Source organism: Ammospiza nelsoni, chromosome 2, assembly GCF_027579445.1.
Source record: "Ammospiza nelsoni isolate bAmmNel1 chromosome 2, bAmmNel1.pri, whole genome shotgun sequence".
Lineage (NCBI taxonomy): Eukaryota > Metazoa > Chordata > Aves > Passeriformes > Passerellidae > Ammospiza > Ammospiza nelsoni.
The window spans coordinates 101958408-102102586 of record NC_080634.1 but is presented as its reverse complement, the minus strand read 5'-3'; the positions used below and the strand labels follow the sequence as shown (position 1 = coordinate 102102586).

General features: G+C 40.3%; 1 protein-coding gene across 1 annotated transcript; it reads right to left on the bottom strand.

Moving 5' to 3' along the window:
* Positions 1–24393: 24393 nt before the first annotated feature.
* On the bottom strand, positions 24394–143571 carry GLRA2 (glycine receptor alpha 2). Its single transcript, XM_059494037.1, has 9 exons — positions 143062–143571; positions 140776–140909; positions 120500–120567; positions 113471–113694; positions 99854–99936; positions 98757–98894; positions 96334–96548; positions 52458–52607; positions 24394–25866 (listed from the first exon to the last, which is right to left on the bottom strand). Exons 1-9 carry the CDS (start codon positions 143127–143129, stop codon positions 25588–25590), a joined length of 1359 nt encoding a protein of 452 aa, XP_059350020.1. The 5' UTR covers positions 143130–143571; the 3' UTR covers positions 24394–25587.
* Positions 143572–144179: the final 608 nt, after the last annotated feature.

Genomic DNA, 144179 nt, shown 5'->3' with positions numbered 1-144179 from the left:
GGAGGCAGCAGGAATTGTTTGTGGTGAGTAGGTTAATGCATTAGTCTCATGCAGATGTCTCACCTTTAGATGGACCTACTGTTTCAATTCTTGCTTTTTGCCAGACAAAGAGTCCTGCAAGGGACATAAAGCAGTGTGTAGCAAATAATCATAATTCTGCAACTTCACTAACTCAACAATTGGTGTTCATGGACCTGACTGCATATGTTGGAAAAGGGGTGATGATGATGGAGGCAAGGGAAATAAATGGCTCAATAAAAGACTTATTGCACTTTTTTTGAGAAACAGCCTCCTCCTTTGATATAAAACAGGTTTCTTTATAACATGTGCATTAGCAGTAGCATTTCTGCTGGAAACTGAGGGGCTGTTCTCTTAAAGCATATTGTTCAGGTCAATAAATATACAGTGACTTACATCCAGCAGTACACTTTTTTGCAAATATTAGGAAAAGGGGCATCTCAACAATCATAATATCTACAGATGACTGTATAGGGAAATACTGATGGGAACTATGTACTTCTAAGTCTTTGCTAGTACTTTGCTGCTCAGTACAAAATTCCCGGGTTTCTATATTAGAGATGAGGTAGGGTGGATTTCTGTGTAGAAAAGATGTTTAATTCCCTCATAGTATTTTATTTGCCCAATTTTTTCCTCTACAGTTTCACAATAATTCAAAGTTTGATTGTTTTTTCCTAGTAAGAACTGCCAGACCCGAAGTTAAAACAGAAAAACTTCTCATCCCTCTTTCCTTCTGTCTAGAAGAAATTCTAGAAGCCAAGTGAAGGAGGCAGTTTGTGATTAGTTTTTCTTCTTTTCAAAGAGCAGACAAAGCATGCTTTTTGTTTCTAAAAATTTTTTTCTTCCTTGATTTTGTCCTTCAAATGACAAACAAAACTTGATCTCTTTCTTTTTAGTCCTTTGCTGGAACCAGGGAGCACCTCATTACACACAGAATCCATACTTTCACAGACCATGAGGGCTCAGCAGCACTCACATTTCTGTCTGGATGTAGCAATGGTTTGTACAACAGAAGGGAGGGAGGGAGGAAGGGAGGGAGGGAGGGAGGGAGGGAGGGAGGGAGGGAGGGAGGGAGGGAGGAAGTGTCGGAAGGAAGTGTCGGAAGGAAGTGTCGGAAGGAAGGAAGTGTCGGAAGGAAGTGTCGGAAGGAAGTGTCGGAAGGAAGTGTCGCAAGTGTCGGAAGGAAGGAAGTGTCGGAAGGAAGTGTCGGAAGGAAGTGTCGGAAGGAAGTGTCGGAAGGAAGTGTCGGAAGGAAGTGTCGGAAGGAAGTGTCGGAAGGAAGGAAGGAAGGAAGGAAGGAAGGAAGGAAGGAAGGAAGGAAGGAAGGAAGGAAGGAAGGAAGGAAGGAAGGAAGGAAGGAAGGAAGGAAGGAAGGAAGGAAGTGTCGGAAGGAAGGAAGGAAGGAAGGAAGGAAGGAAGGAAGGAAGGAAGGAAGGAAGGAAGGAAGGAAGGAAGTGTCGGAAGGAAGGAAGGAAGGAAGGAAGTGTCGGAAGGAAGGAAGGAAGGAAGGAAGGAAGGAAGGAAGGAAGGAAGGAAGGAAGGAAGGAAGGAAGGAAGGAAGGAAGGAAGTGTCGGAAGGAAGTGTCGGAAGGAAGGAAGTGTCGGAAGGAAGGAAGTGTCGGAAGGAAGTGTCGGAAGGAAGGAAGGAAGGAAGGAAGGAAGGAAGGAAGGAAGGAAGGAAGGAAGGAAGGAAGGAAGGAAGTGTCGGAAGGAAGTGTTGGAAGGAAGTGTCGGAAGGAAGGAAGGAAGTGTCGGAAGGAAGTGTCGGAAGGAAGTGTCAGAAGGAAGTGTCGCAAGTGTCGGAAGGAAGGAAGTGTCGGAAGGAAGGAAGTGTCGGAAGGAGTGTCGGAAGGAAGTGTCGGAAGGAAGGAAGGAAGGAAGGAAGGAAGGAAGGAAGGAAGGAAGGAAGGAAGGAAGGAAGGAAGGAAGGAAGTGTCGGAAGGAAGTGTCGGAAGGAAGGAAGGAAGGAGGGAAGGAGGGAAGGAAGGAGGGAAGGAAGGAAGGAAGGAAGTGTCGGAAGGAAGGAAGGAAGGAAGGAAGGAAGGAAGGAAGGAAGGAAGGAAGGAAGGAAGGAAGGAAGGAAGGAAGGAAGGAAGGAAGGAAGGAAGGAAGGAAGTGTCGGAAGGAAGTGTCGGAAGGAAGTGTCGGAAGGAAGGAAGGAAGGAAGGAAGGAAGGAAGGAAGGAAGGAAGGAAGGAAGGAAGGAAGGAAGGAAGGAAGGAAGGAAGGAAGGAAGTCGAAGTCCAACCTGTACAGGAGCAGCATCACAGGCTGGTGTGGCCTCTGCAGCTGTGTCTGTTTGGGGCCATCCAGGTGCACCCAGGGGATGGTTCAGCATGGGAGCCCAATGGTTTTTTGCTTTTCCACAGTTTGTGTGAGCCTAAGGGTGACATGAGCAATGTACCTGGATCCTACCTGCCCAGTGGGATGATGTCTGGTACATAGCCATAAGACTAATAGCCACTATTCTCACAATAGAAAGCTTATGCTAAGATTAGCCTTAATAACTCTACTTATCAACAAGCACCATCTTTAAGTATTTTAATGACATATGTATATTTATTGTAGAATTTTTATAAACCTATATCTAGCACTCACCTGAATTCTTATTTCTGTCACTGATCTGCTGCTTACATTTCATTACCCTGTATAAAATGCAATATCCCATTTCATTTACCATCCAAAATTGAACTCTTCCAACACATCCAAACGCCACCCAGTGATTACAGCAGGAATTGCACCTGATGGTTTACACTGCTGTATTGCATGCAACAAACTGGCTGCTGGAATAATTTTTGAAGATAGATAATTTATCTTTGTGCTTAGAGAACTCTGTTATAAAATCAACACTTACTGGGACTAAATCAATTTCTTAGCTTCTCATTAGAACACCATACAGTTATGAAACATCCTTTAATGTTCTTGGGATTCATTTTCCCAAGAGAAAGAGAATGCTTCTCAGTCCATTTTAACTATAGTTTTTATAGGTAGCATTTCCCAAGATTCCTCTTGATGTGTTGCAATAGACAGAATGGAGAACCAGCTGGATAACATGGGACATTTGTTTTACCTCCTACATTGGTGACATTTTACCATTTCTGAAAATCCATGCAGAATTCTGTTATGGAAGAGCACGGCATTTTTGTTTGTGTATTCCTTAACTATATTTGTATTTTGCAAAGGTGTCCTTTCTCCAGAGTTGTGTCATTCTGTTTGGAGATGTGATGTGAAGACAGAATCCATTTTGTTGAGAGAAAATGCTTTGTTTTGCCTGTTATGATTTCCTACCAGGAGTTCCTTCGCAAGCTACTGCCCTCTCAAACCTGCACATTTCAACCAAATTTTCCCCTATTGGAAACTAGGGGAAAACCAACTAGGGCCATTTCCTCGAGGGATCAGCCCTGTGGGCTGCCCTGCATTCCTGGGGAGTGGTGTTTGTGCAGTGCTGGTGGGAGCTGCTGCAGGGGGCCACACCTGCCATGGGGACAGGGATGTATGGGTGCCTTGTGTGACTCAGCCCAAAAGAGGAGGGACAGAGCAGCCCAGGGCTTGGAGCCACCAGAGCTCTGCATGGGCACTGGCACAGTGCTCCCTGCAGGCTGGGGAGTCAGGCTGTGGCCCCTGGAGAGCAGGAAGGCACCAGGGGCTGGGCTGGGCCCAGGGAAAGGCGCTGTGGGGAGCAGGGACAGCGGCAGCGCTCTGCACGGGCACTGTGCAGCACTGCCAGCACGGGGCCACAGCACTCCTCTTCAGACAGTGCAGCACGGGGCACCCCCTTCCACCAAGCCTTGTGCAAAGAGTGGAACCAGTGGTGCAATTCTTCCTCCCTTGCACAGCTTTCTGTGATGCTTTACTATTCTTCCTCCCTTGCACAATTTGACTGTGATGCTACTATCACAACCAGATAGCTTGCCCTGGAATAAAAATTGAATTAATGTGCAGAGTGACTGTTATGATGCCAACAAATTCAGTTCTTTTCCGGGTGTAAAACACCATCCCTGATCCTCTCTTGGTGTGAGAAATGCTTTTGAGAGCTGTATCTGATGGCATTTGACTCTTTGCTTAGTCTCTCTCAATGCACCATCGTTCCTGATGCAATTTCCTGTTGCTCTGGACTCATTTCTCTTGCACTGACCCACAGGAAGATGTTAAGAAAGGAATTATTCATCCACCTTTGCATATATTGGAGCTCTGAATGGTAAAGTTTGTAAACAAACCCAATAACTTCTCAAGATAAACTAGTACCCAGAATGCAGTAGATGCTTTCCAGCAACAAAAGGTGCAAACTCGTCAAATAAACAACACAAACTTTAAAAGAAACATAGATGATTCCTTCAGACTAATTTTTATATTTATATCATTAATCACATAGAAAAGAGAGAAAAATATGTATTGTTCATTCTGGTCAAACTCCTCTGTGCAACTTATCTGATGTTTATGAAGTTAAAAGAAGAGAGCATTTGGCCTTTCATCATGATAGTGTGCATGTGCCAAGAGCAGAAACAAAGGATTTATCAAAGATGACCAGTACTCTGTACATGTGATTATCAGCAATTTTTTTTTTTTTAGTGGAGATGTCTCTGTAGAAGACTAAAAGGCAATTGTGATTAAAGCTTCTGAAATGCTGGTTTACTTTAAATGATGCATTAAAAAGAGAAAAAAATAATTTTTACAGGAATCAGTGGTCACTTACAAGAGAGCTGATCTCACCCAACAGACTGTGAAGCTGATAATTAACCAGAAACAGTCAGGTTCATCATTCTGTAATGAGCTGCCTGCAAAACCATCTGATGAAGAAAGGCTGTCAAACAGAATCTCTTGGCATTGCACATCCACCTGCAGGGCTTACTACAGATGGCATGACAGTGTCTGACCATCTGATCCAGTCAAGAGAGGCCAAAGAAAAGTGATGTGTGCTCCAAACAATATTCTCTAATTCTTCACATGCTGCAGCAACAAATGATAGAATTTCTATATCCTCAACTGAATTTCAGGGTAGGGAGGGAAACACAGTCTCAGTCCAGTGTTAGAAGCAAAACACAGCGTAAAACACCAAAATTACATATGCATTATTTAACACCATTACTGGAGAGGATGCAGTGGTGGAGAAAAAGCTGCTATAAAAGGATGAAGTGGAATCCCAGAGCATTTGTAATATCTACCTTCCCTGTGGCACAGACTGGCATACATACAACTACCCACTATTTGTTGCAATTTGCTCAATTCAAAGCTATTTTCACCCTTTTTAAAGGGCCTACCCAGTATTCTTTACTGTAAATGATAGTTTCTGAAGGCTGGAGCTCCATTCATGCAATAATACAGATCTGAGTTGTACAATGACAATTTCCAGTTTGTAAGGCTGTGCTGCAGGGCTGAAGGCACCACAGATGTTAAAGCTTTAGGGGTACTATGCAGTGCAAAAAAGTCAATTGGACAGAAATACAGGGTGATAAAGAAACAAATCTTTCCTTTCTTCAAACCAACCTAAACCAAAGCATGTTCTGGCTATCATTCATCCCTCTCTCTCAAGGTGAAGAGTTTCACTAGCACTCAGCCCAAGTGTGTCACAGACATCTTTTGTGGAAACTCCTTTCTTTAGGATTTTTCCTTCTTCTGGGAAGCTGAGACCCCAGAAAGAGAATGTAAACAATGGTTATCTGCTGCTGTGGAATGGAACAGGTGCACCTGTGATTGGCCCATGTTCCATGTTTACAATTAAGGGCCAATAAAAGACAAAGCTCTCTCTGGGACAGAGGAGAGAGAGCTCCCTTGGTATTCATTCCTATTCTATTCTTAGCATAGCGGGTTCTGAACTTTTCTCTCTATTCTTTTTAGTATAGTCTTAATGTAACACATATCATAAAATAATGAATCCAGCCTTCTGATCATGGATCAAGATTCTCATCTATCTCTTCACCCCTGAAAGACCCATGCAAGCCCGGTAACATAAGTGAGTCACAGAGAGCTGAGCCCAGGCAGGCATCCACACAAATACACAAATGACCAGAAACATGAAGATTGGCAGAAACAGAAAATGACCAAGCACCAGAAGAACTGGCAAAACAAAGGGTTAAATGCATAGATACTCCCCTCAATAAACACACTTTCCAGCTGTAAAATGGAAGCAAGGGTGGTTGTGCCGAGCCCAGAAGACCTGCACTGAAAGACCCCAAGCCAGCTGACTCCCAGCAGACCCTGCATTCTAACAACAGGAGAGTGGCATCAACATGGCAGCAGACCCTATACAATATTGCATATGTGCTTTTTCCACTAGCCCACAAGGAAAATTTTCCAAACAAGAAAAAAGACTCAATGAGCAGCAACCTGGCCTAAAAAGATTAAAGACCTGAAATTAACAATGCTCATACTAGAGACTGCCCCATAAGAGATGATAGTTCCTAACAGATGTGAGATCTGTCCAAATGAGATTTTGTGTGGCCCTCAAGAAGGACTCCAGGGACAAATAGAGGACTTGGCAGCCTGTGTTCTTTGTCCTTAGTGTCACACACAGGTGTCCAAGACATCTTGTTGCTTGTACCTATGTGGAATGAGGGAATGTGTGAATAAAGTTTTTAAGGGAATGGCTGTGAACAGGTAACATCAACTTTCTCACAGATGTTTGTAATTAGATATCACCTCCCCCTCCATCATATCCTACACCAAGTTTTGTACCACTGGTTTCCATCCAAGTGTAAACATCTGCCCAGGTTTAATAAACCTGCTGCCTCCCAGGCAGGCTGGATACAGGTGAGCTGTGCTCATGGTGCTTTGTCCAGTTGTAGGCACCATGAGCCAGCAGCCCATGTCTGGCTCTGTGTGTGCTGAGCTTGGGTTTGCTAAGCTTGGTCCAGGTGTCTCACCAAGCTGGAATGGTGTATCTGCTTCCCAAGGCAGTCTTAGAAACAATGCAGTCATGTTCAGACCTAATAAACATGGCTCTTCATGAGATGCCTCTGATGGAGCTTGTGCATCACCAGTGCCAAGGGATGGGTATTTGGGATGAGATCAAATCCCCTACTTTCATTTCCTGACCAGTAAAGGATACTGGCATGCAAAAGGCAGGAACAGTGCCTGATGTTCCTGTTCCACACCTGTGGAATTTCCTAGAGAGGGCTGTCAGCAACATGTTGATGTGCTGAATCCCACAATGGTCTATGATTATTGATTAACTCCTTACAGACCCACTTGCTGCAGTTTGTAAGGGCAAACAAAGAGGAGACTGACATTTTTGTTGTTGTTGATATTGTTGGTAGATTCATTGCAAGGTAATTGAGACTAATCTTGCAATGACTAGAAAAAAATATTTCCCATTTCCCCAGAGCCAGCACACACAGGACATATGACTGCTGTGGTGACACCATCTGCCTTGAATATAATTTAATTTGTAGAATTTCATATGTGCAGCAGTAAACAGCACTGACTATGTCATTTGACTGAATTCACAAACCTTCAGTCTAAATGTATTTTATAATTTTTTTTTTTACCTTTGAGATAGTTTAATTATGAAGGTTAGGAGCAGCTCTACAGGCAGGGTTAAAATGAATTTTGTACTCAAAACCTCTCATTTTCTTTGTATGTGCCCTTCCCAAATGACATCAATTGTATTTTCTAAGGCTTTACAAATTAAACATAGTTATTAGAAATTAAAATTAATTCATATTAGTACGCCAGAGCACGCAAAAACCAATGTACAAATTTTTTGTGCCTGTGCCCTTTATTTCCCTAGCAAAAGCATGCAGTGTTATCTCTTGCTTTGTCCATGGCAGCAGCATTACTAAAGCACTCCATCTCCCCATTCCCCTAGCAGAACTCAAACCAGCTGTGTTTACCCACAAAACATGGAGCCTGCAAGCCACACAAACCCTGCCATGTCAGCTGGTCTCTGAAACAGAATCACAGAACGGATCAGGTTGGAAGGGACTGCAGCGGCTCCTCCCTGCTCCAGCAGGGTCATCCCGGAGCACAGGGCAGAGGATTGCATCCTGAAAGTTCTTGAATGTTTCACTGAGGGAGATTCCATACCAGCTCCAGGTAACCTGTTCCAGTGCACATTAAAAAGTTCTTGCTCATGTTCTGGTGGAACTTCCTGTGTGTTGGTTTCTGCCCTTTGCCTATTGTCCTGTTGCTCAACAACACCTAAGTCCTCTCTCCGACATCTCTTGCAGGGTCTGAACAGGCTCAGCTGTCCTTGAAAGAGAGATGCTCCAGTCCTTTAACTACCTCTGTTGCCCTCCACTGAATCCACTGCAGAGCTCAGTGTCTCTCCTGAGGAGCCCAGAACTGGACACAGCAGGAGCCTAGAAATGGACACAGCACTCCAGGTGATTCTCACCAGGGCTGAGCAGAGGGGCAGGGTCAGCTCCTATGACTGCTGCAAAAGCTCTTCCTGATGCACCTCAGGATTCCATTGCCTTTCTTGTCCACAGGGACACACTGCTGGCTCATGGACAGCTCATTGTCCACCAAGACTCCCAGGCCCTTCCCTGCAGAGCTGCTTTTCCAGCCTGCTGAGCTGCTGCCTGAGGTTGTTCCTCCTTGGATGTAGAGCCCTGCACTTGCCCTTGCTGAGCTTCACTGGACCAAAGCCCTGCTGGAGGTGTTAGAAAGCATTCTGAGTGCTGACCACACAGCACAGAGGTGCAGCTCACATTTAGGGAAGACATATATTCATTTCCATATGGATGCCCTTTGGAAAGAGCAGTGATCATTTGCAGCTGCTCTTCTGCATAAGCAACAATCCCGTGGACACCCAAGATCAATGGTCACTGTAGTTTGCTAAAAGAGGGGACATTTCCCCAAACATTTGCCTCTGCACTCAGCAGAGGTGAGACACACAGCCCTAAGTGGGGGCCATTTCCAGGAGCACCTCTGATGCCATTCTTGGGTCATGTCTACAGAAAGCTTCTGTAAGGGCTTGTATTTATGAGCAGTCTTGAGTATGCAACAAAAAGAAAAGGCTGGTGAGTAGGAGAGGGGCCAGAACAAATTAGCCCCCCTATGGGTACAACCACCAGGCTGACCCCACAACCAAATCTGCCAGGCCAGACCAGGCTCCCACAGGGAAGCCACCCCAGGTCACCCTGGGGCCTTCCATTGCTCTCCAGGAGGCTAAGCAATTTATTCTGTGACACAAGGAATAAGAAATGGCCTCTTCTGAAAAAAAAAACCCTTTTTTTATTATTTTTTGTGTAAAATCATTTTTAGTTGCAGAAGTAATGTCAAAACCAAATGTTGAGCCATTTCTGAAAATCACAAGATAATGCATCTCCTCTGGAGAAGAGGAAAAAGGGAAAGGCAAGTGAGACTAGAAATATGGGATGTGTACAAGAGAATTTGAGAGGTAGTACAGCTTAACAGAAAGCTGTTTGTCAGGAGTGATGCTATAGATCCCTACACTGTCATGAGCTGCACCAGGAAACCAGGCAGCTGTCCATCCAGGTAGTCTTGTTCTTCCTTTCTTTAACAATGACTTGAAATGCACATTCTGGTTATTTATTTTTAATGTTTTCCCCTCAAGGTGTCACTGCAGGGTAGACTTAAGGCTATTTACAGGCACCAGCTGAGCATTCTCATTTCTGAAATTGCTTCCCTTTCTTTGAAATAAAACATTAACTATAAACACATATAAACACATTGGGTAAATAATGCATGGTTGGAAGGTAATGAAACATCTCCATGTAATGCGCATGTCCCTTGTGTTACTCTTCAATTTTCTTTGAGTTTTCTCCATCTTGGTCTAGCTCATCTGAGAAGAGGAAGACTTGAAAATGTGTAAGGCATTGGATTTAAGCCTATTTAAAAGCTGCTCTCTTGCTGGTTCCAGAGAAAAGCTGATTTGGGATACCACATGTCCTTGTTCATGCAGTAGGGCTGCTGCCTGCACTAGTGAGCCATTGACAGCCCTCTCCAGGAACCCTTTAATTTTCTGTCAAAGTCCTAAATCCAAGAGGCTATCAGCACTACCTCTTTACCTGGCATTGAAGGTGGTCAAAGGCTTAGGGAGAACAACACAGGCTCACTTAGAGTGATTGCCTCTTTGCTGAACAGGCATTGACATGGACTCTTTTTTCATTATTTCATCTTCAAGTGGTGCCATTGGTAGGACCCTTCAGTAGTCTGTGAAAGGAAAAATCAGTTATTCTACTGGTGAGGAGAAAGCCTTATACTTGTAGACCTTCCCTGCTTTACAGTAATTTCAGTTTCCTTGTCTGTCCCTTGTGATAGCTCAGTCTGGGGGCAAGATACCTGCCAGCTGCACAGCAAGCAATTGTTACAAGTATGTGTTCTACCTGAAATCTGCCTAACTCTTCATCAGGGAGATGAAGGGATTAATTTTTTTTTCCCATGAGATCTTAGTTTTCATATATCTTTTACAGTATTTTAAACATGGACTTTATCACCACATTTGATTGCAGTTAGCCAGGGAGCTCAAAAGCTGTGATCCTTAAGCATAGTTTTCTTAGGACACCAAGCTATTGCATAAAAAAGATCCAGTGGATGAACTAGGGAAGTTCCTTCTAGTATGACTTAGATACTATAAAATCACTTATCTACTTGCTCATATACAGGTTTCAGAGGTGTGTGAGAAGATGTAAGTATCTTATATATATAGGAACTAGTAAATTTATTAACTTATTAAAGCATCCTCTATAAAGGAGCTAGTACTCTATTGGCATGGAAGTGAATGGGAATCTCTGGTATTAGGCTTGGTACCTGCTCAGGCCCTGGTTATTCCATGTTCTATGTGTAATGCATCCAGCTGCTGGCGTCAAGTGTCTTCATCACAGGTGGTGCTTGCCAAAATATTCGCCTCATCTTGAGCAGAGGCAGCAATAGAAGCAATAAGCCATGGGAACTGGCCCACCTTGGCCTCCATGGCTTCATGCATGTCAACATCAAATGTGTCTTGGTGGGGGAAGGTAGTTCCCATTGCACTCCTGTCTTATAGATATTTTGACTCCAGGTTTTCTTGGATTTTTTCCCTGTCCCACCTGCTTAGCCAAGCACACAATGAGTGGGAACAAAAAGAATTTTGTTTCTTACCTTTCCTCTTCCCCTGACTGCATTTTGTCTCTCACTGTTCATCTCTTTCTTGTGACACTTCCCTGCTGTTGACAGTAATAAGATATTAACATTGCTACTTTTGCTGTCAGAATGTCAGAGCTACCTCTCAAAAAAGTGATTTGATCAACAATGGGTATTATGGGGGGAATCTGAATTAAAGCATTCCGGGCTGATGCACAGAGGGATATGAAATGAGGGGTTATTGTGCTGAACATCTCACTTGTGATGCAGTTGTGATGTTTTAAGCCAGCTGCTGTGATCTAATTACATTCACTAACTACATTAAGAGTGTTTTAAGAGTGGTAATTCAATCACTCTGAAGTCAGAAAATATCAGCATTTAGGTTATCTCCGCAATCCTGAATGCATGTTATACAAATGTCCAATTACTTTCTTTTAAATATATTTTAAAAATAACCTTGTAAACTGAAATCTAAATACAAGAGTAGGACTTGGAGGCTGCTCCAGGATGTGCTGAAGTCTTCCCTGTGGCTGCTAGCTCATAGGGTGTACATGCTAGTAAGGATTTCTCCACATCACCCAGTTCACACGCCTGACAGCTTTTGGATGCTTCCAGCCACCTCTTTTCCCACCCTCTGGTTCTGTTGTCTCAAATACCATTGCTCTTGTTTCAGCAGGACAGGGGTGTACTGAGCCCAACAGCCTCTTCACAGAAACTGCTCCTACCTGCAGATTCCTGTTCAGTGGGCACTCATCAGGATTTCTCTCTCTCTCCTGTCTTTATACATACAGGAACTCTCTGTGGCAGGTGGACTTCACAGTCATCATTTAACACTGGGCTTTTGTGAAATTTGGTTGCTACTCTGCACACCAAGGGATTTCCATTCTTCATTTCCACGAAGAATGGAAATCCCTTGGTGTGCAGAGCCTGGGACCTGGACTGGCCCACAGTGACGAGTCTGGAAGGGCTGCCACCACCAGATCAAGAAGGCTCTTCAGCGCTCATGAAGGTGAAATGTTGAGGTTCAGAGAACACAGCCACCACCTTGTACTCTAGGATGTATAACAGCTCTATCCAATTTTACTTGCCCTGCTTAATGCTGTATGCCAATTCATGACATATTGATTCGACTTATAGAAGTAATCTTTTTTTCCAGTTCATTTAAATGATAGTTTAGACTGTACATGCTTGAAGGAGATGTCCATAAATTATGTCAGCTTTCAGTAAGTCTACATTAAAAATGCAAAGTAAATCAAAAGTGCTAACTAATTTTGTTTAATTATTGATTTAAACTTACTCTGCTTTGGAAAATGTAATTAAAAAAGTTGAATTTGGCCAGAACTACAGAGGGTTATATGGATTCAAGTGGTAATGGAAAGAATTCAGTCTCCTAGATCAATTATGAAAATGTGTCCTTTGACAGTGGCTCCAAAGAAGTCGTCCAACAACATTTCAGAGTGCCTGTTTGTCCTTTTAGCCATTCTCCAAAGGACAGAAAGCATCAAGGGGTTTCTGGGTTCTCTCCAACATGGTACCTCACTGAAATACCAACGAGGGCGATGCTTTTTGAATTAAAGGGAGGTCAGTTATGTATTGACCTGAAATGAATGCATGAATTCCCTATACATAAATGATACCTCCCTGACTGCCTATTTATTACCCTCAGAAGCTGTTTCACTTTTCCTCTATACCCAAATATTAACTTCTACAGCAGAATAGGGGAGCCTTCTCAGGAGGGAAAGATACTGGATGCATCTCTACCATCCTCAAACCTTTGAAGTACAGAAGGAAAGAGTCCCAGGCCCTGACATGAGAGAAGGCCCTAAATAAGGATTGCCGTTTAAACTGGGATTATTCAAATGGATCCTGCATGTTGCCCAAGAAGGAGACAACCCCCTGAGGCTTTATACACCTGGGAATCAGTCAGAGAATTGTGCTAATAATGCACTGAAACCCATGATCTGGTAACTCCAAGCTGTCAGAGTCATCTGAGAACCTGGCTGCCTGGAGAACAGCACCGAGAGGTTATTGTTGCTATATCTGCATTGCTGTTGTTATTGTGATTAAGCTTGTATCAGTATTGAATTGCTTGATCTTGCCACTATTATTGAATTAGCTAGGTCAATCCCGCTTGGAGAGATGTTTTTACCAGGTTGCTCCCATCCATAATGTTTCCTATGACATCATCTTGCCAGACCAGCAGGTTAAAAAGTTTTAAACTAAAATTTTATATAAAATATAACCTTTTCAGACTACTGAAATATGAATTCAGATTTCTTTAATGACTGCCATAGTACTACTGAAGGTTAAATTTATAAGTCCTAAGATTTCAGTACTTATAAAATAAAAATTCTTTGCTGATACATTCTTGAAGGATAATATTAAGTTTGTAGGAGGATTAAAAGATTATTTGAGAGATTGTGAAACAATTCTGGATAACCCCAAATTTGTGGTTTTGAATGATGGCAGCCTCAGTGTAGAAACCACAGTAGGAAGATTTCCTTCCATTACAAATTTTCAGCTTGCTTTCTGTCAGGAAAACAGGGGGCTCTGAAGGGACTCTCTTTCCCAAATAATTTAGGTTTGCTCACAGCCCTTTTCCAATAGGAGCTGTTTGTTTTCCACTTGTTTGCACTGCTGAGCAATTAGTGGCCTGAGAAGCAAGTTGGGACCATCGAGGAACTCAGCTGCACTTGCTCTTCTCTGTCTGCTCAGCTCACCAGACCTTTGCCAATCCCAGCAATCTTTTTGGCAGGGCAGTGAGAATATCAGGAATCTTTGTAAAAGGATTTGAAGGTCAGCCAGGAGAATTCGACTGGGAGCAAAAGTTGTGGAGGTCATTTTCTGCTGCAGGAATGCTTGTAACCTTTCAGGATCAACTGGGAAAATCGATCATGAGAAAATACCTTTGCTCCTTGCAACTTCAGGGAGCTGAGATGTGGTTGAGTTTTTTTCAAGGCTGTGCATTTGAGAGTGTTTTCATCAGTAAACTTTTGTCTCATGTACTACCTAGAGGAAGGAGATTTCTGTGAGAAGCTGAAGTTGAGGCATCCCTGCCAGGAGTTTTCCACGAACAAAAAGCAAACACGTTCTCGCCCTGCCTGGTCGGCAGCCGGGCAAGAAGTCCCCGCTCACCAGGCAGCTGGGGTTGTCTCCCTTCGAGCTCTCAGCCAAGAGAAAACAGCTTGCAGCCCATGTGGCGCTTCAGTGTGAGCAGTAAACATCACATTAACGTTTGTAGGAGCCCAATAACCTGTCACTGCGGGTTTGGCAGCGCTGCCTGAACTGCCCCGGCCATGCGAGCTGTGTGTGCCAGGCAGCTGGGAGCGCTTAGGGACAGCTGGCCCTGCCCTGGGCTAAACAGGCTCAGGGAGGGGGGACAGGGCAGAGAGCCTGTGGCCAGGCTGCCTGTGCACCCACCTTGTGAAGGAAAGCCTAAACTGAATAAGGGGTGGCCCCCATGGGCTCAGCTCTACCCTGGCCCGGAGAAGGCTGGGGCAAAAGGGGAATGTTGGTGCTGTCTGACACGTGAGCATGGGCCAGGGTAGTGATGAGGAACAGGAGGAGACCTGTCAGGTCCTACCTAGCCACGGGCTGGCAACCACTTCCCAAAGCACAGTGGAGATTAAAAGCCACTCCTGGCACTCCAGAGACTCAGTCTCTGTAAAGCTGCCCTGGGGCTGTGCATGCTTTTATCCTTTTTTTCCATTTTATTTATTAGTGCTATTCTTTTCTTAAAATAGAGGCTCAATTTCTTGCTCGGGACTGGAAAGCTGTACAGCTCTGCCATAGCCAGGACAAGAATATCTGGCAGGGAAGGGCTGGCTGAGGAATCCTGGCTGTGTTGTTTTCCAGAGGGGTGCTGTGGAAACCTCAATCACTTCAAAAGCTTGATGGGTCTGTCAGGAGGTTTCCTTTTTCCTCAGGGGAGGCTCATCCTCTCTGCTGTGCCAAGCTCCATGGCCTGCCCTGTGCTGACACCAGTATGTCCCACTGGAAAAAGCAGTGGAAACATGCAACAAGCACAGGGAAAATGCAAAAAGCACAGGGAAAATGCAAAAACTGGCAACATGGAGAATTGTGATAGAGCACCCCATGGCTCCTGCTAGAGGACAATGGGACTGGTGTGACAAATATACGTATTCACCGTTCCAGGAAAGGGACAAAACTGAGAACTACACTCCACTTGTGAGAGAGTTTATCTTTAGACTATTGATAGCCTTCTGAAAGCCTCTGCTGAAAATTATTCAGAAACAATGGGGATGTGTTTTCTGGGAAGATTTTTGGTGTCCTTTTTTAATCTTCTGCTATAAGGTACATAGGAAGTGTTAACCTGGTGGAATGACCTTCTGAACTTGCCTTTTTGCTAGGATGCTGCTCTTAGAAAAATGTCTGACAGGCATCTTTTCCAGTTTTTCCTGTTAAGACAACTTTTACAGTCCTCTTCTTACTTCAGAGATATAAAATACAACTCACCATGTCCCCAGGGGTTTTGGCCTCTGGTGAAAAGGCCAGGAATCTGAAACTCAGAAACTCAGAAAAATACTCCTTGTGAGAAGAAGGAAAAAGATGGAGCTGCAAGTAAGTGATCAGGAAAAGCTCCAGGTAAAAGTAGTTTGATCATATTTTCAAGACTGAGATTTCCAAAAGCACTTAGTGATTTTGAGTGCCTCACTTCTTCGGTGTTCCAGCAGAGAAGTCTTTGGAGGCCGCAGACTCTGAAAGTTATGTCTCCATTAACATATTTCAAGTGGTGCATGAAGAAAAATCACAAGGCCAAGATATTCTTTAGTGCCTTTAAATGGTCAGACAAAGCATATTGTCATGCTCAGACATAGCTCTTCAAGGATTTTGAACATTAAATAATGGTATATCTGAAATCTTACACTGCACTTCAGTTGTGTCATGAAAGATAGAACTCATATTTGATATTAATGGAGCAGGTGAAACATGAAATTATTTTTCTTTAATCTTTAATGAAATTTCTGGTTTTAGCATTTTGGTTGTCTGTTCAATGACACAGAAGAGCTAATAATATCACTGTTTTTGAAGAATTCATTCACTATAGGCAGCCTGATTTTCTGAATCTGTTGGAAGCTCTTTAGGTGCTCCAATGATGCATGAAAAGCATAATAATAAAAAAATCCTTTGTCCTTGAAGCCCAGTGATCATAATTGGAAACATATAATTTAAAAAGAAAAAAAAATCCTTCCAGTAAGCCACTCCTCTGGAACAGAGATGCAGTAGTTTAGAAAATAACAATTCTACAGGAATGAGCAGAAACAATGGGGTTTCAGGAACTCTTTAATCAAGTTTGCCCTATAGCTTGTATAAACCCCTGTATATTCAAGACCAAAAAGCTGAATGATGCTTTCTGTAGCAAACTGTTTCTTTGCTGAATGACTTTGTTGTTTTAAATTTAATAATTGCTTTTGTAAACGCCCATGAGATAGGAAAAGTTAGTAAAGATGATGCAAGTTTTTGTAGGGAGAAACTGATTTTTTTCTTATGAGGATATATAAATGAGAAAATGCTCTGACAAAAAGTTTGCTTTGAGATAGAGAAGAACTAAGAGGAGGTTCCAGGGGATACACAGACATTATTCCATCTTCAGCCAGTCACTTTGAGGCCAAAGTAGATCTTGCAGTCTCTTAAGGTCATTCACACCTTGATTTTTCATTACCTCGGCCTAGAACTTTAATTTTTCTTTTGAGGAGCCAGTGCTGACCTTCTTGAAACAGAGAAATATTGGAGTAGTGTCCAAAGGATGCAGTTATTCTTCCAAAAATCGAAGATGCTCTCCAGTACCATTAATGCCAGCTGGTAATGGAGATAATACAGACCTTGGCCATTCTCCCAGCTGACTGCCCTAATAATAGAAAAGCCCCTCTGAGTGAGTAGCTGAAACTGGGGATCTGCCAGGCCATTTTCATTAAAAACAGCAATTGGTGACAATATCCTTGGAGAGGTGGAGATCTGTTTGTCTTACTCATATCACCACTGAAATGAGCAAGAGGATCCTTTCTCTCTGTTTTCAGTTCTCCTTTTGCTTTTGGGACTGTCTTGAAACCTCTGAAGTTTTTTGAGGTGTCTCAAAACCTGCTCCCCTTTGCTTTCCAGTTACACGTGGGGGTTTTTGCACACACAGAGCTGCATCTGCTCTTGCCCTTTCATCAGCTCATAGGGAGCCTCCCACCCCTGTGTGGCTGAGCTGGGGAGCAGCTCTCTGGCTGGTTTGGAGTTGGCAGGTGGGTTTCTTTCTCCATCTTTCTAATTTTACAGAGGACCTGGCTCACTCCTTCTGTCCAGCCTGAAGGGAGAACAGCAAGTGGAAAGGGAGGGCAGCTAGAACACCCCAGTAATGGCCAGAGCTGAGATGTGCATAAGACAGCTGCAAAAGGCACCAGAGTGCAACCATGCCATCACCCAACCACAGCCTGAAAACTGAAGTGTGAACAGTGTGAACATTAGGGCTTGGGCAACCTTGAAAAGACCATTTGATCAAGCCATGGTGAGGAGAATAAAGCACTTGTTAAGTAGCCTCTTCCTGGCTGCTCCAAGGGTGAACATTGCTGGTGGTGCATTCTGTGTGTCCCCTGACCTGTCTGTTGCTGCAAGGCAGCCCCTCTGTGTCCTGAGGGATGTCTGGAATGTTGGAATTGCTTCCCCAGTGCCATAGAGATCCTCCCCAGCTGCAAAAGAGGCTTCTGGTGTCCTTCTGCATTGTTGTGGCTCTTGTGCCAGCACCATGCAGAGGGAGAGGTTAAAGGGCCTCCCTTTTTAGTACGTTTCCCTTGTGATGTATTAAGATCAGTTAGAATTTTAAGTTGCAGGAAAAATGCCCATCAGTAGTAACCACAATCACATTTGCTGCAGAAGTCTGCAGATGTGACCCTGAAACTTTATCAGAGAGCCCTGGGCAGAGTGCCTGCTTGGCAAAACCCACTGCAGGTACATCCCAGTGCTGCCATTTGCAGGATGTCTGAGCTGTGCCTCAGCTGGTTCAGATGACATATATATTATATATTTAATCCATGGCAGCATATTAGCAGATCAGACTTAGATAATCAGGCTAAAGATAACTTTTGGACCTTTTCCACATCTAGGTCAGAGAAAAAGAAGGTGGATATTTATCTGTGCTACCACACTAGCTAGCAATGTGTAGCAGATGAAATTTCCAGGGACATCAGTCAAAGAAATACTGCAATAAGACTGAGAGAAGCAAAGTGAATGGAAAGTGTGTGTGTGTATTGCACAAATGCAATACAAGCTTTACAATTTGCAGAAGCTATCTATTTCCAGGGAAATTCTCTGTGCTATTATAGCAGAAAATAAGCAAATTTCCTTTGTGATGAAATATCCTCCTTTGTTTCCTTGGTGCCATAAAGCAAGTCCTGCCCACTGATATTATTGCAGAAAACTACAGGCAGAATAACTGTGCAGGTGTTCAAGGAAACCTTGCTGCATGTCTGGAACAGACCTCATGTTTTCATCCTTGGTGATGCCTGGAATAAGTCAACCAATGCATAGGAATTAGTTCCTTTAAAAATAGATTAGATCACATTTAGGATGCTTAATGTGAAATGTTACTGTGGGTATTAATGGAGCACTTCTTTTCTGCAAATTAAAAACTGAGCTAGTGTTAATAAATCAAAGGAAACATTAAAATGCTCTTTAGCCTCTGCCAGTGTCCTTTTGAAAAGGCTTTTGAAAGACTATTATGCACCCAGATTCAGATGAGAGGGAAATTTCACTGAAATTCTAAATGTTCTTTAGCAAATTCTTCAGTTTGGACCTCACTTGCTGCACTTGCAACACCAGAAGGGTCAGTGATGGAACCTCTCATTATGGTAATTCAAGAAAACAAAGTCACTGGGCTCCAAGGTGAGGAGTAAATGTGCCACAACAGCAGACAGCCAAGATGTAGGCTGAGACCCTGCCCATATTGAAGCTTTCACCATCAACCTGTAACAACTTGATTTACATCTGAGGTCAGTATCAAAGTTTCTCTTGGTTTTGACTTGAGCTAGTACAAGGAAAAATTGCCAAGCAAAAGATACTTTCTTAGCTTTGCTTCTTGCATGGATTATTGGAAAATTGTGATATTCTTTCAAGCAGAAAACATGCTTTCAAAGCCTTATTCCATGTAATGCAATACACGTGGAAGGGGAACCCAATTTTCCTGCAGCAGACAGCTCTTTCAGCTCTTGTTTTTTAAGCTAATGACTCAGTGCCAGCCCTGCTCTTCACCCCTCCTCTGAAGAGCATCTTTGGCAGACCTCTGTTGGAGCTTCAATGATTATGTCCCTCATCTCCCCTGAGGATAGAGTTCATTAGCTTATTACAGGAAAAACGTGCTCACTCTCCTCTTCTAAAGGTTAATTAGCTCATCACAGGCATTTGTCCATGCTGCTCTCCTTGGTCTCCCCCTAATGCAGCCATACATGTGTTCCCTTTGAACTCCAAGCAATGGCTAAAAGGAAATTTTAACCATGCATTGGCAGCTTCTTCATTGCCAGGCTCTCCTGCCTTTTCATGGCATCTCTGCCTGACCATGCAGAGGGAGCAGGAGGTAGTGTCAGGTAGTGTCTCCAGTGTGAATTAAGTCATTGGTGCTCTCATTTTCTCACTGGAAAACCCTGCTAAAGGCTCTGGTTCCACAGTGTTTCCTACAGTGACATAGCTCTTTTCTCTTTTGGTATCAAAGGGAGAACAGGGAAGGTATTCTCTGGAAGCCAGGTGATAAAAATGTGATTTCCAAGCATGTCCAGCCACAGCCCCGACCCTGGGATGTCAAGGGTAGCACTCTTCAATCACCTCAGGGAAAATGGATTTATGCCAAAGCAAAGGTAAGGTGGAAATCTGTGAGTCCCTCAACTGCTCTGTCCAGAGCATTTTCATTGAGCACCGCTGTGGAATATCCTTCCTGTGTGCACTCTCAGGGACCTTGCTGGTTTTCCTGTGGAAAAAGGAGGGATGCATCCAGCTGCCATCTTCCTGGCATGGCACACACTGCCCACCATCTCCACAACAGGAACTCACTCTGCTGGGCATCAGATTAAAGCCTTGTGATAATCTGAAGGAGCTGGTTTTGAATCATTGGTACAGCTGTTCAGAGGACTAGAGAGGATATTCTATAATTTTTACAAGTAAAATCCCATTTTAACACAATCTAAATGTGATCAGGATCCCTGGTATTCACTACTTTTTTCCTTATATTGCCTCACAGCATTTCTCCATAGCATAGATGATTATTTAGCATGTTCATTTCAGTGGCAACTTAAAGAACTGAGTGTATGTATTTCACAGAGTCAATTTTCCTAATTATTATCTGAGATGCTTATTTTGACTCAGTTTTCGATTCCTCCTGAGAGGAAGAGAGCTAATCCACTCTGAATATTTTCCCTCTCAAATTATTTCTAGTGCTTAGTGTTGGAAACCAATCCTTTAAAAGAAACTGATCTAGAAGCTATTGAAGAAATTTTTTCCTTCTGCTTTCAGTTAGCACTGCATTGGATTTGGAAGTAATTGCATAGATGAGCTTGTCTGGAACTGGTGAAGCTTCTCTCGTTCTGAAGCTAAGCCCTAAATTTGATGATAATTCACAATTGCCTTGCAAAATTAGGAAAGGTGGCAAGTGACAAAATATCTTCAATTGACAAAAATATCTGCTTTTTATCTTCCTGTTAAGCTAAAGAAGATTGATTTTTTTAATGTAAAATCTGTGAGGGGCATTTGGGGAGAAAACCTGTTCCTGCTTAGAGTATTTTCACAGGCACAAGTTTGTCTAGGCAGACTTGAGTTTGGTTTTTAGTTTTCCAAAACATTTTAAGACACTAAATTCTATGCCAAAAATCATTAGAATAAATTACTTTCAAATTCTGGCAGAAGATAATTTTCCACAGATACTACATTATACATAATGAAAAGGAATATATTAAATAAAATTATTTTCACACTACTTTCTGTAATACAAAGCTGATATTTTTATAAAAAATTTGTTTCTTTGTTCATTGCTGTGTTGTAATTTTAAATGAATAAGAAAGATGTATGTATACTTTTTGTAACCACACATTAAATGTATTTATTCTTGTATTTAGTAATATATTTCTAAATACAGAAATGCCACTATTGGACTAAGATCTTTTAAATAAATTAATAAAATATGACTTCCAGGTGCAGATGCAGAACCTGTTGCTGTGGCAAGGACACCACTTCACCCCAATGAAAGCCCTTCCCAGGAAATGCCCATGTCTGTAATCTCAAAGGATAGCTCAGATTCTCCCACAATATTTTCAGTAACAGAAGGCTGTAAGTTTGGGCTGGAGTCTCATGTTTGGGCAGCAGCTCCAGTGCCACCCATGTCAGGCAGCTTTGTATAAAGATGAAGAGCTGCAGCAGTTCAGCCTGCAGGAGACAAACATTGTTTTTCCATCAGCTCTTTCCTATTGCTTTCAACATCTCATGCTGGGAAAAAATGGAATCAAAGCAAGAAAGTCTCAATGTCTGTGGATGAGGTTCACTCTTACTCATCACCTCTGTAGCACATGAAAACATCTGACCCCAGAGTCATTGCATATCCCAGAGTTGTCCTCCAGCAGTTGGGAATTGCTGATATCTCATACTGGTTAATCCAGAAGCCTCTATTGCTACACCAGATTTGATTCAGTACAAGTGATGTCTCTGCTACCTAAAAGAATATGAAAAGAACCAGGAAAGAGTAACAAAGAGAGATCTCTCATTTCATGCTGCACTACTTTTTTTTTCACTTTTCTCTTAATGTAGTAATATTTTTTAAAGATCTCTTTTATCAGTTAGGCTTTATCACACACCTGACAGCGTCCATCTTGTGAGAGATGGATAAACATTTCCCCTCGACTACTGAATAACTCAGGTCCAGCCTGTAACAACAGGACCTGATGTTATGACCAAACCTGATGTTGCATTTTTTTAAAGAATGCTTAAAGTTTTTTAAGCTTTCTTGGTAAAGTAGAAGTCATCATAATTGTCTTATAACTAAATGCAAGTTGTTTAAATGCTCTAGGGCTTAATTTTATTTTACCAGCTAGAATTGTAGCATGCAAGCTTTCTAATGTGTGTGGAATCTCTTCAGAATTAATTCTGGGTCTCTTTATTTCCATCCTGATGTGTCTCCTGTTTCACAAAGGCTATTTGTCTCAGAGTTATTTTCTAAGCCTTTTTTTTCCTCTTGCAATGATATCTTAGAATAAAACTGCTTCACTATTTAATTCTTCTGCTTCACTGAGTGCAAGGTGATCATTTTTGATCACCTTTTTTTCTCTGTTAACCCTACTGAGAATTTGTTTAGGAAAGTTGTGTCCTGCTATCCTTGTCAATTGATGTGTTATCTGCAGGCAGTTTCTCAGGCAGTTTCTGCTGCCAGCCATGCTCTTTGAGAGAAGGTTCTTTAATGGATGGCCAGTATCAAACCATCTCTGTGTCAGAGAGCTCACAGCCAATGTGGCAACTTTTCTGTATCATGTGGCCATTCCTATTTGTCAAGGCTTGCTGGCCTTGTCCGTTTGTACACATTGTTTCCAAAATTTAGTTAGATAATTTCAATATCCACGAGTAATTGAATAATTTTCATGTATCCCTAAATTCTGTCTTCAAAAGAGAGAGACAGACCTATTCAGATTTTGTGCACAGATTATTCTCGTGGCTGGACTAAAGTTTATACAGAAGGCAACAGCAGAGCAATCTTCCCATGGATACTGTCAGCAAACCTTGGTTCTGATCAGCAAGATATTTTAGTGAGCTATTTGATAAATGCTAATAGCCAAGAATTGCAAAGAGAGCAGTTGAATTTGTGATGTGGATGCTGGAGGCACATGAGCTTCACCACAGGAAAGGCCATAAAGACTCATCCATCAGCTGAGAGCAGGTTTGCATTCCTATTGCTGTGGCCTGCAGCCATTTGGGGCAGCTGTGAGCAGCAGGCTCTGACATTCATGAGAATCTCTGCAACACATCTGGGCACTCAGCATTAATCCTGATTAATGCTAGCATTACACCTTCATTTCAAAAACTGGTTTTGGAACAAGGGGTTAGTAAAAGTGAGGTCTGAATGTTTACATACCAGTGAAGGCTCCTAACTCCCCATACAGACATGGTTTACACCTGGGTTCTTCACCCTGCCCCAGTTCATGGTGCTAGGATTGTGCTGGGGTTTTCCTCCAGTACATTATCTGTATTCAAATACTGTTCCACTTTAAAAATGAATAAAAGCAAATCTGATACCATAAAAATTGCATATATTATGATATTTGAATTTGCATCAAAAGCTTATTTTTTAGAGCAGAATAGTTTGGACAGTTGTTTTGAGTTCTCACACTGTCAGTCACATCTGGATCCATTGTCACAACAAGGTGGAGGTGATGTTGCCAGTTCCATCAGAGGTGTAAACAGCAGAAGAGTCTACAAAGCTGAGGAGGGTATGGGAAGATAAAATGCATGATTGGCTTTTTGTCACCCATTTATTGTTCAGGAATCAGAGTGTGGTGAACTCCAGATTCCCTCCTCAGTTCTGGGGTGGAACAAAGGCTGGTAGCTACAGGCAGCCATGTGGAGAGGGATGGGAACACAGACACATGAACACACAGATACAGGCTCAGACAGGCTGTGGACCTGTATTCTCTCAGCAGAAGCTGGTCCAGGAGCAAAAGCAGAGTGAGAGGTGCTGAAGGTTCAGATGTCTCAGCTTCACATCTCATTAGGGGAGAGAGAATGCCTGTACTGGGCAGCTACAGTGTGTGTATTTGGGCCTCACAAGGGAAGGGCAGAAAACTGACTTCAGTTTTTAATTTGCTTTTAAATTATTGGTCATTCCCATGTCTACAAGAGGCACCTGGCACAGGCCATCTCAGCATGTCCTCCAGCTCACCAAAGTGGTGGAGCTGTAAGAAAGCCAGATGAAAGTTCAGGACAGCCCCAAGCCAGGCACAGCGCGTATGAAGCTGGGCTGGATTTCTTGCTCTGCAGGGCTGCTGTGGGAGGGGAGCAGCATCCCTCCTCCCCCAGGCCTGACTCAGCACATCCAAATGTTCTACAAATGCTCCCATCATATCCCAGACACACTTCTGACAGTCCTTGACATACTCCCAGGGGCTGCAGTAGTCCCTTTGCTGCAGGATAGACAGAAGCATTTGGTGTGCTAAGTCATGTCAGCAGAAGGCTGCTTTCCACCCTCTTTCTGCTGACAGAGCAGTGGAAGAGCTGGGCTGTGGCACGAACAGCCCTGCTGCTGCTGCTGCTGCTGCTGCAAATGAAGAAGAGAGTGAAGAAATGTTAGTACCACATTTAGCTTTATTGAAATTGAACAAATACCTTTTTTTAATAAACCTTTTTACAGCAAGTGTAAAATTTTAATGTTTTACTCATCTTATGTTACAGGTTGTCTTCTTCCATGTAAGCAAAAATACCACCTTTTTTTTCCTCTTTTTAAAATTTTTTTTTAAATTTTCTACTTTCAAACATGTAGCAAGGATTTGAATAATGTAGATCCGGCACCAAAAAGTAACAGGTTCTGAAAATCACAGTACAGTTTTAAAATTCTTAGGTTAATTAATGATATTTAAAATGATAGCCACTTTGAGTAAAGATATAAATTAGAGGTCTGTAAACAAGTTGTGTTTACCTATAGAGCTATTGACTGCAGCTACAATGAGAGCGATAATAGAAACTCAATGCTAAACTGAGCTACACCTTTGAGGAAACAAGTTCTTACTAAGTAGTGTGGTACAGGGTAGCACAATAGGTAAAATACAGTTTGGCACCTCAAGTTGCATGTAAAATCAGCAGAAATAAAATGAAGTAAGTGCACTGTCTCCCAACAGAAATAAACCAGGCAGTTTCACTGGTTTTGGAGTGTCAACTATCAAATAAATCACATGACACACAAGTTCAACCCCAAAATTACAATTCTAGTAAAGCAAGATAATATTAAAATGCACACCCACAAGGATAGTAAAGTATAAATATTTTTTTCCTTTTTTTTCCCTCTCCCTTATCAGTAGAAATAATTTACAACCCACAAAAGGACTCCTTGGTGAAACCACTACCTACAGATATGATCATGGAATGTAGCTCAGTAGACTTGTTTCAAATAGAAAGGCAACATTATCCTGAAAAATTTTGGTCCTCTTATAACTCACTGTACTGTAGCCACCACAGTCTCTTGATAGATGTTTTAGGAGAATTGTTTTCTGATTCTCTTTTGTTCTGAAAGGTAATATCTTGGTGATAAAGCTGAGTATAATTTGGCCCCAATTTTAGATGTCTTGTTGATGCTGAATCTGGAAGAACACACTAGGAGTACATAGGGGGAACCTCCTGCCTGGTCTCACGGCATATTTTGTCATGGAATCACTTTTCCTTCTACACTTCTTTTCCTCTTTGCTAATTTTTTCTCCAGTGTTCTGGGGGAGTGAGGAAGAAACCTTTAGTCCATATGACAGAATGACATTTTGCTGTTTATTTACATGTGGATCACTTTGGCTAAGAAGTCCTGGCAAACCAGAGCTGCCTATTTCTTGTGAATGTCCTCATGCCGTATAATTTTGTATGTAATCCAGTAAAAGATGTTGAAAATGAGGAAGGCGAGTGGGAACGCAGCACGGGATATTGTATCAATCCTTTTTGCACGGTCAACAAACTTCTTTTTGATGGAATCTGAATCCTTTGGTGGTGCTGGAGTTGGGTTGGGTGGTGTAGTCTTGACTGCTGTGCCATCTTTGACCTGGAGGCAGTGGCCCATGCCATAGCCACTGAAATTGAATCGGCTGTCACGAGCAACTTCATCTTCCTGCAGGATAAGAGGACAAATAAGACACACAATCACCTGTCTATTGAGCATACCATGCTGTTGAGTAGTTGAGGTGCACCCCTCCAAAGCACCTCAGCAAATTACCTGGTTACACAATGATACAAAGTCTGGGTTTTAAAGACAAACAAGAAGTTAAAACCCACATTAAAAATATGTGGAAATCAGGTGACTTCTGATGTTTGTGAATCCGAGCTTTAATTTTTCTAACTATGTCTAAAACAAGTGCCCTGAGTAGTCAGCTGTATCCCAGCCCTGTAGGGAAGAGATTTGACTCCACAGTTTTATATTGCTCTCCTTGAACTTTCTGTGGGGAGGACACAGGGTCATGTTGGTAGCAGGGTGAATTGAGTGACCCAGAGATCCAGGGGCCCAAGCTCATGTCAGTGGGTTTCCACTGCTCAGCCTCTCAGCAGCCTCACAGCTCCATCTCAGACCTATGAAACAAGGGCAGATCATGGTCCCTGGGCACTTGGATTTAGTGCTTGCTGGGAGCCAGGTGCTGGAGCACAAGCTAATGTAGCATCACCCTGCAGAAATCCATTCTCTCTTGTCTGAGTGGATGATATTTGTTTTTGGAGAGGTGAGTAACTACCACTGAACTTTATCACTATAATAACTGTGTGATGAAAGGCTTGTGACTGTGCTGGTAAATTCTCCCTGATGTTTCTCCTGTCTGATAGAACAATAATACACAAGTTTACAGTAGCTGGCAGCTCTCCATGAAGGATTCAAAACCAACAGACAAAGCAGCTCTATTCTTTTTCATTCCAGCAGGGATGAATTGTAAGTTCAGGAGCTTGTTCTAGTTAAAGACCTGTTATTTGACTGACAGATGCTTCACTGTTGACTGAAAATAACCATTTCTTGGGTTGATAAGGAGCCCAATCCCTCATGGAGGTATTTAATAACCTCATATCTCTTAGCAAACCAGAGCCTTCTGAACTTAACAGAAAATCAAAAACTGCAAGAAAAAAAGGCATCACAGCAGCAAGATATTGAATAATGAGTATATTGGCTGAACTTGAGGGTGGGAAGGGAGGATAATTTGCACCTATTCAGGATGTAAATCACTGCTCCTTCACAGAGGAACCTCTTTCAATAACAGCATTTTTCTCTCTCCTCAGCTCCAGGACTGGAATTGAATATAACACCCAACTTGCTGTCCTTACCTTGGAGCTGACACGCAAAGGGGAATAAACAGTAGTGTGATTCAAGGCTACCAAATGAGAAATAGTCCCTCTGACTGCTCATGGCATTGAATGCTTATGGAAGGAGGATAGGCAGTAAACAGTGCTCTGGAGACCCTGTCACTCCAGCATGAAGGTCTATTCCACAGTGTATCCATAAGCAGGTGGAAAATTGCATCATTGCAAGGCTGTTTGAGCACTTATCCAGGGCTTACAACCTTTCCATTTCAAAAGTTCACCATCATTAAGAAAAAGGATGGTCCTCTCCTTTTTCAATTTTATGTATTTGCAGTTTGCAGTACCTCTGTGAAAACACTGCTTGTCCTAGTGATTATAAGCATGTAAAATGTTTTTAAAGATGAACCCACTGAGACCTAAGTTCTGGATAGCCCTATTAGGCAAGGCTTCTCTGGCATGACTTAATGACTTAATAACACTGCCAAGTCCCCCAGTAATACAGGGAGATGCCTTCCTCTCAGTGTTTTTCATTTTACTGAGTTTGAAGGATGAAATGCATGCCCAGGACATGAGAGGTGATTAAAAAGGGTAACAGATTTTCAGCAGCTGTGTTGCCATATGTAGTTCATTCATTTTTAAAAAATTTAATTTCTGTTGCTCCTGTGAGATCTGTGGGAAGAATAAAAAGTACTGAGCTCAACATCAGCTTGGAGAGTCCTGACTTCCACTGTGCCCTGGTGGATCACAGCTTTGTCACATGGGGCTGAGCAATTCATCTTCAATGTCACAGCCTTCATTTTGAGCTTATGCTGTAGCAACCTGAGTGGGAGACCATCTGACATTAGGGACAGGGATGTTTAAATCAAATCATTTTAGTTATTCAGCACCCAGCCCTCTCCATAAGGATCCTCTTATGTCCCAATGGGTTTTAGAGCCCTGCTTTTCCAACCCAGACAGTTGTAGGTGCCATTTCTTTCTCACACAAGCCAGAGGGAAGCATGTTCAGTACCCACGTTGGTTTTTTATTTAGGACTGCAGCAGATGGGATTTACCCGGGGTACAAGAGGTAAAGCATTCACCTGGGGTATGAGGGTATGAGTGAAAACCTCAGAGGTCAGTTTCCCTCTCTGCTTGAACATATTTTAATGATTTTAATCTCCTTCTCCCTAATAGATCTCTGGATGGGTTTGTTACTGTTTTCCCAACATTGAGCTATTTGATGGCTAAAAAAAAAAAAAGAGGTGTTTATGTAGGGTTTTTTTAACCTTTATCAGAAAAAAACCTTTTTCAAAGACTAAATAAATGGATTAGGAGACCAACATTGTCTTGCTATACCCACTTGTTACTGTGCCTGATATTATGCACTTACACAAACACAGCACTTGAGATACCACCCAGGCTGTGGCTGTTGGGATTTTTAAGTGCCACCAGAAGCAAGGAAAGCCAGAGCCCTTACAGCCCCACCTCCAGCCCTGGAGATGCCACAGCTCCATAACCACCATGGGATTTTTAACAGGAAAATCCCTCGGGAGCCAAAGGAGCTTTGCAGCCTGGCCTGTGCCTGCACTCTGAGCACTGCCAGGACTCACAGGCAGGACCTGACCCCATCAGAGTCTCCCACCTGAGCAAACATCACCTGAAGGACCTCAGGGGGTGAGAACTCTGCCCTTTCCCATGAAAGTGGCCAACAGTGTTGAAAGTTAACCATGAAATCCTGGAGATATGAGGACCCACATGTCTGTGATAAGGGGATACTTTTGCCAGGAGACTGCAGAAGTGGGCTGGTGTCCTTTTGGGCCTCTGAGCCCCTAAACTGGTTCCACCCACAATGAAGGAGAGGGCACAGAAAGGTTTTCTCCTCGCTGCTGAGGGGACCTGGGGAATCAGCCCAGGTGCTGGAAATTCATTGTCGACCCTGCTTGTGGGTTAGCTCACCCTGGGGTGGATCACACCAAAAATCTTTCATCCCAGAGAAATCTGCCCCACTGGGGACTGCTGCCACACCCTGCCATCATGAGCCATGTGGGGATACCTGGCCTCAGCAACAATAAAACCCACAGTGTGATTTACTTCAGCATTATGGATGCAGTTAAAAAAATCTGTCTCTAAACCACCATAATCCTATGACAAAACTACAGCTTGACATTTCAGATAATATTCCAACATCCTGTTACATATAAAGGACTTGGGGGAATATTCACAGAGAAAGAAAAACAAATTTATACACTATACACAAAAGGATAAAGAACCTTTTTAAAATTATAATTCAAAATGGGAGAAGAAGAACTGACCTTAAGTGCTTTCCCTTAAGTAGTGGACATGTCTTCCTTTGACCTAGAGGTGAACTGCTGCACAGCTTACCTTGGGTACCCCCTGCTGGGGCTCCAAAATCACTCTTCATTCTCAAGGTCCCACTGAGTTCAGACCCTCTGACATATCTACCATGGACACCCATCCACTGACAGTCTTCAACCTGCTCTCTAGCTTAGTCACTGCTAAAGTAGTCCAAGTGACTTCTCAAACATCTCTGTCATTTTTTTTTATCAGACTACACTTGAAACATATTAATTTTAAATGGTACAGAATCTCACTTGCATAAATCCCAGATATTTATGTGTTTAAAAATTTTAAAACCAAAATCAAAGAGCAGCTGGAAGGTGCTGGACATCAACTGGAGTGGCAGAATCCACTGCCATTGAAGTTACTAACTTTATCTTTCTAAAAGGATGTGAAGTTAGGTGTTACATAAAACAAAGTCACAACTCCATCTGTCCTTGATTAAGGCACAGGGGAAAGGGTCACAAACTAGGATGAGAAACATAGAATAAATTAATAGCAAGAGGAAAGTGTTCTTTTGATACTTTTCTTTCAGATGTTCAGACTCTGAATATTTTAGAAGAATTATCAATTGAAAGCTGATTATATTTCCTGAGATTTGGACAATAACATTCTATAGATGCTTTTTCGACAACATAAATTTATGACTATTGTCTTAAGATGTCATAACGAACAGGCTTAGATATTGGCTTTAAACAATTTTCATTAAACAAGAATTACATATTTTTCTCATTTTTAATTACCCTTTATGAATTTAGTGATTTTTTGTGCTTTACAAATTGATGGCATTAAATCCTCTTGATTTAGTTTTACAGTAAGCAACATATAAATGGGGGTAATACTTCTGAAATGGTTTTCTTTTTTCATTTTTGTAAAGCTTTTATTTCTACTCCATCAGGGCTATAATGTATTTCATACTACCACTTTCACACCAAAGCAATCAGAAATAGGAAAAACACTTTAGAAAATCTAGCCCATTCAATGCCTTCCATGTTCAGCTTTCTGTACAATGCATTTTGAAGTGCTTTGTCTCCACCACTTTAAAATGCTTATTGTCAGCATTGACTAAGTTTTAACAATGAGGAAAATGAGAGAGAGGCTGGCTTCAAACAGTGTATTTAATTTTCTCTCTGATGTGACTTATTCTTTTAATTTTGCCACTCTTTTTCCAACATATGGTGGAAAAACTATTTAAAATACTATCTGGTTTAATTAAATTTCAAGGACATGGATTATTAATTTTAGGTATAGGATAGAGAACACCAGAGAAACTTTCCTTTCGGTATTCATAAGCACAAAGTTGGAAGCCCAGAATCAATTCAGACTTGAATGCAAAATGGAATCATTAGGGAGTGGACACCAAAATATCTTTGGAGATTTCATTCTTAAATCATCTTTATGACTTTGAGACACCTCCCATCTCTCATAGTTTACATAATTCATGGTGTGGGTTTGCAGGCAGTCATGCTTACATGGTTTCAGTTCTCTGGAGTCAGTGAGCATGTGGACGAAGACAGTTCAGCTGAGAAGCACATTTGGACTTTCAAATCCCCTTTGGTTCCTCACAGAAACCTCTTACAAAATTCAATTCAATTTAATTCAGTTGTGAGGAGATGAGAAGGAAGGTCCTTTCACAGATTAACTGTTTAAAAGGCAGTAATGGAGTTTAGGAGTAAGTGATCGATTTCATAACTGGGGGATGCACTGTAGGGGATCTCTAAGAATCTGTGTGAGAAGCACTCAGAAGGAACTGAGTTATAAATAAGCTGGGACAAAGGTTCCCAAGGGGGGGTACACAGGTGAAACAGGATATTCAAAGCAGACAAAGTTAAGCCAGGATTTCCAGAATGATTCTAAAAGATGAGCGACTAAGTAACAAAATAGCAGTAAATGAAATACAGAGTTGATAAGGGCAAGGTAATGCATTGCAGAAGATAACCATAATTACACATAGATGGTAGTGGCCTCAAAATGTTGTTGCTTTTCCTTGTTTGTGAGTTTGGGAAATTACTCTGACATTAGTCTTCTGCTAAACAGCAGTCAGGAAATGGGCAAACAAACAGAAAATGCCATTCTGCCATTTTATCTACTCACAGAGCATTCAGGTTTTGGACGTTAGAGGTATTTCTGGCCACTAAATCCTACCCAAGACATAGCAGAAGTAGATAAAATGCAAAGAGAAGCTGCAAGGATGGCAAAGGCCTTTTATTTTGCATAAGGAAGAAGAAAAGAGATGAGATCTCCTCATCTTAGAAAAGCTATGTTTGGAAATGATACCACAGGATGCTAACAAGCTTCTCTGATTTCTTACAGACTGAAAAGCTCTGGATGTCACCTATGCCAGATGTCATTCCCACTCCTTCTTAATCCAGACTTCAGAGGAGCAGAAGGTGATGTAAAATTGTCACCTTCTCACTTCAATCCTGCCCAAACTATAGACCAAATACTTTCCAGAATTTGGTTTAAATATATTTTTTTCTAAATATTCACCAAGATGTTTAATCAAAACTCTAAACAGTCTCTGACTAATCTTACTGCAAGATGACATTCCATCAGGACCCATCATCCTGCATGTGACAGTGGTGTTCACCCTGTTCCTGCCTCTCTTAGCAGTGATTTTTCTGCTCACTGAGGTTTGCTTTGCTCTCATTTGAACCCTTGTGCCTTATGGAGTCTAAGTAAAACAGACCTTGTATTATAAATAGGCATTTTAATTAATGGATGTGAAATTGGTCATTGTTGTCTTTGGTGAGGGTTTCCAATGCACAAATTTAGGCTTGTTTTGGAAACCTGTGTTTAGTAGTATGTTCTGTCTCCAATAAACAGCAAAAAAGTCTCTGAAGCATGAGTGATTTACTTACACAGTCTGTAAGAACAGCAAGTGAACTGTTGTTAATGCAATAATGAAATGGTAGTTAATGCAGCTTCGCCCTTTTCAAGTAGGAATTGAACATTATCCAACTGAAAGAGTAACATAATTTAAACATGTTGTGAGCAAAAATATTTTCCTGCCCTGAAATATCTATAAGTAGAATAAAAAATTTTCAAAAATTACTTTAATATTAAAGATTATACAGTTGGTAAGGATGAGTGATTTGCTAGAAAAAAAAAAAAAAACCAGAAAGCTTTAAAGCTTTTTCTTCAGTAAAGAATGGCTTCTGTCTGTAAATTTTGCAAACACAATTAATGAAAATTTCTTATTCAAATTCAAGTTTTATATCTAATATAATGAATATTTTCATTTTAGGGGAGGGAGAACCAGATGAACTACTGTTTTGCAAAGCACCATAAATGTTATGATAGAGTCATTCCTCCTAAAACACCAGTAGATTGATTCCTGACACAGTCTTGGTTGCTTGTTTCCTTTTATTTTAAATGAAAATTGTGCCTTAAAATATTCAGATACAGTTATTTGTGAGTCGTACAGGTATAATTTGACTGGATATTAAATTCTCTCAGGACAGTAAAGTCTGGAGACTTGACTGCTCTTGGATAAGTTCTGCCAGTCTCTCTCCAAAGAAAGAAGAGGCTGGCCGCTTTATCAGTGGGAATGGCACATTATTCTGTTTTACATCAGACAAATACATGTTGGTGACCTAGATTTGAAGGATAATCTGCTCTGACCATAAATCTGTTGGATAAAGGGCAACTGACTTCTGCTCATTCTGTCTGCATGCAAGGCTGAGTAAAATGCAAAGCTGGTGTTTAAATATGTGACTATTTCAGCTAGAACATGAAATAGCTGTTAATGGGCACATCAATATAAAGCAAGACTACATCAGCTAAAATTTTATAAGATCAAAAACCTGAAACACCAATGGAACTGTACCTAAAATTCACTTAGTCCATTTTCTCTTGCTTTCTGCAATATGTCTACATCAGGAGAGATGAGCGGACTCTTACCTTCCTCCTTTCAGCAGTGTTCAAGCCTGAGCCTCAGACTCCAGTTCCCTCCCTCCCTGAAACCTGCTGCAGGGTCAATATCACAGGACAAGGGCACAGGGTGTCCCCAGGTGGGTGACAGGCATGGGGGAACTGCCACAGCAACATGTGGGACACCCCTGCCCAAATACCCCAGTCACAAATATCTGAGCTACCCTCTACACAGGACTTTTCCCATCAGGTTCTCTGGTCCTTTTCTCAAAGCAGATTTAAATACATTGGGGAGGATTATTTTTATCACACCTTTGTGAAATTTATCAGTGTTCTCTTCTTTAACTGTATTTATTCTAGGAGACTTTGCTAGACCGCTCCTGTGCCCTGGCCATGCCATCTCAGAGTACCTCATTAGTCTGTCAGTCATAATTAAAAAATAAATAAATGTGCACACAGGGCCCATAAACAGCACTCATGATTGGATTCCTGCAGGTTACCCTCTAGAACAATACATTGCTGGGATGTTTCATGGCTCAGGTTTTGATTGTCTCATCCTTGGGGTGATGCGCAGCCCACCTGCAGCACTGTCCCTGCCTGGGCCAGGGTGGGGATGAAGTGCTGGGGCCTGAGCCATCCCCATCCCTTGCTGAGGTCTCCTGCTCGGTGCCAGGAAGGGGCACAGGAAGAGGACAGGCAAAGAGAAGGAAGAGGAAAGGGTTTTTTTCCTTTCTGGTAGCACACTCTCACCTTCAAGCCATTTTCTTCAACAAACACCCAGAATGAACCCCAGCAAATGCAGGCAGAGTTTAGCAGGGCTTTCTCAGACATTCATGCATTTAATTCATGCAAATACTGAACAAAATGAATTAAATATTGCAAATTGCATTAATAATTTAAATTCTGTAGCTAAAAATAGTCAAGAATATTTGAATAATCTTAAAGTGTTCACATGTAAATTTTATAAATTTAGTCGGGGGAGGCTGTGGAGGGTATTTTGTTTCTTTCACTGTTTTTGGTTTTGGGTGTTTTTTGTTCCTGAAGTTGGATAAGCCTTTCTTTTCCAGTTATCAGTTCTTAATACCAGGCTTCCAATAAATAATGTTTTGGGGTTGGTTTCATTTCCTTATCTTCTATTACACAAGTTACCCTTTCTGGCTTTCCATATCATTTATTTCTTGTTTTTAGTCAAGATCTCCATCTGGATTTCTCTAGCTATTCTTGTACAAGCCAAAAGCATCATTGGCTTAAAAAAAAAAAATTGCCAGATATCTGCGCTTCAAACTTGCTTCCAAAATAAATTGTTGCATCTTAGAAAGATCTTGACTGTTTGAATGTATTAGATATTTACTACACTTATAGACTTCTGTATTTTTATTTTTTATTTGCTTCTGTGAGGGTTACTCTATAAAATTCTGGTGTTATTTATTCTCAGGAAAATAAACATTCATCACTAGGTAAAAATCAATGACACTCAATGCCACAGCAACTTGACAGTGCAATCTCTACATGGAATTGTTGAGGTGTTTTTTTCTCATCTGATAAGTAATAAGTCCACAAATTCTAGAAGGTCATTGGAAGTATGCATAAAATGGAAATTAAATAATATTTCATTTTAAATGGGTTTGATAGTTTTTCTTTTACTGTGCATTACACACACAGACACACACACAGTCTGCATGCACCCATCCATGGAGATAGATGAACCTGCATATAGGTGTGGGCAACTATTTAATCTAGTCCTCTAATATATTTCCTGAAGGCATTAGCTAGTGGCAAGTTCACCTAGTGAGAACATTTTTATTCTATTTTAAGATTAAGGACCACTCTCCTGAGAATTTATTAATTATTAATTTTTAATAACTTCTCAAAATGCTAACTTTACACTAGCTTTTCCCCTGCAGTAGTTCTGAGGAGCAAGAATACAGATCACACAGGCAATGGCCATTAAACCTTCCCAATCCTCTCTGCCCATAATAGGCTCTTTGGTGGGATGCTGACATTTTTCCAGGAGGACCATCTGGCCAGGCCAGTAACTAAGCAACAGATCTCCTGGTGATGGCCTTTTATTACTTGGCAAAAGTGATACAAGGATAACCTGAAACAAGAGATTTAACGGTGTAAGAGAGAAGCCAGTACTGAGGTACAAACACATGAAATGTGGAAGCATGGCTGTAGCACTGGAAAAGGTATTCTTGGGAGAAGATCTCAGATGCTTGTCTGAACTCAAGTTTTGTTCAAGAATATCAAGGAAAACAGGAAAATAAATGCCTGGTTAATTTACCTAAAAGACAGCTCACAAGGATAACACAAAAGTAAAGGTTTGCTATGATAGCAGCCTTCCTGAGACATGTATGTTGTATGTTACATCTATCATGTCCTGGAGTAATTCTAAAACAGTGTTTGCAGTGCCAGAGCTCTGGAGAAGCCTGTCATGAGGTGCATGGAAGAGGTCAGGACTCACTGTGACTGCCTACACCCTCCTGACCTCGAGGTTCCACTGCTGAGAAGGGATGGCACCAGTGCCAGGATGATATTCGGGAAACATTCCAATAAGCCGAGGAACAAAGCAAAGCAGGAGCACCCTGAGAGACAGGGAGCTCTGGCAGCTCAGATTTCCACTTCACTGAACATCCAAGAGCTCCATAAGTACCAGGCAGGAGAAGACAAGAGGTGTTTGGTGACAACCTACGTTCTGTACAGTAGGATATCACACACACTGAACAGTCAGAATGAGTGGGCATTAAACTGATTTGTTGTCCTCTGAGCTGGAAACATGGATGGGGTCTTTGAATGGGGTCTAATGTGAAACACAGGCAATTTAATATCTACTCTTGGTCCTTTGCTTTCCTGTCTCCTTATTTCTGCAACTGTCTCTTCTCTTTTAAACTCCTTTTTAACTTTTTTTTTTCTCTGACACATTTTGCCTCCCAGATCTGATTTTGCCTACCTCCTCTTTGATGCTTTTATCCTCACTGTTTTCCTTTTATGTGGCCCATACCTTCTGCTCGCAAAATTCAGTTCCTTCCTTAGGTCCTATCTGCTGTGGCCCCTTCTGCTCCTAGCAGCTAAATTATCTTCCTCCAAAGAAAAGGCAAAAAGGCAAGCCATAAAAGTAGAACTCCACCTTGTCAAGACCATCTCTAAACTGAGAGGTGTTACTCTATGTTTTAAGAATAGGCAGGAATTAGATTTTGTTTTCTTTTGTTGATGTTGGGTTTGTTTGTTTTGTTGATGTTGTTGTTTGTTTGTTTTGTTTTGATGTTGGGTTTGTTTGTTTGTTTTTTTGCTTGCTTGTTTTTAATTAAAATAATCTGCTTTTGGAAATCCACAGAGTTGATAAGTGCTCAAAGAGTTTACAGTACCATAAAGCATTTTGAAATGTGATGCTTCTCATTTGATCTACTGCTCATGACACACAGCCTGTCCCACTGCTGGCAGGGAAAGCTGAGGATCACCAATTGCATGGGTCCATGCAGCAATCTGTGACTGTGTTCTGACCAACCAGAATATGCAACAGGAACCTTTGGGAGGCTTTGGAAAATGATCACAAGTGCTGCAAAACCAGCAAATGGAATTTTGTTTTTATTCTAAGTTTAAAGCTCAGTAAAAAGGGTTGTTGTTTGTGCATAGCACATGTTCTAGTCTACTGAAAACTGAGTAATGTGGTAGTATATGCAAATAGTAAGAGATTAAAGACTTGGCATGCTCTGGAATACTCCAATGACATGTCCAATCACAGCAGTACCATCTGCTTTTCCTTATATGTGCTAAATTTATAACACTCTGCTAATTTCTGTAAAAGTTTACTCACCAGTTTCAGGAAATTACACTTAACAGAATGCAATATTTGGGTTTTGTGACTTATTGTTAGTAAACAGTTTGTAAAAGCCTCTTCAGTTACTCATCTTTTAGACAAAGGACTTTGGAAATCAATAACATTGATTATGATTCTTAACCCTGAAGGAATGGCAGTAATTTGCAATTCAAATGTTAATTCCCTAAGTTTTTGCTCCCACTCAAATTTTGACAGACCCAAAGGCAATTAGACTTTCACCTTGGACTTGGAAACCAGTAAAATGCAAGTCTGGTATTGTACAGCTAAATTAAAATTAATTCCTTCTGTTTGGAGTGGAATTTTTAGCAGGTTGCTTAACTGTAACTTCTCTTCAGGCAGTGATCAGTTTAACCCAGTATTGACTGCACAGTATTGGCAATATCCCCCTCATAATTGCTCACTGACACTCTGAGCATAGGAAAATAAAAAACCAGGCAAGGAAAGGCTCCCTTCAATGGCCATCTGGGGTTTCCACGAGTGTTTTTCCATGTTGGCTTCACAGCTGGATGTTTTACCGTTGTTACTGGAGTTCATTTAGGGTGTCTCTGCATGGTGCTGTGCTGAATGATTCCTTCCCAACTAAGGCTGAGTTGTCCCTTCTTTGTGTCTGAAGGGAGCAGGTATTTCAAAGTGTGAGACCAGTGAACCATCACCTAAGGGGACAGTGGTCTAGAGGATATTTTAAACGTGCTTGACACATTTAAATAGATCGTTTCAGCTTGCCAGTTTTGGAATAGATCCTAAAATACAAGTCACTATAAAGAATAAAGCAATTTGTTTTGGGTGATTAAGAGAATATGGCTCATATATCCAAGGTGTGACAATCCCAATCACATCTTGATTTCAATTTACAGGAAAGAAATAAACTAGGCTTCATTATTGCTCATACTGTTGATGCTATATATTTGACATGATAATCTACAGTATTAGTCAGTAAATTGACTCACTGGACAGCCCTTGATCATATGCTCCATTTTCTGCTCAGCAGGGCTCTCTCTAACAGCTATATATAACCAGGGAGGGGAGGGAAAGAGAGGGTTCTCTCTTAGATCATTATAAAATGACGCCGCGTTCGGTTTCCCTGTTGCTTCAAAGGTTACAAGTGATGTGATCTTTTCACCATCACAGATAATACATGGCTGTTGTTTGTCTGACTTGGCAGCTCCTCACACAGAAATCCAATACTTTCCTCTTGTCACATATTCATTTCAGAAATGTGCTCTCTTGCAGGCCTGAAATGAAATGGCCTCTGTATTCCTGTCTGCCAGGTTTCAAGTCTTGCCTTATGTGGTCCCTCCTCATCATACCACGGTTGTCACATTAGCAACCCACAAGAGTACTTGCAACAAATGTAAAATCTCCTGGTTGTAATTAAAATTCTGCATGCTTTCTATTAAATAACCTAAATCACTGTGCATCATAATCCATAGCTCTGCTCTTCTGCCACTGTTTTAAAATGTCTGATTACTGAGCTAATTGCTCAGGCAGGTTGTTTTTAGATTGTATAATGCATTTATAGGTTATATATCTCTGTCAAAATAAGTATTGGATTAATCTTGGCTCCTCATCTACATGTTGAGAAATTGCTTCCTCAGTCCAGACAGAAGTTAAAGTCTGGGGCAGCCTCTAAAAGGGGCTAAAGGGTGAAGGGCAGCTGAGAAAGAATGAGATCCCACAAACAAAAAAGCAGGCATCTCAGCAGAAGATTGGCATGAGTTACAAAATACAAACCTGTGTAGCTATATTTCAGCAGCATATCTGCAGCTGTAATCTGTGTTGCTGCAGAAGAAAGGGGAAGCAAACACTGTTAGGACAGAAAGAGCCTATTACTATTTCTGTCCAGAGTGGTAAATTGTTCAGAGACTTTTTTACTCACCTTTGCTCCAGAAGTACTTGCAAGTCAAAGAGAATTACAGGATGTAAATTGTAAATACTCAACTATGGGTCAGCACATCTACAAAAAGATATCATTCAACTCACACTCTCCCTTAGGAGCAATCCCTGACAAATCTCTTTTAAACTCACTTCTGATATACTGGGCACATTACAGAATAATGTTTAACAGCACTGATTAATATTTTCAGCAACTGTAAATTGTCCAGTGCATTGCCTGGTGCTGGTTCTGCCAGCTGGCTCTCAAGGGCTCTTCTGGTCCTGTTCCCTGCCATCCTACAATTCTGTGCTTGTAGTCTGAAGAATAGAATAGAAATCAATCACTGTCCAGGCCAAACAGCTTCCTCTAAATTGTAAAGCTTTAAAAATGCAAAGAGGCTAAAGTCTAAGCCTCTTTGCTTCGAAGGCTTGAAAGCTGCCAGCAGAAAAGATCCCCAGATTCATATGGTACCAATTCCTAAGACATCTTCACTCTGAAATAGAAGGCAAGGAGGGAAGACTTATGGTAAAATAAAGGTCAAAATTTACATCCCACCATGTCATACTGATTACCCTTTGGGCACCCTTGTACCACACCTGGGGTGTGGTGCTTTTGGCTAAATGCCTTTCTATCTCCCCTCAGGTGAATGAGACCTCACCATGGGAGAATGAGGTTCATGTTTCATAGCTAAAGGAGGCAAATGTTGGACAGACTCACAAGAGCCAGGTGTGGCAGCAAGGAACATACAGCAGTGACAGGAAAAGGGTGAGCTGCTGAGAACACTGGCTGGGATGCCACATGCAATAAAAACATCACTAAGCTTCACATGGGCTTCAAAAATATTCATGAAATAGCAGCTGTTGGATTCAAATACAGCATCTGGTGAAAAAGATCTGTTGTCATGATATGTCTGATATTCAACCCCAGCTACACAAATACTCACAAGAGAACTCACCAAAGAGGAAAGCACTAACAGTACAGAGAAGTGTGACAAAAGCAGCAGTCTCCATGCATCAAGAAGTAAAATTCAAATAGATTATTTTTACAACAAAATAAGCCACAAGGGAAAGTGAACAAAGATCAAAGAGCCAATAAGAGACAGGCAACATAAACAGGCATCCCCAGTATCTAGAAGTCAAAGAACAGCAGCATACAGCACCAGAGCATCTTAAAAGAGCTGTCATGTCTTTGAGGAAAAACATCCTTTGTGCAAACTTGAAAAAAAGCAGTATTTACATTTAGGAAGCAAGACAACATTTTCTGTGCCTGAAAAAAGCTACTCTCTCTCGACTTTTTTATTATTTTTTCTTCTTCACACTCCTGTCTGGTCCCTATGAAAAACGTACATTTTGTGTCTCCATTGCATGAACATCTAGTACAGGTAACAGTAAGGGCAGCATAATAAAAGACCAACCCATTAGAAAAAATATAAAACTGACTCCACTAGAGTTCATGACAGACAAATCTAGGACATTTTCAAGATAAGGAACAAAATGTCAGTTCTCAAAGACATTTTAAAAGAGAACTGCAACAGCTAGATAATCAATTGCTTTTAAATAAAGTCTAAAGCCAAAGTGAAAGTTTGGAACAGCAGCACTGACTTAGTGTTTAAGGATTTCCTTTTAAAATGTTTTTAATTATGAGAGCAAATAATCTTGTTTTCTCCATTGTTTCTTCTTCTTTGCATGGGCTAAGGACCACCAGTCATCCCCCAGCCACCATCTGAGAAACCTGAAAGAAATTGTCTTGTTCTAAATCCCTAAATGTGCTCACTTTGTTCCTGCTGCTGTTTGTGTAATTGTGCAAACAGAAATACATCAGATAAGGAAAGAAAACTAGCACAACTGCCTCCCCTCCTTTGTCTTTCAACCCTGCCCTCCTTGCAGGCACAGTCACTGAACTCAGGGTTGTTTTGCTCGTGACAAATACCCACCAAACACTGTGGATATGCACTACAGTTTGCAAAACCATTAGTCATCCTGTTTGCTTTCATCTAACACAGAGCTTTGGTCATTTCTATCTTTGGATTCACCTCACACCAGATCTTCCTCCGTTTCCAATACCCTTTTCCCTCCAGCCTGCACTCCCATTGGCTCCAGTGGCCATACAGACTCCTAGTCCCACAAGTGATGCAGACCTCATATGAACAACTCATAGCAAGTTTTAAAAAAGTATTTTAATAATTCATGAATGATCATATTGAACTGACTGCTCTATCCATAAATAGCAAAGGCTGCTCATCACAAAAATACCACCTCTGGTTTGGAGAGTTCTTGAGCTGCAAAGTCTTGGAGCCCAGGAGGATGCATCAAGGACAGATGCCCTGGCCCAACACAGGACAACCTTCTTGGAGTTTGTGATCTCCAGATGGAGCTTCCCACAGCACAGAGATGTGGCCAGCTGCTGAACAACTGCCTCATGAATTTCAAAGCTACACTGGTTATTTAACTTGAAAGTCCGGATAATGACACAAATAAATGTTCCAACCAAATCCTTTCATTTTATGACTATAATGCTGCATGTTAAGATTGAAAAGGTGACAATCTGTTTTTCCTAAGATGTAAACCTGAAAATAAGAATCTAAATTCAATGTTATGCCTTTCCATAGGCATTGCTAAAACAAGTGTTTATAAGCATTAAAAAAAATAATCTATAATAAAGATATATCTTATTTCTGATAGGAATCCAGTTTTATGGGGTCCATGATAAGAAATTAGACTATTGCTAGCTAGAAGTTAGAGATGAAAACAAATGCTGCATGAAAAACACAGTGAGTAGGTTGAAAAACCAAAAAACATCTTTGCAAATGAGGACGAGCATCTAAGCTCATGCTTGGTAGGAAACAGATGAGAAGTAATTAAAAAAGAAGCTATATGGAGCAATAATTTTGAAAGTAGCAGATAAATTTTAAAAACCCTAATCCTCTTTAATTTTGCTTGAGAATTCATAGCTAGAAATATTGGTGAGGCTACCTGGAGTGAGAAGCATGACACCCAAATGTAAGATGCTCAAAAGGAGAACCAGAATTAATAAATTCAGGGGAACTGAAGCCTGGGCATGGCAGGGTATGCCAATATATGGGAAAACTGACAATTTTTTGCTCATGACAAATACCCACCAATATATGGGAAAACTGTAGACAGGCACAAAACAAATCCAGAGACCTCTGTGGGAAATACAATGTAAAGCTAATGGAGGGAGAATAGTATCTAAAATAAGTTATGCCACTTCTGCATTTTGGCCTTGGACACACGCACACATACACGTGTTTGTTCCAAAATAAATGCCTTGGAGGTATTTTTTTGTACCTCAGGAGGGACCTGTCTGATGGAAGATCAGCTGTCATTATGGTCAAACAAGGAAACTGCAGTGAAATAGGTGCATAATTTGCCTCTATTCCTCCAGAAAGGATGGGGCCAGAACCTGCAAATCTTGAAAGAAAGGCCACTGTCTTCTGCAAGAGCCACTGGAAGGTTATAAGTGAAACACATAAAGTCTATTAGCAGGGCAGGAAAGCCACTGAACAAGAGCACATAGTGATTTTTCAGAAGATTTGATTATCCACTCATTGGTGTATACCCCACCCATTCTGGACACACAATGAAACACTTGCACCAGACAAATACCCCTTAATTCATCTAACTAGGTTTGTAATGGAGAAAAAAAGAGCATTAGCACCTTGAAGGACTTACAGACAGAGGTTACCAAGGGCTGTAAAAGAGCATCCTGTGATGCACAAGTTCTCTCTATCTCACCAGCCTGTAGTGGCATCATGCTCTATTAGACTTGCTAGAATTTCTCTTCCTGTGAGGATCAGCACACAAAAAAAGCCTAGAAGATGAAAATTCTGCTGATGGTGCAAGTGAGTGGACTTGGTGCCTGATCCCACTGAGGAAGTCAAAAAGAAAGATGGCATAAGTTAACAGACAACCGGTAGATAAATTTCATAAACTTTGTGCTAGAGTGTGTCAAGGCTGCTACTTGCAGATGCCTGTAAGACTTTACATCCTGAAGAGGAAATGCACAACTTTCTTTACTGGAATGGTGTGCAAGGTCTCACACGTGTGCAACTCAGATAATCTCTAATGAACAGAGTTTGTGATTTCAATTCTAAAGTAGCTATTATTTTGACAGATGAAGATTACAGAGAACCTGAAAGCAAGTTTACCACCAGCAGGCTTGGGAAGGCTTAACAGAAAAGGGAATGAGTCACAAGCAGAGCACTTCCACATGACTAGCAGAAAGGGTTATATCACAACACACATGGAGAACCATTTAAAGAGAATGTAGTGAAGCATGAAAGCATGAAAGTGCCTCCTAAGAATCTTGTCATGTTACTGCAGAGAAAATAAAACCTTGGTGAAAAACTTGCACTTATGCAGGTGGATTATTTGTATGTACAAATGCACACACAGTATCTGTATGAAAAATTACATATAAAAGTTAGAAATTAAATTACTTTAAGAGTTATGCCCTTGCTCAGAGAGAACTTGCAGGATCAGTGCAGAAATTCACAGGTAGGATTCTGGACTTCTGGCACCTCATGTGCATTGGAAAACACAGCAGCATTTTCTGACCTTTCCAATCTGTTTCTCCAGGAGCTAAAAACACTCTGACATGCTCAGTATGCCAGATACATTCATGCAGCCAATGGAAAATGGAGCTTTTCAATAATAAGTCCTTCTTGACATTGATCATTCTGTAGTGAAGATGTTGAGTATTGGAAGAGACAGTGGACAGCTCTGAGATAACACTGGGAATTCACAGAGAGTGGAAGTGAGTAAACTTTTAGTGACTTATGTTTTGGCTTGGCATGGAATTTTCAGGTGCTCCCCACTCAAAATGAATCTTTGTGAGGGCTCTGGCAAGATTCAGTAACAAGTGCTCAGAATTTATACTGTTTCAAGGTGTTAATTCCTTCCAGTTCAACTACCCCTAGCCCCCTCCTCATGTTGTAGGAAAGAAAATCTCCTTCCTCACCTATCCTATCCATCTACTCTCAGCAGTGCAAGATTAGTGCTATCCCCCACCAAAAAAAGATACCCAAACAAAAATGAACCCATGAAAACCACCAACAAAAAACCAAACAAATAAACAAACAAACAAATTAAAATATCGGGCCACAAGAGAAATACCCGAGTACAAGTTATCATATTGCAGTATATAGCATCTTTCTCCAGCAGTGGATCAAGAGGAATAAACACATCTGATCATTAAATCAAGCCACATGTGTCAGAATCAGGCTCTGAGTGATCAGTTTGCCATAAGAAAAGCTGTCAACTTGAACAGGAATGACTATAAACAAGGCTGTTTCCCCCAGGAAAAAAAAAAATAAAGGTGGAGAAATAAATGGTTTCAAAATCACTTTTTTAAAAGTACTGTAAAAACTGGATTTTACTGGAACCCATGAAGTTTTTCAGACTTGAGAGAGAATGAACTTTCAGCAGCCTGGTTAATACAATTTGGTTTTGAACAATGCCATTTGGACAACATCATTACAGAATGCTTCACAATTAATTACATTCAAATAGCAGCTTCTATCCCCTGTGGAGAAGGGGATTAATTGGGTCAGATGTAAATATGCATTTCATGGATCCTACTGAACACTTGCCCATCTCACCAGTTTCCATGTAATTTGATACAACTGGTGTAGTATGCTCTGGAGATCCACAGGGTGAGCAGGGCTGCTGGTGAGGGTGGGAATACATGGGTACAGAGTGCTGGCATTCTCAGCCTGCATTGTGCTTGGCTCTTACTGCTCAACCCCTTCACTCTCTTGTAGAAATACTAATTTATATTTACCAACACTGAAATATTTTTTTTGCTATTGAAAATGAGGCTTGGGACAGAACTCAGAACTGATATGAGGCATCACGACAGACCCCTGGCAATGATGGATCAGAAACTGCTCCCATCCTGGTGCCTTCACTTCCTCCATTGGAATGAGGACCTGGCCATCACAGCAGTGAGAAACCCTGACAACAAGGCCTTACTGGGTGCTGACTCTGGGCATGGACAGAGTCAAGCTACCTACAATGAAAGAACAGAGTTTGGGGTAGAAGTTGTCTCCTGTGCTGCCTAAGCCTCTATCTTTGGATTGTGATGGCTTTTCACTCCCTGTCTGGAGTGATATGAGGTGGGCCAGAACACATCCAATGAAAGAATCACCATTTTCTAAAATAATCTGGAAAACAAAAATCTGGTGCCTGTGGCAGATGGTTCTTGAAAAGCCACTTGCTGCTTTAAAGCTTCAAAAATAAGAACATTTCCTGTCTCTTTCTAACTTCCTTTGCCCTATTTTCAGTTTGCACTCTCCCCTAGGTATAATAAGAAATAAGACATTTGCACCCAGCTGGAGAGTACCTTTCATGAGCTGGAAAACTGCAGAGTTCATTTTTGGTGTGTCTCCTGCTGTTCAGGAGTTACTAACAGGACAAAGTTGAGTGAAGTGCAAACTTCAGTCTCTAAGGCTTGTCAGTTCAGAGCTGATCCTCTCAGCCACTGCGTGCTGGGCAGGTACAAGAGAGGACTCAGAGTTTCTAAAGCAAAGTTCCACTACTGAGCAAGCAAGAAAAAACTTTATCCAGTATTCCTGACTTTCCCAGCCCTACCTGTCCCCTGTGGTACAGCACACAGTCACTTCATCACCCCAGACTGGAAGTACTGTAATATTGCTGTCCTGCAGCTTATGTCCTGTTCCTATCCTATTTAACCATAAGGAATAATTTTTTTAAGTATTTGCAAGCTGGGCAATGTGAGTTATTATACTGCATCATGTCCTGTTTGCTGTTTTGGTGCCATGCATGGTCCCTACAGCTCCAATATCTGTCCCCTGCCCCACAGAGTACCACTTGTTGTACCTCTGATCAGTTCAGTGGGTATAAAAATTCATCATTCTGCAGCCTTACCTTCTGCCCACCAGTTATCCACTTCTCTGGTTTCCACCCTTTCTAGATTAGCCATGATTTTCTTGTTCTCATTTTCTGTGTGTTTCTTTTCTTGTTTGTTTGTTTTGCTTTGTTTTTGTTTGCTGTGGCTTCTTTGTGGTTTGGTGCTGTTTGTTTGGGGGTTTTCCCCCCAGAAATTCTATTTTTTTTCTCCTGATTTTGTTCTCCTCATTTTTCTTCTACTCTGGTACCTGGAATCCATTACTCCAGCTTGTGAACTAGCACTCTACCCACTTCAATTATTGTTTAGATGTTTGTGACTTTCTCAGGAACTGCTACGACATGTTCCATAAATTGGTCTGCCTGTTATTACAGAATGTTTCATGTTTTTTTATCTGGTTTTCAGAATTCTCTCCCTTGAAATGCAAGAGAAATAGAATTCTGAAATGCAATCCATTTTCTCTTCTGTTTCTTGGTTTGGGGCAAAAAATCCACCCCACCACAGTCCATCATCTTTTTGTGTCTGATGCAATAAAATACACAAAACACAGTAATTTGTTTAGAATTTTTAACCTTCCTTTCTCCAGTACAGGAGGGAAAACTTCCATTTCACTTTCATTTACCCTTGTAAACAGGACACTATGAAACCAAATTTTTCTCTTCCACTGTTTCTTTGTCTGTGTTTGCTTTTCACCGAAAAATCTACATTTCCAGTAAACTTAGACTCTCCATCTGGTCTAACTGCTCTTATTAGAATTTTTTGATCCATTGCTTGGATACCACCCCCATGGCTGAATTGTTTTTTTTTTTACAGGTTTGCTCTTTCTTTGGGAACTCATGTCTCTAGATTTGTGCCTAGAGCTAGACTAAGGATTTATATCAAGATAATTTTCAAATTTGAGATGACAGGGTTTTTAAATGTTTAAAGTACGTGAGGTATGTCCATTTTATAAACAATACAGATACTTCCACTGATATTAAATAGGGCCACTCTTAGCTTATTCATGCTCAATATAAAAAGACAGAAAAGGACATTCAGACGAGCCACAAAGTGACATGGCAACATGATGCAGCAAATTGTGTCTATTGTTTAACTACAGCTAAATATTCTCTGTAGTTGTATGTGGGACTATAACTTCAAGCTAAATGATAATTTTTTTGTGCTTATTCTCTACTGGATTTTCATCTGCACAGTTACATTAAAGCACTAGTGCAATTGCCCTGGAGAAATAAAAGTAACCACAGTATCTTGAGGGTGTTTATCTACAGCAGAAGCTACATGAGCTTTATCCATTAAGTAAGCAAGATGTGAGAGAGAGAGAGAGAAAGAGCCATTCAGACTCAGATTCCTATTTTTCACAATGAAACTCATGTGTTTGAGCTTGTTCAGCGAGTACCAAAAATAGCTCAGCAAAAGGGCTTTCCTTGAGCACTTCCATTATTCACATGATGCGGCACCTTACATAACGCGCGCGCACACATCCTCCCGCCCAACGCGCTGCGCACGGTGACAGCAGGAGAACATTCCCACCAGGGACAGCCGTGCCAAGTGCTTTAAAGGCAAAGCCAGGCTGAAGGCACTGACTTTTTTTCTAGGGGCAAGTGTAGAAAACTATAGAAAATTATTTGGGGATCTGACAGAGGGATTTCAGTATGATTAAAATGATAGAGATGGTCTGTAGAAGCTGGTGTTGCTCAATGCATATCTCTTGTACTGTTGAAAGGTAGAAATACTGTACTATCTCAGTGACTTTGTTTGGGCACTTGTGGTACTTGCTTCACCACTGGCAGCTCCATCCAAGGCCAACAATGCTCTGAAGAATTCAACCAGGTTCTTCCAGCTTTGCTTAGAGAGTTATCCTTTGCTTCTGTAATCACACTTAGTCCCAGCTCTTTCATTTCAAAACACCATTTGTGACCCCTTTGCTAATCTGCATGCATATGAGCCCCCTTGGTTGCAGCATTGTTATTTGTATTGCTGTGTGCTCCCTGCGCATGGGATTAAACCTGTCACATCTTCCTGCTGCACAGTTCTTCATTCAAGCTAGAACATATTGCTTTTAACACTAATCGTCCCAAACTTAACCCCTAGTCTTGGTCACACTGGTGGCCATCACAAATGTAATTTAGGAAGTTATCTTTGAGATGATAATGTGAATACTCTTGTACTGTGACTCATTTTGACTACTGATCATATAACATAATAATTATTGTTTTCAAAAAGAAATGATTGAACCTGAGTAAAGAGTTCTGCTTCCCTGGAAATCCATCATTTTGAAAACTAAGAAATAATGTTTAATTATTAAAAATTGTATTTTAAAAATAAGTTGTTTTTTTTTCAAGTGATCTGGCACCATAAAAATTTAGATTTTAATATTATGCAACTTTACTACATCCCCAGTACCATTAGACTCCTGGCTTCTACAGCCTGTACTCTCTCTATTGTACCATGATATAGAAGAAATAGGCAATTATTTCTCTCAGCAATCAAGTATTGAATACAAGTTTATTTCCACTTCTGGATGTATTTAACTTGAGCAGAAAGACTACATGAACCTTTAGGACAAACTTTGAATGCTTCCTTCAAGAGAAACTGTATGGGGAACACAAAGTGAAGCACTGATAACCTGAGGATAATGGGATTCTGTGTGTTCGGAAGATGCCAACAAGTCCTGATAAAGCTGTCTTTTCAAATGGTTCACCTGTAATACAATTTCTGGACAATTGTATTACAACAATACAACCCAGACTTTTCCTAGAAAAACATTAACAATCTGATGCTTGATTTAGGAGATTTGATGGTCTCTTAAGATGTCTGCTCAGACTAACTGGTCTGAGGGTTGCAGCACTAAGAAGAGCAAGTCCCAGCGCAGGCAATGACAAAAGCAGTGCCAGAGATACAGGCTAACAAAACTGAGAGCAGGTGTTTTCTTGTCCTGTAGATGAAGTTGCAAATCCCGGAATCAAGGCTAGGTGTGCTTCAGCACCTTTTTTCCTCTCCCTAGATTAGCACTGAGTGATGCAGTGTAGATACTCAACCACACTCTTACACTGTCTGCTCTTGACTACGATTTTCACATTTGCATTCAACACAAGCTTTGGTTCAGTGAGCAATACCTCAACAAATCAAGTTCCCTGCCTGTGAGGCTCCTTGTGGCACCACAGGCTCTGCTCCTATGTTCTCTTCTGTGCACAAACATCCTTCTCTTGAGCAGAAAACTGCAACCATGGCAGCATTGCTCCAGAAACCTCTGCCTTGCTACATCTCCTCTGTTGACCTCTCAAGTGTGCATCAGTTATGTGATGGGAGTTCTCCAGGGGAAAACAATACCAGAGCAGCTCCAGCTCTTAGGGCTCTGCAGCAAAGGCACTGCAGCGACACGGCCCCTCTGAGAACCTCCCTGGCTGTCTGTGTAATGCACAACATTCTAAAGGAGAAGAGAGGTTTCTGCAAGCTTCCCTAAAGGAGGGGATACCCACAACTTACACAAACTTTAGCTGGACTACCAGCACTTTGTAATTGGTGAGATATGCAGCACTGAGTACTTACTTGGACTTCTTTTGTAGCTGTATGCATCAGCTTTTCATGGCAGCATACTAATACTGGTCATATCTCCTAGAGAACCCCTGATTTTTTCTTCTTTTTATATTCAGTTTTTGTATATATGTAAATATTATTAGAAAGTACAATAGAAAGTATCCAGAAAGTAAGTCTCTCTTCTGCTGCTTGATGTTGTAGCTCTGAAAGCAAATTATTTATTGCATTGTAAACCCTCCATCTTAATTTTGCTGCGTAATATGAACTGTGAGTTTTGCTTTGATTTTGGAAGATACTAAGTCCCTTTACAGTGTACAAAATTCGCTGAATTCATCTGCATTTTATAATAACATGACTTCACAGAGCTTGATCATAGTTGGAAGCCCTTTACAGCTCAAGAGTATCTCAGACAATGTTTTTGTTCTGGGAAATCGAGTCCTGAAAGACTAAAACCCCAGTCCCATTTTATTTAAATGAACACATTTCATTCCTCAGCCACTAGTAGCAAGCAGTGAGCTGCACAGTAAGCTTGTTTCTTTCTCCATCATTGATTTTATTGCCTCCACAACTCACCCCTGATCTGGATGCATCAGCTATCATATTGCTTTTGATCTGCTATGTTACATGGTGTAAAAGATTTTAACTTCATGGCTCTTCTCCAAGCAAATAAAAAGAAACCAAGGAAATACTTTTTTCATTCATAGCTATTCATACTCCACTAAGCAGAGCTTGGGACATCATGATGAGGAAGGCTGCAGGTTGACAGTTCAGGAGTAAATACCACAGAAAGAAAAATGCATTTTGTTATACGTACCACATTCTGTTGGAACACGCTCATCTGAAAGATGACACAATGTGGGATTTACTGTCTCAAGGCATTTCCTATGGCCCTCTCCCCCCACCCCATTCACTCTATCTTTACACAGGACCAAGCTGCTGAATATGCATGCACTTTCCTCAAGAGGTTTGGAATAGGGGTGGCATAGCCCAGCCACAGTGAAAAGCAAGCATAAGGGTGGGCCATAAGAATGTACAACATGAAACCGCTGTTCATGCTGGGGACAGCACTGTGTATTTTGTGGGGGCATTTAGCAAAGAGAATGCAAGAGACTACTAGAGATGCCAATCAAAATGGTCCATTTTGCTGATTTATGGCATCATCGCACATACTAAATCTCTCTTGTTTTCTCTTTCTCACTACAGCTTTACCCTCAAACTTGAATTGCCGATCTGATTCACTGTCCCGTAAGCTGATGACTCTTTGCTCCGCAAGCCATTCATGCGCCGCACGGACTCAACGCTCTCATTCCCAACAGCCACAGTCTGTGCCTGTCCCCAGAGTGTCAGCATAGATAGCAGCAGCAAGAATGGGAATACCACAGCAGCAGCATGACGACACACACACACACAACAGGCAAAGAGAAGAATGGCTTGGTTAGAGAAGACCATCATGCAAAACAACGAGAATCACTTTCAAGGCAAAATAAACTGAGAAAATCGTGAGAGACAAAATCAAGTACAGAGGTGCAGAAAATACCTCCTAAAGAGGTCTTAGTAACATTCCCTATTTTGAAATTTGTGCAACCAGATTCATAGGAAAAAAGCAAGCCTATGTAAATGGATAGGTCTCGCTTACTCAGCTGCATATTTCCTTGTATTTAATTATGCTGTTACCTATTTTGCAAAGAATCTGTGCACCACGAGGCTTAGGGTAAACACAAGTCTTCTGCTGATTTGGTTTTAAATAACTTTCTTTTCACAGTCACCAAAATAATAGCTTTCGAAGCAGATGAATGACTACTACTGAAATCTCATAAAGTTGAGTAATGTCATTGGATATTGTTACTTACCAAGGACGGCTACTTGTTCACAAAAACAGATCTTGCATCCAAAAATGAAATTACAGATGCCATACAGAAGCTTCTGCTGCTGCCATGCTGGGATTGAAAACAAAGGCTTCCAGTGGCAGTGCGTGTGGCCTGTAGACAGGCAAGCAGCTCTGCTCTCTCCTGTAATCTAATCTTCACTGGAATCTCAATTCATCTGACAATAATATTAAACTAGAGAACAGCTTTCTTCCCAGAGTATCCATCAAATATTACATTAGCTACAGAACATTTATTGGACAGACCTGTCAAAACACAAATGCCCTCTGCCATTGTTGTCATCCCTCTTGTAAAGGAAACCATTATTTGTGGCTTGAAGCACTCGTGCAGCTCAAGCAAATATTTACTTCACCTAACAAATATATATGTAGAGTTTACAGTTCCAGATTCTCTAGACATGGGAATGATCATGACTCAAATAAAATTCAATTTAATGTCTACTCTTGTCTTCCCATTTAATGGGGAAAAAACCCAACAAAACAACCCAGGACAGATGGACAGTCTTCCCAAAATTATTTCTAGACTGACATCTAGGTTACAATCTCCTCTTCTACATGTCAGTCACTGGCATAAAATTCTGTGATAATGACACTCACAAAGAGAAAATTTGAAGTTTGCATCAGAGGCAAACTGTGAAATGACAGAAGCCCAAGAGGAAATTCTCCTAATCCTTCTCCTTTTTTAAAATGCCCATGTTTCCTGGTTTCAGCTGGGAAAGACACCAGCTGCTAGTGGTGTAAAAGTGAGGGCAGAACTGCAAATCATTGCAATGGGCTATCCTAGGGAATCTCCCATTTTAGCATAGTTAGGGCAGCACTAGAAAAGACAGATCTCAGGCATGTTCTGGTGACAGCACACCTGGATAATATCATTCCTCTATTATGTCATTGCATCCAACAGATGGTGCCATGTAGTAGCACAGTATTTGTAGAGGTCCAGCTGCCTCAGCAGTTGCATGAAGGGAAGAAAATTCTTGGAATTGATGACCAATTACTCACATTTGTCAATAACTTAATATACTGCAAATAAACTCAGCAGCCAATTACGAACTCTTTATCGAGGAGTAAATCACTCAAAAGGAAAGTTTAGAAAAAGGCTCTCCTGCAAGGGCAAGAAGTGAGGTAGGAAATCAGCTGCAGATGAGCAGGGCAGTCAGGGCACATTCAGCTCCCCCAGGTAAAGAGCAGCTGTACCTTGTTTTGTCTTCTTTGCCTTCTCCGAAGCCTCAGGAATTCTTTGTGCTGCCGTGAAACAAAGTTGACTGCTGCATATTCCAGCAAAGCAGCAAAGACAAAGAGAAGACACACAGCCATCCAAATGTCGATGGCTTTAACATAGGAGACCTAGAAAGAAATAGGACACAGCATGTTATATCTCAAACTACTTCCTAAGCTGAAGATATAGATGAGAAAAAAATAAACACATTTTTGCACAGCATGAGTTCCACGAGGTGGGTTTTTCTTGTTCTGTGTTTTGATTTGTTAACTCATTCGCTGATAAAAAAATACATAATTGAACTATTAATGAAAATGAGTGTCCACAAAGAATGCACAAATGAGCTATCGCCTTTAGAGAAAAATCAGGGCTACTTTAAGAAAATACAAGTGTTCTTAGAGTCACAATCAAAGTTTGGAAAATAGAATACAAACACAAGATATGACAAAAAACCTACTGAAAAACAATTGTAGAAAGTTTATAGGTTTCATCTTTTTAAATTTTTATACCATAATGCTTAATTAGCTATATTTGGTATCCACAACCTCAAAGTGAACTCAGGGTATTCTATTGGGCTGATACAACTTTACCAATTAAATATTCCATCCTAGTTGCTTGATACCTTTACCCAACATCTCTATAAGAAAAATAAATCTTCATAGATATTATCTACTAAAAATACCCAAACAGCTGCCTCTGTTCTAGTAAAAATCTATTCTGACTTGAATTGACTGGTCCACAGTAAAATCAGATATATGACAGCACTGCAATGTCACAAGATGTTTATCATATTACCCACATTGGGCCAAACAGTAGCCAATTAATGAGCTACACACTATGCATATCAAAGGTACATTCTCCATAGGTGTTTGGTCTCTGCCTTTCCTTGTCATCTTGCGGTTTTTAAGCAGAGATCTTATAATTAGGTAACAGCAGGTTGTCTCTTTTGTTTATCAGGTATTACCTCCTGAGTGGAATTACAATGATCTGACTTAATGTCTACAATGCACATGTGAGCTAGATGCATAAATTACTTTGACATAAATAAATCAAGGAATGAAGAAAAATGGGCATATCTAGGATGCAAGGTATTTGAACTGTTTTACATGTCTTCTCTACAATGAGATTAACAACACCCAAATAGAGTTTCTTCTTCTTCATGTCTGTAAGGAGGAGCTTAGAACACCTCTGTAGGCAGAGGCACCCAGGGCTTTACATAGTTGTCTAAATAACAGCATCACAAATTGACACATTAGGTACCTAACATCCATTTGCTAATTCAGCAGAGCACAAAGCTTCAGTATCACACATTAACCAGTGCCCTGGAGATGCCTCAGATACTCAAGGTCACCTCAGTTTGACAGAGACCCATGGCACCCCCATAGAGATGAATCAAGATGAGCAAAATGGACTGTACCTAAACCCGAAATATTATAAACATTTAGATAATAACCTGCAGGCAAAACATTTCATTGCAGCCAAAACTTATAGTGGTCTGAAAAGGCAGCAGAAAAGGATGTTGTGTTCCTGACACTCATGTTAAGGAGACCAAATCTCCACCTTGGAAAACTCCACTTCTGTCCTTTTGCATTCAAAATGACCTCACTCTTTTGGCTGGGCAACCATTCTGTGATGGAAGGAATCACACCTCTAGGTGTAAATTGTACCTCTAGGTGCAAATAGGTTTTGCTCCTATTTGCCATCTGCTTGAATAGCATCATTTTTCAAAAAGTCCATAAAAGAGCTTTTGTTAATGTCAAATGGAGTATACTCTGCTATGTGCTTCAGCAAGCAGTATGAGCAGAGGAACTGCCATTTAAAGCACAACAGAAAGAATACAGAGCTTCATCCTGCAGATCCTGAACATTGAGAATGACATTTTAGAGGAGCCAAGCACTGTTATTCAGCCTGCATCAGAGGAACATGCCTTTCAGCAGCAATAGTGCAGCTCCACGTGGCGCTGCCCACCATGCAGCTCACACAGGCTGAGGTGACACCATGAATCTGTGCTTTTCAATTAGATACACAGCAGGTATGTAGCTCACTCCCTCACATATCAAAAATTGTACAAGTTACATCTTTACTGAGCAGCTGTGAAAACCAGAGAAAACTCGACAGTGTCCCAGACGCTCTGTGCCACAGGCTGAGGCACAGCAGGAATCAAGTCACTGTAATTTGTGTAAAATGCAGCTGAGATTTGGTTGTTTGCTGCTTTCCTTGAAGGGGCAGTTTGTTTCCTTTACAAACGCCCTTAGGAGATGTATTAAACATGAATAAACAGCTGGACTGTGCTGTCAGAAACAGCACAATACAGGGAGCTGAAGTCAGAAGAATCAGCATTTCTGACTGTGCAAATCCTGTCCTGGTGGGCCTAAAGCAGGGAAGGCAAATCATAAAGGAAGCCCTGAGTTAGTAGTCCTGCCACTTATACTGTGCTACCATAAATGTGTATCCCCATAGCTGCTGAGCCAGCTGGATTATTTTAACTGCAGGCCGCTGGGCTGGAATCAGAGAATCACGATATCCTTGGCAGATACGTAGCTTGTTCAATTGTTTGGCCAGGGCCACACCATGGCACAGCTTTAAATAAGAAAACAGAAAGCAATTGCTTCCAGCACCATATTAAAAATAAATAAACAGTAAAATCCTGCAATGAGTAAAAGCTGGCACCTTTGTTTTCAAATCAATTTATGTAGTTTACCTATGAACCTCCAGTATATACAGAATTGTGCTGCTCAAAGCCTAAAATCCTATGGAATTTTCTGACATGCTCATAGAACCTGGAGTCTGCAAAACTGAGTAAATCATGAAAGCCTAGACACATCCATTACTCAGGCAGGTTCTTCCATCAAACTCAAAACCAACATTATCAGCTAGGGGATTTTCCCCCAGATCATAGTAAACCATTAGAACTCCTATGCTTGTTCAACTTAAAGGCTTATAGCATTGGCTTTGATAAGGACTCATCAGACAGTACTCTCTCTCCAGCTTCCTTAACTACCATGTCCATGCTCCATGCTCACTGCTGGGTACAGGTAGGACAGTGCAGACTACCTTAAAAAGCACTATGTACATGTGGGGATTTTTTTCAACTAATGCTAAGAAACAAGCAATTTTAGGACAAAATTCTTTTAAGTGGAACACAGATGTTTGACTATAGTCAAATAAACTGTACCCTAAAAATGCCAGTCTCCTTTTTGACCAAGAATGGAGTTTTGGAAGGCTATTTCAGGTATACATGTGTATTTGATATACGCTAACTTTGGCTAGATAAAACGTATAACTTATCTCTGTTAGCCAGTACCTTGATGTAAAACTAATCAGAGCAGAGCAGAATAACAGAAATTACCCCACATGAGCCTTATGTAATAGAGACCGTTACCTAAGCACTTGCTACCTTTCCCATAATTTCACTTGCAGCACAGAATCCAGCACCAATACAAATTCCAAGTTGACATTATTAAGTTAGCATGCATAAAATAAAAAAAATAAGTGGGGTTGTTTCAAAGGCAGACCTTGTAAAACTTCCACTGAAAAGCCTGTAACATTGACATTACACTGGCTGCATTTACTATAAAATACTTTTAGAAGTGGATATTTAGAAACTCTGCCTTGTTCAGTGTTATCATGTTCAGAAAGCCCAATAAGATTTTCTTGTCCTTTACTTTCTTTAAATAGCTGCTCCATTTTTTACTGCATGTTGCCAAGCTTCCTCCCTAATGCTGTTTGGGAGGAGGGGATTTAATGGCTCCCACCAATAAAACCATAAATTGTATCAATTATTCAGATGCTTTGTAAATGTTTTAGGGCCAGCTAATGAGGGAACTTTTTCCGAATTAGAGCTGTCTGCATCAAGAGCCAAGTATGGCAAGGCTAAGTACAGTAAATGTGACAAAGCTGCTTCTTTCCCTTCCTAATTTTCCTCATTTGTTATTTGGCCATGCCCACTGGATAAAAAAAGACCAGCTTGTTCCTCATATACTGCTGTAGCATCACTGGCCCCAGTGAAGTTCCTGGAAATGAAAATACAAGGAGAATCACTCTGTTGGTGAAGGACTTGAGGGGATTAAACCTTCGCTTCTCAAACTGTTTTTATTTTGTCACCGTGACTCTCCCAGAGCTCTCGAGTGTCACCAGCAGAATGAAGAATGCCTTTGTGGAGAGGATCCAGGGGAAAACATGGCCATGGGTCCTGCAGCTCAGCAGCTGTCATTTGTTGACATTTTTGAATCAACCCAAATGTGAGCTCTGTTTTTGCTGCAATGCCAGTCTCATGAGAATCCAGACAACTGCTTTAACTCTCTGATTCTGTCAAATGAGTGTAAAATGGAAATAAAGACACATCCATCCACTCCCAGGGTTCTGCACTGTGAAAATACCTTCCACATGCAGTGAAAGGTACTCAGTTTCTGTTAAAAAATATATATTCACTTCTTTTTGTAGGTAGAATCTTATGAAAAAAAGCTTTTACTTGTGATATGAAGCAACAAACCTCTGTTTTTACACAATGCCATATTTTGGGTTTTTTTAGAATCAAATTTTTAAAGTTTTTTTAAAGAATAAAAGGTTTTTTTAAAGAATAAAAAGGTTTTTTAAAGAATAAAATTTTCAGCTACCGTGAAATCTTACAATTTGAAATTAACTTCTCCCATGCCTTAAAATAAACTCTTGGAGAAAAAGGTTCCAAAGAATTTTGCAGACTGGAAAGGTGGAAATAGAACAAAGTATCATTTTAAATCAAAACTGAAACAAAAGTTACTTTTTAAATGAAAAGTGGGCAATTTTCAAAACAAAACAAGAAATGTTTAGTTTAAACGGGGTGAAAAAAACACTACTACCCTCCTTCTGTTATTCAGATTCCATATGAAAGTGTCCACCTTGTTCAGCAGGGATTCACAAGTTGTTCCAGCCACCCAAAATTGCCTTCTTTTTTTTTAGTGAATAAACTATTCATCCAAACATTTTTGCTCTATTTCTATTGCTGGTTCTGCCAAGTCATGAGATGCTACACCTCCCACTCACTGCTGATGCAGAAATAAATGCTGACTGCATCCAAGCAAGGAAATGTATGGGAAATATTTATGGTTTGCTTTTCCTTCAAAGATAAAGGGAAATTTTCTTCAAGTCTCTGAAGATGATCAGCAAGTTAAGGAATTTACAAAGATGCTCAGAGAGCCCCCTGGGCAGGGGCCAGAAGAGGTGATCAAACAAGCACATAACAAAATTCACTAGTAGGCCTACTGGCTATTTTTGTTGTGCTAACCAGGCCAAGATGCCAAAAATACAGGCCTGGTTTGTGAGTGGTCACAGCTACCTCTGTGCCAGCTTTATCCAATTCCCACTGGAGAGAGAAAACAAGATGCTCCCCAACTTCAGAGTGGGGCTGGAGCCCGCGATACTGCAGAAATTAAAAAAAAAAAAAAAAAAAAAAAAAAAAAAAAAAAAAAAGGCAGTAAACCTGTCTTCCAGGTCAAGCCACTTTAGAAAAACAATAAAATATTTCTTTTTATAGCATGGGCAGAGTCTATTGACACATTTTGATCTTCCTTCCCAAATGGTGTATTTCCACCTTTGAAAAATGCAATACCATGAACACAAAATCAGTTTGCAGATCGGTGAAGCCAATATTGCTTGGGCTTTTTTCCCAAGGCCATATGAAGTATTGGCATACTCATCATGTGTCCTTTTGTGCAATCATATGCTGTAGTTGCCTTGTCTTTCCTATTTGTGAGAATTCATTCTTTCTGTAGAGTAAATTTAAGACAGGATGCAGCATTTCCACTTCATCCTGTTTGAGCAGAGAGCTTGGACCAGATGAGCCATTGTGGTCCCTTCCAATCTTACCCATTTTGTGATTCTGTTATTCAAAGGCCCTCAGTTTCTCTAAAAATAGTATGACTACTTTTCAGACAAAGAAAAAGAAGTCTGAGTGACAGGTTAAGGCACTTTTTCTAACGGAGCAGGTAACAGCTGAGAAAATGAAGGCTTGTGATTTGGGCAGAAAATGGTGCTGGTGCTCAGCCTGGGAGCAAACTGTGAGATTTTCTTGTGGATTGATGATGCAGGGACAGGCTGACCTCTGTCAGTGAGCACCAAGTAACACTAAATGAAATCATAACCAGGGTCAAAACCCTGCTTTTACAAATTGATAGTCAACTGCTGGCTGTAACACCTCTAAGATGACAATAGTGTCTGGATATGTCTCATATCTCAGGAGTTCAAGCCCAGCTCAGACCACTGCAGAAATAGTTAACAAAGTATAGAACTGAAATGCTAAATTATTTGGAAACTGAAGGTTCTGGTGGCCCCACCCAAGAACTATGTTTAGTTCATGCCTTGTAAACCATGGTAGAGTGGAACTAAGATTGAGCAGAGCCCTAGCTCCCAGTGGGAACAGATTGAAACTACAGAAAAACAAGAGGGGAAAAGAGAAATTTTCTCTGCTCATTATTTTTTATGACTTTGGCATGTACCAGGGCACTGCTGACTTTTCTCATTGCCCTGATCCTGAAAAATGCTGGGGAGGAACAGGCTGGGGACAGGTCTCACCGCAGCTCAGACACATCTTTAACACTATGTGTAAATAGCAATTTGTGCCTCTTGCAACTCTTCAGCCTGGTTGTGTCTCTCCGCCCTCTTGGTGAAAAGATTATGGCTGAGCTGGCCAACGTGCACATGCTCTGCAGGAGTGTTGGGGACCAAGAGGCCCTGACATCACCCAATGCCATGGGCAGAGGCAGCACCATTTGGTCAGACTTCAGAGAAGGCAGCAACACCCACAGAAAGTGCCTGAGCTGTCGCAGGAATAAACCTGCAACACCAAACATCAGCTTCTCATCACCTGTATTCTGCACAGCTTTGCTCTTTTCCTTGGTCTCACTTTGCATGTTTAGTCCTCTTCTGTCTTCAAGAAATTGGTCTTGAATAAGCTCTTACAACCATTTGATTAAGTATTGTTTTTTCGCTTGAAAACCAACCAGACTTCCAACAAAGCTTTCTACAGTCAAAGGGAGAAGAAATATTCCTGCCCCACAAAAACCTCACAAAAAATCCACAAAAACCTTAAGATTCTGTGCTCACACAGCCCCCACAGGTTACCACAGCCCTACCATCTTAGCACATCTCAGCGCCCTTCATTTGGCTTGTAAACACAGCAAGCTGATATTGGCAGAAATAAAATAAATAATACCGATACTTGTAACGTTTCTTGTGTATGAACCAAAGTAAGTAATCAACAGATTGGTGCAGCCATGGTGATCAGTTTACAAAGGTGACAAATAAGGATTGATGTCTCTGCTACAAGGAAGCAGCTTCTTATTGCTAAGTAATTGACAGACATTCATCACACAGAAACACCCCCACACATGAGCTCAGCTCAGTGCAAATTGAGAATTATATGTGGCTGCATTAAGATACTGGTAAAAACATATCCTGTCAGCCCTTGCAGATAGATGACAATGTCAGTCTTGGGTTTTGTTTACAACAAGAAGATTTTGCTCTTCCTTCCCAGTGAAATCAACAGATAATATTTCTTTAATGTCATTAAATGCTCACTTGAATATTTGGACTCTAAGTGGTAAATTTTTCACTGATTGAGAGCTTGGATAAAAACAACCACTAAGGAGAAAAAAACTGAGAAAGATTGCATGTTTGCTAACAAGAACCACTGGCCTGATCTTTGAACAATGTCATTAAATTCATAAAGAGAGTCAAATGCTGATATTGACCAAAGAAGCATTTATATTTAAGATGCACTTGAAATCAGGATTCAGCATGGTATGTATCTGAGCACAGCAGAGTGCCTACTTCTGTAAGGTCAGCTTTCCTGCTGTGATTATGCTTTTCTGACTTTTTTTTTTTTCTTAACTCAGCTTTAGAAAACTCTTTTTGTTTGTAGATCCAAAAGTTCTTTACTTGCCTCAGGTGAAAAGTAATCTTCATTCAGCTCAGCCACAGCCGTGCAGGTTCAGTTATTACCTCTGCCATTCAGTTAGGAAGAATCTCACCAAATTGCATTATTCACTGACCTTTGAAGAGTTAACTGACTCAGTGCATGACTGTTATCAAATAAGAAGTCAGGATTTCATTTTTGTAGCAATAGGAACAAATCTCTTCCCTCCAAGTAAAGCAGGTAAGGACCACAGAAGTGGAGTATGGCAGGGAAGCTACTGTGATCAATGCTAAGAACATGTGCAGCTATACATACAGGCTCGGTGTTATTTCTTCATTGGATAGCATAAAAATTGTGTTAAATCTCACCTGACTTCAGAACATTCTACAACATCTTCTCTGGGCTGTATTTCCTGTTGTAGTCACTACTAAGTGAACCACTGAAAGTGATTCAATGCACTGAACCAAGCAACAAAACCCTAAAATTATAAAAGGAAGCATTGGGCAATATAGCTTTTTTTCTTCCACTTTTGGTCTCTGCTGTTTGTGAAAAGAGAGTTAATTTTCTAATTGTTCTATAAGGTCATATTCCTAAATTCTGGATTTCCTAGGACTTGCAGCAATGTAATCTGGTGGGAAAGAGCATTTGTTTATTTTTATGACTGCCAGGCCAGTCTCTCTAGATTAGAGATGGGTAAATCAGAGTAAACCTTTGGTCAGTGAAAATTGCCTTATCAAAAATAAATACAAGATTAGACTAAAAAAAAAAACCCTGAGAATGGGTGAGTCATTACATTACTCAGTTACTCCACATGCTTCTTTTTTGACTATTACTTGATCAGTTACTTACTATTACTGAACCACTTATCATTCTTATCTAGCATATCTTCTGGCTCTGGATTCGGAATTGCTTCTTTCAGCTGACTCAACTCAAAAGGGAAAAATGCTCTATATTTGGATAATTTAAGCAATTTGTAACTAATGGTATCATAAATAGATCTGTATATACAGTCTATGAGAATTCTTTTGTCTTTTTATATTTCTTCTCTTTCTATATTTGAAAAAATGTTTTAAAATTAAAAATATAAACATCTGTAAAAACAGATCTTGAAGCTGAACTAGTGTCAAAGAAAACAGGCTCTGGCAGGATAACATGGTCCAATTCCAATTGTAAGCGTGACTGAGTCACATTTCATGTACAGTAAAGCACTTAAGGAAATGCAGAATTGAAAGAGGATGTATAATGGGAATAATAGAATATGGCAAAGGTGAGAATGTACGCTGAAAGAAATTGGATGGTCTGAATATTAATAAACACAAAGAAAGAAAATGGGATAAAGAGGGCAGGTTAGAGGAAAGGAAATGGAATTCAGATAAAGGGGAATGAGCAGCAGCATTTAGCAAGATTCATGCAAAGAGTTCTTTTTTTAATTTAACTGAATCAGTTTCCATATCCTAGAGGGATCGGCGCTGCTGTGTTAATGTAAATTTACCTATCACACACCCAAATTATCTGTAGCCTGTGGGCTCAGGACCTGGGATCAACACTGCCTGTGGTGAACACAGGTTGCACACCCAGACCCCTGTCTTTCACCACACTTGGGACGGTGGAGGAAGCTGAGTGATCCATACTTTCCCATGGGCTCCTCCAAACAAGCACCTGCCTGACCCACTCTTGGGTCCCACTAATCAGCCAAAGAGCAGCCACCTGCACCACCCCTTCTGGAGAAAACTCTGGGCCTGAGGGCTCCTGGAGCACCAGGCTTTGTGGTGCACAGACCTGCACAGTTTGAAACTACTGGCCTGTGCCTTCTTCCCTGTTTTCCCTATTCATATTCTCTGAAATGTAGTGATCCGTTTATCCTCTTCTCTGTAGTACTTCTTAATCAAGATCTCTCTGTCCTTTCCAGTCAGAGATGTCTGAGCAATTGATATTGTTAAATAAATTATGCTTTCAATCCCTTTGTGGAAGACCAGCCCTTGGGTAGAACCTGCAGAGGAGCTCATTATTGCAGGCTCCCTTTTGTGTTCGTGTGGAACCAGCAGGAACACCTGCAAGGACTCACAAGGCTACTTAAGCACAGAAGAGACAGAGTCACCTTTCATGCTCATTTTCTGATGCAGATTTGGTTATGATAATAACTTGATGGGCTGCTGCACAATTGTCTCCTCAGTAATTCAAAAGACAAAAACAAAACTCTACTGATTTAGAGTAAAAATTGGTTTCCCAGTTCCTGAACCTTTCCTGCCAGCAGAGTCTTGTACCAAGGTTTTGTTTGCAGTTATCATGTTTTTCACACAATTTCATTTTCACCTGACTATAAATCCAAGAACTTTCTGACTCATACTGTAATGCTAAACTGTCTCCAGCACTCTGATACCAAGAGCTTTGCTCAAAACAGTGTCATCACACGTTTCACTCAGGCTGAGTGAAATAATTTTGAGTCACAATAGTTAGGAACTCAGTACAAATATATAATCAAAGCAATAAATAAGAACACCATCGCTTCTCACTGATAGATGTTTGTGCAGAAGCCTTTTAGCCATACACTTTCATGTATGGAGCACATCTACATTCCCTTCTCAACTTAACTTTGAGCCAAAGTACTGGACTTTCACAACAGGAAAACTCTTTTCTGAAGTTTATTTGATTGCTTAGCCCGATGGCCAATGTTTACTCCTCCAAGCTGCTCTTTTTTCCTCATCCCCTTTCTAAAGCCATGGTGGCCACACTGGTTCTGCAGTCAGCAGCTGCAGTCAAAGTAGCCAGAGATTCTCCAAGGAGCCCCACAGCACTGAGCACCAGCAGCACCCACAGCACTCAGTGCCAGGGACAGAAGCACTCTGGAGCAACCATGGAGAGCTCTCTGAGAGCACAGACACCTCTCACACAGGCTGCTGGATGGCCCTCGGGGTTCAGAGCACTGCAGCACAAGGAAAGGGAATGGTTTTCATGCCAGTCTGATACCACTGCTCAAGGCTTCTTGAACTCTGTTGCTCCGTGGCAAGCAAAATCTTGCTGTCAGAATGACTTCATGATGCTGACAGATGAATGTTCACCTTGTGAAAAGGCTGGAGACAACCAGGAGGGAGCTAACAATCCTGGAGGGAGCAACTGAGAATATCACCACTGCTCAGTGAAGATTCACAGTGAAGATTGTACATCTGTGCAAGAAGGACCAGATAACTTCTGGTTTTCTTATACCTATTTGCAAATATAAAGGGTCTGGCATATCATGGGTTGGGTTACATTCTTGCTACAAGAATGGCATTAAAACTAATGGTATAGTCCCTTTACTTCTCTTTGTGTGTGTTTCTGTGTGTGCATTCCCAGTTTGTGTCATATACTGTGTCTCTAAAACAGTAAATAGATGAGGTTGAACAACCTACGAGGAGGAGAGATTTCTGCATCCTTGGGGAAGTGCTAATCCTACTCAAACAGAGAAGGCTCAAAAGCCTTAGTGATATGGGATCTGGAGAAACTGCACTGAGAAACTCTCAGAGATGATGACCAAAATAATTTCCTGAAAGCCCAGAGGGGACCAAACTGAGTTTTCTGGCACTTAAATCATTGGGATGGCTGTAACTGAGGACAGGGTAGGTGCAAGGAGAGCTGTGCATGAACTTTTGCACTCCTGCTTACTCTTATCTAGTTGCTCTAACTTTTGTTCATTTAAAAAAAAAAAATTTTCTTGTTTTATTCATGTTCTGATGAAACATGGGTAATTTTTAATTTTCAGCTAAAACTTTTAATCCCTTGTGGCACCTTATTATGAGAAGAAGGTAAAGGGACATCCACTTCAAATCTCTGGCTTGGGATTGTCCCTCTTGCAAAGTCACAGACCTGGTGTCCCAGAGCTGTTTTCTGCTGTCCCTCTAATTTTGGGGACACCTGGCACAGTCACTGCAGGAGCCCAAGCTCCCCCGGCTGGGCACAGCACGTGTCAGAGGTGGGAGAGGAAGGAAAAATGGAACAGTTTTTCTTACTCTCAGGCAATTCTGGTGCTCAGCTGACTCGTGTAACTTAAAAGAAGCTGCAAACCCGAGTCAGCCTACGCAAGAGAAGAAAACAGCCTACATATAAATAACAACCTATATAGCTTTCCCCCTGTCAGTTCCATAAGTAGCTGGGGAAGAACAAAGCTTTGAAGTGAGTCATGTTACCCCCCACCCCACCCTCAGTCTCTCTCTCTTTCTCTTAAAGGAAGCTCAGAAAACACATTGGTCAGAATTTTAAGTCATGAAGATCAGGGCCAAACTATGACTCTTTCAGGAGATTTTAATAAACCGCCTAAGCCAGGAATTCTTTTTGCTTAATTGGACATGAACATGTGTCTTTCCTGAATCATTCTGTGGGCATTTGCCTTACTGGTAAGTCTAGGGTAATAGTAGCTCACCACCAGGTTTCTTCTGAGCACTAAATATTCTTACAACATTGTAAGAATGCAATGTTCCTGCTACTAACTTAGATGTAGGAATTCACACCTACATCACTTATATCCACGTGGTCATTACAACTTCCATTTCCATTATGACTCAGCACATATTACACAGATGTGACTCCTTTTAGATCAAAAGAGGAGTCTGCTGGTCCTGTACAGAAGCCTGGATGGTATTGCCATGCTACCCAGTATTCACATTCAGTATAAATAAACAAGTCTTTTGAAAAATCCTACCACTTAATAACTCTAACCCCACTATCAACTTTCTGAGGAGAGTCACACATGGCTAGAAATGCGAAGAGACACACTTCATATTATATTTAAGAGCTCTCTTTCAGTTTGATAAGTTATTAATAGATATCAGAAATTTCATTTACACTTACTCCATCATGTTAGAGCTATGGGGAAGTACTTGCCTGGCTGGTGAACCCTGTTACGTGTTTCTCACATGAAATGACATTTAATCAGTTGCAATTATGGTGGAGATAGAAAATTTAACAAACAAAAGAAAATTAGAGAACTGCTTTGCATGGAACATCACAAGTTAGCAGAGAGTAGATTGCATCTAATGAGACTCAAAGATTAAGGAGTATTTCAAATTACAAGTATTTCAAAAAAGGAGTATTTCTCTGCCTCTTTCCTCTGAAAGATCTTAATGATGAGTCTTAAAGAAGATAATCTGCCTACTTCTCAATGAGTATGTGCAATGTAGGGAAATAGTCTGAGCTCCATTTTACAAATAGGGAAATTAAGGTGTATGTATGGTAAGTACATTGCACAGTTTTTCAGGAGGAGCCGGTGGCAGAGCTCTGAATGAAATCTTAATCCATGTTTTAGAGTTCTGATCATCCTTCCCAAATTCACAGTGCTGACTGTTCCACAGAGCTGCCTAAACCCAGAAGAATTTTCCTGAGAAGACTCTGCATCATCAAAATTCTACAAAGGGCATTTTGCAAAAAAATGCATATCTGTGTCACTGTCAGACACAACAGGAGAAGAATGAGAGATAGGCAGGGAAAAATGTGCAATCATAGTGCCCACTCCTTCTTGGCTGTTGCTGTCAGCTTGGTTTTGGACATAATTAAAAGCAGTGAAAAGAAATGAAAACAGATTTAGGTGTTTTCAGAGCAGGCCATACTTATGGGTAAGGTGAGGACAGGACAAGGGAGATGGTTCAGCATATGCAGCTGCAAGAGAAGTTTTTGCTTAAGTTGTCAATACAATGTTTATGTTGTAAACATATTTGTCAATTTTGCAGCACTTACTCTGCCTAAAGCATACCTTGAACCTAAAGTTATTTCAGGAGCCATGACTTTGATCGATTGCATATCAGGAAGCTTAAGTGCAGAAAACTCCCACACAAAAACACTTTAAAGTACAGAAATTAAAATTTAAAGGCTGCTTTTTTGACATGCTTTGTGTGCCAGAGCAGCCCAGCCCCAGACTGAGCTGTGAGGGCAGCAAGGAGGAAGGGCACCACAGCCACTCAGTCCTACTCACACAGGTCATGTCCCAGGTACAAATTACCTTAAGTGGTGTTAAGGTGGGAGGAGAGCAAAGGAACAGAGCTGAGAGAGATTCCTGTTTCTAACAAACCCACATCTGTTTAACATCCCCAGCTGCCAACTAACTGCAGAAGAGCTTAGAAAAAGCCACAAGCAGGGCCTGGTTCTCCAACAAATATGCTCACCACATTCCTTTTCATGCACATCCCATCAAAATCCATCAGTGCCATTCAGTCAATATTAATGTGCTTTTTCCAGAGGAAGGGGTGCACAAAGCATCCTCAAGCAAAAGCTTCCTATCCTTAGTGAATACTGTCAGAGCTGCCCTGCACGTTTGGCAGCAGCCATTGCTGCACAGAATGGTCTCCACAGAGGATCTGCTGAGCTCTTGGGGAGCTCTCTGCATTCTTATCTGAAGGCTGTTATTTTTTGAGTACTCCTCAATATATCATTAGAAAGGCAGAAAGTCAATATTCCTCTTGGCACCAGTGTTGCCATGAAGCAGGTGTGTTGGCACTGATTTTCCATTGCTACAATAAAACCTCACAATCTCTTTCCTGAGGAAAATAACCCACTTTTACAGGGCAGGTGAATTCTCATGACTGCATTAAGTCCTATGGCCTGTAAAGTAATTCGCTGTATCATAGTATGTTCCTTGTTTCACCTCGACTCAAGCAATGTTCCCCTCTTGGCCTTGGCAATCCAGTTCTCACAAGTATTTACTCTTTTCTTTTTCACCCAGTAGCTGTACAAAGGCATAAAAATTAACTGGAGGGAAGTGTTTGTTTCATCTTTCCTCTCCATCCAGTCCCTTTGATCACAGATACAGAAAAGATCTAAGTGCTTAAGTCAAAACACTTTGCCCTTGTTCAGCTGCTGCTTAACCCAAGTTCAGCAGGTCCTTCACTGTTTAACTTCCACATTTTCTGGGCAGCTGAGTTCTGCTCATGCCCAGAATCCCCCCCTTCTATGTGCAGGGAGGTATCTAGCTCCAACCTGGGTCAAACATGATTTGGGAGCTACAATAGGAACATCTAAGGACTGTGCACAGGAGTTTATTCAGAGTCCCCCAAGCACACTCTGACAGCCTTGGGCCCTTTAAAGAAATGCCACAGTAACTGCAGGAAAAGCAAAACAAAATCATGCCAGTCTTTCTCTTGGAAGATCTGTAGCACTGGCACTCATCAAGGAAGAGGAAAATGCAACTTAAATGCCTTTCCAAGACTAATAGGATATTGGTGCAGCTCTTCTACCTCCCACAATATGAACAGCAGGCCGTGAGCAAGGATGGGAAGGGAAGGGATTTTAAAGCTCAAATGGGAACTGTTCTGCACAGAAAAGAAAGCAAAATTTCTGACTTTTGTTTCAATGAAGAGGAGAAAAAGAGCTATGCCTTAGTTGCCTGTTGTATATTGTCACTCACTGGCTAGAATGGAGAAACACTTTATTTGGCTGGGAAGTTATTTGCTCTCTGTTCAAGCTGCTGTCTGGGGAAAGGTCCTCAGCCATGGGAGTGATGAGGGAGGATTCAGCTCACCATCTGCATAGACAGGGAGCTCCAGGGAAGACTTCAACCCATCCTCTTTAGGTGTTGATTTGCCAGAGGGATGAATTGGCTCTCTGGAAGTCTCCATTTCTGCCCACTGAAGAGGGAATTATGATAAAGGATACCTGCTGGCCAAATTGATTTGAAAAACCAGGTCATGCACTGAAAGGGGGGAGGAAGGGGAACATAGAAATATAGGGGAGAAGAATCCAATTAATTTAACTTGGGGTTCGATTCAGAAACCACAAAGCCATAGGGGTCCCTGTTTCACTCTGTCCCCCTTCCTGCTGTGAACACTGTTTTAATTGGAAGAGAAGCTCCTGTTTTTTCTACTGGTTTTTCTATTTATCTCCAAGGCTTAACAGAGACAAACTTATTATTAAAACACATTTTGGAAAAGCCTTTCAACACTGCCATTTATTTTAAATATTATTGTTTAATAACTGATTTTCCTCTGGTAATTATGCTATCTTTAGGCTTTGGAGTTTTTTAATCAGTGTTTTCCTGTGGCTTGGGTGTGATTCCTGCAGAAGCCTTGTAATAACCAAATAACTAGGACAGTCTAATCTAATAATTTGTGCATGCATATGATGTTCAGGGGGATTATTAAAGTTATTTTCTCACTAAAATGTTATCAGCTTAGAAAGCCGAGCTGTTCCAGGCCGATGGCTTTTTTATTGCAAAAATGTTTAATACTGTCATATGCACCAGACTGCAGTTGCACATGTTAATGTCATTTATTCCATTGATTTTGCCTTTTGAAAGGAACCTTGCTGGTCCCTATTTTTGCTTAAAAATATCCTAACAACCAAACTCATTTTGCTCAAATGGCGAATGTTTTCTGAAACCGCAACTGGAGTATTTGTTTAGACTAAAAGGGTTGGATAGGCTTTATTTGACAAGACTTGTTATTAGCTTAGGACATGAAGCCTTGAGAATTTCTTCTGCTATAATAACATTTTATTTCAGGCCCCCAGCACAACTAATTTAAATGGTTCCAAGGGTAGAACATAATCAATTTTGCAACCAAGATGGAAGTCGGTTCCTTAGTAGTAATTTACCTGCAGGATAAAAACGGTGATAACAAAACAAACAAGAAAAAAAAAGAAAAAAGAAAAAAAAATAAATGTCATGAATGCATTTAGCATTACTCAGACTTTTTTGTTCTGATGGAGTAGTCTAAATTTCAAAGCCACCTCCCACACATATGCTTATATATAATATTTAGAAATACAATACATCCTTAGATGTTACATTCATTGTCATACAGTTTGTTCCTAGATAAGGAGTATTTTGCTACAGAAATCAAGACTACATCAGTATTTTTCTGCACTGATGATTCATCCTAGACACCGAAAGGAAGAGCTGGTATATGATAAAAGAGGAGCACAAGCAAAGGGAAAGAGATAAAGATATGGGCAGACAAATGTCAAATACTATTCAGTTGCTTGGGCCATGATATGCACAATATGTCATGACTCTGCAGTTATACATGCCTCCTATTTTGCATTTGAATGATAATCCTTTTTGGTGTAATTGTAGCAAATATAGTCATGCTGCAATTAACAATGTATCCATTATTCTTTCACTGAATTATTTTAAGATTTTTTTTTTAAGTTTCAGAACCCACACTAGGAAGGCTTTGTTTAATCAGCTAGAGAGACCACAGCAAACTGTGACAAGCCTTTCTTAGATTCTCTAAGGAGGCAAAGGCTTAACCTGCTGTTCATATATCGTTGTTACTTGGCTTTGATGACTGCAGAAATAATGATTACTGCAGAAAAGTTCAAATGAAGCATTGCTTCCTAACATTCAGCTGCAGCTGAAATGTTGGACCATTCTTTTGAGAGTGTTTATTTAACAAAGCCTCTTCTTAAGCAAGGTCACCTTAAGCAAATGTGGAAGGGAAAATGAAGAGATCTTTGGTCCCTGGGGGCTCTGGGGATGGGGGGATTGGTTGTCCTGACCAGTCTCCAGCCCAGTTTGGGCTGTGTCATACACAGGTCATGGTCACCAGGTCTCCTGCATGGACCTTTGATCAGTGACCTGTGTTACAGTGGCCTCCAGCTGTCCTTGATCCATTGGCTACACAGATTCATGTATTAGTATGCTCAAAACAACAACATTGAAACCATCAGATTCTATGGCTGGTTGGTTTTAGTGGGGTTTAAGATGCACTGCATTAAAATCAGAATGAAATTCAAGAAAAGAAAAAAAATAATTCAGGATGATATGATTTTGATCCCCTAATATGAAACATATGAGGGATAGTGATGAACATTTATACCACTTATAACCTTTACAGAAACATTTATTTTATGTATACATATATATAATGTGAAATCATTGCTTTTTCTGGACAGTTCAACTGTATCACAAAAGGGGATTGTCAGCAATTTGTTAAGAGTATGAGTTGAGCATCATCTTTCTAAAAGTAGTCATTGGTCACAAATCTGGGGTAGAATATAAGAAGTTCCAAAACAGGGCTATTTTCAAAACTTATTTGTATTTTCCAGTGACCTTACAGTCACAGATATTTCTTCTGCCAGGTAGAAGATTTTGTTTCTTTTCTTCTTCACTGGGCTCCAGCACAGCAGAAATTTTTCCCTTAACTCCTGTGAGTCTGACAGAAATCACCTGTGTGAAAAGATGTCTTAACTGCAATTTGTAAGAATCTGGTGTAGCTTCTTTACCTGATCTTACATTTTCTGGCTCACTGAAGTTGCCTTTCGGTCAATGCCAATGTCATTTCTAGACTCATCTTCACTTACAAGTAATGGCAGAACCTCCTCTCTCAATTTCTATCCTTAAGCAACGGCACAATGTCCATGATTTTGGTTTTGTACAAGACTAGAGGTGACTTCTTTGAGAAATGCAACATAATATACACATCACTTCTTTTGTCCTGCTCAGACAAGTGAAACAAGATAATGCTACATCTGAGGAGCCTGGTGCTATGGTAACCTGCCTCATGAAGCATCCCCAGGAAGCCCCTGATCTGCAGCAGATGGGAATCAGCTGAAGTCTCCAGCAACACACAGTCTCCACATAAACACTCATTGAAACCTTGAGTCAGTGCCCAGCTGCACTGCAGGACTTCAGCTTCACAGCTCACACACTCCAAAATGAAACATGGCTGGGCTTGGACAGAGGAGGAATGCTCAGCACCCGACACAACAGATTCTAACAAAGCCAGCAAGGTGACTTCTGACAAGTGGAAGTAACTTCCGTTTTCCCTACATTATTATTTTATATGTTTTCAATGAGTAATTTTTAATTCACAGTTGCATATGAATATGAAATTTCAAACCATCATATTTTCCATGTAAAACATGAAATTTCCCTGCCAAAAGGAGATATGAAGAGCTTGAATCCCTTTTAATCTATATTTGGCCAATACAAGAACATGCTAAAACTCCTAAGCATATTTTGTGTCTTAGCAGCACCACAGATGAAGAAATGCTGTTTAACCTTCCCCAACCCCCAGCTGGCTCCTTCCCTTTCAAATGCTGCATTTATGGATAATGATGTCTGAGCTAGAAGAAAGTCTTGCTGCATTTCATACTCCTTGCACTGAGACACAGAGGGATGGGGACATGGAAACCACAGGAACTGACCATGTGTGACAGGACAATTCGGCCACTCCCAAGCTGCCTGAGCACAGTAAAATTCCTGAGCCATCCTCAAAGGGCTTCTGCTCTCTACCAAAATGAAGTCAATGCTTAGCAGACTGAGGAACTATCCTGTGTTGTCAGGGTGTAAAGAGTAGTCAGGCAGCAGGAACACACACTGACTCCACCATGTGCATACAAATCAATCAGGAGGGCAAACAGGATTCACCCGTCACACAATTCACCCTTTTTTCCATCACTCAGAGCAAATGACCAGGTGCCACGATCCTGTAAACTCTTCTTCCCTGGAGGTGCAGCAGGCCCAGGAAGTGTGTTAAACTGCTTGGAAAATCCTCTTCTAGCCCAAGACTACTTGGCATGGTGAGCACATGCACTTACAAAATGTCACCGTTTCACACCAGCCAGCTCCAAGAACCTGCATTCTCCCCGGGGCCCTGCAATTTTAAAACACTTGAAAGGTATTTCTGTTGTGTTTATCCTCTCCATTTTCACATCAAGGGAGCCTGTCAGCAATTTGCTGTGGGGATGGGTGCTGTACAGAAACACTAGAAAATCACCTGCCATCTTTGTCAGCTGAGTGCACAACAGCTCCTCGGGCCAAGCACAGCTCCACTGTTCGGGCTCTCAGGAAAAGACAGAATTGTAACTTGGGCACCTAAAGGTGTGTGTCTACAGGGTGGCTGTAGGTGGCTGTAGGGTCTCTATAGGGTGTCTATAGGGTGGCTGTAGGTGCCTATAGGGTCCCTATAGGGTGACCGTAGGTGGCTGTAGGTGTCTATAGGGTATCTTCAGGTGGCTGTAGGTGGCTATAGGGTGTCTGTAGGGTGTTTGAGGTGACTGTAGGTGTCTATAGGGTGTCTGTAGGGTGTTTGAGGTGACTGTAGGTGTCTATAGGGTGTCTGTAGGGTGTCTGCAGATGGCTGTAGGTGTCTATAGGGTGTTTGCAGGTGGCTGCAGGTGGCTGTAGGGTGTCTCTAGGGTGTCTGAGGTGGCTGTAGGTGTCTATAGGGTGTCTAAAGGGTGTCTGAGGTGGCTGTAGGGTGTATATAGGGTGTCTGTAGGTGGCTGCAGGAGGTTGTAGGTGTCTATAGGGTGTCTACAGGATGGCTTTAGGTGGCTGTAGGTGTTTATAGGGTCTCTATAGGATGACTGCATGAGGCTCTAGGTGTCTATTGGGTGGCTATAGGGTCTCTATAGGGTGTCTGCAGGTGGCTGTAGGTGGCTATAGAGTGTCTCTAGGGTGTCTGAGGTGGCTGTAGGTGGATATAGAGTGTCTATAGGGTGTCTGAGGTGGCTGTAGGGTGTCTATAGGGTGTCTGCAGGTGGCTGTAGGTGCTGACTGCACCACCTCAACATTCAGCATTTCCCTTTCAGGCAACAGCCAACTAGGCAGGCAAACCATACAGCAATTTTGTCTCCTGGGAATGTGCAGACTGGCTTCTATAAACCATAGGTCTGACCCAGAATTTTTCTAAGGGCCCGACCCAGAATTTTTCTAAGGGCCCGTTCATTGTAGCTGGAAGTGTTTCAGAAATAAAGCCAGGTTTTTTTAGGGAGATAGTGATGTAAGACTAGAAAATTCCTGCCCTTTTGTTCCTCTGTGGAGGAGGACAACTTGAACCTCAGTGATACCATCTATTTTGTTGTCTTGTGGAAAAGTACAGCAGAAAGCTCCAGGTTTAAACTTGCTCTGTTCCCATCTTTGAATCACTCAGATTTTGAAAGGATTCTTTCCAAGAAACAAGCTTAATGTTACTATAAGGAAAATGTTAAGAAAGTGCCCATGAAGTGGTGCTCAAAAAGAGTTTTATGAATCTATAATAGTCATGCTAAAGAACCTTAGAAATACCAAAGTTCGTGGGCAAAATAAAAGCATTTTTTGGTTTCTTTAACAAAAGGGTAATCACTTTAAGATTCACAGCAGGCCTTCTATTCCTTTAGTTTTTTACATGAACACATGCTGAATTAAAAGATCAATGATGGTGCTATTGGCACATAATTTGCAAACACTTTGTAAGATGTTTCTTGCATTTTTTGTAAGTATTTTTGCATGACCCATGTACTCAATGTGGGTGAGTTGTGGGAAGAGAAGGAGTATGACAACTCTATAATCTTCACACAAAAATAAGAGTAATAGGCCAAAACTAGTTATTCATAACTTGAGAAGGGCAAGAAGAACTTATTTACTCTTTACAAGACTGATTCATTGTTTCTTGTTTCCTGAAAAATGTCTTGCTGAAATTCTTCCTTCAATCATGATATTTTGACTGTGTTCTGATCCTGAATTTAAAAAAAGAAGTTAAAATCTGCACATGCTAACAGGGTGTAATTTTACTGGATATCATGTTTACTTGCTGCCTTTCTCTGCCCTGACTTTTTTATCCCTTACAGATAACCAGCCCCTGGAAGGTGTCTATGCAAGTATCCCAAAATTCCAGAAGACCAACACTGGTCACAGTTATGTTTTGTCAACTTCAGATAAACATTAAAATAACTAGCAAGTTTCCAGTTCTCTCTCATTAACTCTGCCCTGACAGAAGACAGACTGTCAGCTCCATCATTTGGAGAACATCCATGTGTGCCGTGCACACTTGCCAAAAATGGAACCTGGTTAATCACAATTTAATGATGTGACTAACCTGACTCAACAGAGTAGCCAGTAATTTTCAATATTAACTGAGAAGAACTCTCTCTCTGTCACCTATTTAACCATAATTAGCTGACATGATGTTTAGTTCCTCAGAAGAGTCAGTCAAGCAGAGCATTGCATTAGCTAGTTTGATTTTTGGCTCCAGAAAGGAAAACTGATGTCTAATCAAGAAAACACATACCAAGTGTTTATTTAATTTCTCTTGTGCATGTTATAAGGTTTCAAACTGACACATTCATTTGAGACCACACTAATCAGCACACTATTGCCTATGTGAAAACGTGCAACATGTTTGAATGTCAATGAAGGCAAAGAAAGACCTTGTAGATACTGCAACTTTGAGAGTACCAGTTTCTGGAGTAAAGACAACCGTAACAAGGTGCCTTTATTTCTTAAACATTGTCAACAACAATGAACAGGGACCTTCAAAAAATTCTGGCTCAGACCTGTGGTATACAGAAGCCAGTTTGCACATTCCCAGCAGATAAGATTGTTGTACAGGTTGCTTGTGCAGTTTAACACTGCCTAAAACTGAAAAATTAAAAGCTGTATGCTGAGGTGGTGCAGCCAGCACCTACAGCCACCCTATAGACACACACCTTTAGGTGCCCAAGTTACAATTCTGTCTTTTTTTGAGAGCAAGAACCATGGAGCTGTGCTTGGCCTGAGGGGTTGTTATGCACTGAGCTGACAAAGATGGCAGGTGATTTTCTAGTGTTTCTGTACAGCACCCATCCCCACAGCAAATTGCTGACAGGCTCCCTTGATGTGAAAATGGAGAGGATAAACACAACAGAAATACCTTTCAAGTGTTTTAAAATTGCAGGGCCCCGGGGAGAATGCAGGTTCTTGGAGCTGGCTGGTGTGAAATGGTGACATTTTGTAAGTGCATGTGCTCACCATGCCAAGTAGTCTTGGGCTAGAAGAGGATTTTCCAAGCAGTTTAACACACTTCCTGGGCCTGCTGCACCTCCAGGGGTTTTGGGTATCTCCCATTGCTTTTATCTCCATATTACTGTCTCTCTGCAGGACTGCATGTATTGGAGCCTGCAGTATGAAAACACAGAAAGAGTAAATGTGGAAGCTCTGTGTTTGCAGTGTGTAAGCTCTGTTGAGTATGGACATCCTCATAATCCATCTGCTTCTGGACCTGAGCCATGCCCTAAAATCTCAATGAATGGAGTAGGTACCCTGAATCTTAAAGCACTTTTCCAAAGGAATGCTGGAAATCCTTATCTGTGTCTGTACCTGTACCTACTCTGTTTCCAGAGTACCTCATGCTGAAGAGATGCCCTTAATTAGGGGCAGGAGCTAAACAACAGGATCTAAACCCTTGAGCCCGAATAATAATCACCAGGAAAATAAATTAATTTTGATGGGGATGTGCTGTAAGTACTCCTCAGTTCCCAGATTAGATACTGCTAGACTCAGAGCCCTTCCTTAGAAAGCATCTGTTTCCTACTGGCTATCCTGTTCTCGAGCACCTCTACTGAGCCTTTATTCTCTCCCAATCAACTAATTAATTTCCACAGTGGAAAGCAAATTGAATAAGCCTGGGATCCCTCTTGCCTCCTCCTCTGATCACTGCACATGTAACCATCGCTCTCTGCTCCCTGTTTTTCTCCATTCCCCACAGCCAGGTCCCTTCCCCAGGATCTCCAGCCCATTTGCCAGTTCCCTGCTCTGCATACCCTCTGCTCAGGAGATGAAGAGTCCATCAGAAAAGCTCTTGGCTTTCCAAGGAGCAATGTGGAGTGATGAGGGATGCCTCCAAATGGCATTTACCTGCTGTCTCCTTCCAGCCCCTGCAGCTGAGACTACACATTTGCCTTTCTCATTTGGCTTCCCTCTATAATAGCCTGCAGCAGATGTTTGATATTTCACTCAGCACTAACTAGAGATGCATATTGTTTTAATTTCCATTAGTGAATCCCTGACACTTTCAAAGTCTTTTTCTCATGTATTTTATAACTCCACTGATACTGAACACAATTAAATGATCCATCTCACAGTGGCTGTTCAAAATGGGTACTGAAATGTGGATTTTGTCTTTCTGAAAAAAAAGTAATTAGATTTTAAAAAGTAATTAAAGTGACCATGAAGCCTACACAAGGGTTGCCTTGACTGCACAGTTTTATAATACTAAAACTGCAGAAGATAATGGTGGCAGATCTTTGGTCAGAGCCACTCCAGGATATTTTTCCAGGACCATCCAGAAGTATTCCCATCAATATTGGGGAAGGACTTAATTTTTAGCAGCTGAGAGTTTAAATCTACTGCAATTCAGCAGAATGCAAACAAATAACAGCAGAGGAGTTGCTGCAGCCATGATGGGCTACAGATTTAAAAAGAAGTGGGTTTAAGGAGATGAGTTCTCTCTTATTAGAACAAAGTTCCTAAGAAGAGATTGGGCTTGGAATGAGAGACTCTTTATAAGCATCATGCTGACAGGAAGCATCACCATCCAACAAAGCAGCACATGTACAATAAAGGTGCCTGTTGAGCCCTTCTCCCTTTCCCTGAGGGGATTCTCTGCTCTTACCTCTGTCAAGCTGTGAGTCTGCCCTCGAAAGGCTCTGCTCCCTGCCTCAGAGGCTGCCCCACCAACTCAGCTCTCAGCTGATCTGTGCCCATGGAGGAGGCAGGGGGGTGTCCCCAGGGCATGCAGGAACCAGATGGAAAGGTGCACTGAGGTGCAGGTGCCTGTGTCTTTCCCCAGTCTTGTTTCCTTGAACCCTTTGATGGAAACGAGCCAATATTCCCACATCCTCCCCTGCTTTAGCTCAGTTGAGGCTGCTGGAAAGGGGTGGCCACAGAGGGAACACAGGCAGGAACAGGGGTGATCCAGAGACATTTCTGAGGTGAAACTGAAGCCTGTCAGGAAGGGACAGGCACCTTCAGTGAGGCAAAAGAGACCTTTAGGTGCACCTTTCCTCTGACTCTTCCTCTGATTCCCATCTCGGAGCAAAGTTCTGTGGCTGGAGAGTGGATGGCATGGTAAAGACAAAACAAAGAGGGCTTCAAAAGGCTCCTTAAGACTGGCCACTGCACTTGGCAGATTGATATGAATGCTTACACATCTGAGCTAGGATAAGCTGCTTTCTACTTTCAACTGGAAATACCTGACCTGTTCCAAAGGCAAGGAAAATGGAAAGGAAAATTATTCTCTCTGCCTCTTCTTGCCTGCCCTCACACTGGAAATTGTATTTTGTCCTCCTTCAAAGTGTTTAAGTTGCACAGCACATTGGTTTAAGTCAAAATTGAGTTTATCCTGATCAGGCATGCAAAAAAATAGTTTTCCTCCATTTTATAAAAACAGCAAAAAGTAAATATGCCAGAACAATAACAGCTATTTCCTTGATACAGTAAGTGGGTTAAATCTCATGAGTGATATCCTTTTCTCATAAAAGCATCAGTTCAATTTATCCAGTATCCCAATATTTGCTTGAATTTCTAGCCCAAAGAAATATTATATGTTCAGAAAACAATTTTCTCACCAAGAGCTGTGTATATGCCCTCTATAAGGAAATGGTTATAGAAGGCTTTAAAGAAAGTTTCTTGCAATTGAAGAGTAAAACCAATCTCAATTATTTGAGTTTCTGAATACTGCTCCTCCAACAGACTTTCAGGACAGTATCTGCCATGGCCCAGTGTTCCCTCAGGTATTTGCAGGACTGTCCCTCCCTTTGCCCACCCTTCTGAACACTTTCCCTACACTCACATGCAATGCTAGAACTCCTTCTTCCAGAAAGTAGAACTTGGCTGAGTTGGGGATATAAAATAGGAACTTCAGGGTAAGAATTCATTTTGGTTCTCAAAGTCATGAAAGATCATTAAAAGCATTATTTGTAGTCAGGAAAGAATACTCAGGTGTTCTTACAGGGCTTTTCTATACCTAAATTGTGAATATAGAGAAAAATAAGCAGCAGACATTCTGTTGGATTTTGCAATTTTCTTTGAGAAGGGGCAAACAGCAACTCACTTTTCCTTTTCATTTTCTTCTAAGGTTTGCACAGTTATTAAAAATTCACGTGTGCAGTTGTCCTAATGATTTTGTAGAGGTACAAATCTGTCTGACTAACAAAAAGAGGTGAGAGATACTGTTCATAATTCTTATATAAAATCCTGTCTACTCAAGGCTTTTTCTGCCTTAGTCCTTTCAATTTGCTTCTATCAGTGTCAGCCATGGGAACTCAGCAGTTAATGTGGCTTATTTTCACACCTTTATAAAAGTCACAATCAAAAGCAGTAGGACCTCTGCCCTGAGGGCAGGGAGGGGGACTGGCACATTGCAAAGTAGTTGTTCTTTTTCTTTAAAAGGTGAAGTCATCAATTATTCTTGTCCCTTTGCACAAGCCTTCATTTGTCCAAGAAGTTTTAATTACTATAATCTAAACCTCACTTTCCTGTGTCATCCTAGCTAACCTGCAGTAGATAAGTTGCCTTCTAAAGGATTTAATGTGAGTGGGCAGGACTGACTTCTTATACAGGCTAAAAATATTTGCTCTCTTAATGCCATGGTAGGCTCTGTCCATAAGAGGATTAATTAAACCATGCCTGTGAATATACAGATATGGTCACCAACTGCAGAGCACATTTGCACACACCCACAGTGAAATGAATTAATGTCTCCAGAGGAGTGTGTCACTTTATCTACCAGCAAACTTCTCTATCCAGGCCCTGTTTGGCTCCCTCTGAAGCAGGGACAAGGGACCTCAGCCTGGTGTTGGGTCCTTTCAAGCAAGACTGAGTCCTAGCACACAGGGGACAGCAGGGAGTGCTCCAAACCTCTTCTCCTGCCTCCACATCGAGCCAGAGCATGGCAAGAGATGCCTGCCAGGGAGTCCCCAAACTCCCTCAGGAGCCTGCATCCCGCTGGCAGGGTTCACCCACACTTCACCAGGGAAAGAGTATGGCAGATGAGTTTGTAAATCAAAACTGGGGATGCCACCCGGTGTTCTCTGCAGGACAGGGTGCTTGGTAAACCTAGGGTGTCCTAAGGTGCTAATAGTAACAAAATCTTTTTTTTTCAGTGAACGTGCTATAGCAGGTTGGTCAGAGCAGAGGGCAGCTCCCCTGCTCTATGTCAGCTTGTGATTGTGTTATTCACTTGAAATGGTTTGGAGCTCACAAGTAACGTTCTGTGGTGCAGAGCCTAGAACAGATGTGTTAACCCAGCCAGTAACTAAGCATCATGCTGTGGCATTCACATTCTCTGAAAAAATCCCTTCACCCAGGATTTTTCTCCTGGGAAGCTGAGAAGCCTCAGAGAAAAAGAAAACAGTTCTTATCTCATTTGTTGCTCCTGTGTTGTGCTCAGATGTGGAATGTGTTTGGAGATTGTTTACCCACAGGTGGTTGTTTCCTTGGATTCTGGTGTGAGTTGTTTTGACTCTTTGGCCAATCAGGGCCAAGCTGTGTTGAGACTCTGGAAAGAGTCACGAGTTTTCATTATTATTATCTTTTGGCATTTAGCAGTATCCTTTCCGTACCCTTTAGTATAGTATAGTGTTCTTTAATATAATATAGTATAATAAAGTAATAAATTAGCCTTCTGAGAACATGGAGTCAGATTCATCATTCCTGCCTTCTTTGGGGCATTCCCGCCTTCTTTGGGGCATTCCCACCAAGTACAATGCCATGCAGCTCACTCTTGCTGCTTACTCTCCCCCCACTCCCTGCTGCCGTGTGGAGGAGAATCAGAGGAGGTAAAACTCATGAATTGAGATAAGAAGAGTTTAATAAGGGAAATAAAGTAAAATAACACTACTGCTGCTATAATTAATAATAATAATAATAATAATAGTAGTAGTAACAGTGGAGGACAGGGGGAAAAGAGAGGGAAAAAAAAACAGGAAAGAAAAGGGATGCACAGTACAGCCGCTCATGCCCCACTGACTGACACCCAACCAGTCCCTTTTAAATGGCATCTGTCTGTAGTCCTTGTGCAATTGCTTGTCCCCTGTAGTTTCTAAAACTGGGATTCACTGATTTCTAGAACCTATTTCCTGAAGTGTGAGCTTGGAAGTACTTGGAGTAAAACCAGATTCAGAGATCTCTATTTCCTGGTTTTCTGCTTTGTTCTGCTAGCTGCTCTTGGATCATAAAACAGCATCCTGTCCCAATGAAAATTTTCTGAACTGGACAAATCAGGTTTTTCAAATAAAGAAAAATAAGATTGTTCTGAAAAAAAACCCGCAACCAGTAAGATCAAAATCCATATTTACCACCAGCCAGGCCTGGTGCTTGGCTCCCTGACAGAGTCCACAGCATCATTTGGACCTCTGTGCACTGCTGGGAGTGAAGAGTGGTTGATATCAGCACCTTCGTTTTGCTCCTCCAATAGCCATGGATGCTGGGCAGTCTCCAGGTCAGTGAAGCTGAGACAAATGCCAAAGACACATTGCACGTTCCACGAAGGACACAGAGGAGCCAGTCTCCAGAAGGACGTGCTCCAGTGCTCTCCTGTGCTGGTGTACCTCACCCTGAGAGTGCTTGTGGGGGTGCTTCCTACACACATCTCCTGATGTTGTGTTGGCCAACCCAACATGGAAACACCAGCAAGGGAAGCCCTCTCCCCACAGTCCCAGCTCTGTACCTGGGGGCAGCTGGGAGCCTGCAAAGCCAGCCTTTCTCACAGGATCCTGGCAACTCTGGATGGAGTGTGTTCATGTGGAGAGGAAGAGAGATAGGAGGGGGAAAGATGTGGTGCTGTTTGAAAACACTTGTATAAATATGTTCACTTCAGGTTCATTTTTACAAGTGGCATGTACAGTACAACAACAGACTGCTTTGTACTTTTTTTTTTTTCCATTGCAGCTATGGTTTTCTATGGAACCACCAATTTGCAGATTTTCACCCAAGTTCCTAGAATCAGAAATGACAGTTAAAAGCAAAAAGGATGCAGGATAATTACTTCCCTTCATTTCTATTCTAACACTGAAGTCCCAGTTGCAGTGCTGTTGTCTGCTATTATTGCTGGGCATTGGTAGCAATGGTGAAACAGTTAAAGGCTTTTTGTGATGTAGCAGTAAGCAGAATTGTTGAACATGCACAATAGCCTTGATAAAATTCTCAGAGGAGGGGAATGCTTTCTGCAGTTGGCAATGTGCTTGTTTGTTAGATAAAATGTAATTTCACTTCTGGTTTCATCTCTTTACAGAATTCTTGCATTTCAATCCATTTTTGGAGAGTCTGAATTACAAAATATTCTGCCTTCATCACCAAATTAATGTATAAACAATGACACCTGAAAATTTAAATATTTGCACATGAAAAGTGAGGTGTAATGTGACCACTGTTAGTTTTAGAGCTAAACTCTTGCACTGGAGATTAGCTAGTAGAATAAAATAAAATCAAACATTTTCACAAGAGCAGCATATTGGGAACTAGCTGGGGTTTCACAGATCTGTTTTCCTTAATCAGCAAAACTTCCTTCTGTTTTGGGATCCTAGATTTAGAAGTGACCAAGAGACAACACAGGGAGATGTAAATCACAAAAATGGTTATGTCAACAGTGTTGAGATATTAACAGCAGATTCTGTCTAATGGACCGCTGGAAATAGCAAGAGCACACACAACATAGACATGTCAGCTTTCAAATTTGGAACAAATCAAAAATCATTTAATAAAGAAGGACTGCTACATGTTTTCTGTGATATGGTTTAGCTCTTTGTTCTCCTGGTTTACTTGTAAGCCCCTAAATTTTGCATTTAAAGAAGACACTTATCTGCAGAATGTTGATTTAATTAAAGAAAAAAAAATCTTCCACTAGAAAATAAATATACTTAAGTAAGTTTTCCAGTTGGTAAGTTAGTCAGAGGTTTTGTGTCATTGTAAAGGAACTGAAGATTTAGCCTCCCTCTGAAAAGCAGATCTCAGTTTTATGGTGTGTGCTTGCTCCATGCATATGAAAAATCCACGTATCCACACAAAATACTGCAGAATTTAACCAGCAAAGCTCAGCTTTTCATTTTCTGACAGGTTGTAGGATCTCCCCATGCAGCCTGTTGGCACACTAGAGCAAAGGACTCAATTAAATACTTCATATTAGATTCTGAGACACACTTGTAACCTTGCTCACGTACTGACCTCTACATGCATTTACACAGAAAATAGCAAATAAAACATGACCCCAGTGAGCAAGAAGCTCTAAAATTATATATTGGACACAAGCATTGATCACAGAGGGAAAGATACCGCCTAAGTCAGAGACTTGCATTTCCCTCTCCCTCCTTCAAACGTGCATAATCACAGTGACATCCAGCATGTGAATGAGTGCAACCCAGAGCTCTCACAGAACATCTCATAAATGCTCAATGCAGGGCAGATCTATGCATAAATGTAAAAATTGCACTGGTATATAACTCTAAATGACGTAAGAAAACCAATATTGGCTCCAGTCAGTATGAAATGTGAGCATTTTATAAGCAGGATGATTTTATAAGTTTAGTTGATGACAATCCCTTCTCAAAATGCTTAAATCATTTTTATCCAGAAATGCGTGCACTGAAGAAACCACTGATATCAGCCTCTGATTTCCTCCTAGAATGCCAGTTTATGTTGAGAATTGATTTTTTAATCCACTGTGAAGTCACATGCTTGAATTATTTTTACTTTGTATGTATTCAATTTTCTTTTCTAATTTACAGCTCCAGGAGTCAAACTGAGTCTTTGTGATAGTGCAGTTGCAGCTCTCTGCCTACAAAACTGGGACTGGAGACAGAATTATGCCCTGTGGGCAGCCTCACTCCTCTGAGCAGGGTCTTACAGTCACCTCCTGTAACCTAGTTGTCTTTAAGATTAACAAACATGTAACAGGCTGAAATGAAACAAGAATTTGGATACCACTTCATCTGCAATTAATTTCTTCTAATCCCTTTTGGCATGGCACGTGAATAAGAGTGAGAAGGAAAAAAACTGATTTATTTTCCTAAATACAACAGGTTTGAGCTTAATCACACACAAACAATAGATGTAGGTAATAAAACTCTTGTATAGCTACTTGTTTAAGATATATAGTTTTGAACATTTGTGATATTTCTGCATTATGATGTGCTTTTTAGTACATTTCATATTGCATGTTTGGGATGGGATTTACCTCACACTGCTTCAGACATCTGACTTTCAGAGTGGTCAGCCTGGAACTGCTGGTTTGACACTTGAAACAAGAGGTCACCTAACCTGTCTCACACACCTATGTGAGTGTCAGAAGAATTTGGCAGGGGAGGTGCCTCCTTCTCTCAGCTGGCTAGAAAGACAGTCCAAAACCACTTTCAGACACCTCAGTTTTGACAGCTGGATCTCACTTCAGGGTTACAAGTCAGTTGTTTACTTTCTGATTTAATATTATTGCTAAAAAAACAGATGTATATAGTAAAATAGCCATCACTAGGAAAAAAAGAAAAAATTTCTCTGGCTTTCTCTGAACAACTTGAGAAATGCAAATGCAAACAGAACCCAATTTCTTTCCATTATGGGCTATTTTACTCTTTGTTCAGTCTGATTTTACAAATCACAGCTGAAAAATAGCTCTCTATTGATAATTCCATAGAGCTACACATTAATGTTTTCAGTGCATGTTTAGAATCATGAAATTGTTAAGGTTGGAAAAGACCTTTAAGATCATCAGGTCAAACTTTCAGTGCAGCACCACACCACATTCACTATTTAAAACATGTTCTCAAGTGCCACATCCACAGGTTTTTTGAACACTTCCAGGGTTGGTGACTCAACCCCTTCCTGTTCCACAGCTCTTCAACCCTTTCTGTGAAAAGAATCTTTCCTAATATCTGATCTAAACCTCCCTTGGTGCTCCTTGTGCTCATTTCCTCTTGTCCTGTTGCTTGTCACCTGGGAAAAGAGGCTGACCCACCTGGCTGCAGCCTCCTTCCAGGCAGTGAAGAGAATATTATATATATATTGTAGAGAGCAGTAATGCCCCACCTCAACCCCCTTTTCTCCAGATTAAACACCCCCAGCTCCCTCGGCTGCTCCACATCAGACCTGAGGTCCAGACCCGCCCCCAGCTCTTTCTCTAGACTTGCTGCAGCACCTCAATGTCTTTCTTGTAGCAAGGGGCCCAAAGCCGAGCACAAGATTGGATCTGTGGCTTCAACATCACCAGTGATGTTAGTAGTACATCACTAGTTGATTTTAAACTATTAAAGGTCTTGTTATATTTCTTCCTCTCTTCACCCTGCCCCATCTATTAAAAGGTTTTTTCTTTTTCCTTTTTTACCTAGCATGGATGAACAAGTGACTTGTTAAATTGGTACAGTTCCCCTAACCCAAAAGGAGTTCTACATTTTGAATTTTTTACTATTTTTAAAATTGTCTTATTCACTTCAATGGGTATTAGAAATTATTGCCTATCCACTTTATTCATGAAGAGCTTTTTCTCTCTCAGACTAATGCTGTCACTGGAACTCTTCTGTCTTATAATTAAAGAAACTCATACATTTACATGTTCCATACAAATCCACATTGTTCCCATTTGATGATACACAGACTTCTTAAAAATTCTGACTTCACCTCCTCCATACACCCAAATCATCACTTGTTTGTCTGGCTGGAACCTCTGGGAGGCTCTCAGGCAATCACACTTTTCCCAGCTGCCCAAGACTCTACTGCTATTTAAGAGGCTAAAATGAATATAAACTACCAATTTTTACATCAAAAAACTTAAAATTTTATTTATATTTTTTAAAAATTACATAAAAAAATATAAACTACCAAAATGAATATAAACCACCAATTTTTCCAACCCTGTCTTATACTCCTACGTTACCACTCATTTTAATGAAACTTTTCCATTTTTATTTCAAGAGGTACAGAAAGGAACTGGAAAGTTGTGGGGAAATGATGAATATGACTGAGACTATAAACACCACAGAGGAGGAGGAGCAGGAAGAAGGAAGCTATATCAAGAGTTTCCACAGCAGTATAGTTGTGGTTACTATATTTTAAAAGATTATATTGGCACAGTGAGAAAGATACAAGATTGAAGGCTGACAAAGACATTGAATGAGTGAGAGACAAAATAAACTCAATTTGTAGTTTACAAACAACAAAAAATGTTCAAAAGTCACTTGGTTTCATCATAGGGTTTCCTGAATGAGAAGACAGCGGGTCTGGACAGCATTTGTAGACCAAAGAAGAATTGCACAGCAAGGAACTCTGGCTGGAGGACAAAGCCAGAGAATCCTGTCTTAAAAAACACTTCCCTTTAAGAGTGTGCCCAGGTAGTTATTGAAATAAAATTCCAAACTCTATTTTCAAAAGAAGACTGCACACTTTCAAGACAAGCTTAAGCCAAATACAGAATATCTGTAAAACATAACTGTAGCAGAAATTGGATGCAAAAACATAGTGTTATCCTGGAAAGTCATATTTGCCCTTCTGGAGCTGGAAAATTGTTTCTACAAGTCACTAAGCCACATCAGAATTCAAACAGGCCAAACTCTGCCCCAGTAACTTGAAGCTTCATATGTTGGCCACAAAGAGCATGGCTGGAGCTCAATGTGAGGCAGTTTGATTTTATTCCTTTCTTTTCAGTGTTTGTGTGCCTGAGCTTGATCTTGTGTGGTAATTTTTTAATTAGAGCAGTTTTTCTCTGAACCTTTAGTATTATTCATGCTAGAAAACACCTACCAGTATCTCAGAAATGCTAGATCTGAGTAGTATGCAATTTTCCCCTTCCCTCAAGATTTTTGACATTTCAGAAATGTATTCTAAATTAGAATTAAAAGAAAATGTAAAAAAGTCACAAACCAGAAATTTGGGGTTTTTAAATAATCTCAATTGAATAATTTCTATAATTTCCATTTTCATGTCAAAACTTTCAGATATTTTTAGACTGGTTAAATTTTGATTTCCAGGTATCAAGGCATTTCAATAATAATAATAAAAAAGGTGTTTTGGAGAAATCAGACAGTGGTGGCTGGAAGTCAACAGAAATTATTTGGGGGATTTTTCCAACAAATGAAAATGTTATACTAAAGTATCTTTTTCATAGCTTCAACAAAGGGACATGTTTTACAAAAAGCAGTTCCTCAGAGAAAATGCCTGACCCCACATAAAGTGTTTGTCACTGCTGGAGCACAGATCTAATACAATGTGTACTACACAAAGAGGAGGAAGGAAGAACTATTTATTTGATTTTAGCTGTAAACTGCAGAATTTGTTTTTAGCTGGAGATAGCATATCTGAAAATTCACTTTCATTCTCTCTTCAGGGTGATTTTCACTTGCCTTTTGTTTAGAAGAGCATCTCAGAAGAGTATAAATTGAAGGGAAAAAAAAATCACAATGAGAACAACAGCCAGCAATGCCAAGGACGTATTTTAAAAGTCTCTTTCACAGATGGCAGACAGAGGAGCTGGGTAAGATGATTTTGAACTCTGCTTTGGACAACAGCTGCAATAGAAAACACCTTGCTTTAACTAAGAGGGAAGTACATCTGGAGGAAGTCAGCCTAATCACAGAAATCATGAATGAAGCTGGGCAGATGAGCTGCCATGAAGTGAAGTTCCCATATTGAGGCAATGCACAGCCTTTAATTAGATATGCCTTTCAATTTGGGAAAAGCCTTTACTGAAACCTCATTAATGTAAGAAGCTAATCCACTCTTATAACTGCACTCACCAAGAGAATTTTACCTTTGAACAACTCACCCTGACATCATTTGCCAGGCTACAGGTCTTCCCTGGAAGGATGTGTAGAACACACACATTTTTGTGAAACATCTGTCTGCTGTTCCAGTCAATGAAGGCTGTCCCAGTCTGTTCCAGCTGTGCAGCTGACACTTAACACTTCTAGCATGAGCAATGCAGTGTTTATACTGATACTAACAGGGCACTGGAAAATTGTTAGGAAAGAAAATTCTCATTTACCAAAAATCCCCAAGCATACCCAGTTAGAATCAACACTACACCATTACTAAAACATGAGAAATGAAGCAGCTTCAGAGGGAATAATTAAGCAATTAAGAGAATAATTATATGTTTTTCTTCCCCCTCACTAGATGGGGTAGATAAAAAAAAGATCCAAAAAAAAGAGAGACCATATAGCTTCCTAGAGTGGTATTTTATCACTTTTGAGATAAATAAAAACAATGTTGGGTTTGGGGTTTTTTCATATCCAGGCATAGATATATGCATAAACGACTTGATCTGTGCTATTTTCACAACATAACCCTGCCATCCTTGACTTTGGGAGCCCTGGCAAAAATAAGGGCAGCAGTAAAGCCTGAGCATCTGAAGTCACATCATTCCCAGTGACAGGATTTTGTTTTCATTCTGGGCAGACTCTGTTTGTGCTAGAATGTTCAGGAGACAGCAAAATGCAGCCAACAAACTCATAAAATAGATCGTGTCAGACAACTACAGCTTTCTTTAAAAAGCAAGTGAGTATCTTTATCGTTTGAATTAGAAAAAGAAACAGAACAGAGTGCCTTTGTCTTACTCTAAAGAGCTTTTATTATAATCCTGACATTTCGGCTGTTTCACTTTCTTAATTTTTCATATATTCTTTGTCAGTTCTATGGAAAATCAAAGTGGTTTTAAGTCGTTTTTTAATGAGCAGAGCACACTCAAGCATAGAGTGGTGTGGTCCAGGAGGGTGGTATTCTCATTGCAGTCTGTCACCAGTCTATGTGGTTCCCTCAGAAATTAAGTGGTGATTTCAAGTTGATCATCCCTTAAGAAATGGATGGACATCAATGCCTCATGACCACAGATAAATTTAAACGGTAGAACTGTTAACAAAATTTTAGTACAAATCAATCAATAAAGTATTCCAATTGCTATTACACACATAGAGAAAAGTGCCCTTCTGCAGGAAAGGGACAGAAAATGCAATAATTTACATCAATGAAGTAATTAAAGACAATTTTTAGTTTCTCAACTTTATAAAAGAAAGTGTTTCTCCAATAAGTGACAAATATTGATATATTCTCCTTATAAGTGTCATTATCAATAACTAGTTGAAACATAATGGTACTATCTTTTCTGTGAATCATTGAACTGAGCAACATTTGTTATGTGCTCTCCCTTTTTCTTAGCTTACATTTTCTGCTGTGACTTAGTCATTATGTTCCTCTCTAGACATACTGAAAGCTCTGGCTCTGCTCTCCAGAGCCTTAACCTTTGGTAGAATGAGGGAAGACAGCACACCATGTCTGTTTCTCACAGGCAGGGCAGCCTAACACCAGATAGAAACTACTGAGGATCAAAGCCCTTTATTCTCATGCTCCCTTCTCTCTGAGACAAGATATCTCAATTAACTCCAAGCTTCTAGGAAGAGGAAATAAGAAGAAAAAGTCAATATTTCATCACGGTTTAAAACTTTAAGACAAGGGTTTGTGAATAAGGGCACATTCTAGAATGCACGGCCATGCCTTAAAAACCAAAATTATATAATTTTCGTGGCAATACCTGGTTTAGAATTGTTTAATTTCCAAAGCTGATCTTAATTCAGCAAAGACTATTGTGCCGCACTATTGGTGAATTAAAGTTGTAGTTTTGTCATAACATAGATATTTTATGTAAAAACAAGACACACTGAGTCATTTATTTCCTGCTCCTGCAGAAGTTTGTTTGATGCATCCATGAAAAAGTAAATTGTCTTCCTCTGTTTTCCTTGCAAGGAAGAGGGAGAGGAGAAGATGGAGTTAATACTTTTAAGTATCAATATCAAGAAGCAACTATTTTTTCCCATGAAAACGTTTCCCAAAAGGAAAAGAAAGACCTGTCATTCAAGTAACAGAATTCAAATGGTTCCATTGTCACTCAAAGCCAACTTTTGGGAGTAAGACGTCAATGGCCCAGCTGCTTCAGCAGCCACGTGCAGCGAGCACTGATATTCAGACTGGAAGGCAGCAGCCTTGAGGTAAACTGCAAATGAAAATGGTTTTCACAGACTCCAGGGGGTCCCATCAACATTATTGCAAATGAAATATTAACAGAATATATTCATAAGTAATAGTCTAAGATGATCTAATAGAGTCAAGTCTTGCAATTACTTGAAATGCATGAGCCACAACAGAGTAGGTCACTGCTTCAGAGAGGGTTTGCAGTGCTTATGTCTGTGAAAGAGCAGCAGAAGGCACTCCTCAGAGAGACACTAAAAGCCACCAGAAAGTCCTGAAGGGTGTGACAATGAGGCTGAAGGCTCCAGTATCGTGCCAGGGTTATGAAACAATCAGCAGACTGGTGTGCACAGTAACTTCAACCCTTCTTTGATGCTCAAAATAGGCTCTGCTGAATGCCAACCCTCCCAGATGAATGCATTATAAAACCTGCTGAGGAAGTGCCAGGAGTACTCAAACTACAACCCAGAGGTATTCAGACACATCTTATTGCATATTTTTAGCTGTCACGCATGACAACAACTACTGCTTTTGTTGTACAGTAAATACCACTGTCTTCACTACACAGAAAAGTAAACTTTGAAGTTTAGATGAGTACAGTGGAAAAGGTGACTGATTTACTCATTCATTTTTCACTTCCATAGAGTAGAATCTGCTATGGATCCTAATGTATTGGTATTAATCAGACAACATAGCAGTCATATCTCATCAGTCAGCTTTGCAGAGATTGAAGGACAGAGGGAAATTCCAGAACCCACACATAACCACTTTAAGACCCAAAGACTGTTCATGGTACCACATATCTGCAGCCAAGCTGAACAGAATGATGTGATAATTTCTAGCATCAGATTTAGGTGCTGTGTTTTAACTTTTATATCATTCTTCCTGCTGCTTTTCTCACAAGTAGAATGGATTCTGCCGGGTTTTGTCTTCTCACCTATGCAGAATACTGAAGACTTTGGTTTTATAGAACTAGAAACAGTGGTGGAATGGAAGAAAAAGAATTCTTCCTATTATGAATGCATGATCACAGCATATATAACTGTGGCAAAGATCATCCAACATAATTTTAATTGAGATTTCTGCTCCCAGTGTAGTTGTAACTGCACAGATTAGCTCTGTAAGTATCTACCTAGGTCTCAAAGGGGCAAAATTTTCAAGAAAACAAGGCATCTTTAACAAGACCAGCTGCTGTACCTGGAAGTAGCAGAGAAGTTTCTGGGCACCACAGATTCTTTTAAGTGGGGCCAAGGATGTATTTTCAAGCTGGCACTAGCATGGCCACAGTGCTGTGAATATTTTAAGAGGCTGGAAAGTTCTCCCTGGTACTCCATGTATCATCTGATGCATGCACCACATCTCCCACTGCCATTCTAACAACCTCCTGCCCTCAAGCACACACACATTAATATCCTGCCTCAAAATCACTATTGAGAATGCATACTTAAAGGGAGATGAAGTGAGAATAAAGAAATGACATATGAAAATCTGTAGAACAGAACGAGAAAACACCTTTCCTGAACTATAAGTTATGATTAGGTACTTATAAACTACTCATAAGGAATAATTTTTTTCTAGCATTTTATAGGACTTCTACTTACACACAGATGTCTATATTTAGTTCCAATCGGCTTGTACCCATTTAATTGTCTCAATAAGTCACAGTATGCAAACAAATGTCCACTTACTTAAAAGCTTTTTTTTACTTTCAGAACTTTTTTGTTGAAAATTAGGTTCAGTGAACATTACTTCCTTCATCATGCAGAGTAGAACAGATTTCTATATCCAGATTCAAATACTGTGTGGAATACACCAATGGATATTGAAATATTGTCTCAATACAAAAAGTAGTTGTACTTATCTTTGTCAACCCCCACTCCTCCCCAAAAAAAGACTTAAAGTGGGTTTTGAGATCTCTTAATGTTAGTAAAAGAAGGAATATATGTTGTATGTCAAAACTACAATGGGAACAGAAAAGAAAGCTACATAAGAATGCTGGAAATTAATAAAATGACTGCCTCTTAAAACATTTCCATGCAGGCACATGATTGAAGAGTAGCTCCTCATGGCTACCTGACAATGCAGCCTGACTGCCCAAGAGTTTGGAAAGGATACCTTCTTTCACTCTTTTAGAAAACTGACAACCAATAAAATACTCAAGGATTCTAAACAAATTTTTTTAAACTGGAAGTTTGTTTACAGTAACACTATCAGGATACATAAATATGTGATGTAGACCAGACACATTAAAGTACCAAGGTTTAGGACCATTAGGTCTCCAGCAGGAATTTGTAAACAGCTTATTACTATAGGGTTGTCTTAATCACTTAAGCAGTGTGTAAAACGCACAGACACCCACATAATCCAAGTGCCAATTAACAAATCTCATGATTGCCAAATTACTTCCATATTTCCTCTTCAGATCCGGAGACTAGACTAAAAGCAATTTGTCAAAAGATTGCTTCCCTTCCAAGTTACTTCATTATTGCTTTTTTACCATAATGCTGCCCCAGAATGTATCATCTCTGAGCTTTGCTAATGAAACAGTAAGTGATCACCTTTAGTGCCCTACTTCCTATGGAAGCAAATGTACACAGAACAAAATCATCACTGATAATAGCATCTATTCCTTTGTCCTTATTGGTATTGCTCCTCTTTTTTTTTTCCATCTTATAATGGTATCATTTTAACCTTAATTAAAAAAAAACCCCAAACAATCAAAAGTGCCGTGTTCTTGTATCTTCTTTACTTGATAGCTTCTGACATTCAAAAAAAGAAAGACTGGCCTGCCAGAAGTCAAAGAATCTGTAAAAGTCTCCAAATATCTGGGGGATAGTGGATGACACATAAAAACAGTCATTTGCTGCCAAAGGGGATAGACTTCTTTGGCTTTGGTTTTGCAATTCTCTGCACCTATGCTTTTATTGCATTTGGTAATATATGGAGTGATTTAAAGCAAAATGAAGTGAATGAAAGGACTCCCAGAAGTTTTGGTGAGCTTTGAATGAGCCTTTTTTCTGCACAGATTGTTCCCTGGGGACAGAAAATGCATTCATTAAGCACTGTGCATTAAAGCTACACAATATGAATGCTATGCAACTGTGTAAAATACAGTTGCCATCACTTGACTTAAAATATCCTGAAATGTTTTGCTTTATGGCATTAAAAGTAACTCATTTTCTCGGACTGTTGTTGCTAAGGTTTGGTTTATGTAAGTGTTTTAAGAAGAAAGCAGTCTGAAAAATACACAACTGGCACAGCAGAGAACTCATTATTCTTTCAAATGCCTCTTTTGAAAATCTTTTCAAACTTTTTATTCTGTTGATTCAACAGGAGACCCATTTACAAGTAAAAAGAATAGCAAGAAAATGGTGCTTCAAAGCTCTGAAGAAAAGAACTGTTTTGTAACACTTCTTAACAATTCTGCACTACTGGCCCTTGAATTCCCCCACTTTACTCCCCCAGCTTGTACACATCTGGGACTGTAAGTAAAGACAGATGTCCTGGTGTCCCTTGTGGTGCCCAGACAACCCTCAGTCCCTATTTTGATGGATACCTGGTGCCCTCTGGGTCCATGGGACTGGTGCTTCCAGAGGATGAGCACGTGCTGGGCCCTGCCTGGATGTACAGTCGCTCACATCAGGTTCACAACTGGAGCTCCTCTGCAGAGGTAAAGCCCAGCCCAGGTGCAAGGGATGGCCCTGCCCCATGCCCAGGGCTCACACAGGGAGCTCAGGGTAACCTGGACATTCCCTGTGGCTGTGTGGTCACAGTGATTGCCCAGCTGGCACCCAGGATTTCTGCTCAGCTGGCTGATCGGCACGAGCCGCTGGTGCAGCTGGGCGCACAAACATTACCCAGATGGAGCTCCTAAGTGGAAAGGGATGATGTGACCAGGGAATTCAGACATGAGAATATCAGATGTGGGTAGTACTTATACATATGGACATGTGGGAAGAGGAACTGATCATAGAAATCCTGCTATTTTGGATCACCATGCCTGGACATCCCAGTGATGGATTAGGCAAACTGGAAGGAGGGAATTCCATCCCAGCTTTCTGGATGAGTTCTTTACCAGCCCCTAACACAGGGCAATTCAGGTAACATAATAATAACAAAAATAATAATAATAACAGATGCTGGATGCCTCACAAGTTCTCTGTAACGTACACAAAATAATTTCATCACTTTAAAAGAGATTGGCTCCATGGTGAATATTTCTTGGAATTTCACCTCATATTCTTAGACAGCATTACAAAATACTCCAAATATAGTAATTCCACAGAAATACTAAAAAAAATTCCAAAGTAATGTATTTCATTTAGAAGAGTGCATTCTAGATAATTCTCTCATATGCAGCAAATATAAGCTTCAGATTGAATTAATTTCATTCTTTCATTTCCTTTCATTTTCCTTTCCTTTCTATTCAGCAATCTCAATCTTATGTTTAATTTTCAACAGCTGAGTGCCTAATGTCTGTGTGGCCACGACCTACTATTATGAAATCAGTATATGGAAATGAATGTTAATTATTAATATGCAAAAGAGTGATTTTAAGCAAACAGAATATTGTTGTGCTATCTTACACCAGGGTTGAGAACAATACGTAGGTAATTGCTTCTAAACAGTAACACTTTAGTCATTTAGATAGTGACTTGGAAACAGACAAAAACCCTAAGGAATCTTATCACAATTTTTATTTGTCTTTCTTAGGTGAACAAATTATTGCTTTTAAAGCTGGCAAGTTGTGATACCTCGTTGTTTTCTGTGGCAAAGCTCTATTAAAATAGAGAAGAATGGAAAAAAACTCTTGGCATGAAACTGGGTAAATTAAAGTTAAATTGCATAAATCTTTATTAATAAGAACAGGACACAAAGAAGGATGAGGAAGTTATATTGTATTCAATCCTAGGCTGCTTTCACAAAGCCAAGTTGCATCTGTGTTTTTCAGTATTCTTGCAAAAATAACCCTCCTGAAATATGTTATTCTGTTAGACAATCATGCTAGGAACAACTTTTAAATGGATGTTTCATTGGCAGGCAAACTTTCTGTGTTTTGGCAATATGTAGTCAGGGCTTAGGAAACCATTATTTTTAAACAGGAATTTTGAAGCTTCAGATCTGACACTGATTTGATTCAATTCTTTTCATATTTTTATTTCTAAGTGCATTTCAGGATAGATTTTATTAATAAATACAATTTTCATATTAAGTTACAGATGGGGTTTTAAAATAGCTAAATGCCTGTAATAGCAATAGAAAGAAAATCTTGTTTCTATGTCTAAGGAATCAGGTAGTGGTGATTCAGGACCTGAATGGTGCCCATGTTTCTCCAGGCACCTGAATCATCCAAGGTGGGAGTCAGCTGGCTGGAATGCTGGCATTTACTTAGATTCACATTTTTAAGTTAAGTGACACACCTTCAAAAGCCCCCCCAAGCATTAACTAACATATAGAAATCAAAGCTATAAAATAGAGCTCAGCTGAATTACACAGAAAAAATGCAACAGCCTGACTGAAATGAGTTGTACTGGGCTTTCTGGTGAAATACTTTTCTTAGTGCTTGTTTTCTGGCAAAGGAACACAGCAGAATAGGAGAAGATGGAGTATGAGCAGAGCACCACCATTCTCTGACAGCTGATGAGATAAATGTATTTAATCCTGAGGCTGGAGAAGAACCTCTCCAATAATCAACATATCATGGTCAACATATTTTGCATCTTCCCATTGTTCCACTCAGCAAATACATTTCTATTCAAACACAACAGAATGCAAAAGGGAAAACATTTCAGTTGGATCAAAGGCCTTTGAAAGCATTTGGGGCACACCAGCACTGCAGAGCTTTTGTCAGGGGGTTTGTTTGCCCAGTAGGAAATGTGGGTGGGAATCTCCGCTACAGTGATTCCATTATCTATACTTCTCAAGCCAAGCAATTTATAAGAAACCTGGAATATTTCACATGGATTCATGCTGTGCCATCTAAACGCAGTCTTCAGCTATTCTAAACTTATTATTTAAAGAGCCAGTATGCACTTGCCAAGATTATCTTTTCTGAAATTTTTTACATAATGTTCACTGGTAATATGGACTGAATTGTCTGAAGAAATGTTTAATGAATTTTCAGTTTGAAATTCTGAGTTAATATATGAGAGGCTTTCAGTTTGTATGGAAAATTATGCATCTCTCCAAGTGAATAAGGGAAGCTGAACTAAATATACTCACCAGATTTTTAAGTGATACTTTCTCATTACTAACAGAGGAGTAAGACAATCCGTGCATCTTTTGCAGTTTCCCTATATTTTTTGAAGTTTCCCTCCACTTGCACAACTTTCCTATTTGGAATGAGACCAAATGTAACACTGAGGGTGAAGCATCACAATATACAGCCTGCTTTCTTGGAATGGACCATGATCTACACAAACACTCAAAATTTGTGCTTTTCATTGATAGTCTGATCCCAGTCCCTTTGATGCTGGACTGCTGGAAAAGGAGTCTTCAGGGAGTGTATCTCATAACTCCTTAGACTATTGCAAACTTTCCTACCTCTGAAATCCCTTCGAGAAAATTGTATAAAACCTTGCACATTGAATTTGGCTGGGAACGCTGTTATCAGAAGTATTTGGGCTGTGCCTATGCTAAAAAGAGCTGTCAGCCTGACTAAACAGAGAATCCAGTCTTTAATCTGTAAATTCATCTACAGCATCTGGCCAGGATTAAAAAGACCACAAAATTTGAATGAGAGGATATTTTTGTGCATAGATAGGATGAAGGTCTTCAGCTGACACTTGAATGAGTGGAATATGGACAAATTCTGCTGTGAAACAACGACAGCAGCAGTTCTCCACTAAAAAGGTTCACCAAAGAAATCTTTTAGTTGCATATATGTTACAAACATGTATTTTATATATACATTTCTGGAGGATATATTTATATATTCATTGGACTAAGTGCCAAATCTAGAAACATCAAGATACATAAGAGTCTAACAGTCCAATGTTTTTAAAGTCCCCAGTCTGAAACAAATCCAGTAAGATACATAAATACCTCAGAAAATCTGGTTTCTAAACATTCCTAAGTGTCAAAACTAGTAGAAACTCATTAAAAATTCACACTGCTGCACCATTCAGCCATCCACCAAAACAGCAGAAATATTCCTTAATTCAAATGCAAGAAGGGTATTGCAAATTTAACACCTCACTGTTACCACTTTCTCATGTACCCTTATCAGATCCATATTTACACAGATCTTTGTGAAATTTAAAGGAGTAGCACAAACATTTCTTATTAAGAGCAAATTCATGGTACAAAATTATTTTCTTACTTTTGGGAGAGAAGCTCTTGATCCTGAGCTTTGCGTGGTCATTGTCAAAACTGTAGTGATGCCCAGTGCAACTCTGGCTGGAGCAGCATCCATGTTGATCCAGAAAGAAACCCAGGATAAAATGACAATCAGCAGGCTAGGAATGTACATCTGGATTAAATAGTATCCCATCTGACGCTCCAAATGAAACTTGACTTCAATGCATGTAAACTTTCCTAGAACATGAAATTACTTTCATAAATGCTTTTTGCACATTTTTATCTCGTTTTCTGAACATAAGTTAGATGTGTGACCTTTTTCCTAACCTAATACTGTTGGCAGATCCTGATACACAAACACTGGTCAGCCACTTGTTGCATACCAGCTTGGGGGAAGTGTGGGAGCACTGAAGTATACTGTGTCCAGTTCTCCATATTAACTGAGAAAATTAATATTAGCACAATTGTTTCACCTCCAGAAAATATCACATAATGTTTCTCTTCTCAAAATTCATTTAGCTTTTATTTTCGTCAAATATAATATTAAGTATTAAAATGGGACAGCATTTTGGTCTTTTAGAGGCATGAGATTAAGCAATCGTGTTTGAACAGACAAATTGTAAACTACTGCTCTAACAGTCCTGGGGTAGATCACACTCCTCATTCTGCCAATGTCACTTGCCTCTGTCTGTGGATAATGTCTCACAGCAGAATCAACTCAAAGTCTACTTTGAATTTTGCTAAAAATCTTACTCCAGGAAGCCTAAACCAATCCCTTGCTGGAGGCGAGAGATTCTTCAAACAAGTGATAGCTGCTGCACAGCAGCCCTGGGGGACAGAGGTTTTGGGGTGCCTGACAGGGGAAGCAGTTGTGCAGCAGGAGATGCAGAGCCCTGAGCTGCAGCAGCTCATCAGCCACTAATGCAATCACTGTGCTGCTCTCAGAATTACTCTGGGCTAGGTACTCACTCCAGGCAGGCTGCAGGAGAGCCTCTCATTCCTAAAGTGTCATGCTAATGGTTTCAAGCCCTTTTGTGTTGGTTGGAAAATGAACACAGATGCTTTTTTCCTCCTTCACCCTTTCAGGGGAAATTAGACTGTTTGCTCCTTTCTATGCTGTCCCTATATTTTTCTGGTGGTCTACAATGCTGAATGGGGGGGGTGCAAGAGTCAGCACAAAGGGGAGTGCAGAGGTTGTTTGACAAAGAAAGGAGTGGAAGCTGAATAATATCCTCTGACAGCCCAGAAGTTCTGAAATGAGTGAGTGGCTGAAAAGGCAGACGCTCAGACCTGGGCAGAGGCTGTTCCTGGCCAGGGGACTGGGAAGGGCAGTGGCGGCTGCCTGTGGCAGCAGTGGCACAAGTGCACCATCTGTCACAGGCTCTCCAGACTTTGTGGCACAGCCTGCACAGTGAGTTTAGGAGAAGGCTGAGTAATAAGTTTAATTCACATTTTAATTTCACACTAAACCTGAAGGAGCAAACTACAGAGAAGAAAGTGGAGGGGGTGCCAATCACAAAGTTCTCCTTCCTTGGTACTTTGGGCTCCAAAATGAGAGCCTGCATTTATAAAAATTAAACCAAACAATTTTCATAAGAAATAAATGTGATATTATTTTTGGCAGAGGCAGAACACCTCATATTGTATTATTTCATAGACTAAAACAAATGCATTTGATGCAACCAGATCAGCTCTTATGTTGAAATGATGAAAAAGCTATTTTAGATGAGAGGGATTATATTTAATCCCAGAAAGCACCCAGAAAACAGTTCTATAAATGCTGTCCCCATTAAATAAACTCCAAGCAGCTAAATCAAAATTTTAACAGTTTCCTCTTCTCTGTAAAACTAAAGCTAAAAACCACAGCATTATAGACTCCTAAACAGCAAATGAAAGAACAAAACTTAAGAGTATTAAACAAACACCTAATTTCCCAACATTCCATGTCTGTACACTATTCAGATCAGCAATGAAAATATTGTCTTTTCACATGCTACATCTCATAACTTAGACTACACATAAAGGCTGGTGAAAATTTAATATTTTTCCTCATTGGAAATATGATATGCTGGAGAAAGAAACTAAGTTCAGAAAAATCAGCACTTTAAAAGTGATTAAACAATATTTAATAAAAGAGTAAGTTTTTTTAAAAAGTTTCATTTTAAGAATATCAAAACAATTAGATTTTTTATCAGTTTTTTAATATTTTAAATACTTCAATGATTTTTAAGGACATTAGAATACTTAAAAGAAATTAAACTGAACTTTGAAATTAAATCTTTCAAAATAATAACAGACAAAATTTCTTTCTATTCTGATTTAAAAAGAAGTGTGACTGAATCGAATTTTAATCTATTTTTTTTCATTTTACCCATATTTTTCCATTACAAAATGACAAGAGATACCTTTGTAACAACTGATAGAAAAAAATAGAATAATGCTCACCAGTGTTGTAATGCTTTGTGCAATAACCAAGTTCTTTATCTTCTTTTAAAATAAACTGTGGCAAAGTTAAACCCTCTGCAACTTGCACAGGTCCATCACTTAGCCACTCAAATATCAGATCATTCATGGTGTAGCCAACTGCAATAAAGGAATCAGTCTATTAGATGGCAACTGACCAGAAAAGAGCAAATGTTCTTATGTCTGAGAAGCATGTCTTTTATTGCAACATGTGTTGTCTCAGTTACATTTTCAAACTGTTCAATTAACAGCACAACTCCTCTTAGTTGTTGGTTGCTATAACTACACCATTACTCTATTAAAAGCAAGAATTAAACACTATTATATTCTGAAGTGCTGCCCTGGTTTGCCACTAAAAACTCACTTTGCTGGCCCAAACCAGTCTAAGATTCTGTGGGCACAAAGGCAGGTGGCAGCCCACAGTTCATAGCCATACAGCTAAATCCTTTTTCCACTAAATAAATTAAAAAAAAAAAAAATTCAGGATAGGCTGGTACCTACTGAACACTGGGAAGGATCACTGGATTGCCAAAGCTGAGCCACTGCTGGGTTTGTGTGATTGTTACCTGGGCAGGTGGAGGCGGTGCTGAGGTGTGTGCTGCACAGCATGGAGGGTGTGTGCGGTTCCCCAGCCCCTGCCTTGCCTGGGTGTAGCACACCAGCTTAGGAATCACTAATAGGAACTCTGCTTCTTGGGTATTTCATTTCCATTTCCCAAAAGTGAGCCTGACTCGGTCGGACATAGCAAATCCCTGGCTGTGTAATAATCATTCTCACTTTCCTGAGGTTTAGTAATTTCTCTCACACAGGGTGCAGAACACAGGGAGAATTGCTGCATTTACCCCTGGAAGTGATGCACCTCTGATGGGTAAGGTGATGTGACCCAGGAGGGAGAAGGATAAGGGAGCAGGAACAGCACAGAAACAGGCAACCCTCACATTATGGTGGTAAACATAATTCCCTTACGAAACAGGAATACTGAGTCTCACCACACAAATGTGGTGATGTAAATACAATCTAATCACTGAATGTTAGGGTAAAAACTTGTTATTTGATAGATAAGGCAACTGAGCACTCACAGCTCTCGAGCTGCATTGTACATGTCTGTACATCCATAGGAAAATTCTTCAAGTCCATGGGACAGGACAAGGTTAAAGTGAGCCTAAAATTAGAAAGGAAAAAATATGTTAGACATGTACAGATTTCATCTAAAGCCCCATACTTAGAGTTCAAAGGATCAAGACCAAATCTTAACACCTCAGAGGCTGGGCTCATCACCCCTCGAGCTGCAGGGACAAAATGTGTGAGCAAAGCAGGCACTCACAGCACTCACAGCAAAGCACACACTCAGCCCTGGCTGAGCAGGGCAGAGACAGAGAAGACGACATCAGCTTAGTAAAATATGCTCTCCACTAAAGCACCAGTGAATGTTTTGTGTACAATACCGAACCAAATAATCCAAAAGCTGAAACGCCTGGTAATGGGACACATGGTTTTAAGTTTTATCTTGGAAAAGCAAAAAAAAAAAACAGAGGACACAACAACCATGGGGTTTTTTAACAGAGTGCTGTTGTTCTGTTGGAATGAGTCCCATTTCCAAGTCCTCATTCTTACTGCTCAGCCACTAAAAGAAGGAAAAAACCATTATTCAGTTAAAAAAAATCACATTGCATTAAAGGAGTACAGATAGAAGAAAGTAAGCCTAAAGGAACATAATCATACAAAATATATTTCTGTTTTAATTTTTCAGTTGTTGTTGTTCCACATAAAGCATAACTTTACTTAAATAGGAATACTGTTAATGCTTCTTTCTTTCTTCCTTTTTTTTAGTTGATTTAACCTTTTAACATTTGATTGAAATCTATTTCAAGATCATCTTTCTTTTTTTTGTGTGAGAAGGAACCATTTTTTAGCTAATGAAGATATTGAGATGGCCTAATCACAAACAACTAGCTTTGACAAACAGTATAAATATTATGATTCTGTTTTAAATATTTTTAAAGTACATTTTTATTTCTGATTACATTCAGCTCAAAAAAACCCCACTCTGAAACAAAGAATGCAAGGAAAAAAAAACCCTCTATGCCCATTTATTATGAAGGGCAGTAACAAGTCTGATTTGAAGAGCCACTGAAACATTGACACATTCCAATGACAATAATTTTTTAGTTATGTCAGTGAACTCACAGGTCACCTGTTTAGAAGTATAACCTTGAAATGAACTTGTCCCACAAACATATGTGATCTCTACAGAGAAATACTTGACTATATTCTCTCTCCAAAAATGATTTTGTGGTTCTTACCACATACAACTGATTCAAGGTCTTTCAGTCTATTTCTCCACCATGTGAAGTTTTGGAGTCCACCTAGCTGGGACTTCTAGCCATAAAATCACTGTGACAAAAAGATGATATTTAGGTGACCGAAATCAAAATTGTCTCACCCAGATCTAAGACCACATTCCACATCACTGCTGTTGCCTATGTGTGGGTTACCTACAAAAAGTTACACAATTTTCATCTTGACACAGTCTTGACACAGCAAACAAGATGACAGTATCAGAAAATTAGAGATCACATTTATGTGGCAGAGAGATGAAGAAAAGTCCCCAGTCTCAACATCTCCATAGGAAATAAACTCACATTTAACCTTTGGGATCAAATAGCAGAAGTATTAAAAAAATAAATTTTTCATTTAGAGAAAAAAGTTTATCTAGTAGGTGTGTAAGTGTCATTGAAAATCTGTCCTTTCTTGATTTAAATATCTTAAGTCCTTGCAAATGTTAACTAGTCTCATTTTCACTAGGTAATTTCCTGCATTAAAGATTGAGCTAATTAAGTTGCTAATCCCCAGCATTAACAAAACAGTGCCTGGGTCTCTTTCCTGAAACATTGCTATGTCAAACTCCCTTATTTGCAGTCATCTTCTAAATATGGCTTAGATGTTTTAAGCTCTTTTCAAATATGCCTTTATGCAAATGCAGCCTTTGTAAATATGTTATTTATTTGCATCCATTGAAGTAGGCATGGGCTATTCACTCACCCCTTGGATTTTAATGACTGTCAGGTGTGGACTGCACACTGACTTGCTTTCCTTTCTTCTTCAGCCCTTTCTACTGCCCAGTAATTCAAGTAATTTGGGGGTTTGATCACATGCATGGTCAGGAAGGTCCCTCATTATTTTAATATCAAATTTATGAGAAAGCAAATAGACACAGATGCAGCTTTGCTTTCAAAATTCATAAGGAAAAAATAATCTATCTCCATTGATATAAGGCAGATATATCAATGTTTTTTTCCTGGAGGTGAGATGACAAAATTATGTAGGCTCATTTTGTAGGTCCACACAAAGTCTAATGTCCTTCTTTCTCTTCCTAATCATTGTTGTCTTTCACAAAGACTTAATTATTATCTTCTTACCCTGAAAAATGAAAAATAATTTCTATTCACTGTGTTGATGGGAGTAGCTCAAGACATCATGTTTATATTAGTTATAGTTTTACCTCTGCCTGTTGGTCACCTCAGCACAGTAGCCATTCAGAATTACCATCTTTGCCTCTGGTCCCTTTTAGCAGCAGTAATGCAAGTGTTGACACCAGTGGTTAGAGCCTTGCATCATCCACAGATCCACCGGTTTTCAACAAGATTACTACACACTAAATGTTCAGCAGCTGGAATTTGAAATAGACCCACTGAAGTCTATGGTGGTGGGTCAATTTATACCAGTTGACTCCTTTTCATTAAAACTATGAGCCTGCAAATGTTTCCAAACCCTGGTGCCATGTCACTACTTATATATATCTACATTAATAAGGACATGGGGTCATAAATGAAAAGTGTTAGGTAGATATAGCTACCCACATTGCTGATAATAACAGTGTCATTGACAGAAAATATTTCAGCAAAATGAATGTCTCACACTTGGCAAATTTAAGAAGGGCCCCTGGAGTTTTGAAGCAAAGAGCAAATTTAATGGGGAATTACACTGATGAATACTTTAATCGTTAATAAAACAGAACAAACTGCTACAGAACAATTATTTTATTTTCCAGGCATCCCGCCACCAAGGCATTTGAGATGCATAAACAACAGATTGGTGGTGGAGAGCCATAAAACACTGATGGGAAGTGCTTTATGAACCATCTGTAAAACTGAAGAGAGAAGTTGACCAGGGACTTGATTTTGCCTTCCATTACCTGAGCACCCTCACCCCACGGCAGCCAGGCCCGGGTGGCACAGCTGGCTCACCGAAAGCTCTGGGGCTGAGCACATTTTATTTTCCAGCTGAGCAGAGAGGGCTCATGAGGGAGCAGGAGGGAGTCACGTCTCCAGTGCCTCAGCACACCAGGCAACGTGCCAGGGACAGCAAGCTGCCTCAGAGAAGAGGAAAAGCTGCTCTCTTCTGTCCCTCCCTGCTCCCTCACTCAACCCACAGCCAAGGAAGAATCAAACCCTGGAATAATGCAAATAAGAGTATGAACAGAACAGAATACAGAATCAGAGCCAGAAAACAAAGAATGAACAATTGGCTGCCACTGTGACAAAAATAATAAATAAATAAATAAATAAATAAATAAATAAATAAATATATTATGTCACTGAGCAGTACTGTAACACAAACAGGGCTATAATCCAAGTACTCCAGGGCAGCATTCTCTGTATTATGTTTTGGACCCCCTTCCTGACACCTTGAATGCCTCCAATGTGGAGCAGGCACTGCTGGGATTTCTTCACTCAGCATTTCATTCAAACTCCCCTCTTTCATCCCCTGGTTTCAACACAAAGTGTTGAGATATCACTAAGACTTGGATTTTGGGCCTGCCCCTCTTCCCAGCCCCACTCAAAATCTTTAAATTTCTGGCGACCTCAGGAACCCACTTACAGCATCACTCAGAGGTCTGCATTCCCCAAATTCTGCAGGCAGGAAGACAAGGTCCTCTAGGCTGTGGCCACTGTCACAGAAGTCAAAGTAAGGCATTTCATGGGAAAATAAATAGTCTGACTGCTTAATCAGAAACTCTCATGCTGGTTGTCTTTCACACCTGAGCATGTTTTGCAGTGTCAGTGCTTTCCCCTGGTGAGAGCTGGCATGGCCCCAGATGTGCCAGCAGCAGAACCGGGCATGGGCACCCCTGCTGCCCGGAATGCAGCCACTGCACCAAAATCCCCTCCGAGGGAAAGGCCCTGGAGAAGGGCACACACCTGCAGCCAGGGGGCTCAGAGGCGTTTATGTGCAGGGCAGCCAAGTCCTGGGCTCAGCACTGGGGCTGAGATACTGTGTTTCCTGCCTTTATCCTGCTCTTTCCCCAGCCCAGAGACATTTTCCCCATATCGTCCTATGCCTGCCCATCTACCCCACATCTCTCTCAGGGACACCAACATGACACAGAGCCCAGTCATTTTCCTTTCCTCCTGGTCTATCCTCACACCCTTCCCTCTCCTTCTCCTGTTTACCAATTCCTGTCAAATGCCACTGTCACCTGCGTTCAGGGCATTGAGTTGTGACACCAGTCTGCCTTTGACAACTAACTCCCAAAGCAGCACCATCAGTAGACGAGACCATAAGGATCTTGAATTAAAAAATAAATAAATTTTTAAAAAAATCAATAGAAATAAAACATTTGTAAATAGATCATTGTGAAGATGATTTCCAATCTCCTTCTTTCACTGGAGGGTTTTGAATGCTGGGGCTCCCAGCCATCACACCACTTCTCTGGTAATCTCGCAATGCAACAAAAACATCTCAGAGTACTTTAGAGACAGACTGCTTGTGAATGGTCTGCAACACAAATCTGAAGTAATGAACTGCTGACTAGCATTTTGTTGAACACTTAGGGAATTGTGTTTACACATTACATAATCCAGGATTTTTAAAAAATAAATTTAGGAGATTATATAATTTTAGCTGAGATTTGATGTATTGCCTTGTCTGCAGCAACCACTGAACTGTATTCTAGCCCACTCCTTTACAAGCAGCTATCACTCCTTAGCCTGATGTCTTGCAAGACACCCAAAACTTCCCTTGATCTCAGTGACATCTCATCCCAGAGGAGGACTCTGGTTGCACAGGAGAAGTGCCCTGGGGATCATAATATGTGGTACATCATGACAGAGGAGTATTCTTTTCATTAGTTATTCTGCAAGAAAGGTTGGTTGTGAGTGGGCTACAGAACAGCAGCCTCGTCACAGAGTTTTTTGTAATGATAAATAACTGGGATCAGTCCTGTTATGTATAGAAATACTGTTGGGAATTTATAAAGTCCTGTAGATAAGGGTATAAATCCCTTCTGTCTGCAAAAAAACCCCAAGATTATCTCCTCACTAGCATGAAAAGCAATAAATGCCTCATCATGAGTAGGCATCATGTTAAAAATAACATTTTGTTTCTATTCTTATCCCTTCATTCTTTCACACTACGCCCATCTGCACCTCAGCTGCTGGGACAAGAGATTTCACAATCTAGGATTTTATGCTGCAAATAACAGAACATAAATAGCACATGCATGATCACTGGTAGCATTGGCTATGTGCCATTTTTATCACAAAACTAATACCTGTGCAAACCCCTCAGTGCTGGATTTAGTGAGACAAGTGGGATTTCTTTTTTTCCAGCATTGTTAAATCTAAAGATGCTATTGTAAATTTTAAATTGCAAGGTTCTGGTATTTTTCTTAAAGGTCCAAGCTGACAATAAAATTGAAGATATTTTAGTGGTACTTTTTTTCTTTGAAAGATTAAACTCCTGATCCTTCTAGCTGCTGAAATAACATTAAAATATTACCTAAGCACAAGCAGATAAAGTTCCCTATTAAACTGGCAGGGGAGATGAAGTTGCACAGCAACCATGACAGCATTGAATGACATAGGAGCAAATGCCATTTAGGCTAGTGACACTGAAACAGGGAGGAGAATCTAAAATCTCTTTATATTCCTCCCAGCCCCCTCTCTTGGGTGCCTGAAAGAAGGGCACACACACTGATCACTTATCAGAAGGCAGAAAAAAAATTCCCAGTGGCATTCTTCTTTTAAATGTCTTTTCATTTTGTAGACCATGTCATTATTTTTTCAGGGACCTGACTCATCATTTTGAATGCCAATTCTGGTAATTTTCACAGTCTACAGGCTTTGTCCTGTTAAATGGAACAGTTGAACTGACTGGTTTTTCCCTTATTTTTGAGGAGTCCTGGAATTCCTCTCTAATAATTGTCATGTTCTGCAGCTTCATTTCTGTCAGGTGGGAATGGGCTGAAGTCGAGCTTAGAGGAGACATGGAATGCTCTCTGCTATGGCAAATTGTGAGTTACAGGCTGGAGTTTCAGTACTGCTGTGTCTGAGCATGTCCTCAGTCCCTCCAGTGCTTTGCCTTGCTTCATGTATTGCTTAACAACACAGGAGCTGGCACAGAGCAGGGTGCTGGAGCTCTCATTTCAGGCATCCCACTTCTCATTGTAATGCAATCACTGTCTGCAGATACACAATGCCAGCACATGAGCTGCCAGCAAATGATTTTCCAATTATTGCTCAAACAAATCTATGAAATGAAATTCAAGTATGATTGTATGTAACAGGTAAATTCTGTAAGCACCTGCTTCCTTTACATGAGGAACAGTATTTCACCTTTTCTTTTTTTCTCTGTCAGTTTCTATCTTAGTTTTCCTGCAGTGTGTGTTTGGTATGGTGTTGCTTTCCTCCTGGCATGGTGACATCTCTGTTCTAATCCATATATTTCAATCCAACTGGCAAAAGACCTTTATCCGTGGGACCATGTTCTAGGAAAACGTTCTTTTGTACCTTTTAGGAAGGGTTCCTTCACCTGCATCATTTCACACCTAGCCTTTAGCTGGTTAAATGAAGTGATTGATCACCAGCAGTCAAGGGCAGGCATTGCCAATAGCCATAAGGAGGGTGGTACACAGAGACCTATTGGCTGTGCAACCATCCCGTTGGCACAGGTATCCAGAAGGAGCCACCTGCCAGTATTTTTGATCCTGCCAGCCAAGATCAACTTCACATGTTCAAATTGGTCTCCAGCAGCATTTCTCACTTTTTTACTCAGAACAAAGTCTCCCCTTTTAATTGAGACACAGGAATACAGGGCTGTAGAAGTGACATTTCGTGCCATCAAGTCTGATCATCTGCTACCACCCAGAGTCACATCCTCTCAACCCTTTCAAAAATGATCAAAGTTCATTTGAATCTACTCTGTGTGTCCCTATTTCTGTTGGAATATTGTTGCAGGAATTCAAGGTGTATATGGCTGTAAACTTTGTAACTTCCTCTCTGAGCTTACTTATGGCCAGTTCAGAGCCATTTGTTCTCCTGGCAGCATCGTCCTCTGGTCTAAGCAGCTGCCCTCTCGTGTTTGTATTTACCTCCTCTGCTCTCCTGCCTCACCTGGGGATGTGCCTTAGAGGAAGAAGTGAGGCAGTACATGCTCAGATATAATGCCCATATCCCTACTTTGTTTAAAATGCCTTATGAAATGAAAAGCAACTAATTTTGTGTCATTAAAATGTAAATTATTCTTTTCTTAAGCAGTATAATCAATGGGGTTTTCACAATAGCCATGTTAGTTGCATAACAAAGTACCTACATTAGGTTTTATTATTTATTTAGTAGATTTTATTATTTGCTATGCAAAGCAAGTACTTTAGATACAACAGGAAAGTAAGGGTATTGGAAACCCGGGGCTAGATCCTTAGACTGAATTTGTAGATTGGGAGGGAATGAGAAAGGAGGGAATGGGTGATGAATTAAAGAGAGTATTTGGAAACAACCCTGAAGGATGAGAAGAATCTGAGTTCATTTATTTAAAAGGCCCCAAAAGGAAGGGGCTGGAGTGGAGCTAGAAGGAGAAGCAGGAGTAAGGGCAAAAAGGACAGGCAGGGTGAAAAACAGAGAGCTACTGATGATCCAAGGACAATGGGTTCAGCTGTAATGAGAATGGCTGCTTGTCCCACCAAAGGCTGCAGTTTTTTAGCTTCTGAAACCATTGTTATTATTGTCATGCTTATGGGAAGACAAATTTGTCCAATTCACTGGATTCACATAGCATACAGCCACAATTTGGGACGTATCTGTGTCCCAGTAACATTGTGCAGCATAATAAAGTTTAATGATTGTAGCTCTATAAGGCCTCAGCCCACAGAACATATCAATTGTCAAACACCAAAATGTTTTAGATGTTCTCTGTTTCAGTTAGCATTTCCATTGACTATTCTTCAGTGTTTTGATTTGGTTTAAATGTCAAAAATTTACTTTGACATATGTATATGAAGAAATGTTATGCTTTTGTAAAGTCAGGGCAGTTAAAATGGGGCAGTATACCATCTTGCCAGTGCAAGAATGAAATAATTCCCAGTGAAAATGTCCCTGTGATTATTGAAATTCACTTCCAAGGGAAAATCACCACCTTGTCAATACCAGTGTTATTCTGATAGGACCTGAGGTAATGGATATGTTTGTGTGAGGTGGCAGTTTAATAAGCAAACAGACATGTCAATCATGATAAACGTCTCCATGATCCCACCTCTGCCAATCTGTCACATGGAAAGACAATGCTGCTAGTCAAGTCCAAATCCTCTTAAATCCCAACACTAGATTGTAAAATAAAATTGAAGGCATCAAATTAAAGCACAGAATGCACACAGGACTGTAGAACGTAACATTTTCTACCACTGTGCTTGGCCACACTGTGTTGGGACATGGATGATCGGAACTGCAACATAGTTTAGCTGATAAAGTCTGTACCCCAAAATTATTTTAGAAAACCTACACCTGACTTTACTACAACATGACAATGTATTCTATAGTAGCCATGCAAAAAATCCCAGGCTGCATCTTATTTAAAAGCAATATATTTCAGCAGGATAGTGAACTTTTTGCCATGAGCAGTCTCTTGCAGGGGGATCAGCAGTGCTACCTATGAATTTCCTTAACCTGTTTTCTTTCCCAGACGGCAAAGAACACAAGTACAGAGGAGACTACAAAACACAGAAGTTTCTCTCAGAAAAACTGGGTTATAAAAGTGTCATGGATTACTTCTGAGGGTTTACATGATGGACATGGCAGTCATAACTCCTGATCTTAACACCTAGGCCTGTATTGGGTCATGGGGGTGTGTAGGGGGATACAGTATGGGTAAATGAAGGTAGTATGGAATGTAATCTTACCCCTAAAGAGTTGCAGCTGGGTTAATTAGTAAAGATTAGGAGCAGGCCTGATGCTAACAGGCCACAGCTGTAGCCAATAAGGAGAGCATTATAAAAGGGTGGAATGGTAGCCAAGGGGAACTGGAGTCAGTTACTGCTGTGAGGACAAGGAAGAGTCAGTGCCTGGAGGAGATGCCTACAGGAAACATCAAGGAGGTACAAAGCTCTAGCACTATGGAACACTTGCAATGTAATGGCAATAGAACTTTTAAACTATATGACAACAGGGGTGCAGGACGGAGTTGGCTCAGTGCTCTGTCCCTCAGTGCTTGGCCACACCAGGAAGAGCTGATTTTGGAAACTCCTGAGCAAGGCAGCTGGCATGGGAGGCAGCATTGCAAATATTTGTACTGCTTCACAGAGACTTCTCTTGGCTTGCATAAGCAGGTGAGGGCTTTGGGAGATGCCAGCTCCCACTGGTGGGATGTTCCTACTGCCCTGTCAGCTACTTGTTGTGGGATGGAGGGCTGGTAACCATTCCCAGAGCAGGTACACAAACAGAGCAATCCAACAGCTCAAGCGTTCTCTGTTTGCAGTGCCCCCCAGCACAGAAGTGCTTTCAAACAGGCCCTCAGCCACAGCAACATTTGCAATTAAAACTAGGTCGATAGTTGAAACCGCAAAGATCTAATGGTCTACATAACTAACAGTTCTGGCACTGGGAAGAAAAAGAAAGACAGAAAAAGAGGTATTTTGAAAGACTTGAGGAAAATTTTCCTAGGTAATTAATTGCTCTTTGAACAGGAATAGCAAAAATAGGGAAAGAAATGTAATTTGTGAATTTGCACAGATCTCCTGTGCACAGATTTCAAGTGTTTCTCTTGTTAAAAGAATCATGCAACACATTCTAAAATCTCCTCCTTTTAAAAAGTATGTAGTAATCTGCTTTGAGACTATGTCTGGCTAAATATACTGGCAATATTCAGAGCAAAGCTCAGCTGAGAGTGTTTTCTGGAGCAGCAAGTTAAAAAAAAATAAATTTACAATGTTTTTATCTTCCTGAGCACTATATTCTAGATTCAATGCTGTGGATCAATATTACAGTTGAATTATATCTCCTTCTGGATCAATCTCATATGGCTGAGATGCACTGAAAATATTAAAAAGAGAAGGAGGCAATTATTGCAGAAAAAAAAGGCACAAACTTTAAATAAAACCACTTTCCATCATTTTGCTAAAATAAGCTTTTAGGCAGATGTTAGTATTCTGAGCTGGCTGGCAGCCTGAAATGGGTTTGTGGGAATCAGGTAGCACAAATGGGTGGCTCAGAGAGAACATAAAGCCTTCTGTGAGTGTATTTAGCATTTTCCAGATGTCCTCAGGGAGCAGAGAAGACACGATCCTTGTCCCTGGAACATAAAGTCCATGCAGTGGGGTGTGCAATGCAAAATGCAGGTGTCACACAGAATGTGAGTGCCTGGAACAGGACTCTTGGTACCATCACACCGTGCTGCAACACTTTCCAAGGGAAGAACCCTCTCCAAAATCCAATCCATGCAGAAATAAGTCAAGGATTGGAAGCAGATGAGTCACAAGTGTCTAGGGGGTGAAACTGTGTAGGTTATGATTTGAACTCTTACTGCTTTTTCAGCACTCAACATAAACACAAACTAATTTATTCAACACTGCTATTACAAACATTTCTTGTTGACTGCTCTCTACAGAGTGCTTTAAAATAACAGATAGCTATTTAACAGTTTTTCAATTGTTGTATATGAGTGGAACTGAGATTGATCTTGACTAAAGTGAAGTTCTTTGCTGAATATAACTTTGCTGTAATTGCAGACTTCTCAAAATGCGTGTACCTCAGAGCTGTTGCTACATCTCCAGAGGCAATAGCATCTATTTGCAGTATTAAGCAGTTCTGGGTTCTCTCCCCTAGGCTCTCATTTTCCCTGCAGCACCCAAAGGTGCAGAGCAGTTACCCAGCTGTAGAGCCTGAGGCTGTACACGGCATGCTATCTGAGATCAAAAAAGGTGCCAAGGTAATCATCTGACCATGCAGCAAACATATAAAAATGGGGTTGGCTTCCTAAAGTTATGATTCAGAGGTGGGTACATCAAGCATCAACAAATTTATATTTTCTGTAATAACTCCCAGGAAATTAAATATAGTTGTAGGAATCTGCAAGTATGAGCAATTATGACTATTATAAGGCAAACTCTGGTGGAAATCTACATTATGCCTCTTCTGTGCTGTGTTAGGCTTGTTTCTTTGACCAGCTACACAAGAGGAGAATGCAGACCCTCATGCTTACCACAGGGCGAGACAATTCCTGTAGCTGAGCACTGCACGGGAGGTGATATATGGCCCAGACCCTCCCTCACCTTTTCATGATTTTTCTGAGCACCCATACCCTACACCAAATGTCTCATTTTAGTAAAGTATGGACCCTGAACTGTTGTCTTGGGTGACTTTCCAAGTTCTGTTCAGAAAGGGCAGGTTTGGCCTCTGAGAGCATTTAACAGCACAAGGCAGTTCAGCCTCCTGCCTGGTGCATTTCATGGTTTTGATGCAGTACATTGGGAAGAGGGATGCCACTGCCACATAATACACACACACCTTGCTTCTTGCCCATTGATTACCAGGAGCACATCTAAACACACTTTATGCAAAGAACAGTTTGTATTTATGCAAGATTAATTTGATCTTGATCTCATTAAATTTGAAAATATGACAAAACAGCCTACCTGCTACATCCCAGAGGCATTTGTGAAGTGCTTTAAACATTCAAAGCACACTAAATGCTAAATGTTAAATATCACAATGACAGGCAAAGTGCTATTGGTGCAGCAGTGAACATTCCCAATGTACTGAAACCAAACACTAAAATATTCTTGATTGTTTCTGCATAGCACAACTACAAGCAGCTGACATGGAATACAAGTCTCTAGCCCAGTATTTAGAGAGTAAAGACAAGTATTTCTAACTGCTCCTGATTTCAAGTTTGCATACTCCAGAAAGCGTTGAAAAACTCTTTGCCACGTTGGATGTGCTGGGTTACTCTGTTACTGTTGTGTGATACAAGTGAGAAGTGATGAGCTTTGCTCGGTGCTCCCTTGGAATTCTGCTTACTCTGTTTCAAATTAATTTGCATTTCGGTGTCGGAATTTTACAAATGTGATATGGCAGCTCAAAATATCACTTTTGCTGCATGAGCAAATGTCAGGAAAACTATCCATCTGCATGCAGAGCAGCACCCAACTGCACTGTTTCCTCCAATAAGGTGGTGTCTGATGTCATTCAAACAAACAGATGCATTCATTTCCTTCTCAGGGTGAAACAGGAAATATTTGTAAGTGACAGCATATTTATCACTCTGCTAGTGCTGGTACCATCCTTGTATCCTATTATTTTTCACAAACCCTTCAGGTAGAGCAATTTGAAACCCTGCTCAGTAACCCTGCTTCATCTGTCCAAATATTACTGGGCTCTTACCAAGGAATTTCCACAAGAGTTATGTAAGTGGATGAAGTTCCATGCTAATATTTATTTATTTAACATCCTAAAGAGCACAGCTATCCCAAGCCTAGATCAATAGTAATTCCTTACTGAAAACACAGTCAAAACCACAATAGAAATAACTGCCTTCTAAACTAATCTGCTTTACAGATGAGCAAATTCACTAGACAATCTGTTAAACGAATACTGTCATGTTTACTTTCTATAATACAAGAAAGGAAAAAATCAAGAAGCATCCCAGGAAGAAAAAACTCTAGTAATTGCTTCCTTTTAAACAATCTTAAGAGCAATAATAGAGTATTTTGCATCTTTGGCTACCTCTATTAAGCAATTAATGTCTCACAGTAAGCTGAATGTCAAATGAATACTGCAGGTTGTTTGCTGCTATTTATGCCTGTGGAATGCAATTTTGTTTTTCTGCTTATGTCCTGTTTCATCAGGTCATATCAAATCACATTTTGTCAGTGTTTATTAATTCAGCCAAAGCAAGTCACATGACACACACTTCAGTGCCCCTAGTACCAAAACCAAATGCTTTCCATAGTTCCAGGTGGGTTTTTTTTATGTGACTAGATACATCCAATTAACCAGTGACTTGCATGTCAAATTTATTGCATTGCAAGCATGTTTTTGCTTCAAGTGTTGAGTAGTCATTTAAATTAATACTCCCCTTTACTTTTAAATTGCAACCCACAGACTACTGAAGAGATGATTTCCTCTTTGCAAGAGGAGTGAGTTGAGCTAATGTTAATGGGAATTACTGAGGCATGCCATTAAAGTTCTCGACGGCCTCAAGTTTTCAACAAGACCAAGAAGTACCGCTGTGCCACTTAGAGACTATTTTGCAAAAAGTAAAATGTTAGCAAAGAAACATAGGCAAATTTTCCTTCCACCCTGGTATTAGTAAATCTCATTTTAGCTGTACACATGGAACAACAAAAAATTAAACATCTACATTGCATCCAGAAAACAGAGAGGGAAAGAAAGGGATGAAGAGAAAAAAAATAAAATTAACTGGTTTACCTGATACTGTATAACACCTTTCCAGTTTTAGAAATCCTCAGCAACTTGTTGTCTGTTGTGACATCATGGAAATTTGCTCCCTTCTCATTGGCAAAGAATAAATCTGGCTTCCAAATAGAATCCAACATAGAGGGATCCAAATCCAGGGAATCATCGGGATATTCACTGTAAGCCAGGCGTGAGTCATTCCACTGCTGCCTCAAAAAAATGTTCACTCTGTAGTCCTACAGAAATGCCATGTAAACAGGTTACTAAGCCACCAAAACTGGAAGTCCACTTTAGCTTGCTCTAAGTTGTTAGATACACTGCAGTACCAGCATTACAGCAAACATTTGTGTTATCCTTTGAACATCAGAGTTGTCATTTGAAAATAAAGTTATCAAAGTGCTGCATTGAACCAGACAAACACAACTGAGACATTTTCCAAATCAAAATTCCTTCAGTGATGAGAAAAATATTAACTGCAATCTCCTCAATTAAATGTAATCCTATTTCAAATGTTGTGGATTACCTAAGAGGTATTTGTAAATTCAAAAAGCATTACAGCTAAATATATACAATGTCATCAAAGAGGCTACAAAATTACCAATTTAAATAAATTTTTTCTAATATGTAAGTCATTTATGTCTAATGTACTCATGAATAATTTTTAATTCCTGTGAAGCCAAAATTGTATAGAAGAAATTAAATCACCACTTCTTATTTGCTACTAGTTTCCTGTTCCTATTTATTGCATGATTCTGTGTATGTTCCTTCATTTACACGTCCCTGTCTGGATCCTGTTAAAATTGGCTCGATTGTATTCTTCTGCTTGGTGGTCTGCTAATCACAACAGGGAAAGGCAGCAATTACTTAGAGGTTCATTTAGAACCAACATTAACATTGTGTCAAGAGCCGGTTATTAAAGGGGAGTGCAAAAAGAGATTTCAGTTCCTAAACTCTGTGAAGGGAGTAGAAAGAAACAAATGTTTACTCTCCTAATCCCAGGTTTCCAAAGTCAGCAAATAAGATCTTCATCTCTCTGAAATTGTAATTTTTAATTTGTGAAGACTCTCTTAGAAATACTGTCTACTCTTCCTCTAAAAGAAAAATATTTAATAATATTTGTATTGATTATATTATCTGAGGGAATGCTTTATCAAATAATTGTGCTGATACTACAAAGCATTAACATTGAGGATTTTCAACTGCACATTAAAATGGCAACACTGTGCTTTTGACTTGGAAAATGTATGAGCTGGCTGGGCTTTAGTCAGGTACCTGAACTGCATAGAAAAGGAGTTATCACCCTTGAAACGTAGATAAATATTCTCCCTGTGATCAGAGCTGTAGAAAGCAGCTTGCCCAATATTCAGACTCTGAATGAGCCCCTCCATTCAGTTTTCACCCCCTTTGCTCCATGGGGTGGTAGCAAGGTGTGCTGCTGCCCTGACAGAACATTTCTGACATCCAAACTGATGCAGATTTTGAACCCAATGGGAAGATGCGTTACAATCTCAGTAGGTAAATAACTTTTCTTTTTTTTGTTTTCATTTTCATTTTGATCTTGGGTAGATGTGATTCCAAACAGGAATGTTGACTAATCAAAGCAGGACAGACCTGAGAGAGGTCTCAAGAATAGCATTTTTTAAAGATACTTACAAAAGCCTGTATCTGTTTTTGACAAGTCATTGTACTTTTTATGATGTTCTTGTCTCAGACATTTAAATATCAAATAGCTACTTGCAGTTCTGAGCTTATAAAATGTCATCACATCTTGTGAGGAAACACCATCCATAATCATACTATCCCTTATTTCTCGGTCTTAGAAACTGAGAGTTTCTTATGTTTATAATGTGTCTTTAAGCTTATATTTATCTTTAAGTGTATATAAGTCTTAGAGTTTATATGGGACAGCTTTAGCAATAAATCCAGGAATGCACTGATTTGAATTCTGCAGAAAAGAAGGCAGAAGCAACTGCTGATAGAATAAAATTGCTACAACTAGTTGTGAGACTGGCTTTAATTCTTCACTGTGATATGATATATAATGAAGTCTTTGGAAAACAGAGGGATTTTTTTTCCCCATGACATAGAAATTATAAATCAGTCAGATCAGTAAATTATATAAAAGTATCTAAAAAATTGCTTTGATGAACTTCAGTGCTTGGTGATTTAGATAATAAAAAACAGTCTGGAAAATCTTTATTCATAGAAGAGATTGCATAGAATAATATATATTATACCAAAATCATAAATAGTGACAATAAGATTACCCTATATTTTTCAACATGTCCCTTCAAAAATTTATCAGTCATCACACCAGTAAACTTAGAAATGCTTTTTCTCTGCAAGCTTTATTGTTAGAAGCAAAACAGAACTGAAACCTTTGTTTACATTTGATAGGCTTTGCATATATATGTGTAGATACTTTAATGAGAAATAAAAATGTTAATATAACATGCACATCACAAGAACAGCATTGCTTTTTCCTCCTATGCTTGCTGTATGAGCAGTAGAGAGGGATGTGTGTTTACACAGCCAGGCCTAATCATGTGCAGAATTTTGAATTTATTTTTCCTGAGCTACCACTGCAAGTATGTTTTGAAGGAAAGTTCTCTTGAGAATAGTAGAACAACATGGAGTTGAGGCACACTACAGTGTGTATTTGGTGAGGTCCTGAGGGTAGGAGTGGGTGTGCTGTAGTAAAGCACTCCTATCCTACACAACCACAAACACACCTACTCTGCAAATTCCTTCTGACAGCACCACCACTCTGAACAAGGAGTGTGGACCTGAAGATTCAACGTCAGATGCGCTGCCAGTGTCAGCAATAGCTCAAGGCAACTCAGATAAAGAGTTTTCCTCTGTTCTCAAGCCATAAGCTCGCAGCAGTACAAACACACTGGAAGAATATTAATCTGATTAGATTTAGTAGCTCTATCTGAAGATTTAGGGACTTGATCCACAGATATACTTAGTCTGCTTATAGGAACGTAGATAAATATAATTTTTCAGCAAATCTAAATCCAGATTCACAGAGCAAAGCCCTGGATCCCAGGCACTGCTGTGGCGGGAAGAGTGCAGGGGAGACCCTGCCCTGCCCAGTGTTACTTTCTGTCTCTGAAACCAGCATTTGTGTTAGGTCTGAGCTTTCCCCCCAGCTTCCCCTCCAACAGCAGCGATTGCCCAGGAGTTGAGCTGGGAGTCTGAAACAAACAGCAGACTTTGCTGGCCTTCCATGAATAGCAGGGGTTTGCCAAAAAGACTACTCTTTCTCTAAATACTAAAGATTTCACTGAAAAGCAGTGGTTCGATGACCTATTCCAAGTCCATGCAACAGAAAAAGCACTTGGCTACCCATGGGTATAAGCATGCAGTGTGTCCCCAATAGTTCAATGGCAACCTTTTATTTAGTTAAAAGTATACATGTGAATTTATCAGGATCTAATAAGCTTATTTGTAATTACAGGGTTTTCTCCCCCTAAATGGGAGATAGTATCATACAGCCAGCCGCAGCAATGCTTTTAAAATTAAGAAATGGCAATTTTTTCTCCTAACATAAGTACTCAAAACACAACTGGAGTTTGGATCATTTACCCTAACAGAGAACCTGCTGCACAGTGTCATTGATTATAGGGCACAGCAACAATAAGAATATCCTCACAGTTATTAATTTCTGTAATTTACAATTAGCTTGTCAATGTACAAACCACTCTTAACTTCTCCTACAGCTGATAGCTGAAAAAATCCTGGTCATTAGGAACACTGAACATCTGAATTCTTTGGGATGCTGCCCAGGCTGATGTAGATTACTCATCTGTGATACTCAACGGCAGTCATGCTGTACAGTGAATTTTCTGCTGAATACTGTATGTGTAAATACTTCCAAAAATAGATACAGAATTTACTCTCATAACTGCTATATTCAGTGAAGTTGTTCAGAAAAAACTTTTCCTCCTTCTTTGCAAGTTAGGGCTTAAATTAAAGACAAATCAAAGAAAAATTTCAACTATATAATCTTGACTCTGGCCTTTTTTTACCCTTTTCATTTTGGTATAATATATATAATTAAATAAGGAAGAAAAACATTTCTTTTGCAGGAAAAATAATCTATTGGGATACTGTCCCATAAGTGCATCATAGAGCAGAAAGACAGTTACATCTGCATTTTGTTTCTTTAGATCTTTGGGAATAAAACTTGCAAAGAGTGTATGGAATTCATCCATCTGAATCAGCATAAAATCACAGGTTTATTTCTTAATGTAAGGTTTTCATTTTTAGAAGAGTGTGCTGCATGTTAGAGTTGTGCTGGCCTTTCACATAGGGAGGAATTTTATCCTGTACTGTGTGTCTTAATCAGAGGACAGAAACTACTCCTGATGTTACTGAAATTAGTAGGTCTGGGACTGTAATGTCCCATTTGCCATGTTAAGTTCTCCTCCTGAAAGCTTCCCTGAGCGAGTTTTCATCTTCCAAGTTCCCAAAGAACTGCTGTAGATGGTCCAAGTTATATTCTGATAATGTCCCTTCAGTGTATGCATGTGGTTTCACTAAGCATTCCTCTCCTCTGAGACAGGAGTGTCTCTATTGAATTTGCAATCCAGGCTTTTAAATGAATCATTTAGTTTTATGTCAAAACCATCAAGAACATTTTATAGGGAAAAATGATTCCTAGGAGTCAAACAAACTTGTTATTTATCACAAGGGATGCCAACAATTTTACCACACAATTATATCTGTTTCAGAAAGGCAAAATAGTTGGAACAGCAATTGATGTCTGCCTCTCAGAGCAGACTCCTAAAACTAGTCACAATAGTCATTAAAGAAGAGACAACATTAAGAAAATCAATATCAAATAAGTGAACAGCATCTTAGAGAATCTTTCCACACTTTCAGCAGATAGAATGAACAAAGCAAAATAAGAAAGCCAATAGTCTTTGTTTTCATCTACTTGAATGTTTGGCTGTTTTCAGCAAAATGTGTTAATGAACATTGGAAAGGTACACATTAACATATTTGATAGAAGGTAAAATGCAATGAGGGGATTTAATCAAAGCAATGAAGGAGTCTAATTAATGCAATCAGCATTGGGTCGTGCAAATATTTTCATTGAATGCCATCTTGTAAAGCTAGTGACGTGCAGGGCTTTTACCACTTAATGCTATGCTGGTGTCTCTGCACACTAGGATCAACAGACATGACTGGGTAAAAATGCTACACTCACAGCGATCTTCTCAGAATCCTTAAAACACAGGAAAACAATTACTGTTTTCCAAAAATAATGAAAATTAAGTCTGTTGATTATTATGTTACACCCTGATATGTTTATTTCCCTATCATTTTTAAATTTATTTTAGTTTTCTTTTAAGGTGTTTTTTTTAAATATTACAGATACATAGTCTAAAGCATTAACTTATCTGATTTATAGCTGTGTATGATACAGCTTGTCATTTATAGCAAAGTCTTTCCCACACTGTTAAAGAAAGCAACCCAGCCTAGCAATAACTTGCCTTTTATCTCTAGAAAACATTAAATAACAGGGTGGGTTTTTAAATAAAATTGTTTAGGAGCAGAATATTTGTGTTCCCACATTCTTTAATCATCACTTACTAAAATGATGGCATGAGTTACAATTGAATCTAAATTAATATTAAACAAAATACATAAGTAAGGCTAAAGACCTTCTCTTCCTTCATAATACAAGGCCTGCAAGGTAGTATCTATTCCATCTTACACAAAAGCTGCTCTTTTGGTTTACTTCAAGTGGGCAGCAAGTTCATTACTAATTACCAAGTTCTCAGTCGTGCAAGAAGCCAACCACCTTTATTGCCTCTGGCTTCAGCAATTCCAGAAAAACCTGGATGCTGTGTAGGAATCTCTGGAAAACAGAGCTGTGAAACTACACTGCAATTTCTTCAAAAGTACCATAGATATGAGCACCTAATAATTATTATGGGTTTATGACATTATTATGATAAATTTGTCAAAAATATCTCCGTGGATTAACCCACATAGTCAGGAGTACATAGGCTTGAATAAAAACCAAATCTTTTATATTCACTTTTGAAAAAGATTAAAGAAACTCAGCATCTTTTTAAATGGAATCAGAAAACTTTTGGCTTTTTTTTTTCTTAGCAAATAATGAAAAAAATAATAGACTGACACTTCTAGACTAAAATATTTTTTTTAAAAGTTAGATGAAAATTTTAATTTTAATTTTTTCTTAGCTTGATTTCGTTTATTCTATATTTTGCAATTTTTTAAATGAAAATCTGACTTTTATTTTGTTCTTTGCATTAGTCAAAATACAAATTTCAGACAGATGGAATCCCATCATTTCCTAGTACTAATTTAACCTCAAAATACTTAAGTCTTATACCCACGTGTTCTAGTCATTTGACTCAAGTTTTACACTTCCTTCTGTGACTGAAGTGGCTGCATTCACAGAGATCTGTCTCAGTTAAACGAGACCGTTTTCTGCAGCAGCAGGTGATTCAGCATGTGGTGTAAAGCACAACCAAATATGGTGCACTTGGCAGGGAAACCCACAGCTGAGCTCCAGCCCTTCCTCTGCCTCTTCAGAGCTAATGAAACCTGAGGAAGCAGGTTTGCACACACCTGTGCTTGCTGCCATCACAGGCACTACAGACTGGTGCAGTCCCTCTGTAGGTGTGTTTAGACTTGATAGGGGAGTTTATTTTTTATATATATAGTTATTTTATATTTATTTTATGTTATTTTATTTAATGCAATTTTTACTCAGGTTTTTTGTAGGTTTTTAGTAGCTTCATAACTTAGTAAATGTCCCCGCATCCTGAGCATCTCTATTCTACATCACATCCCACTTCTTCACAAGATGGCTTCAATGATCAGTCCCACTCACCATTGTAGTTTCTGCTATTGAACCAAAGCTGTTGATAAATATGTTGCAGGTAACATTTACAGGAGGACCTGCAAGTTGAACAATAAATAGAAAAATTGACAGGTTTTGTTCATGACATATATTAAGTATTGTTGTTCTCTTGCCAATGACATCATAGCACTTACCATTGTGGTTTCTGTGACTGATCCAAAACTGTTGATAAAAATATTGCAAGTAACGTTTACTGGAGGACCTGTGGAATGCAATAAAAATGTTGCAATACACATTGAAACAAAAGTACAGATCCCTCAGCCTCCATACAATCTGGTACAGATGTGGCTGAAAACAAGCAGAAAGTGAGTTTTCCCAAACTGTTCATGTAAATTTTGATCAAAAGAGAAGCATTATCAACAGTAATTTATTTAACCTAGTTTCATTGGAAGTTGTTATATAAACACACAGAGCTACATCCTTGCATTTAGAGATTGACAGAAGACTTGAGCGAGGGCTTTTTCTTACCCACAGTACCAGTGCAGAATACACTTTAGCACTGCAACCACTCCTCTCTCCCTTTTCCCTTCATCCAGAACTTAAAATTTTATCTCTCCACATTTACTCCACTCTGTAGGCAAATGTTTGCCACTGAAATTCCCTGCAAGGGAAATTTTCACATTGACTCCAGTCCACAAGCAGCTCTTCCTGCACCTGATCTGGAAGTGTCTGCCTTGCCTTTACCAAATATTTTAGCAATATCTGTTCTGGCTTGAACAGATAGCTTTCATTAAACAGCTATTTGCATTCTCTTCCCTCCCACCACCTTTGCTGTTATTCAGCAGTCACTGACGTGTGGCAGAATGAATAGAGATTTAATATTTAATTAGTTGCCTATTAGCCTTCTTGATTTTTTAGGTGAGACGAAATAAACAGGGCTTCTCAACAGAATCAAAAAGGATTCATGCTAAAGGCCTGAATTTCAGTGACACAGAAGCTGGTACAAGCATTGAGTATCAAGTACTTTCTTTCTTTTGCCATTACTATTTTTAATCACATCATGTTCCTTATAAATGAAAAAATGTCAGTGCAGAGAATATAAATATCCCCATTTGGTTTATAATTCAATTTATAATGAAATTTATTTACAAAAGATGGAAACATTATTACTTTCTTTTTTGTAAAATGGAATAAACTAATGAGTCTACTGTCAATTTCCTGAGTGCTAGGCTACTCATCTTAAAGGAAACAATCATGTTGGTTTTGGGAATAAAAACCACAACAGTAACATGTTTTGAGGCTGTTAAATTCCAATGAGGTGTGTTGTTCAAACTCAGGGTTTTTTACAAGAATTGTTTTTAAAATACTTCCTTTTTATTTTGCAAATGTGTCTCCATTTCCAGTACCAAGCCAAAACCAAGCCAAATAGTCTGCTGTTTTCCTTCCATATTATCATTTTTGTTCCTTTGAATTGGTGGTTTTTCTACTAGCTAGGCACCTTGAACAAAGTGTTTCTCTACATCCAGACATACTGAGCCACTGTTATCACTGAAGCTGGAAGGAACCTCTGGAGATCACCCAGTCCCCATAGTCCATCTTGCCCCAGAGCAGGAGCAGCTAGAGAAGGACTGTGCCACATCAGACTGAATATATCCAGAGATGGACACTTCACAGATTCTCTAGGCAGCCTGTGCTAGTGTGCAGTCACCCTCACAGCAAAATGCTGCTCTTATGCTTAAATGGAATTTCATGTGTCTCAACTTGTGTCCACTGCCTCTCCTCCTGTAACTAGGCACCACTGAGAAGAATCTGGCTACCTTTTCTTTACTTACACCTCATCAGTTATTCAAGCACACGGTTGAGATTCCCCTGAACCATTTTTCCCCAGGCTGAGTGGCCTCAGGAACCTCAGCCTCCCCTTGTATGACAGATATTCCAGTCTCTTAACTACCTTTGTAACATTTTACTGGACCATCGCAAAAATTCCATGTCTCTCTCATACTGGGGAGCCCAGAGCTGGGCTCAGCACTCCAGGTGTGTCTCACAAGTTCTGAGCAGAGCAAAGGATCCCTTCCCTCAACCTGCTGGCCATGCTGTACCTAATGCAGCCCAAGAGTCCATTGGCTACCTTTGCTGCAGGGGCACATTGCGGGCTCATGTTCCACCAGGTGTTCATGTTCCGGGTGTCCACCAGGAGCCCCGTGGCCTTTTTTGCAATCTGCATTCCTGCTGGGCACCTCCCAGATTGTTCCTTCCAAGCTGCAGGACTGCATTCCCTTTCCTGAACACAGTGAGGTCCTGTTGGCCCATTTCTGCAGCTTTTCCTTGTCTCTCTGAATATCAGGAAACTCTCTAGGGCATCAACCATTCCTCCCAGTCTTCTTCTCCTGCAAATTAGTTGAGGGTGCACCATGTCCCATCATCCAGGTAATTAATGAAGACGTTAATGAGTACTGACCCAGTCCCTGTGCCAGTAGTACAACAGTAGTGACTGGCCACCAGCTGGACTTTGTGCTGCTCATCACAATCCTTTGAGCATTGCAATTCAGTCAGTTTTCCATGCCCATTTAGCTGGTCTGTTCCAATAGTCTGTTCCACGTTGTGAGAGACGCTAACAAAAGTCTTGCTAAAGTTGAGATATACACTGTCCTGCCCTGATTCATTAAGCCTTTCAAGTTGTCATAGAAAGCTATTAGCACTCCAAGGAATGAGTTCCCATTCAGAAATCCACATTGACTACAACCAGTCATTTCCCTGTCCTTCATGTCTGGAAATGGCTTCAAGAGGATTTGCTCCAGGCTTTGATGTAAGGCTGTAACTCCTGTATGCTCCTGCTTGACTTTCTTAGAGATAGGAGTGACATTTTTTTCCCCATATGATTAGGAACCTTCACCAATTGCCATGACCTTTTAAAGATAATTAAGAAGGCAACAACCCAGCTTCCACAGCTATGCTAAGCACTTGTGGATGTTTCCTATGTGGTCCTCATGGACTTGTCTGTGTCCAGTTTGCCTAAGTGCTCTGTAGCCTAGTTCTTCATCACTAGGTTTTTATTGATTTGGACTTTTTTAAAGGTCTCAGGGGCATGGGATTCCTAAAGACCATTTTTGATGTTAAAACTGTGGAGAAGGAGGTTCACAGCTGCTGTCTTGCAAAGGCCATCATATTGTGAGCATCACAATTCCAGCTCCTGAGTGCCAGCAGAACACATGCTTCACTGTGGCAGGAAAACATGGCTTATGTATGCTAGGAAATATGCTGCCACATCACAGACTGCAGTCCAGATGTGCAGGAGAAGGTACATGTCAGAGCACTGTATTTTACTATAAAGCAAATACCTCCCTTCGTTTCTGCACTTAATTATAATTAAGTGTTTAACTTGCCTTCTGCTGGTAGAAGTGGAACACTGTAAGAACTATAAGAACTCAGTAAACTCAGTAGAAAAACAGAGATATCAGGTTTTTTTCCTTACCTGCGGAACCTGAATATAAATAAGTCTATGGACCTGATTAGGTGCATCCCAGTCTTGAGGGAATTGACGGATGTAATTTTCAAATTACTCTCCATGATATTTGAAAAGCTATAGCAATCAGGTGAAGCTCTTGGTGATGGCAAAAGGCAAGAATTGCACCCATTTTTAAAATGGGAGAAAAGGAGACCCTGTCACCCTGACCTCTGTGCTTGTGAAGATCACAGAACAGATCCTCCTATGAGTGTGCTAAGGCACGTGGAGGACTGGGAGGTGATTTGGGACAGCCAGCACAGCTCCAACAAGGACACATCTTGCCCGACCAACCCAGTGGCCTTCTATAGTAGAGGGAGTATATCAGTGGTCAAGGGAAGGCTGCTGATGTCATTTATGTGGACTTCTGCAAGGCCTTTGACACAGTCACCCACAACTCCCTGCTCTGGGAATTGGAAATGTGTGTAAAATTTGTTCAGTCTGGAGAAGAGAAGTGCCAGGGACACTCTATTGTGACTTCTCAATACTTAAAGCAGCCCTGTAAGAAAGATGGGAACAATCTTTTTTAGTGGGGGCATTCTGTGGTAGGACATTGGGTAACGGTAAACTAAAACACACTTCATCTTATAAGATTTTCCTAATCTAATAGTTCAATTAAAATGAAAGCAGCAAACTTCCATGATGCATAGCCAAGCTTTCAGGACACAATCTAAAAATCTTCAAAGGCAAAGGAAATAATTAATTTGACTTTACTGCCTAAATCTAAAAAGAGTTGACATTACCTACAAAAAATTAATCAAAGTATACTTTATAACTAAATCCATTTCTCCCCCTAGTTTTCCTTTTGTCACTTCCAATGCAACAAGGTAACAGTCCAGGTGCCTTTCAGGCACATTCAAGATAATCTAAGTATTCTTTGAGTCATAAGAAAAATGTTTTTCAAAAGGACTCAGGCAAAAAAACACCAAACCAAGCCCAAACCAGGCAGCTAATGCTCAAATAAACCAGAAAGTGCATGTCTGGTATTCTGATAAAGAGCTCAGATATTGCTTCTGCTCCCTGCAGCTCCCTTTCCTCTGCTTGCCCAGAGGGGCTGGGGCTGCAGTCAGCAGGGCTCTCTGATACCCTGCCTTCCTGACTGACATGAGAATGTGTCACACTCCTCCTGTGACTTTGGGGCACTTAACACTTACAGAAAGTCCCTGGCACTCATCTTCTCACCTTACCCACAAGAAACCAGAATACACGGAATATTTCCCTGAATGTGCTGTGGCATGTTGCCTCAAAATCCTGTACCCAAGGTGTTTGTGATCTTATTGCCATCTGGCTAGAGAATGAATCTTGTCCTTTTCAGCTGCCAGAGGAGGTGAATCCATCCCAGTGTGTGTAACAGTCCCCATATGGAGTGATGAGTGCTGAGAGGAATACATTCGAGCCTTATCCAGCTCCTAACTCCAGCCTCTGCTAAATATTCTTCAGTATTGATTGCCCACAGTCACAAATCTTGCTCCATTTGGTACATTCTTGAGAAGATTTACTCATACTCTTTCACTGGAGATGATCCTAACTGCAGCTAATCATATCTACATCCTCAAGTTCATCCCAACTCTTGTCTTTTTTTGGTGTAGAGTTTCCAGGTCACACCTGGCAGACTTTCCCTTCACAATAATTCCAAACATACAGCTGAATTGTCCTTAGTGGGAAGGGAATATTATAATCACACAAGAGATTTAAAATGATACCTGTGCACTTGCCAATTTTCTTTGTTAAGTGTATTTATTAAGGGATTTTGTAAGGCAAACTAAAATACAGTACACAGAGAGAACTGTGAGCAAAGCAGAGACATGTGGAAGCAAAAATAAAAGATAATGAGGCAGAACCACCTTATGGAATGACAGTGGAAATATTGGCAAGATATTTACAGATCTGTGAAGAATCTTGTATCTTTTTTTATATGTAATATTTTTTGGTCTACCCTCTCAATTCAACTATGTGACAAAGCAGAGGTTTTTTCTCACTATCTCAAATTATTTATTTTGTATATACAGAGGAGAAAGCTGAGCCAAATCTCCCTTCTCCCCTTACCACAGAGAGCAGAATAATCAAGAATATTTGAAAAGACTAAAATCAATCCCACCTGAGTTTGAAGGCAAAGCAGGAATCCAGGAACAGAACCTGGGCTAAGTGGGGAGGCAGTGATCCCACCAGGGATGGAGAATCCCATTTTCTGTAGGATTTCAGGGATTTCAGGTCAGAGCTCAAACAAGGGAGGTGATCAAAAGGTGGGTGGTGGCAGGACAGACCCACATGCTGACCTGAGCAGCAGTAACACACATCCTGGGACAGCAGGGGAGGATAGAGGAACTTGTTAGAGATGGTTTTTAAATGCGAGTTCTGGATACGGCTGGGGTTTTAGAAATCATTCATCCCCAACCAAACTGAACGGCCTCCAACATCCATCAGAGTCCTCATGAGACCTGAAACTGAGCTGACTCCTCTGGAGCCTCTGCTTCTGCAGCTGCAGTGCTACAGGTGCCTGAGTTACCACTTCAGGAGTTGCCAGGGTGCCTCTCCATGGCCCTGCAGGCACATCCCTGCAGATCAGACAAGGATAAACTGCTGCTGGGACACCTCAGCTGGCCATGGCCATTAGACAGGGACAAGCTGTTCATCATCCTAGCTCCTTCCCTGCTCAGAGTGTAGCACACAGGAGAACGCCGGGAGAAGAGTTATCAAAGGCAGCTCAGCCAGTCCTGTGCCCAGTGACCATGGGTTGGGGCAGGGGGACAAATGTGGCTTTGATGCACTGAAAAAGTTCCTCTGAGACACAGGGATCCTTGCAGTTACCCCAGGAGAAGTGCAGCTGCACACTTGTTTCCAAGAGCCCATATAATGTGTAGTCCAAACCGTGATGAGAAAATTCGCACAATTTAATGAGTTTGCTTAAGGTTATGGTAAGAAATCAGGAGGCAGACCACAGGTAGCTTTTTTTGCAAGCACCTAGGTAAGATTTTCTCCTTCCCTATTATTTTGCCTTTGGGCAAAACCAATCTTTTCCTCTATTTAAACATCATCCTCTCATTAGAGTCTTAACAGCTCAGTCACAGGAGGCAAAATTAATGGCACCAGGACAACATAGTTACCCTAAGGCTGACAAATCAAGGTGACATTTTTGTGCTGGGTAGTGATGCCTTTCTTCTATGAGGTTGTCTTTCTATGGGTTTTCTGTCAAGTTCATCACCCTGACTGCCTAAGTATAATCATGCCCAGTAAACACAGAATTCCTTCTTCCTTAGAAGTGTTCAACACAATCCAATGTGGATTATTAAATTTATATCACTTATTATTAATTCATTATAATAATACCTACTAAATAAACAAACAAAAAACCCTCAAAATCAAATAAAAACCCAGAAAAACAACAACAAAAAACCTACCAAACAACCAAAAGTCAAACAAAGAAAAAACAAACAAACAAACATAAACCCAAACATAACTAACAACAACAAACAAAAAAAGTAACTAGTCAAACCAAACACAAAAATCCGTAAGGCCAGAAGTCTCAAACAATGCAGTAATTGTATGCCATTTTGCACTGATTCAATTTGCTGGTAAACTCAAATAAAGACAAAATTATTGTTCTGCTTCATCAAGCTAAAACCAACATCCTCTGAAAGTTCATCTGTCATATATAATAACTTAGCTTGCAGAGAATGCCATTTGCCCTGGCAGGAATATGGCAATGATTTTGGGTGCTTACTGTTGCATTCAAGACTCAGAATCCTATTTTGTGTAATCAATATATATTTATGAGCAACAGTATGAGGTTAAGAGTCACAAAAGCACTTACAGAATCAGAGAAAAACCTGGAGAGATCTTTAGGTGTCTAAAATCTTTTTAGGACTCTCATTCCCATCGATATCACTCAGTTCAAGAATTACCAAGTGTCTGAGAAATGCATGTGAGCAATACCATTTATAAAAATGGTATCTTTCAGACTGGGGGAGACACCACATGCCCTACCCATAGCAGGTGAGCTATACAGGCAATGCTGGATGGAATCAGCAGGAAAGCATGACAGCAGAAAGAACAATTTTCCCTAGGTCCAGCTGCTTGTTTCCAGACGTGCATGTGCAAATATATATGAAAAAACAAACAAAAAGAGAACTCTACTCTTACATCGAGATTTTAGCTGCTTCCCTTCACTTACTTGAGAAAACATCTTGGCAACAATGTGGCCCTATGAGATGACCTGGATGTAAAAAGGGCATATGATATTGCAGAATTGAAAACTCTTCCTCAGCAAAATACCACTGAGGCCTCCCAAGACAAATACTCCAGTGATTGTCAGGTACAGGTGATCACAGGAAGAGTCACAGAAAGAAAATTTTCTGGAGTAAGTACTGCTAAAGCCATCTCTATATACATGTACATTGACACAGCTTGAGCTCAAACAGTGAATAGTCAATTCCTTAAGTAGTATGTGAGTTTTCAGCTGTGGGACTATTGCTGAATGTAACTGGAGTCATGCTGGTAAAATCCTATCAATATTTCAAGGAAGGAGAATCCCTGCTAAGATGCACTTTTTTTGTGCCTTAAAGCTCTTGTGAAAATTGTTGGATTGGCATGCTTCACATTCAGGGAATGCTTTTGTCCACAGACCCAGCTCTGGCAGAGGAAGGCAAGTCTCACTCTAACAAAGCCTCTTCAGTTCTGCATTTGGCACTACAGGATATTCCATATGATGTGTTCATTCTTCCCTGACTCTTTCTGCTGAGGCTGATAACAGAAACATACATTACTGTCAGCTCTGGGTTACAGTGGGATATATCCACACGGGTTATCTAATAGACACTGAACAAGAGCAATTTTCGGGCGCTGTTTCATTTCGCTTCACAAACCAGAAGTTCAGACAAGAAAAACCTGTTAAACAGTTGACATGCTCCTGATTTACCCAGCTAACCTGAGCTGGTCTACGGAGAATATACAGCCCCAGCAGCCACAATGGATTGTATAAATGTGCTGCAGCTGGCTTTCACATAGGGAGTTTGAGGGATGGCACCAATGTGGTCATGACAGGCTGGAAATCACTGGAGGCCATTAACCCCAGACATTATAGCTCCTGCTGAGCTCTGTATCACCCCAGTGTTGTGCAGCACATCTCTGAGCAAATCACTTGAAAACTCACTCAGATATTTCTACACAACCTTCAACAACACTTGTGACTGGGTGAAGCCATTCCCAGAGCTAAAATGTTCCATATGCAAATGAAACTGTTGAAATAAGTCTAAAAAACAGTGAATCAGAAATCTGACATCTAGAAACTTCCCAATGGAACTACAAGATTAGAGTGAAAAGTTATTTAGAATTTACATCAACATTGAGAATATTCAAATTCATCCTTTAATCTTTCATAAGTCCATCAAATTATTTTTCTTTGAGCTTTTCATCAGTCTTTCAAATTTCCAAGTCATGACAAGGACCTCTTCGCAAGGCATTTCTTTCCAAAGTTTTCTTTCTTCCAATGCAATAGAGCAATGGACACTATTTGGGCAAAAGGAATTGTTTGCTTTTCTTCTGACATGAAAAGATCTGGATCTCTACTTCTCTTCCTATCATGAAACAATGCTCACTGAAGTGGCTCTCAGCAGAGATGCTCCTCACACCTGATGCTGAGAAACTGCTCAGTTGCTCTGCATTAATGAAAACAGAGCTCTTCCCTGCTGATTGGCACGTGAACTGCATAATGTGTGCAGAGGCCTGGGACATTCCTGAATGTGGTTAAACAAAAGATGGTATTATATCTACAGTCATGAAATCATGAAATCTGCACTCCAGCATAGGGTCAGACAAACTCCTTCTGGGTAATCTTATTAATAATGTTTTATGAAGCCAGGGTAGCCAGCTCATCTGAGACTGCATGGTCTCAAGACCATGAGATAGATATGTTCACTGAAAAGAGATAGATAGATAGATAGATAGATAGATAGATAGATAGATAGATAGATAGATAGATAGATAGATAGATAGATAGATAGAGATATGTTCACAAGATATAGATCTGTTCAGTGAAAAGAGAAGGTAGGAGGGAAGATCTACTACTTAATGAAAGAAAGAAAAAAAGAAACGTATTAATAATAATATTAAAATGTTGCTGCTAACCTAGGTTTCTATTTGAAGTCAGAATGAACTGATTACTCTTTCTTGGCACACATTTCAAAATATTTATTTTTTTTTAAATGTTACTTTGTTCATTTCTCTATAAATATCCTTACTTTGTTCCTTCTCTGTGATTCTGATCTTGTGTTGCAGAAATTAATGGAAGCTCAGCTATAAGTGTCAACAGCTATAGTCTCAAACAGAGGTTTAGACAATTCCTATCCCTGTGGCAACAGAAAGGAGTCAGAACCCATTTTAAATCCTTTCTTGTTTCTCTGAGCCTCAGACCTTCATTTTATTTAACAATTCTATCAGCTTTTCTCCATAATCTTCCTTGTTTTACTGTCTGAAGGCATATGCAGGACTTGAATTATAAAAGCAGTTTGGGTGACTAATATTAGAGAGCAGACATTGATTTATGGCTGATATGGAATTATACACCAAATTATACATGGGACACGGTGAACAATGGGATTTAAACAAATAGGATGGCTCAGTGATGGGGACAAATGACAACAGAAATGGTCAGGAGCTGCTGTAGATGTCAATCAGCAACAGGCCAGAGACACAGATGCAAACACCCACCAGATCTTGAACTAAAAAAATAAAATTTTCCTTTTATTTTTAAGTATTTTATAATTTTTACCTCCTTACAATTCAACTCATTTTCACACAATGTGTGCAAAAGATATTGAAATTAATTCTTTCATACTGACTCTCATCTTCAATGCTCCCATCAGCTGATCTGTTGCTTTTTTAACTCAGCCTCCCACCCCTCTCCTTCACGCATCTCCTTTCCTTTGGTGAATATCCTGTCTTGAATCCCACATCCTAAATACAAAAAAGAATTTGTTTTTTTACTGCAAAACATCTTAAGGTGCTTCTTGAGTGTCTCTCACAAGCATTTTTTTCTATCATCTGTTCTTTGTATATATGAAATGACTGCAAGAATGACTAGAAGAATGGGAGGGGAATGAGAACTCTTTGCCAGCCTAAAAAATAAGCATCTCCTAAACTGACTGACTTACTTTTTTATGAATACCAAATCTGCTCTTTGATGCAGGATGTTCACTGCATTTCTGTGAGGAGCACCACACAGCTTTCACATAGGCTCAGAGCTCTTCTGACATAAACCGCGTTGTACGGTCAGGGCATATGATCTTCTTCTGGCTTCTACCACCAACAGTCATGCTGAGCAGAGGTCTTCTACAAAGTCATCCAAATGAGAATGTGTCCACCCTGAGGAACCTATTCATCTAAATTGAATCTATCCCTAATTATATTTAACTTTGATAAGTCAAATTTTTATTTTATATTTTTAAAAAAAGGAGTTAAGGTCTGGTTTTAACAGATTGTGTGTGTGCTTTGCCTCACACAAAACACACCTCTGAAGTGTGACAAAAACCAAAACTCTCAGGGGTATGAAGCCAAAGAGTGGAAAATTATCTGCAAAGACGTGAAAAATTCTCCCAAATGCTTATTTTTGGATGTTTCCTATAACCTGACTGACCAAAGGCTTTAACACCTCAGACTGCTCCAACTGATGGGATATCACTGGAAAGGAAAATTGCTGCAGTCTGAAACCTATATGGAGTAAATACATCCTCCATTTTAGTTTAACATGAGGGGCAATTTGCCTGTTGCCTGTGATTAAGAACATGCACATGTGTTTACGCACAGGCAACAGGCAAATTCACAACTGGAAAAAAGGAATTTTTACATATGCTCCTGCTTTGGCACCATGCATGCAATTTGCATCTCTTCAACAGCTGATTTAAATTGCTGTGTGAGTGTTTACAGCCGCCTTCTGAGCAAGCTGTTCTATTGTTTTATTTATTACTTAGGACTAATACTTTATCATAGTAAACAGTGCAAGAAGAAATAGCAATTCTGATAGCATGGTTTCATAGCCTGAGACACAGACATAAACCAGCACACATTGAGAGTGTAGCCATTAGAGGCAGCCTAACACAAAGGGTATTGATCTGGTAAATTTTAATCCTAGGTTTTCCCTGACTAATTATGTCAGTTTAAGGAAAGCATTTAGCCTTTTCTCAGATATATTTCCCCAAGGACAAAAGCAAGGGAGATAACCCATTGTTGTGTTCCTGGGGTGGAGGAGCAACGAGTTTGTTCATGCAGCATGAATCAATTGAGTTTTGGTTACCATTCCTTAGTGGAGAACGCCCACAATTCAGCCAGTCACATCTGTGCCCAGTGGCTTCTCTGCAGCCCTGGGCTTTTGAGACACAGAAATACACAGGGAGAGGTTATTAGCTTTGGGAGAAGAGCATCATTCTGCCACTGTGCTTCCCTGGACAGTCCAGTGTTCATAACAGCCAAAAAATCTCAGAAGGAGTTGCAGTAGCTGGGGCAGAACACCCAGGCCCTTGAGGAGGAACCATGTGGTCCATGGGGCAGAACATGATGCTTCAGCACAGCAGGGTTCTACTTGCAGAGAGCAAGAAATCTGCAACGGGCTCCTTGTGTGCCCTCCTGAAACTGGTTCTCAGGGGGCTTGAGGTACCTCCCTTCAGGATCCACTCCTCTGACCACGGGACCAGATCTGCCTATACAACCTTACACTGAAAAATCAGACCAAAATTCCCGTTTTTCCTCCTAAAATACAATCAGTTTTGTGGCCAATAACAAATCATTCAGAGACTTCATGGAGAAAGGATCTCTTCTAAGAGCTTCTATGCCTGTCTCAGATTGGAAGGATGTTGACTTGCATCTCAGATTATGAGGCTGTGGATTTTTAGGAAAATGGGGTGGGACATCTCTCACTCTCTTTTATTCAGAGGAGGTGGGGTTCATCCTAAAGTGCATCTGTGGTTACTGCTGAAAATACTTCTATCTTAATGGTAGGGGCAATCATCAGGAAATGTGAGAGAAGTGCTGTTTCTCAAACCCTGTCCTTACAACATTTTCTGTGACAGTCACATCAGTTGCCCCTAAAGTGTACTGGCTACAAAAGGCACTTCTGTGCATCCCATCAAAGTGGTCAAGAGCAAAGGCTCTCCTTTCTCAGACAAGCAGCTACATTGAAAGGTTGAAAAGTCACATTCCCCTTGCAATTTTTTTTCCTAGCTTACTCAAGTTTGAATTCTTTGCTTCAAAATAGACCTCTTAGAATCATTTATACTCCTTTGGGTCAGATGGAGAATTCTTTAGGTGAGGGAAAACTGGGCCACAAAGCCTTCTCTGTATTATAGAGGATGTCAGGCCACCCAGAAGACACCATTTGTTTGGGGGTGGCAGCGTGGCATGTTAAGTGATTACAGATCCACACTGAGAGGAATCTTTTTCCTGTGGAATACAAGGCAGGCTCTGAGATGTCTGGTCCACACAGGGAGATGGAGGTGGAGCAGTGCCTCGTCAGAGAGTCTAAATTTGGATTAGGAGAGAGGTGAGTGCTCTGTGAAGCAGACTGGGACACTTCTGTGCACACTTGAGAGCAAAACTGAGACAATCTGAGAAACTTGAAGTAAAACAGTAATGCACTGCCAAGAGTTACAAAGCAGGTGGATCAGAGATTTCTGGAGAGGGGGCATGGGGTTTGTTTGTGGGCTCATATTCCACCTAAGTCCTATTTTAAATGCTCTTTTCTTTTATTGACTCATGAAATACTGAATACCCCAGATGAAAACATGCATCAGGGGTAATCATAACATCTTCATTCCCTGGCAATACATGAGAATTGCTGGTAGCTGGCACAGTTCAAATAAGCCACTAGACTGCTCTTATTTAACCCTCACAAGTAAATGAATACTTGGTGAATTATACTTCTCTCTCATGTATGTATGGCTCAGATCTTGCAGTTTCCAGTATCAGAGTCTTTATATATCTATAAATTTAGAATTTTAACCACGGACTTGGTGTTTGTGACATTGACAGGCTACTATTTATGTCATACATGGTGCACACTTCATCTTAGTGATCTGCCAGACCCTGTAGCTCCCTACCTGCATCATCTGTGGGGCTCCTCTCTGCAGACTTAAAATCACACATTTCTGTGAAAGACTGTGAAATGCTGATTTAGAAGCTGAATTTTCATACATACATTTTTGGACGATTTAATCAGAGATTTACATGTATCCATAGTCAAGAACACCCCCCCCCCCCCGCCCCAATACACACAGAGAGGGGGGCAGTAATGAAGAAAAATAGAAGAATAAAGTATTGAATCTGTCTAATAACACTGCATATTTATGGTTTATGAATTCATTTTTCTAGTAACTGTGTAAAAATAGATTTGTAGATTATAAATGTATACTCTTAAAGTTAATTTAATGTACACATTCTAAATACAAACGGCATGCTTTCTAAAACAGCCAGAACACAACAAGATTCTTAATGAGTGACCAAAAGGGCCTTGGCTTCAACTGCATAAAAAATTTAAGTGTGAACATGACACTGGATGTGATAAAAACATTACACTTATATTAGAATATGATCAAAACAATAGCATCTACTCCTTTGATATGAAAGGTCTTTGGCTCTGCTTTGACATTTCTTTTTCAGAAATCCCCTTTGCAGTGTATGCAGCAGCAGAATAATATTCCAAGGCAAGAGCCAAATCTATTGATATCTCTCAATTAAATAATTGGTTCTGAATAAAGGCAACACACCAATACAATACAGATGACCATGGCCAAACATTTATATATAAGAGAATATCTGGACTGATCCTCAGCTTGGACGCCAGGCAGCATTGGTTCTCTTGTGCTTTACCCTGCTGCGTGCTCACAGCCTTTCTGGCTTGCCCTGGAAGCAGCTGGCTGTGGGTAGCTCAGAAAGAGATCCAGGGGATGAGCAGAAAGCCAAGCAGTGCAGCTAATCAGGGTGCCTTGAGCTTGCTGTCTGGCCCCATTTGTCTAGTAGCCTAGACATAACCTAACTAGCCATGCAGCTCATCCAGCCTATTCATGTTCTGAGGAAAAACCTGAAATTAAAGAGAGAGAGAAGTGCAAGGTCCATAGTCCTTTTCTTCTCCCTAGCCATTTTAAAAGAAACACAATTAAAATGCTCCTTCTGCCTGAAAATGTGCATACATAGGGCAGAGACTGAGCACCATTTCCTTAGCTTCATTTTTGCAGTTGAAGAAAAACAAAACAAAATCAAATAAACCCCATGTCCTGTGGGTAAGTATCCTTGTGCAGCATCTTGCTGTGCAATGAGGTGTATGTACATGGTTTTATCTGAAAACATTGCAAATTTCAGATGTGTTTCAAGACAGAAAATAAAACAGAAGCTTTCCTCCCTAATAATATATCCTAGGACATCTCAAGCAACTGTATTAGGGAGTGCAATGGTCTGGCCAGACCTGAAAAGTGCCCCGTTGGTCACCCTGCTCCTATAGAGAATGCTCATCCCATGCCCTAAGACTTGAGTGCACCAATAAAGTGCCCTTTCTTATGGCACACTGCTCTGCCTGAACAAGATTTGAGTCTCCATTGGACTTGGCCCTCTGAGCCTTTGAACTTGGCCCTTTGTGAAGAATAGCCCAGTACAGGATATTCACCACATCTGACTTCAGTAATTATTACCAACTGAAGCAGAGTGAGGAGGCTGTTAACCACTGGAGAGCAAACTGCTACAGTCCCATAGCTTAACTTTTGTACGTTTTTCAACTTTTGTATGTCTAGATAAGGGTGAACTTTTGCAGACAGATCCTCTTATCATGTGCATGAAAACTGTTTTTTTTTATTAAGCTTGACGCCACTAATTTCACCCTTAAATGTCATTCAATGTTTTCCATTCGTGTTTTTTTAAACATTTCATTACTGGTCAATACAGGGGCCAAATAAGTAAGCAATGGGTTTAAACATATGGGAAAACCTGATCCTTGCTGCCAAGGAGTTAAAGTATTAAAGTGCATAAGCCATTTCCTGTAACAGTTGTCAGGCTAATTGTCAGTAAATTACTTAGTCCATGTGTTTATTATTCAGATATAAACCCACAGACTCAGCATGAAAATGGCATTACACTGCTGTAATCACAGACTAATCTTTTACAACTATGGCCCTACACCCCCAAACTCCACCACTAACAAAACAGCAGCTTTTGAGCAAGTTAATTCACACTGTATTGCACCATGCAGTTTTGAGGGTAACACTAACAGGCACTATTGCTGCACACCTTCATGTAATTCCATAAAAATCAGAATCATCTTTAGTAAATAGCGATTCAATCAGAAAGACTGAATTTACAACATGGAATGAAATTCAATGCAAAGAAAATCACTATCATCTTCATTGTAAATGTTTTCTATACCTGAAGATAACACACTTCTGCAGTTCTTGGTGACCAACTCCCTGCCCTGTACCCAGGGCATGACAGCCAGCCTGTCACTTAAAGTATTTGGCATAACAGACATAGCAGTGCCCATAGATAATGGAGTTTTTTTCTGATAATTTCTAGATTGCATTTAGATTTTTAGTGGTGGTAGATGATGAAAGTGTTAAAAAGTTTCAATAATTTAGTAACCTTTGAAGATCAACACCAGCTCGGAAATGTTAAATTCAAGTTGGCTCTGCATTAGCCCCACATTTCATGTTGTAATTCAGTTTTAGATTGATCCCTTGTATCCTGGCATTACATGCAGTGCTCTTGAGCCTGAGCTGAACATACACTAAGCTAAGATACCACTTCACCATCCCTTGTTTCTAGCAATGAGAAAGCACATTCTTGGCTAGTTTCATAACAGAGGTGCTCTACACTGCTATTTCCTGTCTTTTTTTAACTTTGAAAGCAAAGTGAGCATTGGAGAAAGTAAAAGACATTGCTTCTCTTGTGTTTTACCATAAAAAATTAGAAAATTAATATTAATAAAGTAAAAATGCACTGTCCAAGCCTCACCTTTTATTGTATTTCAGAAACCATGCTCAATTGATGCTATATTTGAAGAAGAAACTGCAAATCAGCTCACAGGACCATGAGCATACATTTGCTGTCAATAGAAAGACTCTCAGGGACTTCAGTTAGTACTAGATTGCAGTCTTCATATTTACATTTAAAAGTATTCCCCTCTGTGTCCTTACAAAAATTATTAGCCTGTTCCAATTCAAAGAAAGATAAGTGGAAGATGAAAAAGTGCGCATTAAATATCTGACAGAGAGTGATTAAAGAAGGGCAGTATTGAGAGCTGTCACTCTGCAACTTCCTTCTGGCTTTTCATCAGGGAGATATCCCCTCTTAGTGTCTGGACATTTTGTATCCAAACACTTGAAATCAAAAAGAAAAAAGAAATATGTTTTTCTGCGTTCGAATGATTATATAAGACAGAACAATACAAAAGAGAAAGTATATTTCATTATACAGTACTGCTGGGAAAAAAACAAGCACAAAACCAAAAAAAAAAAAAAAACAGCCACAAAAAATCACAACCAAAGAACCCCTGTTGTTGATGTCTAAATGTTTATATATTCACCTGTTGCTCTCCCACTATCTTCCTGAATTTTTTAATTTGCAAGAACAAGATAGGAAGAAGTAGTCACTAATGAAGAAATCCTTTATCTGGATAAAACACCTTGTTCCAGTAAGTAGCATTTTCCTCTCTCTTTAGAGTGCACAGCCTTTATTTCAAAAATTAATCTAATAGCTGCTGTTTTCCAGTAATTCAAACTAGTCATAAAAGTATATTTAATTATTGTATAATCAGTGGCATAAGATAAATGTGTTCTACTCAGTTGCATTTCCATGAAATCAGAGTTTTCTGACGCTTTAAAACCCCTGTAGTGGACTCAGAAAAAGCCATGTAACTGGTCTAAAGCAGAAAAAGCTAGACAAATGCATGAGTAGAATCACAGAACCACAGATTGAACTGAGTTGGATCATCAGGATCATCAAGCCCAACTCCTGGCCCTGCACAGGGGCCAAGGGAATCCCACCATGTGCTTGAGAACATTGTCCAATGCTTCTTGAACTCTCTCAGGCTTGATGCTGTGACCACTTCTCAGGGAAGCCTGTTTCAGCACACAGCCACCCTTTGGATGAAAAATCTTTTTCTAATATTGAACCTCAACCTCCCGTGACACAGCTTCAGGCCATTCCCTTGCTCCTGTCACTGCTCACCAGGGACAGCAGATCAGTGCCTGCCCCTCCACCTCCCCTTGTGAGGATGCTGAGCACCACAGTGAGGTTCCCCTCAGCCTCCTCCTCTGCAGGCTGAACAGACCAAGTGCCCTCAGCCACTCCTCACACAGCTGCCCCTCAAGACCCTATGAGGAGAGGCTGAATATGGCACGACTATCTTGATTCAAAATGTCTTTTCTGAAACATAGTAAACAAATATTATCCTCAGACTAAAATCAAAACCAGACAGAAGGTCTTTAGTTTAAACCATTGCTCCAGTAGCCTCTTTTACGATAAAAAGTTCTTTCCTTAAAATATGAAAAATGTTATGAATCATGTACGTGTTCAGCATTTCATACATTCTTCCATTTATATGATTTAGAATATCAGTATTGTGCAATAGGCCTTACCCCAAAATTATCTTAAACATATATATAAATGTTAAAAACCAGAACGATTTATTATGGACAGAGTAAAGACTCAGTAAAAAAATAATCTTTATCATTCTAACTCAAGCAAAATAAATTTATTTTGACTCCTTTGCAGCTGTTCTTATTCTTTAAAAGGAAGAAGTATGTAATATAGAAAAATTAGTATTTTCCATTTCTTTGAACCATTGCTGAGACTTGGGCAATGAAAACATGGATATTGACTAATAAACAGGGTTATTAGCTGGCAAGGTTTTGACTGGTGATATGAAGTTCAAAACTGCATGACTTAACCCCCTAGTTCTAAACTCTGAGGTCCAAAATACCATTCAAATGAACATAGCAAAGAACAAGGAGAACTTTCAGGCCCCTCACCGGAATACTGAGAGCTCTGGGAGAGCTCCCAGACACAAAATTATGAGCAAGAATTGAAGATCTATTTACCAGCTCAAACTACCACAACGTACCATCCTGCTCTGGAGCATGACTTAAATAAATAAATCAAAAACCAAAATATGGCAGATGCTTTCCCAGTAAGGTCTCATATGTGTCAACAGGCAGCAACTTCACTTTGGGAATGCAAACAAAATACAAGGACTCAGAGGGGAGAAGTGTCTGTCAAACAGCTCAGCGTGCACCACACAATACCTGCCCCACACACCTCAGTGTCAGGGGAGCAAAGCCACGAGCCTGCCTCCTGTGCTGTCCTGAAATGGTCGTAGACTCATACTGGGGAGCAAGAGAGCTGTCTATAAGCCATGTATGCACATAGGGCTGTTGCTGTTACTGGTTTTTGTCTGAGATACAAGAGGTGATTTTTTAGTGCACACCCCACCCCGCTCCCCTGCTCTTTCCTCTTTAAAGAGCAGGAAAATGTTCTTAAGGATTGTTATTGCGCTCAATTCAGGCAACTTCTGCCTTCATTTACGTTCTCTAAAATTTCACTGATACTCATGCAAACGCACAAAATTAATGTGAGAGACTAATGCAATATTGCTTACTATAAGCTGATGTGGACACCAGTTCAGGAACTCAATAAACGCTTTGAAAAATACTCTGAAATTAAGACTTTAGACTTCACTGACTCGGTTTTCTTAATTTGTCAGCTTTCAAACCTTTGGATCTGAAATCCATACTGGTTTGCTCCCTGCTCAGGCATAGGAAGCAGTCAAAAAAAGGCACTTTGTTCTAAATCTTGTAATTTGCACATGTGGAACAGAAAGAAGAGACCAATCTTTGATCTAAATTTAATTAAACACTTTTCTCATTGACATGTGAGCTTCTTCTCTCCTTACAGTTCATTCACTGGCTAAGAAATTATTATTTTTTCCAGTCATTATCAACTTTCACAGTACTGCTAAAAAGGCTTAATACAGGAAAAAATGCATTTCAGTGGCCAGAGCTAATAGATATGAGTTGCAAATGTACATTGCCATGAGATTTGTTAAGGGAGAAAGCATTCTATCAGTTTTCAAAGTAAAACCGTACTTTGAGCTTTAAATTGGCCTAGAGGAGATGATTTTGGTGGACTCTCCCAAAATGCTAAACATTGGCAATGAAAACTTCTCTCCCAACTCCTTTCATAGAAAGCCACAAGATGTTCTGTGCTCTATTCTATAGGGATTTACAGGACTACAGCAAGGAAAACTTGCTTTGAGTAATAATGTTAGCAAAAGAAGCTTCCAGTACACAGCCTTCTTTGTGCTGGGATGGTGGTGGCGATGTTCCACAATTCAGCCCAAATTTTGGAAGAAATGGGGACTGTTATAAAAGTACTAAACAAAATACAGTTTCTATATTTTATAGGGATCCTGAGCCATTGATTTTTATCATTCATTCAGCATTTGCAGGATAAAATCTTCTGTGTATATTCCTTGAGTCCCCCCTACCTTGGGGAAGAAGATTTTACTTTCTTCAAGCTGAAAGAAAACAGATTTTTTTTCTTCAGACACTGCTATAAGGAAGACAATATCTCAGCATGAAAGTTTTAATGATATTGTCTTTGTGGCTTAAAAATTTCAGGAACAAGTCATCTCATTTGGTTTTAGTCTGTAGCCCATAATCCTATTCACTATGTTAAATTAGTAAAGTCTTCAGGAGCATTTTCTGACAGCTGAACATTATTGTCATATCAAAAGAGGTTTTCAAGCTCTGGACCCTTATTACCTACACTGCTCTGTCTCCTAATCCACTCCATGGATCAGCTGTTTTCCATGGCACTATAACACTGGAAAAGTGAAGTTATTGAAAACATACTCTAAACCCAGAGGTTAAAACCCTCTCAAAACCTATAATTTATCCCAAACTTTATCAATTAATTAATTAGAAGTCTTAGAAAACTTACCTTTAAAATTTGGTCTGATTCTAGCATCATACCCCGATGTCCTTCCCATCAATTTGTCCAAAAAATCTGAAGGAGACAGGGTCTGTGAGGGGGATTTTCCAGATCTTGAATCATGTTCTTTACAGAAAGTCGTCCTAAATAAATTATTAGCCACCATTAGCTAATATTTAGCTTGTATTGTATTCAAGTCATGGAGAAATTACATAACTAAATAAATTTGTCTCAACTCAGTGAAGGTAGAAATTAATGTTTTTACAGAGCAACATACTCTACCTTTCATCTGAAAACTTTATTCTAGAAATAAAGAGAAGTTTCAGGTATCATGCGTGAACAAAATTTTCCATTCAGAAAAAGGCTTTTAAAAAAATTCATTACAGTTTTAAGACTTTAGGAAGATTCAATTTACTATTCACCTTAATGTGTAGATACATCTTAGAATAATTTTGATATCCTATTTTATATCATTGTTTTAATTGCATGGATGCTGTTAAAATGTTATGTTAACACTGGTTTAAGGTGGTCTTAAACTTTCAAACAAGAGCCAACAACATTTAATCAGCACCACTGAAAAATACTGGATTTCTTAATGTTGGGAAAGATACAGATGGGAAAAAAAATTAATTCTGTTTTACAGATTATGCCCAAAAAGTACTTAAATCATGCTAATGAGTGTCCAGATTCCTTCCCAGCACGGCAAGAAGGGTTCTGGAGTCAGTCACAACTGATCTTAGGGGGGTTTCACCCCCACTCCATGAGCACTGAATAATAAAATTTAGTATCACCAGGTGGTATTCACATGCAAGTTCATTGAACACACCTGTTTCAAGGATTTAAGGGAAAACTTCTGGTATGATATCATGTGTGTGAAATGCTGTGTACACAGCACATTGCATATTGCAAACATACATTGCAGAGAAAGACAGTTTGGGAGTTCCCCACGGTTGTTCCCCAGGGAAAAAGAAACTAGAATGAAAACGATCATATTTGGTGTGTAGAGGCACAGATTTAATAATAAAACGTTATCTTAAATCTTAAATAACCAATTTCATTGTGTCTGTTTCCACTTTATCTTTGAGCTAAATTAAAAGCAATTCTGACTCTGACTTCTTAAACACTCTCTGTTTAAATATTTGCCCAAAGGGAACCTCTCAGTTTCAGGAGTGTTTCATGGGGTATTTTCATGCATCTACATGCAAGTATAAAAATATCAGATAAATATCTGGTCATCTGAAAGGAGAAGAAAATATCAAATCCTCTCTTGCTACACAAGAGAAACAATTCACCTGAATCATTAAAAGGCGAGGTGATAGTAAATTCTCGTGGTGTGATTCCACACATTTTTTTCATGTTCCATTTATAGGAAGCGGTTGCTTCCTTTTGCTTTTGTAAATGACAGGGTACCATTGCAAATATTTTTTAATATTTAATACACAGAAGATGATCTATCCAACTTAAATAATGAAATAATTCAGTTAAGAAAATAAAAATTGGAAAATTAAGACAATACACTTATTCATCTACAAATTACTTCTGTTTTCATTCAGAGCCCACTAGTTAGGAGTCGTGTTGTGAAGCCAGGCTCACAAATATAAACAGTTTCACTCTGTCTCTATATGTATCCCTCATTACTCTTAGAACAACACTTTTACGTGTAGATTCATCTGTATGTGCAGATGCACAGCAGCATACAGTCCAATAATAAATCTCATCCAAAATTCTGGTTAATAAGACTGACCTCTTTGCTTAGCACCACCAAAAAAGTCAATAGCTGAAGAAAAAGCTCATGAAATGTTAAAAACAATCAGAAACATTGGGACTTTAAGTGAACACAATACTAGTCTGATCTAGGGTTTTCCCAAAATCAGAGAGGGCTGGTTCTCTAATTTCGAATAACTACATCCCTGACAAAACCAGTACAATCATTTCCAAAAATTGATGAGGAGGGAACCAAAGAAACTTCCTAAACAACCTTTGCCAGGAGCAGAGATTTGCATTTAGGAAGAAAAGCCAAAGAAAATGTTCTTAGCTGTACTGATACACAGTTAAAAAAACCCCACATCTTTGCATCAGAAAATGGAAAATAGATCACCCAAACTTGAGATTATTATTTTTTGTGTTTGTTACCAAGCAACGAGTCTCTGAGTGTAAAAAGGGATAGTCTATATAGAATGAACACAAAACACTCTCAAATACAGCAAACAAACTAGGTTATTGTGACGTAGTATCTTTATAGTTATGATTCTCACGACCTTTTGACAAATATTATTACAGAGTGGTATCACCTACCTGAAGTGGTTTGTCTCTAAGAAAAATGCAAACAAGGTCGTCAAAATTTTCACTAGCTGCCGGTTCATTCCTCCTGCTTTCTGTGATGATTTGGAAATATCCCAGAAACGATTCCAGAGAGATGCAGGGAAAAAGTAAGCTGCTGCTGCCTAGATTTCCAAATTCAGCAAAAATTTAATTTTCTTGACAATCAGGAAGAGAAGGTCTGGATCTCTACAAAGTGGGGGTAAAAGAGAAGTGCCAGTCCTTGGAATCATGGTCAGGTCAAGCCTAGGCTCATCTCCAGCAGTCAGCACAAAAGAGATAAGGCATCAGACACAGTCGTTCCCCCGACTTGCTTTTGGTGATGGAAGGGAAAAAAAACAAGCAAAAAAGAAGAAAAGAAATACAAAGAAAGGGGGGGGGGGGGGGGGGAAGGAAAAGAGAGGAGGAGAAAACCCAACTATGCGAGGAGCATCAGGCAAAAGGGAACAGCGCTGAGAGCAGTTCTGTTGCCGATATGTTTTATTCCCCTTTAGTATTTATGAACGGTGGTGGGGCTACCGGGTCGCTGTGCTTTCCCGTCTTTGGGTAGGGAAGCGTCGGCGTTGCCGGGGAGGGCGGCGGGGTGTGCGGGAGGGGGCTGCGGGCACGGCGGAGCGGGCGGGAGCCGCGGGCAGCGCTGGAATGGGGCGGCAGCGCCGGATTCAGCGCTCGGACAGCTCCGCGCCCGCGCTGCGCATGCGGGGGCCGCGGGGGGAGCGCGGGGCGTGCGCGGGGCGCGGGGCCGGGGCTGCCGCGGGGGCGGGCGGGACCCGCGGGCCGGGGGTCGGGCTGAGAGCGGCGTGGGGCGCTCCTGTGGCAGCGGGGCTGCGGTGTGTGCGGTGTGTGCGGTGTGTGCGGTGTGTGTGTGGGGCGGGGGTGTCAGCGCGGTGCGTTTGTCACGCGTGGGGCTGCGGTGTGTGCGGTGTGTGTGGGGTGTCAGTGCGGTGCGTTGGTCGCGCGTGGGGCTGCGGTGTGTGGGGTGTATGGGGCAGAGGTGTCGGCGGAGTGCATTTGTCACGCGTGGCGCTGCGGTGTGTGGGCTGTTGGTGTCGGACTGGTGCGTTTGTCACGCGTGGCGCTGCGATGTGTCGAGT

Coding starts and splice junctions, on each gene's coding strand:
- GLRA2 (XM_059494037.1), bottom strand. CDS start 143,129: ATGAACCGGCAGCTAGTGAAAATTTTGACGACCTTGTTTGCATTTTTC. Junction 98,895..99,853: donor TACAATGCAGCTCGAGAGCT/GTGAGTGCTCAG, acceptor CCTTTATTGCAG/TTGGCTACACCATGAATGAT. Junction 96,549..98,756: donor CACAAAGCATTACAACACTG/GTGAGCATTATT, acceptor TTCATGTTCTAG/GAAAGTTTACATGCATTGAA.